The sequence below is a fragment of the Enoplosus armatus genome, chromosome 1 (assembly GCF_043641665.1).
Source record: "Enoplosus armatus isolate fEnoArm2 chromosome 1, fEnoArm2.hap1, whole genome shotgun sequence".
Lineage (NCBI taxonomy): Eukaryota > Metazoa > Chordata > Actinopteri > Centrarchiformes > Enoplosidae > Enoplosus > Enoplosus armatus.
Window position 1 is genome coordinate 8339692 of NC_092180.1, and position 108874 is coordinate 8448565.

The following is a 108874-nucleotide window of genomic DNA, read 5'->3' on the forward strand; positions in this document are numbered from 1 at the left end:
ACTCTCTGATGCTATCTATTGCTCCAGCTAGCTATCACTCCATCAGCCCTGCAGCGTATCTTCTCCCGCCTCCACAACCTCCTCAAACCCCCCACCCTCTCCCTCTCTCATGGTCTCGCTTTCTCCTGTTGTATGCGGATCGATGAGTTACTGCTGTGCTGAATGTCAGGCTGTCTGACAGAGGACATACCGGCTACTGGAGGGATGCCAGGGGACAAGCGCTGACTTCATGTCCCCACAACATCAGCATGATGGTCATGACAGTGAGTGTACATGTCTCTGTATGTGTGTGTCTGATGAGAGGAGACCATTGATTCTCACCAGTCACATTCACTCTGCAACAGTGGAGCAGGGCAGGTAAAGGTCACAGGAGAGTCAGCTCGAGCTCAAGGCATACAGCACAGATACTGTGTTTATGTGTGGCGACAAAGGCCACTCATGGCTTAAATACAATGAAACAGACACTCTGCAAATCATCTCACAAGCAGCCATATGATCTTATGGCACAGACACAAGTGTGGGGAGTATTTACACACAGTTACTCACTAAAAATCACCCTGTAGAGAAACAGGTTACCCATTTGTGTCTTTCTTACGCTCTCTGTCCCCTCTATTCTTACAACCACAAAATAATGACCACACTGTTCCACCCTCTTAACTGACTCAGACAAACATACAGACTCCTTGATTACCTGAGTGCCTCTGATGGAAGAGAAATGTCATTCCGACATTCTCTGTGTGTGATCCAAGCTGAAACTCCATTAACTGTTCCCAGAATAGACTCACTTTCACCACCCCCAACCGTGTTTATGGAGCAGAGTGGAAAAGGTTTAAAAATCAATGTTAAAGCTGCTGCAGAAATTTCCAAAGGTATTTTGTAAACTGTGGATACGTAGAATGTTAGATAAATAAACAAATAAATAATAGTGATACTTTTGACCAGTGTTAACAGAATAAATGTACATGTACACATACTGCACTTGGAAGAATATCTACTTGTAAAATATGCTAACTCAGTTATACAAAATGTCTTTACAAAGTATGAGTACATTTTCCAATAGTATATCAATTGTTTAAAGCTGAACTAATCAAAGATTTTACTAACAATGGATGAAATTACTTATTTGTAATGGAAAAGTGGTCGCGCTCCATGATGATCTCATTTATCTCTGCCGTTGACATTCCTGTGTCTCTTTCCCCCTCTTTGCCTCCTTCCTTTTACTTTCCTCCTCTACTTCACTGTCAAACCCCTACAACCCCACGCACACACTCGCACACACACACACCCTATCTCACACGTACAAACACACACCACTGCTCCACTTGAAGTCACCAAAGGTCAATCTCTTTAATCTCAACTGACACAATCGTTATTGGATTCTCCTCCACACTTCTAATGAATATGGATACACATACACACATAAGCGAACTTGTGTACATGTGCGTAGACACACACACACACTCACATTGGCTCACCCTCCTTTTCTATCTGTTGACACCACCTACAGTACATGCAGATGCATCTTGTTGCTATTACCCTTGTGACTTGCAGGCCATCAAAGCAGGAAAATGTGTCCTCACTGATACTTCTGCAGCCGAAATGTTTTATCAAGAGAAATAGCATTCTCAGTCAGATGTAAGGTCGTGATAGCTTTAATTTCACACATGTGTGGGCACAATGGATGTGCGCCTTGGTGGTGTGCACCACTGGGAATATGAAATGTATTTGTTTCTTTCATTTTGAGCAGAGTAGAGCCTCGAGAGCTACAGATCACTCAGTCTCCAATGAGTCACCATGGACATAATGTCAGCCTCATGGGAAACACTCAGTAAGGTAAGCCCCATTCTTCTCGTTAATTGTTACCATTTTGTGATTAAACAACATGACAACAACAGCCAATGCTGTGAGGAACAACAACAGCATTGGCGGTTTGTTCAAAAGCTCAAAACGACTTTTGTTTGCATTTTTCTGAGAAGTGACCTTTAAGCAGAAGTGAAAGTATCATGATGTTATTATACCACCACAACAGGTCTATGGGAGGAGGGCTGGGTGATTGGGTGTAAAAACCTGAGTAGAGTAGCTAAAATGAAACATATGGGTAGCAGGTAAACAAGGGTCCACAGTCATGTTAGTGGCTCAGTGATGCTATACTTCAGCAGAGTGGTTCTTAGTTTAGCATGTGCTTATTAACACAAAACACAAAGTTCACATGAGGATGTCATTAGTTTTGCAGGTATTTGGTAATAAACAAAAGACAAATGACATTTCTGACTTGATGGTGGCACACCTTGGAAGCCACTAATAAACAACCTGTTTTGTCACTTAGGTATGAGGACTTGTTGGCTGTGAGACAATCATCTAATACTTCCCATTTTTACAGATGTCCTCTGTACAGAAAACCCATTCTCATCTTTGAGGGTATAATTAACTACTCTTGGATGTGCACCAACATTGCATGCATACACACAACACAAGGTTGTTCTGGGAGATGCAACACTAAAAACACAAGCTGGCAGTCTTCGACTGTCTCCAAGCTATAATGGCGTGATGAAGCACCAGCCAATGACAACAGTGAGACAGTCTATAATTTAATATGCTCCAGGAAGTAGCCAGCTATCTATATTTAACTCCTGTCCAAATAATGGATGTAATATGAGATTTGGATAAGGTGTTCCAAGATGGTGCTCCATTCATACCAATGGATATTGCTGTCTTGGCCCATAATGCATTTACATTAACATCTTTCTCTGGCTGAGCCTGGCTGACTGCCAGCAGACATGAATGAAACAAAAACAATATGCTCATCCAGCTCTTTGTGGCTTTTAAACATTGTAACCTAACAGTTGAAATAAATAAGAGTCATTTTTGAATGCATGGAAATTTTCTTCAAAGTTTTAAAGCTGCTATTTTTATAATGGCACGTGATGTGCAAAAGCCCTGCACACTCTCACAGGTGTTTTTAATCTGGCTAATGAGACCTCTGCTCAGGCTCAAGGTGGGCAAAGATATGCTGGGAATTATGTGAGGTTGCCAATTTTCATGCACCAACAAAAATGATAAAAGTGTCATTTGTCCCACCATGGCTGGAGCAACAAAACTGACAGGAGAGAGAAGATGTCAATCGAACGCAGTCTTTACTTGCCCACATATTCCTAAGAGGAGCTCTAATCAGTCAAAATAAGCACAATCACCTGTATGGGTGTACCGTGGGTGTGCAGGGCCTTTAGGTGGAAAAGAAGGCCCACTGACTGCATAACGCACAGAGCTTAGACTTTTATGCTCCACCCCTGCAGAGCACCACAATATTCTGTCACTGTTGCTAGCTAGACTTTCTAATTTTTCAGCTTTGTCAATCATTGAACTATTGAAGCTAATTGAACAATTAGCTTTCGTCAGATTAAGTAGTTACTGTTAAATAAATTCCCCATGAACTGTATTACTTAATTACAATATTCTTATTAGTGCTACTCTTCTTCGATTCACAGTGTGTCAGTGCCTGAAGCTAGCTCTTGATGACCATCACAGTGTGATAGCTCCCCTCTCAGGAGCACATTGTTAAGGAAAGCTGTCGAAATAAAATTTTAATTCACTCCCGAAGGGCTGCATTGATCGTTTCTATGCACCAGCAGGTACACCAGCAAAATTATAGGATAGCACCACTTTATATTTCTGTCCGTCTCTGTGGCTGTTTCTTTCCACAGTGAGTCATGATGGCGTTTCCTAATGAGGTTTGGCTGTTTGGAAACTTCCCATTCACACGGCAAATTATAGTGAGCTAAAATTAAACCTCTGCCTCGTCAGCCCCATTTTCAAGACATTCAGGCTGATAAATAATTGAGTTTGCTGCTTACGCCATGACATCTGTTATTTATGATATAAAATGAAGGAGTTATTAGCGTTCTACTGACCACACATGCACACTTCGTTAGCATGTTAGCATGTAAACGCAAAACATGTTTCCATGTTAAGTGGGACCATCAATTACATTTTATTGCCAAGTGGGAAAGACGAGGAGAAATGTAGAAACCTTTCATAACATATTTGTATGCTCAAAAGGGGATGACCCCAGCAGTGTGTATGGTTCTACAGTATATGAATATTTCAGAAGAATGACTCCTATTTTCCACTTGGACAGCTGTGTAGAGACAAAGGCAAATGATGAAAGAATGTAATTTGCTACTTTCCTCCGTACCTCCTCACACAGCGCATAGAGAGGGAAAACACCTTTTAGCTGTTTGACTGTGCACTTTAACTGTCAGCACACAGCTGGGAGTGAATCTCAGCAGAACTGAGGATGATCTGGGCAACAGAGAGAGGAGCCGGGTAACTGTTACAGTCTAAGATAACAGAGAATAAAACAGTCTAACAAAAGAGAGAGGCCTATCTGTGCCGCTGTCTCAAAACAAGTCTCTGCCTCATTACTTGTACTTGCATTTTACGGAGTTTATCCAAAACTCTCTTGAGGAAAGAATAACATGTTCTGGGTTTGCAGATGGTGCCGCTTTTTTTCAGGTCTAGTTGGGATGAAGTAAGTAAGAAGGGCAAAAGGAAGGTAAAAGTGATATTTTACATTTAAATATTTAGAAATAAGTTTGCTAAGTGTGAATTCAAGATAAAATAACTTACAAAGCCCATCTGTTCTGAAGTGAGCCCACCACGTCATGTGAAATGTAATGAGGTTCTGTAGATATTTAATTCTGTATTCTCTCCTAATTTTAGTTTTGCTGATTAAATCATTCTTGCTGCTCTCTGTAAAACTCCTCACACACTAGACTGTTTTGCTCTCTAACCTCCGATTGCATCAGATTTTATACTTCTGCTGGGTCGCGCCGTTTTTTTATTAGCCAGGAAGGAAAAGGGTCAAGGGGCGATGGAAAATGTGTTGAAGGAACTAATTGGAGTGTGTGTGCACATGTGTGTGTTGGGAGCCTACACAGTCATTAGGTTAGCAGGGAAAATAATTGAGGTGAGGAGAGAGGTGAAGACAGGCTTTGGTTTTATTCTGAGTTTTGTCACAGAGCAGATCATTTGTTTAAACCAAAAGCTGTTTCATCACAATAAACTGCTGCTTAACACACTTTGACCCAGCTCCACTTTTGATAAATGGTAATCGGTGAGGTGACCACTGACCTGGAGAGATTAACGGGTAGTGACCTCTTCCAGTTTATGATTTAATCTTGTGGAAAAGTGGGTGAATTCGACATGATGTTCTTGACGTGTGTAAGTAGAAGGTTAGCTTTTTGAAATGTTCATATCTGATTGTAAGTTGAAATACAAGTTTAACTCAACCTATTATAAATACCCAATATGCAGCTATGAAAAAATACATTTAATGTTCATATTTAGTTGTCACATAATTAATCCTAATCCTTCCCTTTTTACAGAAAATACAGACTTGGCTTTCACCTGCATTTTATGTCTGTTCACACTCCAAAGTGTTGTTGTGTTTCCCTCTGCAAGAGGGCACAGTATAACACTATTTACAGTAAACAAGGACAAGGATGTTTCACACTGATTTTTGTATTGTTGGTTTTTATTTATCAGGTGTTTTTCAATTAAAAACAATACATTTCCATTTTTTAAAAGCAGACTAAAACGAATGAACTCATACACATACACTCAGGCTAAGCATTTATTAGATCAAATGTCGACGGTGACACACACTACAGTTTTCTAATGGTAATAACAGCAAAACACACAACTACCACTACTGCTAATAATAATAATAATAAAGAAAATAACGTAATCCATTTAATTGGTAGATGCTATACCAGCCATACTCTACATTCAAATGCCATCTCACATGGAGGGTTAATTTTCCAGACTATTACAGCTGCCATAAGATAAGGTTCTAAATGTAATAGCAATGGCTGTGGTAAATGAATAGACTATACAAGTAGAGCAAATTATAACCTTAGGTAATTGCTGTATTAAAATGTCTGGACAACATCTGCCGATTCTATTAACAGTCTCCAAACTATTTCACCTCTGACTCTTAAGATGCCTCTCTTCACACAATGTTTTCCATCTTTGGTCCAGATTCCTAGAGTTTGACTTACAGGGTGAAATTGGGGCCCTGTGACCCTGACCTACTCTGTTTCTGCAGCTAAAACATCAACTGCCACAAAAATGACTGTTTCCTAACCCATCTAACAATCGCCTGCAGTCATCATTTATCCTGCAGGCCACAGCTTACATCTACACCCTGGTGTATTTAACCATGTCTAATGCACAAAGTTGTAAATTCTCTACAAGCCACTCTGCTCCCGGTGCCAGCAGTCGTCTTCACAATTACCAGATGGTTTAGATTAGGGAGAAAAACACAAAAGAACACTTTTGGCCACATTTGGCTGATGGCCTTCTGTGAGGAGAGTGTCTGCGAGTGTATGTGTGTGTGTGTGTGTGTGTGTGTGTTGAATATACTAAAACACTCATGTACATGTGTATACACTGGTGAGTGTGGTTGTCTTCAGAGAGAGACAAAGAGGAACAACAGCACAGAGAGAGAGTCGGAATACAGAAGAACAAGTAGGAGGGATTCTGTCTCTGGTTGACACACACACACACACACACACACACACACACAACAAAAAAACAACTTACACTTATGTTGCATTCACAAACACTGAATAATCCAATACGTGTACCCAGAATTCCAGAGAGTGACATTCACTTTTATTAATGTTGTAATGGCCTCATTGGACCTCATTACTGACGTATAGACGTTGCTATAAGAGCTGCAATTAAATCACTAAACACATGTTTCATTACAGAATGGAAACACTTGGGCTCTTCAAGCTAACTGACTACAAAGTTGCTTTCTCAAAAATTAAAAGTAATTAATTTATAAACTTTTTTTTTTCTTTTTGTTTTTTAAGCAGCTCAACTGAGGCTGACATGTTGACGCCCAATCCTGTTCACAATCAGGATTAGACAGTACTTTACTTTACTTGACACATTAGTTTCAGTAGATGACAACAGATTGTGTTTGTTTGGGCATACTGGAGGAAATACGCTTTGATCCAGTTATTTTATTTCCATTCAGTAAAATCAAGTCAAGAATAGCAGTTTTATTGTTTAAATATAAATATGTTAATAATAAATGTTCATCAATGTGCTTTTCACCTGTCTAATGTATTTTGGTACTTGCAGAACTTCTAGATTTGGAGTTTTTTGTGTTGGTGCCTTCACTCTTGCGTTGTATCGTATGTATTTTAGTATTCACAGCATTTTGACCGCCTTTGCTTAATGAGTCTTTTTGCTGCAGGATGTGTTTTGTCCTTGAGGGGCCACAGTCGCTCATAAAACATTAGAGGCTGGAGAGAAGGTGGACTGGAGACTGGAGAGTGTGTCAAACAAGAATCTGCTCCAACTACAGGCAATAGCAGGTGACAGACACAGACAATATTGTAACTATAAAGCCAAAACAAATAAACACAATAATGAACCTGCAGGGAATGCTCAACTAATGAGGCAAGAAGATGACAAACATGCTATGTTGACTGACAGAGGAATGTAGCCTTTGTGGTCACTACAAGTTTGCATCGCCACTCATGAGTAGTTGTGTCCAAGAAATAAATATATATTTTTAAGTGTATTTTCAAAATAACTCAAATAAAACCTGCAGGCCTAATATGCTTAATATTGAATTTAAACACTAAATTTCATGTATAATTTACAAGTTGTGTGGGTGTACATGACGGGAAAACATTTGAAATGGAGCATTGCAGCACATAAAATGTAATTGATGGTTTTGATTACTTTTGACAAAAGCAAACATGTATGAAACAGCTTGATGCAAATTATTTGAAATTTGCACAAATTACTATCTTTTGTTGCCAAAAGGGCAGACTCTCTGAATTCATTAGAATAAGAACAAGTAACCCAAAGGGGCTGCTCTTTCCTCTATGTTTTGCACTCCTCTTCATCATCACACATGTTCTGCCATTCGTACTGCCCACTCTTTTAGTCATGGGAATCCACAGGTCAAATAAAGTGAAGTAGCTTCACAAGAAAAAGAACAGGAAACTGAGGTCACATTGAGGTCTTCTGAAAGGAACAAAGAAAAATCCCCAAATTTGAAGTGGTATGACAAGCCTGTTAGTCTGTCATGTTACACGATCCCAATTAGCCAGGCAGTCCTCAAATCCAAACTGTTTGTCCCGTCTTACATCACAGAGTACCCACACGATCTGTCTGCTGTAATAACAGCTTTAACTATGAATTCTTTTCCCTTCTCTCTCCCACAGACGCTACATCAAAGACAATGTCGTGGCAGAAACAATAGAGAAACCAGCCATTCTGCCATATTTGTTATGTCATCTTTAACAGGGGTGTGAAGGGGGCGCTGTGGTGGAGACCCTCATTAGAGACCAGAGGATGTCGAGCCAGTAGATGCTGAGGGGGCACCTCTCTGGCCCTTCTCTCCTCAACACACACACAGTGTACAGGAATGTGCCTGTCTCACCTAGAACTGTCAGTTTGATGTGCCAAACGCAGATTCACTCCCCTTTATTTGGAAGAGAGCTACTAGCAGTGCTTTACGATGCAAATTCCACTGTGTCCTTTTATGTGGAACCTTGCTAACATGCCTGTCATGTCATGCTTTCCAGCAGGGCTGCTTTAAATGCTGCACTCTCAAAGCCATGGTCAGGATCAACGGTTCGGCTGCTCTTAACCCAGAGTTAATATTCCATGAGTGGAGAAACTCTGAGTCAAGCTGGGTGCTCCCAAAGCAACCCATCCTCACTCAGGTGGACTCATGATAGAGAATTATTTAGATGTGAATAGAAAGGACTGTCAGTGAGCATGTGAGAGGGAGGAGGAACTGAGATAGTACCTCTGCTCTTTCTTGTGGTTTTATTGCCCAGCTATGGTCAGATATTGCATCATGTGTTTTCTCTGGAGCGTAATAATTTTATATAAATTTTAGCAAGTGTAAAAAGGAAGAACATTTAGCTTTCGGGCCTGTTTGAGCACACTTATTTCTCATGCGTTTTACAAGCCAGCTTATACCCAGAAAGGGGTAGACCGTTTTATCGACAATCAGCTTGCTTTTTTATTATTTATGACGAGAGGAACAGCTTGTTTTGGTAGATGGTGGCAATGTTGTTACTGCACTGTTCGCTTAGAATGAAACATAGCGTGGCGATAAGGCCTGCAAGAACACACTGATGTCCTCTGATGTCCTCTACGTTCTCCCAGCTCTCCCAGAACACAAGTATATCCTTATCACACATAATTAGTGCACAGTCCCAGTGTAAGCACAGGGAATATAAGCTCGACACACAGATACACACACACACACACACACACACACACACACACACACACACACACACACACACACACACACACCAAACACTGTTCCAACATCAAATCAATAAGCCCATCCGATGATGATTAACAGCACAAAGAAAGCACATTTTTTTCTGCCTGGTTGGCTATTTTTGTTCTGATATGTTTCTAATCCTCACAGACCTCACTGATTTTCATGAAAAGTAATTTCTGCATGCCAAATGCTGTGAGGATCACAGATGTATGAGCATCATATTGCGGACGTCACCTCAGGAGAAATGGGAGCTGTCCGGTGCACTGAATCGAGAATTTGTTTCAGCTTTCAAGTCTCATATGTTTTTGCGGTTTACAGAGATGCATTTGAATATGATTCAATGCAATTTGCATTTTAGATGCCTTTCCATGCTGACAGGGAGGAGATCATAATCTTTTTTTTTTCTCATTTGAACCTCTGTTACCCTGTGCTGTAACATCACAATGTTTTATATATATATATATATATACATACATATATATATATATAGTAGCGTGTTCACAAGTACAGTAGGCAGAGAATATGGAAAATGCATTTCTTGTATGACATGACTGATGAAAGCAAAAATATTGTTATAAGATGGTCTGTGGGCGCTGGCAATGTTTTATGTTGACTATTGAGGCGGGTATAGCTTGGTGTGATATTTGAGTTATAAATGTGTTTTTGTAACATCTAGTGAGGTTTGAAGCTGTATTTTGGCATCAGTCACCTTCTTCTATTGTAAATATTATACATAAACCTTTTTGATTTGGAGTGTGATTCATGATTTAAACCTTAAAAACAGTCTCACACAATATATGGATGGTAAACAGTCTGTCGTGCCACTGTGGTAAATTCAAGGTATTCTGCACTCACTTTATCCAGAAGAGTGCAACATAATGGAATGTGAAATAAATGTTTAATCTTCCATCATTTCTTAGCTTCAGTGGTTTATCTTCTCGTGCCACTGTGAGAGACGATGAATTGGAGATAAACTGATCAGATATTCATTATTTTCATGTCCTTGAGTCCTTTGCAGGTGGCGCACAGCTCACAAGCTCTGCTTACAATGCGTGCAGGTGATTCCTCGTGAGAGCTGACAGGTGTTTGGGTTCTACTTCTACCTCATCTGTAACGCACTTGGCCAGTGGGGACCTCCACCTTTTCTCAGACAGAAACACTTTTAGTGGCTCGTTGCTCAAATAACTCACTAGCACTCACTTACTGGTCACTTTGATGGCAAAATATTAAAGCTTTATATATGTTTTTCAAGTTTAAAGCAAATCAAATGTGTAGTGTCAAGGGGTTAGTATTACGGCCAAAGGCAACAAAAATGTGTGTGTGTGCAGCATTCACAGCAGGTGGGGATGGAAAGAGTACTAGAATATATTATTCAAAAGTACTGTTACTTTAAAGAAATTTTACTCAGGGAAAGTACAATTAAGTGTTTAAAAATGTGCTTCAAAGGAGGGGGGGGGTATATGATGATGATTACAATAATATTATATGATAGAACTATTCAATTACAAAACGCCTTTAAGCCACAAGATAAAGTGCATTATATCAATGTATACACAAGTGGTACAACATCACGCCATTCCCTGGTGTAAACCGCACCACCATGCCCTCATACATATATACAGTCTATAGTCCAAACCAGTAGTAAGATCCTTTTATAAAAGACAGACATTTGCAGCCTGTGCATACAACTGATTATCAATTATAAATATACAACCGCCTTCCTCAGTGTAGCCTTTCAAGAATGAACCAGAAAAGAGGACAATAAAACTGAGCTATGGACACCGCGGCAGGTGCAACAGGTAATATCAGGCTGCAGGAAAAGAATAACCTGCCCCTTTAACAGCAGGACGAAGCATCACCAAGACGGAAAACACAGAGATGTATGGAGAATATTTCTTGACAGCAGCTGTTGTCAACAAACACACACATTAAAGCAAAAAGAGCCTACACGCGCACACACTCTCATTCTCTCTCACACTCACACACACACACTCACACACACACACACACACACACACACAAAGAGAGAGTCAGTGTGTTGTTGTACTCACCTGTCGAGTCCTGAAGTCCTCCTCAATCTGCTCCACATGCAGGTTCACCTTCTCTGCTTCTTCACCCTCAAAGCATAAATGAACCAGTCCACTAAGCCTCCCTGGTCCTGCTGCGCTCCTCAAAGTTTCCAGAAACTTCAGAGCCGGAGGAGGCTCTGCAGTCGCGACTGTGACAGGTATTATTCTCAGAAACAGCAGCGAGACATCACACACCGTACTGAAGATCCGCCATGAACATTTTAGCATTTAGGTTAGTAATTTAGCTAAACTCAGCATGCACCCGTTGGTCACTCAACACGGTGGGTGTGTTTGATTCTTGTCACTTGACATACACGAGGGGTGGTGATTAATTAAGGTAAATGCTACCTTTTTTTCTTTTTTTTTTTTACCTATGCCGAGGTAATGCTATTCTTAGCCATAAGCCACAATGACACCATTTTTTTGGTTCTGTTGACAAACTGCTAGGCCTGGCCGCGTGCGACCGCACCTCTTTCGCGCACATTCAACACGTAACTTTTCCCCAGTGTCAGCTCAGTGCCGCCCTCCTGCGGCCGCACACACACCAGCAGCTAATTCCCCACTGGTGCAGCTGCTGATTTGGCTCCTTTCTTTTGCTGTTTATCGTGACTTCTTTACGTGACTTTTGTCCTTGTAACAGATGCGACTTGTAATTTAGCAAAGTACAATACTTGAGATATAAAATACTTAAATACATGTAGTAGGTCTACCATTACTGCTTTTTTGAAAAGTACACAAAAAACGACTTTGTAACAAGAGTGAATGTGATTTGTTACTTCTACTCCTGCGTTTTAGCTCATTGTTTTGGTTCTGTGGGCATCTTACAGACTGAATAGTCAAGTCTCACAGCTCTCATAAACCCCACTTATGAACTTGTCTGAGCAGGTAAAGTAATAAGTGAGTTTTCTTTAGGAATTGGTGGACCAGGCCAGTGTTAAAAGGCCAATGAACATGAATTTAGATTGGTCAGGGAGCCAGAAACACAATGCTCATGTTGTCATGTTATGGTTAAGGACAGGATTTCACCCACGTTTTTACCAACCATAAAGAGTAACTTAACACCACACTGAAAAGCAGTGTTTCACTGCCCACTCAGGGCAAACCCAGCATCACTGATAGGTGTGGTTCAGAAGTGGGCTCTTTTGCACCTGTATACACCAGCATGGTGTACTGACACATCGTGGAGAATATTTCTACATCAACAAGATGAGAAACCAATGGGAGTCTTCAAAAACAAGATTTTAAGGGGATGTTACCACACCAAACCTTTACATATCCCCAGCTATAACACAGCCTTAATCTAAACAATATCATGCCTAAACCCAACATTGTAGTTTGGAAAGGCCAGTCACAGCGCTCCTAACCATAATCCCTGGAGGGATTCATAGTTTTAACTGCTTGATGAGTATGTAGGTAGTCACTTGGTAGTAGCCTTAACAACCAGAAAAAACAACTTCATAATAGGGTAGTGTTTGTCTGCGCTGCCCACAAAAGTCAGTTAATTAAGCTTTAGGTCTCATGGTGTAAAAATTAGTTTTAAGGGATTAAAAAATGAATGATAAACCACACTGCTATAGACCCCAACCCCCACCCTGACAACCCATGCTAAAGATGCTCCCTCAAAGTGTAATTTAAATCTATGATTACTCTTTGGTCGAACTCAATTATTCCGCTCAGAAAGAGATATAGAAATCCTCTGCAAAAGTTTTTCAATAAAAGTTTTACAATGAAAGATGAGTCCAATAAAAAGCAATAACACTAGCACATCCTCATTAAAAAGTGCTTTGTCATATTTCAACTCCAAAGGCAACGTAGGACCAGAAGACTTTTATTAACCCATTAGCATGCTAATTACTCCAGGCGAATAACAACACATGGAGAGATGAGTGTTCTACCCCACCAGGTCATTTTAGTTGCGAGGAACGTGTTTCGAATAGTTGAGACGTATTTTCATGACCCATTTCTCATTGTGGGAAACATGTCCAAGTTGCTGCTGAAAAATGATACTGTCAGTGTAATGAGGGAGACACATTAAGCAATCCTGGCTTCACTGTTTGCAAACAAGCATCATTCATGATCAATATCCACGACTATGAAAGGTGATCCTCCAAGCTTTTCTCAATTGAGTTTTATTTTGTCTTTAGTCTGAGGTTTATGAGTAGGCTATAGTTGAGCGCCATACACTGCAAAAAGCCCTTAAATGTTTCTTTGTGTTTCGCTCGGTGTCTTTGCAGTTTTGTTTGATTTGATCCGAAATAACCTCAAATAGCTAAAGGCTGTTTCCTCCCCCGTCGCATATTAGAAATGTTTTAAATATATTGCTTCTTGAGAGGTGCTTACGAGAAGGCAAAGGGGGCTGAGGAAAGAGCAATAAGGATGGAGCAATGCTCGCTGTAGGGAAGAAGCTGGAGCTGCTAACACCATCGTCCAGGTGATGGGTTATCTTATAAAACAAGATGAAAGTCATGACTTTTGATCATGTACAGGAACACACCAGAGACTCATATGGAATTGTGTGTGTGTGTGTGTGTGTTCGTATAAGCTAGAGACAGAAAGACAAAGAGGGGGAGTTTAATGGAGTGTCTCAGGGCGAGGCACCGTTGTTCCCCCTCATCAAGCACGCTGGCAGTGCTTTAGCCCCATAATGGCTACCGTGTGCCCTGAGCCACTACACGCTCCACAGTTTCCTCTCACTCATTGCTCATGCTTATAGGCCAGGTGCGACCACGTTCCATACTGGGGGCGGGAGGTTGAGAGGATGCACTACATTAAGAGACAAGAGGCAAGTGGGTGCTGTGATAGGGAAGAGAAGAGATGCAGGTACGAAAAGGGACGGAAAGAGGAGGAGGGAGAGCCGGAGGAAGGGGTGACTGGTGAGGGCGGGAGGGGTTTATGAGGTGATTATGGAAGGAATCACATAACAGCACAGTCTAATCACAGAAACAAACGGCTGCCAGTCTCTGAGAGGGCAATGCTGGCTCCTATTACCGTGCCCATCTGGAAGTCCCACACATCGTCAAACACACATGCATGCTCTTTCATGTGTACACACATATGTACACTCAAGAGCATCTCTGACAGCAGCCATTTACAGGAGAGGAGTGATATTTGGCCAAGTGGAGAATAGTCTGGGGCAGCTGAATCCCTCCCTCATACATCACTGGCAGAAACCATTACAGACAATCATAACAGTGTCATTCAATGCACACGAGGAGGACATAAAAACAAAGCTGAATGGGCTGCCAACCTGCTCCCTCACACAGAGTCCGACGGCCTCAGCGTGTTTCTGTTTGTGGTTACTGTTATTCTCTGCATCTCTGGTTGATTTAAAACTATTTTTGATCTCCATGTGACTGAATAGGAAAACAGCCAGTATTGAATTCTGTTATCATCTCTGTTGATGGGATAAATGGTTTTAGAGAAGTCTCAGGTATAAGAATTATTAGTCAACCCTAAAACGGCACTTTTATTTACAGCCAGTTATTTACAGCTGAGCTTTTTTTTCTTGGTCTCTACTGCCCCCTAATGATCGTAAAGATGCACATTCTGATTGCAGTGATTGTGGTAGGAAAGGTTAACCCAGAATGGAGTATTATCAATATAATCTAAAACCATCAGACAGTGTCATCATGAGGAGTGAGTACTTCCATCAAGCCTCTTTTTCTACCCAAAACATCCCACAGCATTTTCACAAGCTAGACAAAATGCAGTGCTGGCATAATACAAAGATCTGTAGAGAAGGAAAAAAAACTCTGAACGCGTAAATGTGACATATCTGAGTCAGCTGAATGGCAGGATTTGCGGCACAGTGCACCCACTGTCAGGGGAAATTATCTGACTAAGCCTGATGTTTTCAACTTATCAGTCCCACCAATCACTAAGTGTCATTCAAAATGAATAAGGTGATAATGAAGGATGACACAGAGCTGGGGGGTTTTAACTAAAGGTGACGGTGACATTTAACACTGTAGCCTATTTCCCTTCCTCTTCCCTTCCTCTGATCAAAATATCAATCGTTTTATTGCAGGGGAATACAGTTCTTTTGTTTTCCAAAAATAACTCCATCAACACTTAAATGCCTCTTTTTCAGCATATGACTTCAGTTTCATTTGCATTGACACATACCAGTAAAACATGTAAATGAAATTACACAGCTTTGATAGTATCTGTTTTTTTCTTTTTCCCTTGTCAGCGAGTTTTGGCTGTGTGTGACTACATGTACATTTCAATGAAGACATACCTTCTTCAGAGCAAGCATAGGAATGTTGGTACCAAACTGCACTGTTAATTAGCTATAATTAACAGTTGTGAACAGAATTAATTAGAAAATGAAAATCTCTAGCCCTGCACCTGGGAGTGAATCTCATCTCACCACAGCTTTCTCTTCTCCCTGCCAATGCCTAAATGGCTCTTGTTTGAACGGGTAAGGAGTCTTCACCGTTTCTCCACCTCAGAGACCTTTATGTGGTTCTCTCTCTTCACAGGCTTCATTGTCTCCTCAGCTCAGATAAGAAGGCTATTATGAGCTTCCTTTAAAATTTACAATGGCTGCAGTATGACCATCATCAAACTCAAGGTCTTTTAAAGTGCTATGGCTTTACACACTCCCTCTCTCTCTCTCACACACACACACACACACACGCGTCTATCAGTCTAAGAGTGATCTTTTAGTTGCTTCTCTCTTTAGAAACATCTTATCAGTCCTGATGGTTGAGATTAATGATCAGCCAGAGTACAAAGGCACACACAGACAGAACCATTTACAACAGTCCACTTTTAAAGCAGGCACTATTCAAAAACACCATTTGTTGAAGTCATTTTTTCTCATATCCAATCTCCATTAGAAAAAACAGCTTTTCAAACCTGAATGCAATTCCTAACTCTAAAGTAGTTTCTGTTAAATACTGTTGTCCACACAATGTGGACTATTGTATAACTATGAAGTAGGTATTAAAAGGACTAAATCTGTGCCATATTCCTTCCCACCGGGGCTGGATGTTTGGCACTATCACTCAGCCAGAAACAGTAACTCTGAAATGTCCTCTACTTTACAGAAACACAACACAGTATAGGTGTATTTGCTACCTTTCTTGATCCTGCATTATTGGCCAATGAGCAAACACTTGTCTTTGTGGGGTTACTTTCCTAATCTTACTATCTGTCGTCTTTTCTTTTTTATTAACCACATTGGTCTGTGTCATGAAAGAATCCTGATAATCTCACTGTAGGTTGTTGAGCCAACAGAGCCGTATGTAAGCTGAGGGGAGGGAGGGGCAGAGCTGCCCAGCAGCAGCAGTGGCACCGTGTGGTATAATAATTTCCTCTTGCTCTATAGGCTACTACATTCCTGGGGTTCACCCGTCTGCCTATGCCAGGCACACGAGTAAATGCTACTACATGTGTGCATCCAAGAAAATACACACAAGCAGATGCACACAGACACACACGTATAGTAAACTTCCTAATAAACACAGACAGTCATGCACTTTATACACAAATATGACACGTGTTAGTATGAATAAATTTCACAAGCAAAGACATACACACAGACATATTTCTTCTACTACAACTACTACTCCTGGTATGAGGAGGTAAGGAAATAACTCACATCCTTTGTCTAGTTTATTCAAAACACCAAAACCACACAGAGCAGGCCCCCAACCAGCCATTGTGCATCTGCATCTTATTTGCTCACTCATATCAGTGCTCCAAAAGTCCCTTAGGTGAGTTGTCGCCAATCAACAGTGCCCTCTTCTGGCTATCATATCATATTACACTATCAACACATTTTCAGTACAAGTTGCAGCAACAAGCCATTTCTTCCATAAATGTCACATACCCAATGTACCACTTCATATTAGATGGATAACAGAGGAATCTCAGTTAAAATACAATAATTTGAGTTTGAAATGTAATATTTATGCATTTACCAGTTAGAAAAGACATTTCTGATGGAGCGCCTTCAGATACTATGGTGATATACCAGAAGTCTGAGTCATTTTCTATTAAGATTTTTTTTTAGGCCTAGAAAAAGTGCTCCTGCTTGGCCAGACTAAAGGACCAAAAATGGTGGGAACATTTACAGCAATTGAGATGATGGAAGACATGTAACAACCCCGCAAAAATAGCTATTCGTCCCTGTATTTTGAAATACAGTGTATGATTTGTCTTGTCTTTTTTTGACATGTGCAGCTTAAATGGAAAACTGTCACACATTTCTTGAAAAGAATTACTAAGTCACCACCATTGTCCTGGGTGACTTGAGGAAATCAGTTGAGTTAGTGGGTTTACGTCACCACACCTAAACCTCCCTGTCATAAACAAAAAGTCCAAACCTGATTAAAGAAAAAGGCAGATATTTGAAGCCATTTTGAAATGTATTTGAATTATAGATATACAGAGTCCTGAAATAAGGTTTGAGGTCCGGTCCACATAATCTTATTATATTTTTTCCAGAGAATAATTGCTGCCATTTCCTGTAGTGGTAAATCACATATCCGGAAAAAGATTCACAGAGCATCAAAGTTGGAAACCTTCCAAAATGAACAAAAACAAAACAAAGTCCTTTCCACTTGTTGGTAACAGTGACATCAGACTGTATGAGATCCAAGAGGTTACCAGAGCCATAATGTTTGAAATCCTATTAATAGTTAGAGTGGCGATTTGTCCTCAAAATTAAATTAAATTAAAATAAATAATAAAACAAAAAACAAGAAAAACAAACTCAAAATCAAACACCCACTGAGGCACCTAAGGAAAAGAATCTTACGCAAGGAAAGTAAGTCCAATAAGTCCATTGTCCAGGCAAGCATGACGCTTTCGTGTGGTTTATTTGACCATTTTAGCAAGCAAGCAAACAAACAAAGACCGATGGCGTCTGTAGCCTCTCCAGCCCTGGTAAAAAACCATAAACGCTTCCCTGTGCCTGCTGGCCCTATGCCTCCCTACCCATATATAGAATCACCTGACTTCCCCCAAATATTCAAAACAAAAGCATTAACAAATATTCAAATTAACTAGAGTACTGATGCTAATATTGTAAACAAAAATATTCAGCCGTGTTAAATACAACAGCAACAAAATAGATAACCCTAATTATTAAATGTCACAAAACAATGAATAGCTCCAACAATAGTACTGTAGCATGTACTAGAATGATGCTGTTTTGCTGAAATAAAATAAACTTAGAAATAGCCAGAAATAGCAATATTTGTTGCTAAAAACAGTTCTAAAGATTATTATAAGGCATGTTACCTTTATTAGATAGTTGTCAGGGGAGAGGGACTGGAAGTATTGAGAGACAGAGAGAGTGATGACACTGGACTAAGGTCCCTAGTCAGACTCAAACTGGGATATTGCTGCTGATATGTAACTTAGATCTCTTGGCTATAACAAGTTGCCCCCCGTGAGACATTTTTGACTCCCAGAAAAAAAGGAAAGCTATGAAGCAGGTATTAAAGGATTAAATCTGTGCCATATTCCCACCTACTGGGGCTGGATGTTTGGCAATAGGTGCTAATTATTACTCAGCCAACTCTGACAAAAACAATAACTCTGAAATGTCTTAGAAAAACAACATGAAATAATTAATAGTACTGCAGCATGAATTACAATTGTACTGTTTTGCTGGAATCAAACAAACTTTCAGAAATAGCCGTGCTTGTTGTTTCTAAGGATTATTTTATGGCATTGTTGCCTTGATTAGATAGTTTTCTGGGGAGAGTGAAAGGAAATATTGAGCGTAAGAGAGGGTAATGACTGTGGACAAAGGTCCCTAGTCAGATTCATACTGGCTACAATAAGGTGCCGCGTGTGAGACATTTTATCGACTCCCGTCTGTCCGACCCTGTCTTCTGATGCTAAAACGAAAGTGATGATCCCTCTGTTGTCCTGTAGTGGTTGACTGCAGAAGAGATCCCTCGCCTTCAAAGTATTGTAACTAAAACAAATCAAGGCCAATCTTCTGTGCACAAATATAATATTCAGTAATTCGTTTTTTTAAAAGAGGTTATAGTCACAATATAGTGTTTTTCTAATGTTGTTTTAAAACATTGTGTCGTAAGAGGATATTTTCATGAACTTCAGTGCACACAAAGCAACATGTATGCATAATCCTACTTCAATGACAGCAGCACGCGTGTCAGAGCCTGCTTGCTGACAGGTAGCCAACCTTTTCGACAGCGGCCTCAGCCTGACTCCAGCCTTCGACCCTGCAGCGCAAACTCTGGCTGAATGTCAGTGAGGGATCTCACTGTTACATTGTCTTATTATTGTCAACAGTCTATAGATGCATGCCCACTCTTAAAACACTGTATAACTTACAACTCAAAACATGACCTAACCATCAGCTCAGGGTTTTAACCACACGATGATACTGATGCAGTAATGTGACTCGTATTCTTCATTGACTAGGATAACACTGTACTGCTGAACCCCCTTGATGAAAGTATGAATAACAGATGTGTTAACCTGTTTCTATGCAAATGTTTGAAAGAGAAATAAATTGACATGCAAATTTGCAGATTTGTGTGCACCAGTGAATGCTAAAGGAAAGTCATCTGAGGTGCATAATATAAACAAATGACCATACAGTTGTTCAGCTCTCTATAACATGCCATCTCTCCTCTTCCCTTTCAGGAGCTCATCACTGTCTGTCACAGCGAGTCAGTAACCTGTTGCAACTCAACTGGGATTATAAACTTTGGTAGGGTCTGTTTGTGTGTGTGTGTGTGTGTGTGTGTGTGTGTGTGTGTGTGTGTGTGTGTGTGTGTGTGTGTGTGTGTGTGTGTGTGTGTGTGTGTTGTATGCCAAGCCCTTGATCTTCTCTTCACACATCAGAGCCACCTCAGAAATCAGCTCACGCCCACCATCTGGTCCTCTGTCACATACTGTACTTTGCATAGAAGAACTCATATTTGTGTCTGACAAATTACACACAACAGTATATCACTCATATGCACAGGTACTTGGGGAATAAGACACGTGCAGACGCTCTGTAAGCACAAGCACCTGCCAAAAATAGAACAGGATGTTGCTCAAATATGAATGAGACAGAGAAACACAATAAAGCCCAATAATGTGGAGATGAAAAACACAGGTAATCCTGTTACAGCACAAAAGGGGCAGAGGAAACTTTGCAACGCAAATGCACTCATGTGAGCAAACCCACCCACACACACACACTATTAAAATTGCATTATTGAGCAGAGGGACAGACCTGAATAGGATTCTGAACCCCTGAATAGAAAAGGAAATAATTCACACGCACACATCGGCAGTGGCAATGAATAATCCCTGAAACAACTGCAGGTGTGAGAGATTCATCAGCTAGCCCAAGGCTGGCTGGACAGGAAAGCAGGAGAGACAGATGGACTAGTTAAACCACAGTAAGGGAGGCTGACCTTCCTCAGAGCGGGAAGAGGAGGGGAGAGCGACAAGAGTGTAGAGAGAGAGAGAAGGAAAAGAAGGGGCGGTGTCAAAGACTGAGACGATGCTCTGGAATAGCTGTCATCAATCTTCAGTATCTCTGCAGACACAGAAATCTCTGAGAGTCTGAGCAGGATTGCAATGTGTGCGAGACAGAGATAGAGGAGGAGCAGAAGAAAGAAAGCGAGAGCATTTCAGACTTACTGTGCAATAGTGAAGCAGGTGTATGAGGTTAAAAAACATGCACGCCAAAATCAAAAACTGTAACGTGCAGGAAGAAATCACTGAGGCCTATGGGATGAAGAGAAGTAATTACACTCAACTGCTGCAAGAAACCGCCTACTGACAACAGAACAAATTAACCTGTTATGAGAAGCGCAAATTGTGAGCAGTTGTAATTTTTCCCCCAAGAGAGAAAAAGCATCCATCCATCCAGAGGCCCTGACTGCCATCTAGTTAGAGCGGTTTTTGTCTTATTAAGTGTTACTGTTACCAAATCCTGAGGCTGATGAGGATACAAAGCATTTTCAAGCTTTTTATTCAATATTAATTAGTCATAAAAACTAGTTCAATTAACAAATTAAACAAATCAAAAATCACATTTTCCTCAGAACAACAGTCACAAGGTGCAATACAAAGCATAAATACAAATTTCACAAAGTAGAGGATAAAAACTAAAATATACATATTAAAGCACTTGTTGTGAAACTACAAGACAGTCCTAGTGGAAGGGGACCGCATTCATTCAACTGCAGACAGACATTATTAAACATTATTATGTACCTGCACTCACTAAAAGAACTGCAGCATTTGATCAAACACTTGAAATGACTTATATGATGATGCCAGAGATTGGGAACAACAATAGCAAAAACAATGGCCTCCTTCAGTCCTAAAAAGCAGTCACAGGATTCTTTGGATCTAGCTGAAGAAATGGGACATTTTTTCTCTGAGATTCATGCTCACCTCTGCAGTGCTTTATATTTGAACAAAACAATTCTGCTCTCGTGGATAAGCACTGAAGGGTGGAAAGCACTTGAGCAATGTGTTGAGAGTTCAAACTGTCACAGCAGCATTCTGCAGTCAGATAAAGTGCAAAGGCAGCTAAGTGTTATAGGCACATTATAGTAGCCTAGTAAAGAAGACAAAACTGATAAAATTTTGGCAATTTGTAGTTATAACAACAACTATCATCATCATACTGTAAGATTTGTGAGTATGTTTTGACATGTTGTGCTAAAGGACTAATGTGTGTAACCATGTTACTCAAAGTATGCTGTCTACTGATCTATTGCAGTGACACTGCCACTTTTATATTCTTTCACACACAAAAAGCTAGCTAGGTTAAAAAATGGCCAGAAAGGCTTCCATCTCATCAGGGGCAGACCTTGCCCCTGACCATAGCTTTCAGTCATTACAGGCTTTAAAAAAAGTCTGACCTTACATCAGAGTTTAAGGGCAATATCTGCACTTTTATTGCTGCTGTTATGAAATGTTTTACTTTCCTGTACTTTTCATTTACGCATGTTCTTTTTAAGGCAAACAAAGCTGCTTAGTTCTTGTAGTTGGAAAACTCGCCTGTTTTATTCCTGTGTTTACTCATTGATGTAAAAAAAAAAAAAAAAAACTTGATTATTGATGTAAACAAACCTCTACCATCATAAAACTTTAATAACTTACTAGTTATATTGTAGGTCCATATAGTAAAATGTATTTGGTGTTTTGTTGATGACAGCTGCTTCCAATCCTGTGTTATAAGTGTTTGTTGGTGTCTCTTTGTACATTTATATCATGGATTGTGGCTTTTTAAATTATTCACATATTTTATTTATTTGCTCTGTCAGTTCATCTGGCAAGGTAGTCATCATTAGTATGAGTTGTTACAGTTGAACACAATCAGCTTTGTGAAATGTTGAGGGGAGGAAGCTCAAGCTAGAGACAGAGAGACTGCATGCAGCCTGATCTGAGACCGGAGGCATGTACCACACATCTGTTCATGAATAGGGTAGATGGATGAACACTTGAGTGGCCTGTTTTAAGCCTGCTTCCAAATCCTCCCATGTTCTGTCTCACTTAGGGCTCTTGAACTCCTCTCAAGTGGATGGATGAGAATCATGCCCAATCGTATTCAAGAATCTTGTTCTTTGGAATGCAGCATTGCATTTCCGCCATTAGTATGACGCATTTCATCTTCTTTCTAAGCACACAGTATGGAACTAATAGAACGACGGGTGAAATTATAGTGTATAATGTGTAAAAGATAAAGTGTAGTGCTGCATGCATTTTGCTCGATTCATATGTACAAACAGTCATGGTGTAATGGTTATCCTAGTGGCTCTTGTATATACAATAATAATAATAATATACAAAAGACGCTTGAAATGTTCTGATCTCGTTATTCTAACTCATGGCTGTCTTTTTGTAGAGGCTAAGAGCTAATTGTGTAATTAAACAGCAGTTTTGAAAGCTATCTGGAATCTTTTCTTCCCCCATGTTCTCTCCATATTATCTCCACATAATGTTTCAAAGCAACAATCAACATAATAGATATCCTGTGCTGCTCTCCTGGGCCCCATTAGCATTATTTGCAAACATCACAATACATAATTCTATTCAAAACTGCCACATTTTCAGAGAACCACTGAATAATTATTTTGGTTGGTGCATGTGTGTGTGTTTGCTCCCTGCTGGTGAAGGCACATTTCTTTTGAAACAGTGACAAGACAAAATGCACACCAGTAATCACAAATTGTCGAAACACACAGAGCAGCATGAATGGTGTTTGACTTGGTCATAAAATTAGATAAAAAAGATTCCTCAGATATTCAGTCTGATTATTTAGTTTTAATCAAGTCTGACTGAAATGTCAGATCCACTTTTCCTCATTTCCTGTGAAGACACAAGATACCATTGTGCTCGAGCTGTTGTTTATCACTGTACATAGGTGCTCCTCTCACACTGTAAATATTGATACTTCATGACAGTCACATTTAAATAGTATGCACTGATTTAATTATTTAAGATTGTGAAGAAGCTCCATCACATTTTTGTTTTGGGGAGCGGAATGGCTTGCACCTCAGGGCCAGACTGGAGCTCCCTACAGCTAGCAGCCATCCATGAAATGAGAAAATCTATAATGCATTTAATTCTGTTCTCTGTAGATCAAGACTCTGTCTCCCAATGGCACTGCAGAGACTACAAACACTGCATCAACCTTCTGCCAACCCTACTGCAATATCCATACGTACATATAGTAGCTATTACTCAGTGTCCACCATCTCTGTCTCTCTCTCACACACGCACACCTACTGAACACACACTTGCCTGAGCCTCCTTTCCTGCTCTAAACACGGTCTTCTTTCACAGGTTAGCTATCCTGTAGCAATGTGATATCCTTATATACTTCTTTGTTGGCACTGTTCTCTCTGCAATGATCTCAGCACTCTTGGCCATCTGCACAATGCCTCTGGTACTTAAGAGATGAATCCCCTGTTTCTTAAAACAGTTTATTTTAGTTGTTTATTTCCCCTTCAACCAGCACAGATTGTACTTTCTTATGCTGGACCTCTTGCTAAGCATCAAACATTGTGCAGAGTCTACGATTATAGAACAGCTGTAAAGTCTGACACTCAGTTGAAAAAATGGTAGTCACCAAATGCTAAATGGACAGACACAGTATTACACATGCTACAGGATGAGTGTGCCGCCATTGTTGTTGACACTGTTTACGTGTATGTGTCACATTCTCTCAGGGCTACTGCCTCACAATTTTCTGGTCTGTTGTCCTGTGTGTCATGGTGGCTGGCAGGCAGGCCCGGCCTGATGATGTCAATGTGGCTTAAATAACTAGGCCAGTGCCATGATGGTTGGTTGTGTATCACCACCATGCATCCCTGTCAGTCCTCTCATCATTTATCTATAAACAATGGAGGAGAGAGTGTGACAATGGAAACGTAAGAGAGGGTACAAAAGGGAAAGAGGACAAACAGTATGATGGTGATTTGCTCCATTAAATCTCATCAGTGAGACGAATGAGAGTAGATAAGGAGATGAGGGACAGTTGCAGCTACAAAGAACCTCAGCCGGGTCTAACTCACTCAATCCCTGTTCTCTGTAAAGTGTCAAACAGTATAGGACATAATTATCAGGCTGCAACTAAAGATTATTTTCATTTTCAATTAATCAGCATTGATTGGTTCATTCTAAAGTCTATAAAAATGCTCTCCATGTCCTCCATCCATCCATCCACTCAACCATCTTACAGTGGTTTAGCCTGTCCTCCGAGTGTCCATACTCATTCAATCAGATAAGAGTGAAAAATGCCCATCATAATTTCCCAGAGCTCAAGGTTTTGTCTGACTAACAGTCCAAACTTCAAAAGTATTCAATTTACTATAAAGTAAGACAAGGGAAAGCAGCAAATCTTTAAATTTGAGAAGCTGGAACCATCCAATGTTTGGCATTTTGCTTGAAAAATTACCCAACTGCTTATTTGATTATCAAAAGTTAGAATTAATAGAATGAATTTTCTGTAAATCTGCTAATCCATGAATCAAGTAATTGTTCCAGTTCCACATATCTTGACATCTAAAGAAAATGAGCTATATAATTTCAAACTGTCATTTTGGAATCAGATATCGTTTTTTCTCATGCGCTAATTGAGTGATTGCAGCACTGTTTCACATGCATCATAAAACCAACAATTTCATGTGACCTTATTAGACTTGAATAGGAAGAGAATGAGGCCACGGGCAAACCCACATAAGAAAACACCACAGCTTCATAAATGTGTTTCTGTTAAGAGTATGGCTGCTCTCTGCTGCATTTTAACGGTTTTCTCTCATTCGATAACTTATTTTCGGTCACTGTGAAAATGACTACCCCATCAGTGCTGGTTTTACCCCAGACTCTACGTTTATGATCAATGAACTCAAATCGTCGTCGGAGGAGGGCTACAGCTCTACAAACTGGCGCGCCGTAAACATAGAAAAGCAATGCTAGAGCAGTAGTACAGTGCCCCAGAAAGAAGTACGGTTAATCATTAGAAGACGTTTTTAAGTCATCTTAAATAATAGATACGACAACATAAACAGCTGTCTTTTTTAATTCAGAAATAAGCCCAATGAACCACTAAGTGAAATTCAGGAGTTGATATTTCCCAGTTTAGATGAAATATATCTATGGCCATTCAGTCGTGCCTCGAGAACGCCGTGAACGCGCATGTCAGGTTCGCTGCAGAGATCCGGCTGCCTGGGCTCTCACGATTAATCGCAGGGATGGTGTTGACAGCGAGAGGCGACGGACGGCCAGTTTTACATGTTTAAATAGGTGACAGGTAATGGCCAGGTGAAATTACACTTATACGGGTCCAACACAAATTCCCCGCGACCCTACCGTTGGTGGAGGAAGACGACACTGCCAGGCCGAGGACAACGTTAACGTTACTGATGGAATTCCCAGTCGCTGCTAGATGGAGAAACCGAAAGGGTGGACTCGTTATTAATAATTAAAGAAAAACCCTTCTGCTGCTAAAATATAAGGAAAATGCATCTGCATCAGGTGCTGACGGGAGCTGTAAACCCCGGAGATTGCTGCTATTCGGTGGGAAGTGTGAATGATATTCCTTTCACGGTGAGGATTTATTTTGATATTATTTGCTCAGGATGACACCCAGAAGCTAACGAATGACTAGCTAGCAGGATAGTTAGCTAGCTTGCGTTATATTGGCTGTAAACGGGTTGGCTAGCGAGCTAAAGCGCTGGCTAGCCGGGTAGTATGCTAGCCAAACTGCCGCACCGAGACATTCACAAACAGTGAGTCGAGACCACTCGGGGCATCCTTCTCACAAGCCCCTCTTTCATTTACCTTGACAGCCAGTCACATTGACAAGCTAACATCCTCACGTAGGAGCTCAACGGTAACGTCTGCATCTATTCCTGCAGGGGTAACGTTGTATTATTTATCGCTCCAAGACAGTTGACGCTAGCCACTCAAATGACCTTTAGCTGCATCTCGTAACGTTAGAATTACTGCAAGGGAATCCCTTTGCGCAGCCATAACATTATTGGCAAACATTTGCAATGGGACACGCTCAGACGAAATTTTGCAGTGCACACTACAAGTGACTAAGTTACGCACGGGGCTTGACAAAATTGCGCACCACTACAGGATGGGTAAAAGCCGTGTTGTGTCTGGTTGCAGTACTAGCTAAGCTTGCTACCATTTGGCGTTAAATCCTCCTCACGGATCATTAGCTCCCTGTCATCCTAGCATCAGCTGCGCCAGTCATGACGTAGAGAGCCATATATGGACACACGAGCCAGAGGGCTGAATGGCAGTGTTTTGGTGTGGAAAATAACATATTCAAAAACGTGGTGCCATCTGTCATCATTTTGAGTTTAGTGAAATAGAATACACTTACAGTTTTATTACTGATGTGTATTGGCCTTTTATCAGCTAAAATTTGGGAGCTTGGGATCAGTCATTTAGACTTTATATGTAGGACTACAAATGCTGATCAAACAGTATACCTTGAACCAAATCCTGTGTGTGTTATTTATTGACCTCTTGGGGCTATACATATCTCTTGTCTGTCTGAGGTCTGGCAACTTCCCAACATTTCTCTTTGTATCTCAGGTTGACAGTGCCGAGAAGCCCAGTCAATATTCAATTTCGTACAGCGAGACATGAACGAACCTACAATATTACATTCTCTTTTGTGATAGCAAGAGTGCACAATAGTTAATAACCCTAACACATGTTGCGACTCTTTTGCTGAAAATGGATCGGTTGAAGTTATAGTGGAGAGTAAAGTGTAGTAGAAAGTAAACTGTAGCATCTTAAGTCACCTCTTGTATTGAGAGTAGAAGATGAGTGATGATGACTTTATTGATAGTTGGATGATTGTCCATAATATCCCATAAGGAAAAGCCATTGCTGTTGCTCAAGATGACATTGCAAAGTCTTGAGAGATCTTAGTTTCATGTTTTGTTGCAATTTCTGATTTTGTAAAATGACAGATACATTTTCTTTCTCAAAATATCTACCTGATACTTAGGGTTTGTTGTCCACAAATATTGAAAGGTGAGAAAATATGCTAATCCTTTGTCATTATATGATGAACATCAGAAGGGAAGTTTAAGATTGGTTCAAGATGGAAACAATTATGCCATGAGTTTTGCCTTGTTGATGACTACATACATTGTAGCTGTCATGTCAGTCAGCAGGACCAGATTCATGTAGTACTCACGACCCTTGTTGTTAATATTAAAAGCGATGTGACTGAGTTAGTTAATTTCTGCCAATGCAGGCTCACAGTAAATTCTTAAGCAGCTATGTTGCTATGCTGAGAACACTGTGAGCCTGTCTAATGGCTACCAAATCTGGGCTTGGTTTGTCGATTAGTGATGTGGTGCTTTGTTGTTGTTTTTTAATTTTTATATTTTCTTATTTTGCCAGAAACATAGACACCCTCTCCTTCCTTCGTTCTGATTCCCCTAGTCCTTTGGAATATAGTGCCTTAAGTCATTGTCCTGCTCATTTCTGTTCAAACTTAAAAGAGGAGTTGTCCCCCTTTCCACTTACACTGACCCCAGATCAAGGCTGTTTGAACGTAAACAGTCAGGCTTTGTACCTAGGGTCATATCTGCTCAACAACATAGGACAGAACTGGTTGTGATGCTAAAGCCTTGCACGTTGCCACAGGGCCCCAGTTTCTGTGTCTGAGAGGGCATTTGAAGAACACTAGACATCATGTCTAATACAGTTACACTCACACTGACCCCTAGGGCTCCTAGGCCAGACCCTGACACACACACACACACACACACACACACACATACACACACACTACAACTAACTTACAGCAGCCAGGAGTGTGCCAATTCAAATGAGCAAGCATGAGGATAGAGCTTCTTCGGATATGGACTCATTCCATCTCCATGCGATTTGTTTCTGTTAGCATGACTTCTACAATGTTGCATGCCCAACTTGCATATTGACAGAAATTGGAAGACATATTTAAATGTAGTTGAAATGAAGGACAGTCAAACACAGGTGCACTGTCGTTGTTACTCCAGTGGTCCAATGGATGGTGGATATAGTTTTGTGTTGAGAACCGACAGTCATTTTTTCAGCTATTTTGTGTGATTTGTGTTTATTACATTGTAAAAGTTAAACACTGAAGACAAGATGATAATGTCCTCGTGAGAGGTTGTAAGCATCATGGTTAGAGAGACTATTTTCATGTGTATTACGGTGCTTTTTTTAACTGTGTTCGATGTTGGAATTGTACATACGAAGTGCCTTGTGGGTTTGATATGCAAATAATGTGTGAGCCCCTAAAAATAGAATACATGTGTACAAAGCGCAGAGAGAGAGTACATACCCCCAGCAAGGCTGCATGTTCTTCTTAATTTTGTTATTTCAATAATAGAAAATATTTATTCTGCATCTGGATTTAGATCTATATCAGAATACAGATATCACATAATGAAAGACTGTGATACAGATTGGCTGAAGGCGGTAGTGATTTTCTGAGATAACTTCAATCCTGTCTGGGAATATTCAAGTTTCTATGTATTGTGCAAGTATGAATAAGTGTTTCAGACCTATGGCCCTTTAGATTTAACATGTTACTGCAGACAGTCTGAATGCCACCAGATTTAGCTGGAACGCTACGGGTAGATGTGTCTTCTGAATTCTGTTGCAGTTGCATAATGCATTCAGGTATGGAGTTATGGCAGTTTATGTCAAGTACAAGATTCTGGACACCATTTACAGAACAATGGAATTGCATACCGAAACACAAATTTCATGTTCATCAATTATGTAACAAAATTCAAAATGACCGAAAATCAGGCAGAAATGGGTGCGGCCTATACCAAACCAAGGAATGAAGACAAAGAAAAATTGCTTCTGTGTCTTACAGTTAAAGAATTATAAGCCAAAAGTAACATGCTATATAAATGATGACATAGTACAGTCCAAGCCAAAAACTGTTCCTTAGCCCATGGCATAATTGTCCCAAAAGTTTCAGAGACATCTTTTAAGTTGTTGTTTTTTTTTAATATACTGCTAACTTTAGATAGACAAACAAACATAACTTTATAACCCTTGTCTGTTTTTCCATTAAGTTGCTGCAATTGCAGATAGTCTAGCTGGATACATTGATTATGTTGGATATGATATAACCAACAGACAGAATAGAGACAGATCAAGGCCGGACTCGGTGTAGTTTGGCTTTTAATGCACACTGCTTTACTGCAGACATGTTACTGAGAATAACTAGGCCCCTTAGGTTATTGCTGTAGACAATGGGATCAAAGTATAGGTCTGTGCTATAGGTTTGTTAGAAATAATGCTTTAATACAGATTGAAAGAGAGACCCGGTTACTACAGGCCAGAATTGATCAATTCATGTTTTTAAATCTTTGCAGCTAAGCCTTTGACTACATCTCAAAGCCAGCTAACTCCCACAATCATGAAAATGGTACACACGGCAGCAGCTGTGGGTGGAACATGCTCGCATGATTGCGTTGGACATGGGGATGAGTGGCAATAGATGAAAAGACAGAAGTGATCTCTCTCTGTCTCTCTCTCTCTCTTCCTCTTATCTACTTTCATTTCCACATCACATGACTCTTCTTCTAAAATACTTTTATCCTGAAAAGCAGCTAAACCCCTGCGTCATGGTGTTTGCCATTAACGAAATAGCATTTAAGATGCTCTTAACTAGTAAAGATGTGAATCGATTTCTGTAGCTGCCATCAGTAATATAAACATGCCATTGTGATGACCATGCTGACTTCCAATAGACTAGAAAGAGTTTGCTGACTGAGCGTCTTTAAAGCATGATACAGGGGTTTCCCAGAGTTGGTCTAAAGAGAACAGCCCAGATTGGTGATTCAGTGAGAGATGTTTTTGATACGTCACTCAGTAAAACAGAGCATATTATATTAATGTCCTTTTTTCACATACTGTATCTCTGGCTAACTTAAACATATGGGCAATCTGTAAACCCTTGAAGAGCTGTATATGAAATAATAGCATGCTCCCAACAAAGTGATTCAAGCAAAAGGTCTCATGACTCCACTGGACAGTATTTAAATAAATATAGTTCCTACAAAACAATACCATTACATTGCATTTGTTTCTCTGTTCACCTTAGATGCCACTGCTTTGTCAATGTTAATGTGTCACAGAGAGCTAATATTTATCCAAAGGCAGCAACATTCTAAGCAGCTTACATGACAAGAAGGAAACCTTGCTGCTTCAGGGTTGCACTCATTAAGTCAGCAGGTTTATAAGCTACAGATACTTGGGTGTAGATCCAAGTACATTCATAGACAGAATCAGTGGCATCTTAATGCTGTCTGTTGCTGATTCAAAGAAAATATCCTGACAGCTAGCTAAACATTAAATTGATTAGAATGGCCCTTCAATAGATGAACCTCTTAAAATGTAGTGCTTATTAAAGACCAAAGTGTACCATTTTTGTGAACATTATTGAGATGTAATGTAATGTAATTTTCTAGTAAGTACTGTTGAATATCTCATTTGCTATAAAAAGACCCAAAAACAAACATAAAAACAACTTCACTCAACTAAACTGACTCGAGGAAGACACTGATGATTTTATGCTGTTAAATCTTCCATCTGTATATATTAAGTTGTTTCAATGTTTACCATGATGCCATGTATCAGTATTATGCTGCTAATATTAATGAATCATCCAGCTTTGTATTGCCATCTCTCAGTACCGTGTTTTTCTCTGCCTGTGTGCATGTGCATTTGTGGATGATGAGAGAAATACAGGACACACACAAGCCCAAAGCAAAAAAAAAAACAAAGCAATGATGATAGGCCATTCTGTTTTAAGGCAGATACACACATGCCTACCAGCCTGACTCAAGCTCCTACCACGTCTAAATTATCTTGCTGACAAAGACTGTGAAATAGACTCACACATTCTCTTACGTGTGTGTGTGTGTGTGTGTGTGTGTGTGTGTGTGTGTGTGTGTGTGTGTGAATGAGAGAGAGAGGTGCAGAGCAGTCCTAGACGGTGCGTGACGGTGACCGCTTTTAATTCCAGCTGTAATGTGTAGGAGCAAATGCCGCAGTAATAGTAAAGCGCAGACCGGACCTCCCTTACTTCCCTCTCTACCTGTCTCTCACATTATAGTATGTGAAGTATGATCTTATGCCAATCTTCACTATAACTTTATCCCCGGTTGTCACTTTATGTTATACCACTGGCTGTAATGATGTACTGTTGTGTGACCCAGTAGTTCCCAGCCTCTCCTCCTGTTCTCCTGAATAATGAAAGACACGAGCCGTCATCCTGACTGTACTGTTGCTTCGTGGCCAGCTTGCCTGTCTCGCAGGTGCTGCTACCATTGCTGCCAACCACCATTGTATCAGTTTACCTTGCTGCCCATATTCCAAATTTTAACACAGTTCTGCGTGAGCAATTAGCATGTGCTGTGTATGTCTACTTATTGCACATGAGTAGGTGTTGTTTTTTCCTGCATTGGATCTGTAAAACAGAGTCTTATGTTATTTGGTTTCTGTGCTTGTTTTACCACCGCAACCTGCCAATGCTATGGTGGTTTAAGATGACTGCCATGCTGTGCTAATCCTGTTGTAATATCTCACCCTGCTAATGCAATATTCATATTAGTGCTACATGGGACTCGGTGTGTCAGACACATTATTTAAGCATGAATGTATTTTGCAGTGAAATCTATCATTTTAAGTTTCAGTGGTTTGGTTTCTTTTGTCTCTTGTGGCTTTATCTGATTTGGTTCCTCCTCCTGTGGTTATTTCTTTTTCAGGCCTATGGCTCAGGTTGTGATGTAGTGATCTTGGCTAGCGACTTTGAGTGTGTGCAGATTATCCCGGGAGCTCAGAATGGAAACATACAGGTGGGCTGTGTGGAGTGCTCCCACCAGCTTGGCAGGGTAAGTGTTGACTGCACACTCAGACACACTCCCACATGCAGTTTTCATATTTCTGTGTTGCCAGAAGACATTAGCAATTACACTGAGCATAAAGAAGTACATTTAGCTGTTTTGTACTGCCCATGCTTTTCTCTCCTTGCTATCCTACTCTGCTGCACCACTCCCCACCTACCCCTCTCCTGTGGGAATGGCTGTGCAGAAGCACTGATGGGCTGAGTAATGTTGTGATGATGAACACAGCTCTTTATTTTTAGATCGCTGCATCCTACGGAAACACAGTCTGCATCTTTGAACCTCTTTCTACCAACCCAAACAAACGCCACAAGGTGAGCATGAATGCCAGTATTTTAGATGTATATAGTGGTTTGAATCGGTATCTAGTGAGTTTAATCACACTTGTGTGCCAATAACATTGCATGGTGTGTGTTGCTCTCCTATCACTAACAGCAGCTTAACTATCAGTGGCAAAAGACAGGACAGTTCTTCCTTGATGCCATCACCTACAACCTGGCCTGGGACCCACAAGGTACGCCAATGCTTTCTGTGTTTAACTGATTCACTGACTGACTAAATTAACTACGCACAGCTCCTATTACAGCCCCCTGTGGTTTGTCTGGAACAACATGTGCATTATGTAAGAGTCACAGTGTGCAAGTGGCTCTGTGTACTGTAGTCGTCAACGTGGGACGAGAGGTGTGTAACATAGTGCTTTTGTGTCCTCAGGGAACCGTATCCTAGCAGCCACTGAGCGGCTCCAGCTGTGGGCTCCTCCACTGACAGATGCCCTGATAGAGGAGGAGGATGGGCAGATGAATGAGGACAAGCCCCACCCTGTCCTCAATGACTGGAACTGTGTCTGGCAGTGCAAGTACGTTTTTGTTTTTGTACATACTGTAAAAGCATCTCACATGATTGAAATGGATAAAAAACCTTGCTGCTTTAAGCTAATGTACATTAGGTCAGCAGCAGAATCAAAATCCAAAGATAATTTGGTACAGAGCCAAGTACAGTTATATAGAGGAACGGTTACTTTTAAAGTAAATGGCCTCTTAGTGCTGTCCATTGGTAAAGGAAATGCAGAAATATCGTGACAGCTAGCTAACCAGTAAATTGATTAGAGTGTCAACCAAACCTGTGTGACTTCATTTTTCTTCATTTCCTCCTCTCTCAACTCTTCTTCTGTTGTCTTGTAAATGTCAAGTTAGGAAAAGATCTTTAGCCAAGTTTGTCACAGGCAATTGCAAAAAATACTTTGCTCATCTTTGAAAATTTTTGAAATTGAAAATTGAAGTGGATTTTTTTATTCAGAGCATTGAGGGAACAGTCAAATATTACATGCTTGCAGTATTTTTTTCACCTTTGCCTGTTGAAAGTAAAACAGGACATTTTGCTCCTGTCAGCTGATGTGTTTAGCCTAGTTGTTTTTCCATCATGCAATAAAGAGTTCGTCCCTGCCCTTGGCAAACAAAATATTAACTTTAATTCTTCCTCTTGAAGGCTGTGAAATTACATAATTTTCAGTAATAAAAACTTATAGGCAGTTACTGATTATCCAAATGCATCTGCACACAGCCTAACATGAAAGGTTTGTATGCACTGCTGAAAGCCACTCTTTGGAGTCTGCAGCCTGTGCTTTAAGCTGTGTAAACAGACATAGACAAACTGGATAATACATATTAGTAATTGTCATCTGATGACACATATGCGTGCCCAGGAAAGAACCTAGAACAAGGAAGTGCAAGCTCTAAAATTACTAACCATAACTCATGCACAACGTAACCAACCAATGACAGCTGACAGGAGAACCACTTGTGTTTTTTTCTGTGGAGAGTTTCCTGTGAAGAAGTGAATATAGCTGATATCATTGTTTTTGCTTGTGTTTGTGTCAGGACTGCTGCATCTGTTCACATTGCCAAGTGGTCTCCTGATGGGGAGTACTTTGCAACAGTTGGGAAGGTATATGATTCATGTAAACACGTTGCAAAACAACAAATTGTTGAACAGTTCTTGTAATTGTAAGGTCTGTGGTGATGTTTTCATATAATGTAAGTTCACACATGTGTTTGCATACACAGGATGACTGTTTACTTAAGGTGTGGTATCCCACCACGGGCTGGCGTTCTGCAGTGGTGGTCCAGGACCCCTCCGATAAAAGGTCTCCTCCCGTTCACTTCTCCTTTGTTTACCTGGCCCATCCTCGCTCGGTCACTGGCATGTCCTGGAGGAAGACCAGCAAGTTCATGCCCAAGTAAGAAAGCACATACAATCACACAGTCAGGGTGGCCAGTAGATACTTTCTACTACATGCTCTTTGTCTTCTAAAGCATGGCTCAAAAAAGAGATTTGCCCCTTTTGAGTCATGTGTTAAAGAACAGGGGTGTAAAATGTTTTTGTTATTGTGTCCAATGCTAAAACTGACCACATTATCTTTGTCCTAATTCCAAGTATTGAAATTCCCACGACATACCGCTCTTACTATACCTTGAAAAAGCTGTGTAGATTTTCCAGGACTGGAAATCTTTGTGTGATTCATCCATTGTTCCTGCTCTCAGTAAACAGTAAAACAAAATTTCACACCTGTATACATTTTCTCAGAACACCAACCTGGTGTTACTGACTTTTAAAAAACTTCCCTTAGGACCCCGACTCACAAAGTGGACAGTCTTCCAGATGTGAGGCTGTCATTGAGTGCCTGTAGCTGACCATCACTATTAGTTACTGTGTGTCTGGCCAGTTTGCACTAGTCTCACTTATCTCTGGCTGTTCTTCAAATAAAGAATGTCTCTCCTTATATTTATCTTCTGCCTTTTCCTCTACCTCAAGCAAAAGATTCCAGACTGAGCAAAGAAAAGTTTACAATGTCAGTTGCAATTTGTTATCAGATATATTCTCAATTCGTATTCAGAGCATCTAACAGTTTGTCTGTCTTGTTTTTGAATCTGTTGTATTTCATTGGATTTACGAATAACGACCACTCTGGTTATTTCCTCTCATGCAGTGAGAATCAGGGTTAGGGTTAGATTTTATTCCTCCCACTTGCACTCCCACTTTATTATCATTTTTCTTTTTACAGCATATTTAATCATGTCCATAGTGAGGGTTGTTAGATGGGTTTTTTTTTAGAAAACAGTTAAAGGACTGTAGAGATGGTGTAGAGTAAATCACACCAGTGTATGTTTTATAAATTGATCAAAAATAAAATACTTACTGATTATTTACCGTTGTTTTCTAGGGGATCGGTGTGCAATGTGTTGCTGACATCCTGTGAGGATGGTGTGTGTAGGTTGTGGTCTGAGACCCTGCTACCAGAAGACAGCCTGCTTGGGGGACAAATCTCTGAGAACACACACTCCTTCAGCTCCAGCCTGCCAGGCCTGGCAGGCAATAAGGACAAGATCCAGCATGCTTTGGAGGTACACTTATTTACTCAGATCATACCAGAAAAAAAAACTCATAAAACAAAATGTCAAGTATATACTTTTTCTGAAAAACATAAACCTGTTTTCTGTGTTTCATTCCTGTGCTTTGCTTGATTAGTCAATCCACCACCTGAAGCATCTGCGCCGGGGCCGGCGACGGTCCTCTGCTCTGGTGGCCCACAGTGAGCTGCTGCCCTCTCAGCTTGGCACACAGGACGCACACACCCACCGCCACATCGCTCATCATGCCAACGCCCTGTGTCACTTCCATATCTCAGCCAGTATTAACCCCAACACAGGTAGGGTGTCTTTGTTTTAACTGGCTCAGAAGCATTTCTTTGTTTATTCGCCATAGATCCAAACATAGTTGCACTATTGACCATATAAGGGTGTCTATAATGTTCAGGTTTTTAATGACTCTGTAATGTCCTCTGTAATAGTGACATCATTCAAAAACTATGATATGTTTATGTTGCTGCAAACTGTGTTAAAAACACAGGCATTAGTGAATTGCAGAGATCTTATAAAACGTACTTAATTAGTGAAAAGGCTTTATCCCAAAAAAATAATAGACAGCTGTGCAAAACAGAATTTGTTTGGGTATGATGTGCGTTCTGCAACAGAGATATAGCAGAATTGGCTAACAACACATTCAGTGCAGCTGTGCACCCAGTCTAAGATTGAGTAATATTTTATTTACCCTTTTTGTCACTACTTTCATCTATATAATATCTCTACCTCCTCCTTCCACTCTCTTCCTCTGTCAGATATCCCAGCAGTGCTGGCTGACTCTGCAGTGTTCAACCCAGACGATGGCAGTGGTGGTGGAGGCTTTGTGGTACACTGGCTCAACAATAAGGACCTCAGCTTCACCTCCTCCATGGACCTCTTTATGCTGCAGCTCCGTAAGTTCTCTGAACAGCAGCTGGACCAGACTACTGAGGACCCCCTGGACCCCGAAGGATCCCCTATGAAGTTTGACTTTGGTATGACCCACGACCAGGCTAACACACTTCCCTTAAAACACATTAGCTTAAAAGCAACATCATGTTGTAAAAGCACATTGTTTTCTGGCTTTCTAGACCTGGATGAGATGTCTGACAAAGCCTCATCAGAGCAAGGTGAAGAGGGTGAGCCAGGGGAGCAGGGAAGCACCAAGGCATCCTCCCCGGGATCCAGCTCCAGCATGCCTTTGCCCTCCATGCTGCTGGAGAGGAAGATGGAGACTCTGACCACAGAGTGGAACAAGAGCCCAGACATGCTGTTCACCATCCACCCTGCCGACGGATCTTTCCTGGTTTGGCATGTGAAGTACCTGGATGAATTCAACCAGGGTATCTTCAGACAGGTTCAGGTGAGCAGAAATCAAGCTCATGAAAAAAAACTTTTCGGCTTTAAATTCCATAGTGAATGACTCACTCACTCACATACACACAGTGGCAGCAGTGTAACTGTAGTTAAACTTTGTCTAAAATGTAAGGTGACTCAGCACTCCCCCAGCCTTATGTAAGACTCCGAAGGAGACACTGCACTCCTCGGTGCTTGTGGGCTATTAAAACTTTGTCATGTCATGGTCCATAAAACTATAAATATATTTTATATTTCGAAATATCATGTGTATTATTAACATTTCAATTTAGAAATCTTCACACCTTATTTGAACGTTTTTGCATACTGTATGTATAATAATCCACTATGCAAATAAGTAGGGATGCTAGATGCCCTGCTCCCAATCTGAGTCCTTTAATATTGGGTATCTGCTAATACAGAGTCCGATCTGATACTTTTATTTACTTAAGTGTTGACAAAGTATGTATATGACACATTGAAGAACAGCTGTTGCCTACTAGATCTGACACACCCTATTTTCACATTACTTTATCCAAGTACTGAAGATCCTGGTTCAAAACTACATGAAAATCAAAACTAAAAGTTTATGATTACTGATCTTGTATAAATGCATGTTTAAGACTCTCAACAATCTCACAAACAATCTTTGACTGAGTACAGATATTGACTGCAGAGAGCATTTCAACCAGAGGACAAATAAAAATTTTGCCTGTCGTCAAGTTACTCACAGAATCAACATTAATTAGCAACATTTGATATAACCTGCCACTGGCGATGTTTGTCATTTCAACTGGTGAAAGCGCAGTTTAGTGCCAGCTAAAAATGAGGAACTATTACCTGAATGTTGTGTGCGTGTTGTACAAGAACAATGGGAGATAAGAGATTCGTTAGCATTGGAGTATAGTGAAACAGTGTATTTTGCCAACCATAGTGTCTGAAGTCAGAGTCGCTGACTGGTGCGCCTAAATAATTTGTCACATTCACACACTCTAATTTTCATTTGGATATGCAGCGAGAAGCTCGCACTGTAGAGCCCGGCTGTCCCGAAGGAGAGCGGCGCTGCAACACAAGCAGGCTGAGGAGGATAAAACATGGCTTTATTTTAGCTGATACCAATCCTCTAAAATATGCCCGGATGGGCCCCGATGAAATCGGCTCGGAACATCTCTACAAATTACTTAGCACGGCATTTCACGGGTCCTTACTTATTGTGATTACTTTACATGGACTGCAATGACACAGTACTGTATGCGGACACATAGCTATCAAACACACTCATTGCATTGTGGCATTGTATAATAAGAGCTTTATAATGCCACGTACACATATGAAGTTCATTTATACTGTTCAGTATACGGCTCAGTTGTGAGCATAAACTAGCAAGCCAATAGAGTATTGTTAATGTTGTTGCTACTGATGAACTAGAGAGCTGACATCACATTGGTATAAATTGCTAATTAGGTCTCTACAGGGCTGAAAGACTGCAGAGAATATGTGCCTGTGTTCCTAATAGTTCTTATTTCCCTTCAACTCTCCCACCAGGTGTCCTTCTCCTCCCGTATTCCAGTGGCATTTCCTACAGGTGATGCCAACTCGCTGAGTAAAAACATCCTGATGTACGCCTGCACTTTGACTGAGGGTGAGAGTGCTGGGGCAGGGGAGCAGGGAAGAATGGTCCAACGGATCTCCCACTCTGCTTCAATCTCCGCCAGCCTGGGTTCACCCGCCCTGGCCCCCTCTTCCAACTCTCGCCCTGGCATCAGTCCTGCTGTCATGATGGTCTCCAAGCATGTTGACGGATCTCTCAACCAGGTAAAACACTGTTAGGAACAAAGTTGACAGATGCACAATTTTTCTGTCAGTGTCAGTGTATGCATGTTTTCGTGAATGACCACTGCTGACCAAGGTGTAATCAAAAACTATTCTTTCATTTCATATCATAAATTAATTAATTCATTCATTCATTGTATGTTAGTGTGTATTCAGCCTTGCCAGCCCTCACTAAATCATTTGGTTCTCTCTGCAGTGGGCAGTGACATTTGCTGAGCGCTCCGCCTTCTCCAACGTATTGACCGTATCTCACAAGTTCCGGTACTGTGGCCACCGCTTCCATCTGAACGACCAATCCTGCCACACAGTGCTGCCACTGCTGCTGACGTCCTCTCACCATAATGCTCTGCTCACCCCTCCCTCAGCCCCTGGCAGCCTGGAAGGAGAGCAGCCTCACACCTTTCCCCTACCAAAGGGACTTCCCAGGTATAGAACAGAGGGAAGGCTGAGAAAGAGAAGGGAGGCAGTAAATAAGTGAGGGATGGGAAGAAGACAGAATAGGCAAGGAGCACATGGTTGAAATGACATAGATGCTGCTTGTTGTGACACGCTGTAACACGCTTTCATAAATGGTGGTCTTGTCCTCTGCATTAAACAGGAGTTCTAACGATGCATTACTTTTCCATTAGCAGGAAGCAGCTCCGTAATGCAGCTACAAGGACCTTCCATGACCCCAACGCCATCTACAGTGAGCTGATCTTGTGGAGGGTGGACCACATTGGACCCCTGTCCTGCACTGGAGGGGTCTCTGAACTGGCCCGTATCAACTCTCTGCACACCTCTGCCTTCAGCAATGTTGCTTGGCTACCTACACTAGTACCCAGCTCTGTACTTGGTAAACACACCATGCATTTTTAATATGGATGTAAATTTTAACCTTAGTGATGAGTGACATGTTGTTATATATTGTCATGTTGAAATGTATGCACAGTGTATAATGCAGGACTTTCTTACGAACTTTGTGTTGTGTCCTTCAGGAACTTACTGTAACAGTGCCAGCGCCTGCTTCGTGGCATCAGATGGTAAAAACCTGCGTCTCTATCAAGCTGTGGTGGATGCCAGAAAACTACTGGATGAGCTGTCAGATCCTGAAACGTCTGTGAGTGGACACACACACACATGATAATGTTATTGCTCATTGGGATGTGATAATCTCTGAGTCTCATTTCAGTGAATTTTATTTATCTGGGTCTTCATGTGTCACAACGTGGTTCTTTAAACTTTTTGACACAAAGGACCAGGAATGTAGTCCAATGTAGGACGCTATATTGGAGTGTACATCAACCATAAAACATAACAAATCTGATATAACCATTTAAACGTCTGTGAGATTTTTAATAATTTCCTTATAAATGTCACCAAAACAACAACACCTCGTCTATATCAGGCACACAGATCTCAAATTTATTGGAAATGTGGCTATGTTGTTATCTCTTGCTTCATAACAACCACCAGCCTACATTACCCTGTACTCCAAATTATAATTTACTTCTAATGCAGAACACTAAATGGATAGCTTACCATTTTCTTGTGTGTCTCTATTTAGAAACTGGTTGGCGAAGTGTTCAACATTGTCAGCCAACAGTCGACTGCCAGACCTGGATGTATCATAGAGTTGGATGTCATCACAAACCAGGTTAGCAGCTGCTCTGTGTTTTTCACACCAACCTCAGATCAGTGGTGGACAGAAATTCAGGGCTTGCAATCTTATCAATAGCTATAGTAACCTGTTTGATGCTATTTCTATGTGCATCCAGTGTGGCGCCAACACCCAGCTGCTGCATGTCTTCCAAGAGGACTTCATTCTAGGTTACAAGCCCCAGAAAGAACCAGAAGCATACATGCCCACCTTTCCACCTGGTGAAGGTATAGCACACTGATAAATGAATACTCTGTGTAGATTTGTTTCCTAATACTTTTTCAAACCTGATTGTCATTAGAAGATAATGTAATTATTTTTATAATTACTATATCCAGATTACCAACCTGCTCCATTCTCTGAGAAGTTCTTCCTGGTGGTGATAGAAAAGGATCTTAACAGGAACTCAGTCCTGCAAATGTGGCACCTGCACCTCAAGTCCGTGCAGGCCTGTGTTGGTAAGTGTTGAGTGCACACAGCTGAGCAGTTACTTCTGCATGAAAGCATGGATTTTAAATGTGAAGCCTGCCTTTTTATCTACAACAAACTGCCTTCACTGAGGTGTTGGCCAGCTGTAATATTCCTGTGTCTCTGTGTCCAGATGAGCCGAGCCCAGATTATAGCTTCCAGAGCCAGCTAATGGTTCCCAATCAAGTTGTGAATGCTGACTCGTCTCCAGAGACCTCTCCTATCAGACCCCTGCCACGCTCAGCCTCTACAGCCAACTTGCAATCAGCCAGCAAACTCATCCTCAGCTCCAAGCTGGTGTACAGCAAGAGGCTCGACCTGCCCCACGGGGTGGAGGTTACCAGGGCCACCCCCTCTGCAGGTTGGGATAGGCACACAGTTGTCACACATATGACTCACACCATCTTGTTTTTGCCAAATTTTTCCAAGGGTGACTAGGCATTTTTAAATCAGGTTAGGCAGATTCCAAGAAGTACCTAGAAATTTGTCACATGTTATGTAGAAAGTAAGAAACCAAGAAATCGGGTTAATGCAAGAAGTCTCAGAATGTGTTTACATGCTTTGGAATAACCTGCTGGAAATGTTCTCAGTTTTTGTTCTGCCTCTTCTTTCTGCTAGGTCATCTGAGTTCCTCCTCTATCTACCCTGTGTGCCTGGCTCCGTACCTGATTGTTACTACCTGCTCTGACTCTCGCGTGCGGTTCTGGCACTGTGATGTGGAGGGTGGTGACGGGTATAGCGAGAATGACCACGACAACCGTGTGTACCGCTGGGAGCCCTGGGCCCTGATGAATGAGGAGGAAGACAACAACAGTGCTGTCTGTGTGTCAGGACGACCTGTAGCTGTGTCCTGCTCTTACACCGGCAGGCTGGCCGTGGCCTTTAAAAAGCCACGACAAGGACAGGTAGGGAATTAGAATTTGGCTTTGTAATGGTGTTTTCAGTGTATTGAACCAAAAGTCCTATAGCGATGTGGGAATTTATTTGCAATCATGTTGAGGTGGAAAATTGCAATAAAAATGTAAATGCAGTGACATCGTTTGGCTGTATATCCTGGATCCTCCAAAAATAGATAACAATTCCATATATCAGCATATTAATGCATATTTATGTAAAGTGGAGAATGGTGAGGTAGGAACTACATTAAATAAACATGTCCATTATGCATTAAACATTACATGTGTGTTTAAAATCTGTGTCATTGATGAAAAGGAAGTGATATAGCTACTCTATATTTAAAGTATGTGGAGCTGGATGTCATTGAACTGAAACTCAGTTAATGCCTATGAACAGCAATCTAGGTTTTCAGTGTACTTCAGGTTCTGATACAGGATAGAGGTCTGTGAGGTTCAGATTTGACATATTCTAAGAAATCAGACATTTTAAGGTAGCTCTCATCTTGTCCTCAGCTGCAGGGTTCTGGAGAGGACTTCTCTATGCATGTGTCCATCTATGAGTGTGAGTCTACTGGTGGCTCAGAGTGGGTGTTAGAGCAAACTCTCCACCTGGATGACTTTACCAGACCCTCGTCAACCCTGGATCCAAGAGTCAGTGTGGACTCCAACCTCTTTGTCTACAGCAGGTCAGGAGGGCACTGCTTGTGTGTTTGCATCATATTCTGTCAGTCCCTGTATGTTTACCAGTATGGGTGTCTCATAAGTTACTCATTTTCTCCATGCCAGGTCTGACCTGTACATGAGCAGGGACCATAGCTCCCCCAACATTAAGCACTACGTCCACCTGGACTGGCTGTCAAAGGAGGATGGATCTCACATCCTCACTGTGGGAGTTGGATCCAACATTCTCATGTACGGCCGAATCTCCGGCATGGTCAATGAACAGACTAGCAGCAAGGAGGGGGTGGCTGTTATTACCCTTCCTCTAGGGGGCAGTATCAAACAGGGGATCCGCTCACGCTGGATCCTGCTTCGGACCGTGGACCTCCTGTCCTCCGTGGACGGCACACCGTCTCTGCCAGTGTCCTTGTCCTGGGTGAGGGACGGCATCCTGGTGGTGGGCATGGACTGTGAAATGCACGTGTATGCCCAGTGGCATCAGGACAAGAAGCCTGGGGAGGGAGAGGAGGGCAACCTATCATCTGCAGACATTGCTGGAGGTCAAACCATAGGTTCCTCATCAGCCTTTGAAGGGAGAGCCAGGTCTAAGAGTGTGTTTGAAGGGAATACTGCAGTGGATGAGGCCCTTCGTGCCCCTGCAGGACTTCAGGAAGGGGGACTGTTTGAGGCAGCTCACTCCCTGTCCCCGACTCTACCCCAGTACCATCCCACCCAGCTGCTGGAACTCATGGACCTGGGCAAGGTTCGCCGTGCCAAGGTGAGTTTGTTTCTGCCTCATTCAGTGACTTATTTAAAGCTCTCATTTATTGAATAAAGAAGTTTAATAATTGCCTCTCACCTTTTCTGGTGACAAATGGCCACAGACACTATCTACTAGATAATCAGGGATTTGTGATGAGCTCATCTAATCCACAGTTTTGTATGCGCTGTATAACTCATTGCTCCTATATGCATCAGGCCATCCTCGCTCACCTGGTGAAGTGTATTGCCGGAGAAGTTGCTGTGGTGAGGGATGTGGAGGCAGGTGAGGGCGGAGCCAGGAGACATCTGTCCCGGACCATCAGCGTGACTGGCAGCACAGCAAAAGACACCATTGTGGCTGGCCGCGATGGGGGCAGGGACTACACAGAGATCAACTCTATCCCTCCCTTGCCCCTCTACTCCCTTATGTTGGCTGACCTAGACACTTCGTACAAGGGGGCAGAAGAGGGTGCTAAGGGAGCTAAGGTGGCTGACGGTGAGGGAGCGCAGAAGTCTGCAGAGGACCAGTATTCTGACCTCTTCCAGGTAGGTAGAGTTAAGAAAGCTCTGATTTTCTTTTTAAAGGTTTAGTCCACTGATAGGTTTAACTCCTTTCCTCCTGTTTTAACAGGTGGCAACAGTTACCACAGATGACTTTGTGAATTTTGCCACCGACAAACCAGAGAAGAAGTCTCGAGTTATCAACCTCTCTCAATATGGACCGACCTACTTTGGACCAGAGCATGCTCAGGTATTGCAGTATTTTTTAGAGGGAGTTTCCATTAACCAAAAAAAAAAATCCACAGATAATGTAAGCTATTTATGAAAAAACATATATATATATATATATATATATATATATATATATATATATAGCTGTTAATAGGGTGGTAACAGCTTGGTAATAACAGGTTAATGATGGTAACAGTAAAGTACAATAATAACCATTCAATATCTTGTTAACAACAATAACAATATTGTGGTACGGGTAGTAATGGGGAGGAAACATGACAGTCATAACATGGTAAGAAAAATAGACTGTGATGTAATAATGTATTATGTATAATAGACTGTAATGTAATGTGTAATAATAGACTGGGTAATATTTAACAGTACAGTAATGACTCACATTGTAAATCAGTACTGTACACACTGATGAAACCTTTCAATCTGTTGTGGCTCTCCTTGACTCACTTTCTTCCTACGTGTGTCCAGGTATTGTCCAGTCACCTCATGCATTCCAGCCTACCAGGACTGACCAGACTAGAGCAGATGTTCTTGGTGGCCTTGGCTGATACTGTTGCAACCACCAGTGCTGAGGTCGCTAGCTCCACTGATCAACAGTACACAGGTCCGTTTATATGTTTGTGTGTTTAGGTTACAACATTATTTGTACAATTATACATTTGTGATATGTACAGTAGATTATGTTATATTATATATTAACATAAAGTAAATATAATATATTGCTCCAAGGTTTACTGGGGTTAGAGACTGTTGTGTCTGTATTCCTTGAATGGGAGTTGTCACCACATTAAAATAAAAATAAAAAATCCAAACCACAATAAACACACTAACTAATATTCTAACACGACAGTCAAATAATATCTTTAGGTTACTTCTGATGCTTGATTCTCCTCACAGCTTTCTCTGTATTATACATCTTTTCATCTATCAAAATAGTTATACCGGTTTGCTGACCTCTTCTCATTTTTGTAGCGTCCACACAAGTGTCGAAATTCTTTCATGTATATTAATCCTCCCTATTGAAGTGTCCTTGAGCGAGAGCTGACCAGCTGTCTCTCTGATCTGTCAGGGAAGAGGACGAGCAAGAATTTTTCCTTCGCAGATGAATAAATTATTGCCTCATTGTGTATAATGTACTTTGTATGAAAGATATATGATGCGCACATACTTGCAGAATAGGCCTGTATTGCAATTTGGCGTGTTGGCCCGCCTCATTGTCTATCATTCCACTAACTGTGACCCTTGGTAAGTGATAATATTGTATTAAAGTTGACTAAAGGTTATAGACATAAAAGCTAAGTGTTCCTGGATGTAGTTCCAGGCATCAAATCTTTATTAAGATAAACAACAGTGCTTATACTATGCCTCTTTAACTGTATATAAACAGGCACTGCACCTTTTCCACTATCTTTGTCTTTTTTCTCCAATTTTCCATCATATTTATTTAGTCTTTTGAGAGGAAGACATTAGCAGGTTGTTCCAGGGCTAAGTACAGACAGAGAGGGTAAGAAGGTTCAAGGACAAGAGACACAGTCTGACAGGATCACATGAACTCCAGTGATACTGGAGTGTTAAAGGGTTTTGCTTTCTGGCTGCCATTTTAATAGAGTGGTTGGTGGAATAACAGTGACAAAGCTGACAGCTCCCTGGTGTTGTGTTTGTGTAGGTGCTGAGGCTCTAGATGAGTGCGGACTGAGGTACCTGCTGGCCATGCGTCTTCATACCTGCCTGCTCACCTCTCTGCCCCCCCTCTACCGTATGCAGCTGCTCCACCAGGGTAAAACACACTGCACACCATACTGCTGCTGTGACACATAACTGTATATATAATGTTGTTTTGATAATAATAATAATACCACTATATTGTCATTTTGTGGCTATGAGGTATAGATTACTAGTGCATTTAATCTTGCGAATGAACTTCAGACATCTTGCTCTCCTTCTCCCTCTCCCTCTATCTGCCTCTACGACAGGCTTATCAACATGCCACTTTGCATGGGCCTTCCACTCGGAGGCAGAAGAAGAGCTGCTGAACATGATCCCAGCCATGCAGAGAGGCGACCCACAATGGTCTGAGCTCAGAGCTGTGGGAGTGGGTTGGTGGATACGCAACATCAACACTCTGCGGAAAATGGTGGAGAAGGTACCAGGACAAATTCAAATTCAAAAATTCAACATTCAAAGGCAGTCTGACGCATTTTTCTCTGTACTAACAAGCTGAAATGTATTTCCTACAAGAAGTAGTAGTAGTAGAATAATGATAAACACCTGGGATCATTGTAAAGAAAGAGCAATGCAAAGCAAAAACAAGTAGGGAATGTACATTAGTCTTGAACAGTAGCTAAATAAGTGGAACATTTGTACCGCAGGGTGTGACGATTTGCTGCTTATATTTTGACTCCTTTGTTGTCTTTGAGTGCATTCCACATCATTCCAGCCAATAAGTGAAAACTGGAATTATTCAACTAAAAACTGTAATGTTCACGTGTAATTAGATAGGTAAAGCTGCGTTCCAGAGACACAACGACCCTTTAGATGCTGCTCTGTTCTACTTGGCCATGAAGAAGAAAGCTGTCCTGTGGGGGCTCTTCAGGTGGGACATTGTTTCTGATCTTGAATCAAGTTTCTGTCTGACTTCTTACAAAACCTTTATGGGGTACTGAGCTGTGTGGTTTTCTTCTCTCAGGTCTCAGCATGATGAGAAGATGACTCAGTTTTTCAAGAACAACTTCAGTGAAGACCGTTGGCGAAAGGCAGCTCTGAAAAATGCTTTCTCCCTGCTGGGAAAGCAGCGCTTTGAACAATCTGCTGCCTTCTTCCTGCTGGCTGGATCACTCAAAGACGCTATAGAGGTGTGAACAAGCACACACACTTTTACACTCAACAACACACAAGATACACAAACAGAGATACACAGACATAACTCATTACTGTTGAGTCTGCTCCAACACTCCATTTTCATTTCCGTCACTGTGGAAACTTGGCATAGCCTTGTTTTATTGAAATACAATATAAATTGTGAAGGTGTGTCTGTGTGAGAGTTAAATCACTACATCACTAATAGTGCAGATATCTGTTGCTGAGAGAGCTGGGTATTGTGCAGCCTTTAAATCGCATTAGAGAAGTCTAAATTATACTGATAAGATGCATAAAAAGCCTGCATGGTTTTCCTTGGCCAGGGTTTTCATATCACCCAGTCAAAATATACAGATAGCCAAAAAAAGGAAATAGAAGCGTGAGCTTTGTGTGCTTCAGGTTGCAGTGGGAATTACTACCTCAAAATTCCTTACATTTCTGCAATTTAATGCTTGCTTACTTACTTACATGTTTTACTTAAACTACAGATTTAACCCAGTCTCACCTCTGCTATTATATGTTGTGTAGGTGTTGTTGGAGAAGATGGAGGATCTCCAGTTAGCCATGATAGTAGCAAGGCTGTATGAGGCTGACTTTGAGAATTCATCCACCTGCCAAGGCCTCCTTCATGAGAAGGTCCTGGGCTGTAACAGGGACGGAAGTGGTTACCACTGTTCCAGACTGCACCCTGACCCGTTCCTCCGCAGCATAGCCTACTGGATCATGAAGGATTACACCAGAGCGCTGGACACACTGTTGGAGCGAATCCCCAAAGAGGATGACGAGAACCCTGGTTAGTTGGTTGCAGACATTTCAGTCAGTATTACACATCAAACCCTGTATGCTTTGCTCATTATTTGCACTGTGTGCTATGATTAAAGGCTTTTCTTTTTCTTCTCCCTTTTATTCACCCCTCTGTGTTAGATGTGATGGTGAAATCCTGCAACCCTGTGGTGTTTAGTTTCTATAACTACCTGAGGACACACCCTTTGATCATCCGTCGCCACTTTGCAAATGCAGAGGGCACAGCAACAACTGTGGGCCTCACTGCTGAGAAGAGCAGCGCAGATGAGATCAACCTCATAGAGCGCAAACTGTTCTTCACCACTGCCAATGCACATTTCAAGGTGGGTTCAATAATATGGCCACTCACTCCAATCCAATTCTTCTGATGCAGTTGCGACCTTTTATCTACCTCTCCTATTACAGTTGTTTAACAGTCTGAAAAATGTTTAATTCCAAAAGTGTTTAGACATGATTTTAATCATATCTAAATCTTCTATAGGTGGGCTGCCCTGTTCTGGCTCTGGAAGTGCTCTCCAAGATTCCCAAAGTTACCAAGAAATCTGGCTCCTCGCCTCTCAGCAAAGCTTCATCCAAAGCCAACTTAAACTCCAGCCAACCCCTGGAAAATGGCACCCAGGGAGGTGCAGACTGGGGCTCCCCAGCAGCCCCTGCCTTTGCCTGGGGAGGAAATGATAGTGTGGGTGGGTTGGATTGGAGCCAGCCTATGGTCAAGTTGGAGGATGACGGGCTGCAGCTGGACTGGGGAGCTGACAAGGAAGATGATGAAGATGAGGATGATGATGGTGGTCTGACCATGAAGAAACCTGAGGCTGAAACCAAAACAGACGGCGTATCAGAGAGTGGCGGCTCCAAACTGCAGAGAGAGAACTCACAGGTAGGAATATACAGAATATATGTTAGAACAATTGCAAATACTGGAATGATCATAGGATAGGATGATACACATACTTGAAACATTAAATATTTCTTTATTTTAAATCTCCCCTAAAATAAAAACGTTTATTAAGTTATTTCTAACCCATTGCAAAGTTCAGTTTTAATTTATAAACTTGAACCTGTTTCACACTCAGTCATTTTGATGCTATGTGAAGACAAATCCTGTCCTAGGTCAGTTTGTGTGCTGGATATATTGGGATTTAGGGCCAATGTCTGATTCACAACCAAAAGTTTTGCGTGCATGTGAAACTCATTTGGATTTAACATCTCAGACAAAAGTAGCTGAACTGGCATGACACTGGACCAGGAGGGGTTTAAATGTGTTAGGAGATTAGACTTACTGTAAGACCTCAATCGTTGCCATAAATATGACCCATACGGAGGTCTTGACCCTGTAATCCATCTAAGAGTATCTTTCTGAAAGGTTCTTAATGGAATTCACATTAGGAATTTGCAAGATAAAGCCTCACTATGTTAAAAGAAATAGGTTTCTTTTGGTGAAGTCTGCATCGAGAACAGACTCTCTGGAAGCCTGCAGAAAGTGTGCTTGATGCCCCCTGGCAGATTTGAATGTGAATTTAGAGGCTGTAAGCACAGGAATGCTCACACAAGTTCAGAAAAGTGCAGGCCTTTTTCTTTAACTCACTCTCATATGTTTCAGGGTGAGTCAGAGGTGGACGTGATAGCAGAGCAGCTGAAGTTCCGTGCCTGTCTGAAGATCCTGATGACAGAGCTGCGTACGCTGGCCACAGGCTTTGAAGTGGATGGAGGAAAGCTCCGCTTTCAGCTCTACAGTTGGCTGGAGAAGGAGATCGCAGCCATGCATACGATCTGCAACTACAAGGTACACTTTGATAAGATTTGATGTAGTCTATGCAACTTTATGTTCTCTTGTGCAGTACTTGGTATTAGCAAGAGTGTTTTTTTCTTCCTGGTTGACGAGAGTTATTCATCTTAAATTTTGTTAACACAAAGGTGGAGGGGAAGGACGAAGATTCAGAGGTGGAGCATTGGGGAGAGCGTACAGCATCAGTGGACATACCAGACGAGGCCCTGGAGCATACAGAGGCCGGGGCCTACGAGCGTCACCAGACGGAGCGACGTCGTCTTCAGGCCAAGCAGCAGCACTCTGAGAGGCGCAAGGCGTGGCTGAGGAAGAACCAGGCCCTGCTGAGGGTGTTTCTGTCCTACTGTAGCCTTCATGGAGCCAAAGGAGGAGGAGTCACCTCTGTTCGCATGGAGCTTCTGTTCCTTCTGCAGGAGAGCCAGCAGGTACACACACACTCATATACACATGTATGTAACATAATTCTACTTGATTAATGCAAAATAATCTCTCCAGCAAAAGCAAATCTACATCTTCTTGTCCCACTCTGTAGGAAACCACATTTAAGCAGCTGCAGTCTCCTCTGCCTCTGCCTACTACACTGCCTCTGCTAACAGCTTGCATTGCCCCCACCAAGACGGTCATAGCCAATCCCGTTCTCCACCTCAGCAACCACATTCACGACATCCTCCACACCATCACCCTCATGGAGGCCACGCCGCATCCTGACATAATGGATGACCGGGTCAGAACTCAAATAAGAATTTAACTTTATGTAGATGTGTGAAGTCTCTCTCTCACAGTCATCTCAAGTCGATCATTTTGATGTTGAATAAGTGAAATGTGTCTGTCTTTCACCCTCAGGTGAATGCTCTGCACACACTAGCAGCATCTCTGTCGGCTTGCATCTATCAAGCTTTGTGTGACAGCCACAGCTACAGGTAACTGTGCCTCTGCAGTGCAGTGCCACAGGTCCAACTGTCTCTGCAAGACCATAGATACTATTCAGTCCCCAAAGTACACTCTCACTGCTTCTTTTTTTTCTTCAAGACAACATCATTGTGAGTTAAAGTAGTAGGTAAATAAATTTGCTCTTGATGCTCAGCTCAGCTAACCACACCGTGACTCTATTTATTTTCTCATTTCATTCTAGGAAAGAAAGGAAAGAAAATGAGCATATTTCCCAAAATGTTGAACATACGTGTTTTGTATGGTTGTGACTCACGGTTTACCTTTGTGTTGTTGGCTCTGCAGTAGCCAGACGGAGGCCAACCAGTTTACAGGAATGGTGTACCAGGGCCTGTTGCTCAGTGAGAGGAAACGGCTCCGCACAGAAAGCATTGAAGAACATATAACTCCCAACTCCGCTCCTGCACAGTGGCCAGGTAACAAAGCCCCTGCTTTTCCAATCACTGGCATTTTTAGATTGAGTTAGACGACACATAAGGCAGAAAATACGAAAAGTTTTGAATCTGAATTTGCTATCAGGGGCTGGCTCTTCATTAACATGTCATAATAATCTCAAAAATAGTTTTAATGAGATTGAAGCTAAGTTAGATCATGTTCCAGAATCCACACAGAATGCATAGAAAGAAAATGGCACACGTGTGAGCATCAAAGACATGATTGAGAGAGAATATGAAAAGCAGAGGGAGAGGAAGAGCAGAGCAAAGCAAAGAGAGGCAGATGGTGTTCTATAATAGGAGCTTCATGGCCTCTGGGAAGGAAACAGAAAGACAGACTGATCACGCCATCATGCGAATGTTTCATAAATGTGTTCTGTATTGTGCAGAGATAGCGTTTTGTTCTGCTCTTTTTTTGTAAATTACGAGGTAACCTTTTACGCAAATACCATGTTGTGTGTTTGTGTCCTCCCTCTGCAGGTGTGTCGTCCCTGATTTCTCTGTTGACGTCTGCCAGAGAGGAGGACCAGCCGAGGCTCAACGTGCTGCTGTGTGAAGCGGTTGTGGCTGTTTATCTTGCACTGCTCATCCATGGCCTGGGCACTCACAGCAGCAATGAACTCTTCCGCCTGGCAGCACATCCCCTCAACAACCGTGTGTGGGCCGCAGTGTTTGGGGGAGGGGCCAAAGTCGTTATTAGGCCGAAGAGGCCTGAGGCTCCACCAGGTAGACTTATTGTTTTATCGTTAAAGATACTTATATCTATATTTCCATCGTCATTGTCATTGTTGTCTTTAGTCTTCCTCCCTGGTCTTCATAATCTGTCCCTGTCCCTATACTCTTTTTTTTTTTTTTGTCGTTGTCCTCTTTTGCTCCATCTGTTGACCTTCTACATCCTGACTTGTCTCTGATGTGAGGCAAAGCTTCCATCCCTCGGGCCCTTCTGCACAGTTACATAAACATACACCTAGTCCTGTCCTGTTGATGCTCCTGAGATGCTGCTGCTGCTCCTGTGTAGTGTCTTGTGTGAGTGTGCCCTCTGCCCTGTGTCCCAGTGCCAGCTGATTTTGAGGCAGCCAGGCCAGAGGAGTCTCAGGAGACAGGAAGACCTGAGCAGAGCAGCCTCACCCCAAATCCCACTCCCATCCCCACTGAAACCCAGCGCCCCAAACGACCCCCTCCTCCCGTTTCAAGGGGAGAGGGGTTGGGCACTGTGGCACCAGCAACTAAGGCCAGCTGTGAGTAACTGGGCTGGTGGATTGCAGTGCTGGTTTGCAGGATTGCAGTGCATGGTTACTGTTCAGGTTTGCATTGTTGCAGATGCTTGACTTACCCCTCTCTCTCTCGTGCAGCTACTACTGAATGCCCATTACAAACAACAAAGCTCACTAGTGCTATGAAGACATAGTCATCTGTGTTATGATAAGCCAACAGCTGTGTGTGTCTGTGTGTGTCTGTGTGTGTCTGTGTGTGTGTGTGTGCTGCATTGCATGTACATGTTGTAACGTCTCCTCTATGCTCATCTCATTGTGTCATTCCTGTTGTGCCACTGAAGCAACAGCTGGGCCTAGCAAGGAGTGTTCAGAGGCCAAGGCTGAGCAGCCAACTCAGACTAAATCTGAATCTGAGACTAAACCAGGTACACTTTCAGAGGCTATTAGACTAATGAAATACTACACTACTACTATACAACTACTGTAGAGCTGGAACTGTATAACTAGTTCTGTTTTGACCAGTTTGTAGTTTTAAACATTTAAAAAGAATGTGAATGGACCAAAGTCATATCAGTAGTTTGTAGTAGAGATAATAACTACATCATAGAGTGATAGTAGCTCTTGTGTGACTTGATTCAGCTGTTTGTCTGTGTCAGATTTTTAGATTTGTAGAAATTAAGCCATTTCCTGAGGAGCTGTGCTCTAAAAGCCTGTCCATCCATATTCATTAGGCAAAAGTAATCTGTGCACACATTGTATTTGTGGGGGAGGAAGATATGTGCTGGCATTTAGACTCCATATCACTGTAGACTGTGAGATAGCGCTCAGCATAGCTGAGAGCCTTTTGAAGAGCTGATTAGGGGGATCTTAAATGCCAGCCTGTTGATAGGAATCACTTTACCAAATGTTAAAACTTTGCCCTTTTGAGCGCCACTGCAAACTTACATGCATGTCACAAACACACTGCCATACGCAAATGTTACACATTGATGCCTCCCTATCATGTTCTAATTAACACTCATTTTTCAACAAAATAAACATGTTACAGTCACCAGTCTCATTGTGTTTGCCTCAAGTGCTGTTGGTCAAGAAAACGCTTAGCACATGACTGCTCAACAAATTCACCATCGTTGTTTGATGTGTTTTCTGTGTTTATTTTGTGCAACGCACTGTGTATTTACTGATTCAATTATGGTTTGTGTCTTGTCTTGTTTTGTCTGGTACGATGCCAGAGATAGTCACCCAGGATAATGGTGCAGGTTTGTGCACAACCTAGTGTGTGTTGCCCTGTGCCTCCATCCCAAATGTTTGTATTTGTGCATTTGTATATCTCTTTTCCAAGTCTGTCAGTTGTCTTTTGTGTGCTATGACTCATCCAAGTCATAGAACTCAAAGTTAGATCGTAGACCCACATTTTAGACAAGATTAAGGTTAATGTTCAAAGTCCATAATTCAGCTGTATATAGATGTGGACGTAGGGTATACTGTGCTTTGTGTAGGGTGTGGATGCAGTTCACTTCCTCCTGATCTATTTTTTGACCCTCTTTTGGCTTTAAAATGACACTGAGTCTCAGCTCATACTCATCAATTGTACAAAGTGCAGCACACTGCAGTCTGCTGCAAATTGACCTTATCAGTGTTCATTGTGTTTGAAAGATACCATCTCTTTGTTGTTCCCTCAGTGGCTCCCCCTCAGCCCCCAGCAGAGGATGTGGACCGATACAGACGGAGGTTCAACATGAGGATGCTCGTTCCTGGACGCCCTGTAAAGGAGACGCCAGCCACCCCACCTCCCGTGCCCACAGAGAGGCCCACATACAGAGAGAAGTTCATTCCCCCAGAGCTTAGCATGTGGGACTACTTTGTGGCCAAAGTAAGACATTGAATTCTACATATGTGGAATCGACTAATGAGATCTGTGATTCATAGTCTGCAGGTTATTAAAAAGTTATTCCTCAATCTCTCTTTCTATCTGCCTTTTTCATTCGCCTTTTCTCTCCCATCATTATTTCCTCCCTCTCAGCCCTTCCTGCCACTGTCAGACAGCAGTGCTCTGTATGACTCAGACGAAAGCGGCGCAGAGGATGATGAAGATGATGACGATGCCTTCCTTTCTGACACACAGATGACTGAGCACTCTGACCCCAACTCCTACAGGTAGGGCTCACTCTCGTTTGTTTTTCTGCATTCTGATTTGGAGGTTTTGCCTCCAGATTATAAACTTCCTGCATCTGTCTGTGTGGTACACAGCTGGGCTCTGATCCGCCTGGTCATGGTGAAACTGGCTCATCACAATGTCAAGAACTTCCTCCCCCTCACTGGCCTTGACTTCGCAGGTACACACTCACCTCATCATTGATCTTAAACAGCTCCTAAAATATAATATACAGTAAGATGTGTTGTTTATGAAGATACACTGAAATATTTTAGAATAAGTTGTATAAATAAATGATTAATTGGTGTGCTGCTGCCTGTATATAGTATATACTGTATATCATATGTACGTATTTGTGTCACAGACCTGCCAGTCACCTCCCCTCTCAGCAACGCTGTATTGAAGACTTTAGAGAATTGGGAGCAGCTTCTGCTGGAGCGAATGAACAAATTTGACGGCCCGCCTCCCAACTACATCAACACTTTCCCTACTGACCTCAGCGCAGGAGGTGGCCCCGCCATACTCCGACACAAGGCCATGCTGGAGCCAGACAACACACCCTTCAAGTGAGATCTACATTAGTGTGGCTCAGGAGCCTGCCTACATACAGTTGATCAATTTCACAACACAAAACAAATATGTTGCAAGTCACACATGCAGTATCAGATCATATCGTGTTCCATAGTATGAGCATAAGACTCCTCAGTGGATGCACCACTGTGACCTACTTATTTCTCTCTTATTTCTTTCAGGACAAAGAACCACCAGTCCTTTCCAGCCCGACGTCTTTGGCATTTCCTGGTCAAACAGGAAGTCCTTCAGGAGACTTTGATCCGTTACATCTTTACTAAGAAAAGGAAGCAGAGTGAGGTCAGTAGCCCACATGCACGAAACCATTTCTGCTTGTTTTTCCTTCACTTCAGTGTTCATTAGCTATGATGATTAAACCCATCCATTGTTTTATTTAACAAGTCATGTCAGTTCACATTTACACCAGAATGTCTGCATTTTTCTTTGTTTTTTTTGTTAATTTCCCCTTACACAAATACTAGATTGGTCCAAATATAAGACTACATTCTCTTGGAAATTACATTTGTTAAAAGTGGGTTTGTCTCAAGTTTAAAAGTCATCTGTAAAACTGGCTTGAGTCTCTGTCACTACAGTGTCAGGATCGACAGATGAAGACACATTGTGACTATGTTGAAAAAAGTCACTTTAAAGTAGGCCATAATAACCACATGACGGCCGTAATGATGGTGATTGGTGGTACGTAATAATCATCAAACAAGTGTCATGCAGCCAAGAAATGCAGTGTCAGATTGTTAAGACATCAGAACCATAAAAATATCAATCTGAGAAAATCTTAAGAAATTGAGGAAAAGTGTGAAAGTAATGTGTATTATTAAAGGTGCTATTTACTCAAATACCTACCTGACAATAATGTCATTTAACTTATTTAAATGTGGCAGGTGTTTCAAAAAGGGGCTAACTTTTAGGCAGGGACATTATATATGGGCCAATTCAGTATATATTTCAATTTCACTTAAATTATTTTCGTGTAGCATGTTTACAGTAGGTTACACATAAGAATAGAAAACAGAGTCAGAGTCTTTTGCACTTAAGCTTGGAGAGATGATGATTTATTCAGGTCTTTATCAGAGGCCTTTCAAGCTTTTGCCTCAATTATTGACTGTCTGACATATAAATGTACGTGCCTGTGGGGCATTTTGAAACCCAGGTCTTACCCATGTATATGTGCATTATTATTGCTTCATTGTAATACACAGAGAAGCGCTCACTGAGCATTTATCTCTGTTGCTGATATTTTTGTTATTGTCATTATCATTGCTTTGACTCCTTAGACATCTTTACTCAAGTACAGGACATTTCACTGCCTTCTGTGATATCTGGAACTATTCATTATTATGTAACCACCTTCATGACAGACCGCTACTGTAGCTGCCAGTCCAAAATTAGACAAGAAGATGCTTCTTATTAGGACAACATTAATTTCAGTCTTTGCTAACTGGAGTAAGCAGATTACGTCAAATTGAACTGTAGCAGTAAGATCCATATCTCCATTCAACCTGCTACCCGACTGTAGCTCCATGCTAATGAGCTGGACTGCATGCAGAGTTATTTACATTTTATCGCCAAGTATACATCAAAGATCCTGTCAACCTTTTACATTTTCTTTTCATTTCATGTTTTATTTTTCTGTGTTTGTGCATGTGTTGTGTGTCGTGCCGTGTTGGTGTGTTCTGTGTCTATATTGCCTCTGTGTGTGTTGTGTAGTCTGTAGAGAACCATATGGACCATATAAGCCCAAACTGCATAGCAGGAGCTAGCAGTCCCTATAAGGTAGTATCATTTACTGTTCCAGCCCAGGCCCTGGCTCTGTCTGTCCGTCTGTCTGTCCAGGAGAGTCACTGTAAAGCCAAGCTTGGAGGAGCAAGAGCATTAAAGTATTGTGCACCAGTTGCACAGGGTTTAGGTTTGAAGTTTATAGTTAGAGGTAACACCAAAGTGGGTGAAGCTCTTGACGTCTCCTCCCCATTTTGGCCTGACAGTGACTGCTCTGGCAATTTTTCTGGCATAAAATCAAGGATCTAACGTCTAATCTTTCCCTCTCACTGGGACACCTGTAACATCCACTCACATAACCGCACATCCGATCCCTACCAATAACACGTCTCCCTGTGTTTCTGACTCCTTTCTCCTCTCTAGCTGGACTGATTCTGCTGGACCCAATAGCAAAAAAAAAAAGAGAGTTGGCACATACAGTAGACCTACTAACTTGCATGCACTCACTGTCAGGGCTGTGTGAGGCTTGCTAATCGTGCAGGGTGTCGTCACCAGGGAATTCCAAATCAGCAGTCAAAAATTTAGTGTGAAGTATTTTAGTTTAAGTATTTAATTGTGTACCTCTACACCTTCTCCTTTGATTACTACTCTCCCCTTGTGAATGTGGCTGTACTTTGTGCTACCTTCAACTGAAGTGGGAGTATTTTTTGGAGCAACTTGATGGCCCAAAGCAAGTGTTTTGGAAATATATATTTTCCCACTCTACTCCTCATAGAAGGAAATTAACTTAACATAAACACTATTTCTGAAGAATAAGCTTCTCCATTAATTATTTCTTACTTACTTACTTTAGCTTTTGCTGTGTCTTGGACCTTAATGTGTCATTTTGTTTTTGGCTTTTCCAGGTGGAGGCAGATCTGGGCTACCCCGGAGGCAAGGCTAAAATCATTCATAAGGAGTCTGATATAATCATGGCATTTGCCATTAATAAGGTAAGTTCAGGAATCCTTCCTTTGAATTTACAAATACATATCAGTGCCTTTCTAGGAAATGAATGGAAACTGTTTTCAAGTCCGTCTTTAATGTTGTCTCTTCCTTCCTCCTTGTCCCTCTCTTCCCTGCTTCACTCCATTTCCAGGCTAACTCCAACGAGATAGTGTTGGCCTCCACTCATGATGTCCAGGAGGTGGATGTGACTAGTCTGGTGGCTGTCCAGCCCTACACCTGGATAGGGGATGACTTTGATAAAGAGTCCCGCAGGTGAGATTGAGGGCAGATTATAGATGGCAATTGTCTGTCCTCAAAGAAACGATTTCAACCCTCAGCTCTTTGTCTGCGCCAATACAGGCGTATTATAATAAATTGATATTGGTGAAAATAAAGCCAATCAAAATCTGATCTCTTCTTTACTTTACTTTAATTAAGCTGTGTGAATTGTGAAATAGTAGTAAAATAATTTGGTTCCACCGAATCAAATGATTTACTCTGTTCTGACACCAGGTCTTCTCTCCAGCTGATCACGTCACCTTAAATTCAGGAGTCGCATTCTCCCAGTTAAACTTTCATATCATATCATTAATTTAAGCTCATAAATTTTGAGGTTTTAAGCGAGAATCTTCAGTATTTGGATCAAGTGGCTTGTGAAAAATAAGGTGAACCAAATTTAGAAGGCTACACATGTTATTTCAATGAGTCAGATACATATTTAATCAACATGTATGTGAATTTTAGTAACGGATCATACATGATATCAGCAGATACCCAATATTAAAGGACTCTGAATGGGATCGGGGCCAAAAAAACTTGATTGGGACCTCACTAGTCAATAACATATATACATCTACATGACTTCAAGTAATGTGTTGATGCAAACAAATTCAAATTAATAATGCACGCTGAATAGCAGAAGAAACGCTGCCCGAAGTTTATCCTGAGGCTTGTTTTCCTCATCTCCCAGGCTTTCTTTAAGTACAGCGTACGCTGTCGGCAGTACAGGGTATGCCGTAGGCCTCCCGTATTGCCTGCCGTAGGCTGTTATGTTAGTTATAAAATGTTTTTGTTTCCAGTTGCAGGCTGTTGAGAGAAGTTACACACCTATAAACTAAAAGTGTGTTTGCGCAGGAGGCTGTTCATGTTTGTGGAGTTTCAGTCAGCACCATCAGAACTTTACCAAACACTGTCACTATTACTAGCTGCTGTAGTTAGGAAGCTCATCATCTCACTATCGGCAAGTGTCAATTTTAGAAAAAACTTAAATGAACTTAAATGAATTAATCATTATTTATTGGTTAATCCATCTATGCATTTTCTGCTGCTTTCCAGTTCAGGTCACATCCATTTAGCTAATTATATCGTAACGAATTGTTATATACTGCTGGAAAGTAATGAACAATTGTGATATATTAATAAATAATTCTAGGCCATATCGTCCCTACTGATTTTCCATCATACTTTCATAATTTGGCGGATATGATCCTAAAACAGATATTAAATTGTATTGTATATGGTATGAATAAACTGCTTTAATCTGTAATTGAACCCTGCAGAAACAGGTAAGTAGAATTCAATGTTTTGTATGTGAATAGCTGAGTCTTTGTGCATCATCTATGTTTTAAACATCTCTACAAAATATTCTCAGAGTAACAGGTTATGTTTGTTTTACAGCTCTGACGACATGGACCATCGTTCTTCTCATACCAACATTGCCCAGGCCAGCTCTGTCCCCTTTGCACCACCACAGATGCCGGTCTCTGCATCCATGCCATGGCTCGGCAGTGGACAGACCAGCATGGGAGCCAGTGTGGTACGAGTCTATGCACTGTAAACACAGATATACACAAACGCAGCCAAACCAGGCAGTAATGGGTATGCAGTTCTCAGTGATAGCCAGTAGGGGGAAACTAAGTTCTGCTTTTGGAGATAGACAATGTAGAATCTGTGCTATCGCTCTGCAGTCTGCACTAATGCATCTATTGTGGAGCATGGTTTGTAAGTTAGTAAGTTAGTTAGTTAGTAATAGATGCATTAGTAAAGTTTTAGATTTATTAACACCAAATGAAAACATGAGATAAACTTCTGATTCAGAATTAAAAAGGCCATTTACTACTTGGATTTAACTCTGCAGTCTGTGGCCCCTGCACATGTTCAGGAGAAGTTTATATTTTTAATTCTTATCAATGTCGGTCCAAACTGAGCCATGCCGACTAAACAGCTGGCCTGCTGAGTCTGGAGGCTGATACAGAGAGGGTGTGTGTTTGCATGGCAGAGATGGACGCATGTAAACACAGATAGCAGCAGCTCTCACAGCCGGCTACCCAAGGTACACTTTTGCGTCACACTTACACGCAGTCAGGGTTCTCCATGTCCCAGCCATTTTGATAAATGTTGAGTGTGATACACTAAGCAAGACAGGACAGAGGGTGTCTTACTGTTCAGTGGATTACAGAAGGGGCTTTCTTTAGTGTGCAGTGTGGTCTGGGTAGTGAAGATCTCAGCCACTTAATGCCTGGATTGATAGTGGATTCACATCTTCAAACACACAAGAGGAAGGGTGAAATTCACTTTCTAGATCCTTTTTTTCAAAGACAATTTTAGTTTTATGTTTTTTCCCTTGTGTCAAAAAGTTGAAGCGGGGAGCTTTGTCAAACTGTCGCTGTGCAGTTTAACCTTAACATTGCCCCCAGGTTTTGAGAACAATAGATATAAAACTGTGTAAGGCTTTTATCTACCATGTCTATCTTATATTTATGACTGGTCTTTGAGTCTATAGCATTGTATTATTCAGCACTAAAGAACTTTCACACTAAGACATTGTCCAACACAGATATATCGCTAAAATAGAAACAAAGCTTCAAAAAAAGAAAATGTATGTCATGCTGAAATATGCAGGCATAAACACTGTTAAACAGTTATCTTTGCACGTGAAATGTATTGGAGATAGTGACAGTGAAGCAACTTGTGAAAGCTCAGAAATGAGCAACGGCATCATTAAAGTTTTGTTTGTTTTTTTACCTAAAAACTATAATTCATCTTCTGGATGTCATGTGTTATGAGATAAACTGATGTTCTTATTGATGTTTTTCAGATTATGAAGAGGAATCTAAATAATGTGAAGAGAATGACATCCCATCCCATATATCAGTATTGTAAGTGCCTACACTGAAGCCTGTGCATAGGAGGTCATCACCAGTATACAGTTTCATTTTGATCATGTTTCGGTTAATTTCTCCCTGTCTTTGTCTTTGTCTTTGTCTTTGTCTCTGTTTCTGTGTGTGTGTGTGTGCGTCAGACATGACAGGGGCTCAGGATGGTAGTGTGAGAATGTTTGAATGGAACAGACCTCAGCAGCTCATTTGCTTCAGACAAGCAGGAAATGCTAGAGTCACCCGGCTCTATTTCAACTCCCAGGGCAATAAGGTACACACACACACATTCTGCAACGCCTGTGTTTTGACTATTTGGTGTGATTGTTCTGATTGCTCTGTACTCTTCTTGTAGTGTGGAGTTGCTGACGGAGAGGGCTTCATCAGTCTCTGGCAGGTCAACCAGACATCCTCCAACCCCAAACCCTACCTGGTGAGGTCACCTCCCACCTCCTTAATCACCTCCCCAGCACACACATACACATCTTTAGACAAAAAACAAAATATGAATCATTAAAATTAATATGTACTGTTTGTTTTTCTTGTCCTGTTCATGCCGACAGAGTTGGCAGTGCCACACTAAGACCTGCGGCGATTTTGCCTTCATCACGTCCTCCAGCCTCATCGCCACAGCCGGACAGTCCAATGATAACAGGTCAGCGTCTGTACTGAGCAACACCACTATTAAACCAACACTAATCTTTCTCTATTGGTATTGACGGACTAATATTATCCTTGGTTTACTTTGTCCACAGAAATGTTTGCCTGTGGGATACTTTGATTTCACCTAGCAATACCATGGTCCACGGTAAGAAATCCCAAATGCAAACAAGCCTATTTAAATGATTTCTCCCTGTATATAAAGTTGTTTTGTGATCCAATTTCACATTTCTTCCCACCCACCCCTTCAGCGTTCCCCTGCCATGAGAACGGGGCCACTGTGCTGCAGTATGCTGCTAAACAGCAGCTGCTGATCACTGGAGGCAGAAAGGGCTTCGTGTGCGTGTTTGACATCCGCCAGCGGCAGCTGCTCCACACTTTCCAGGCCCATGACTCAGCCATCAAGGCCCTTGCTCTGGATGCCTTTGAGGACTTCTTTGTCACTGGCTCTGCAGAGGGCAACATGAAGGTGACGCATGCTCCATCAATCTTTCACTGACCTGCCAAAACATGTTCATTTTTACAGTCATACTTTGACTGTGTACTGAGGATTGATGTCTGATTCTAAGTACAGACCTACTCGATAAAAATCCCCAATTCCTCTGCACTTCAACGTCAGTGTCAATAACCATGTAGTCCTGATGCAGGACCATCATAGTACGATGTTTCTATTTACACACATTTTCCACCAAAATACCATGACCATTTTGGGGAGGCTTAGCCTTCTCTTGCCTCTTAATGGCACCGCCTATGAGTTCTTCTCATGCTGGTTATGGCGAGACATTTGTCAGCTTGATTATCAGTTGTTATTAAGTGGATGCTGTTTAGTAAAGAACAGAAACAGACTTGTTTTGTACAAAATTATTTTTACACCACTTCAGAGAAAGCTTCAGAGCACTCAAATTGAATTCGGCACTGGACAATCACAGCGGCAGGCTCCGCATAATAAAATAATAAAGAACAATAGGCTGGTGTGAAAAAGGAAGAAAATAAACTTAACACCTGTTCCGTCCTCTCTCCCTCTGCTTTCTCTATCTCCAGGTGTGGAAGTTAGCCGGCCACGGGCTCATGCACTCTTTTAGCACCGAGCATGCCAAGCAGTCCATCTTCCGCAACATCGGTGCCGGTGTCATGCAGGTGGAAACACGGCCCGGTAACCGCATCTTCACTTGTGGTGCAGACGGCACCCTGAAGATGAGGGTCCTCCCTGACCGCTACAATATCCCCAGCAGCTTGGTCGACGTCCTGTAACACCTACTTCCACTTCTGAGGGTCCAAAGAGGAAAGAGACAGAAAGAAAAAACACAAAAAGCTTACGTAACACTCGCTAGGCATTGATAGTATAATTGATGGGGAAGAGTTGGTCAAAAGATCACCACGCTTTTGGCGTCTTTCAGAGTGTGCAGTGTTCATGGGTTTACTGTTAATGTAAATCATATCCAGAATGAAAAACGGAGCTGCAAATATTTTTTTTTCCCAAAGGCTGAAAGCGAAGTTACAAGCAAAAGGTATCATACTTGATTTTAAGGCTAGATTTATTGTCATTTTATTGAAGAATCTCTACTCTTAGAGTGTGTCCATAGGGAAGCTATGCATGTCCTGTTCTCGTTACGCGGTGCAATCACAGGTCTATTGATAGTGCTCTGTAAAAGTGCTCAAGCAAAAATTTTAAAAGTGTGTAACTGTTGTCATTTTGTGCCCACAGCTGAAATCTCTTAGCATCTACTGTAACCAGCACTGTGGTTTGTTATTAAGTCAGTGGTTTCCAGTGTGAATCGAGTTGTTGGAATCTGCATTTTGTATCAATGGTTTTCGCCCACCCCCCCTCTCCCCCCCGCCTTTTTGCTCTGCTTTTCTCAGCCGTTATGGAAGAGTTGATGGTGCATTGCTCCTATTGTGACACCCCCCCCCACTTCCTACTTCACTGGTTGCCCGTCAACTCACTCTGGCCTCTCCTGGTTTGGGCTCGACCCGGCCCCGGTTTGGTCCTCGAGTGTGATCACTCTGCTGTGTCTGCCATCTGTACACCCGCCCGCCCACCTGCCCTCAAATGCCTGTTTGTGTGGCAGACTCACTGCTAGAACATTCCTGTTTGGAAGATGATGTGTTTTACTCCTGTGACTGTGATATCAGTGTTTCCATCTGTCTGGTCCAAACCTGAACGCCCACCCACCCAGAGCAGAAACACAAAGGTTCACTTCTGGTTTTGCACAAGGTATTCTTGAATTAGTTTTTTTTTTAATTCATTTTATTTTATTATTTAAATTATTTATATGTTTGTTTGGTCGACCATTCCTTTGTAAATCTATTTAACTTATTGCCTTTTTATTTTAGGAATGTAAGGGGTTTTACTGTATCTGACAGGGAGATGTGCAACACAGTCTACTGTATGTAAGTGCGTGTTAACTCGCTAGTTGTTTTTACTGTTTCATCCACAAGGAATAGATATTTGCACTCAAATTCTGGAGACACTAAAAGTTTATTTCAAATAAATAGGTTATTGAAGAAGAAACTGTTATATACAAATGAATGTCTGGCTTTATTTGGCCAAGTAGTAAAACGTTTGAAATAGTTTTAATATATAAATTATATAAATATATATATATATATATGAAATACCACAACAGCTTGTACAAACATGAAAGCATTTCTTTATTTTTGGTTTGTATCATACCAGCTGGATTAGTTGTAACTTTTGTTAAGTGTATGTATGGTATTTATTAAAGAGATTTGTGTTTCTCTCCCTCTTTCTGCCCACTATGTGTACTGTATGTATCTTAAGTGTTTTACCGATGGTCCTACTGGTGTCTGGTGTGTATGTGTGTGTGCATGTAATAATGCAAAAGAAGCCAATATCATTGGTAGATGCTTACTAGGGCACTTGAGCCTGGAGGTGTGTGAGAGAACAGGTCATGGTCAGAGTTTTACCTTTGTAAAGTGAATAAATTCTTTTTATTTCATCAGGGTGATTTGGCGCTGTTTTTTTCCTTTTCTGTCGAGAGGAATAAGCGACCTCGGACCATGCTGCTTCACTGTCTATATGTACAGAATGTCAGGGGGGATAACATTGACATCTTTATAAAAAATACATAAAAGATAATTGTACTTCATGCAAATACACTAAATAATGTAACAACTTACAATACAGACAAAAGTTGAGTTATAAATTCAAATGGTTTAAATGGCGAAGTGTCTGATACAAAATGATAAAACGTTTTCACACCGTTAGTAACTACAAAATCTCACATGTACATTGCAAATAGGACATAAATACAGCAGTATTTATTTTTTGACAATATCACAATAATTTGTTTCCTTCAGTGAAACTGATTTTTAACATTTAACTTCATCTGTCAGGAACGCTCTACAGGAGGATAAAGTTGAACATCTCTCTTTTAAACTTAAATATTACTATCATTTCCAAAGATGGAGTGAATAGTTGGTAGTCAGCAGGCATTTTGCTCTCACTTTGTAACAGTCATGTCTGCATGTTGTTGTTCATGTTTAGATGGTGTGCTTCTCACTCGTCAGAGATGAAGTGGACCACATAGAGCCTGACGTAGCTGTGGTCCCACACATACAGGTGTCTGTCCTTCGGGCTGTAGGAGAGCATCGCCAGCACTCCACCTGGAGACCTCAGGTCAAAGGTCACATTGACCGGCTTTCCCTTCAGAAGGTCAAAAGCAAAGGTGACTCTGGTGTCCTTGGTATCGGTGACATATAGGACGCCACAGGCGATGAAGGCATTGCCGGCCTTGGTGCGGGGGTAGGTGGTGTTGATGTAGGATGTTACGGAGAAGGTCTTCTGGTCCAGCTGGGCCACCGTGATGCTCTCATCTACACTTGAGGCAAAGATCAGCCATAAGCCGTTCTCATCTGCTGCCAGTTTGAAGTAGGTCTTGGAGTTGTGGAGCAGGTAGGCGAGGTTGTGGTACAAAGCGTTGTCTATAGTGAGAGTGTGAAGCCTCTTGGTGTGGAAGTCAAATCTGTCAACAAACAAGCAGCAAGTTGTTAACTGGAGAGAATGGAACAAATGGAAACAACAGCAAAGCATCTAACTCTGCATCACACTGTCTATCGGCTTACCTGGCAATGCTGGAAGTACCAGCGATGTGATAATAGAAGGAACCATTGTGAACCGTGTGGCCGCAGCCTTGGTAAAACTTTCTAACATCCACAATGTCACTGCTGCTGTTCTGGAAGGAGGCAATGCTTTTATATTCCTTCACCACGCGACCTGCAGGAGAATGAGCAAAATGTTCACCGCTAACTGCTAAAAAATGAATGTAGAGCTTATTAGAGACCCTTTAGTCTAACATGCCTGTTGCTTTATTACACACAAAGCCTTGATCTAAGTTTGAAATACAAAGATTGACATCTTTTCCCTCAGTGTCCATGCAGACGGTCCTCTCCCTACCAGAAAAGTGTTCTGCCACCCATATCCGCTCATCGTTCAGCCGAGCGGTGTCTTTCATCCATGTTCCAAATGTGCTCTCCATCTTTGTCACATTCCTGGGGTTGATCAGAGACTTAATGAGGCACTCTGAGGGGAAACACAGTAACAACAAGCTCAGATGTTTACGTCTCTAACACACAGCACATATTGTACATGTAGACACGCTTCTCTAAAAACGTACCGTTCTTCTTAGCGGGCTTGTCATGTAGTTTCATAGCTTCCTTTACAGATGAGGTTTCATCATTTGGAATTGCGTATAACAGCCCTGTTAGAAACAATTTCATCTTACGTTATTCACAGTGTTCACCCAGTATGTGCTTGACCAAACAATCTCACCACAAGGTCCATGTAATAGCTGTTCTGGAGCTTTCGATCATATCACACGATCTTCCTCAGCAGGTGTTGCCCAGTTTTTATGGGATTGTTGATTGAAAAGATCTAGCTCTCTGAACACGTCTAAGTCCTTAAGGTGCTCAGAAAAATGGAAATTTGAACATCTACAATTCCATGACAAAGGCCAAAATCCGTCTGCCACAGAAGATCATGTGTCACGATCGAAAGCTCCAGAACAGCGACTACATGGACCTTATGGTGAGATCATTTTCCCAGCTACTATTTCCAGGGTCAAGAATGAACTTTTGATAAAATGAATGTTTGATAAAGGTCAGCAGAGGCCTCTTACCCAGGGTCTGAGCAGCCTGAAGGTTGGCTCTGTGGTGCCTTGTTCTAGGAGGCCCCTGAGGGCCAGGAGGTCCAGGAGGGCCCATGAGTCCAGGAGGTCCTGGAGGACCAGGAGGACCTGCACAAAAAAGAGAGGACAACATCTAAACCCTCGTGGGTGTAAAAAGAATCCAGATCTGTGTATTTTGAAAGAAATGTTTGCAATTCTTTACATACAATATCACTTTAATTTAAAGTTAGGGATGCAAAATGGTTCAGGTGGCATTAAGTCATGAGTGTAAGGCTCTACTTGCCCTCAATAATGACATCATTGGATGGTTGTCCCTTGTCTCCAGGCGGACCAGGCTCTCCTCGCTCCCCTTTTTCACCCGGCTCTCCTTTCTCACCTGGTGGCCCTGTGGAGGACATTATGCAAAACAGCTCCAAGACCGCATTCATAGACTCAATACACTCTGCCCTATTGTTAAAACCATGAATTATTCTATTGACTTGTCCGGGTGAATCATGCTATCCACAGAGGAGAACAGAGTGAAGTGGGAGAATATTTCCGATTCATTTAGCCGAAGCCCAAAACCGCAGAGATGAATAATATTAGCTGAGAATGTGAGAGAAAGGCAGCTGTTTCAACCTCTTTATGAATTACAAGTGGAATCCACTGAATGAAGCCTGACGTCATTATGATACATGAATAGATCAGGAGTGTGTTGGCATGTTTTGATATGCTTTGTGTCTTTGCGTGCTTCTTGGTATTTTGGTATTTTTACCCGCAGGTTACACTCAACCCTTTGACTGTTACATTGTAGTTCTTCACTAAAATGGCCAGCATTGCCTGGGGCATTAATAAAAATGGATGGTGAGTAAAAACAGAATAGAGCCTCACTATTTCCTTACCTCTTTTTCCTCTTTTCCCATCAGCCCCGGGCAGTCCATTCAGTCCTGGGATGCCATCAGTCCCATTGTGGCTGGGCATACCGTCTGCACCCGGCAAACCTGCAGTAACACAAAAAATCTTCACCATGAGCTGAATGGAAAACACATTTCAGCAAGGATATGGGTCACTAAACCACAAAGGAGACATACAGTACGGCCAGATTTTAAATTTGGATCCAGAATTAAGAGTTCACTTACCAGGCGGTCCCGGGGGTCCTGCAACAGAAGGTTTAAGGACATTAGCAAATAGAAAGTGATATTTTTGGACTGTAGTTTAACGTGTATGAGAAAGACATACCGGCTATGCAGACTCCCTTGGTGCTGTTGCAAATGTCGATCAATAATTTGATCTGAAGAGAAAATATCAAAATATGATTAAAATACTGTGATGCATTTCATTTTAATGAGCTGAGGGGCCCTATTGACCCCCATTTCACCAGTGCTGGAAGAAGCATTCAGATCCTTAAAAGGAGCAATACACTACTCTAAAAATACTCCATCACAAGTAAAACCTAAGATGTTACTTATCAGCAAAATATACTTAAAGTATCAAAAGTAAAAGTACTCAGGCAGCAGAATTAGTGTTTTAATATATATTATATTATAGGATTATTATTACTGATGCTAAACATGTAAGAAACATGTTATTGTTGTTAAGCTAATTTACCTACTTTTAAATGCTGTCAGGCAATTCAACTTAAAACTGACCCTGTTTTATATGTTGAATCTCAATCTGCAAAGTAACAAGTAACAATAGCTGTCAAATAAATATGAAGTAAAACGTACAATATTTTGAATTGTAGTGGAAAGTAGCACAAAATGAAAATACTCAAGTGCAGCATAAGTATCTAAAAACTGTGCTTGAAACTTGAAATTACATAATAATGCAGGTGTTGCCTGACAACATCTATTATTTCAGTTTGTATTGAGCTAGTGGAGCATACAGCATTACCAAACAAATTTGCAATTAATTAAAATACCACAAACTGGACCTGAAACCTTCGGACCCCCTGATGGTCACAGGCCCCAGGACCATCGTCCATTTCAACCAGCATTGATCCAGCATTAGCCAGCAATGACAAGCTACTATAGACGGTGTACAGTATTTTTAAATCTATTTGTCTGCCCTCCCTCACTCTTTCTCTCTCTCATACAATCCACCTGCAGGTATCTCATCTCACCGGCACCATGGAGTAAGTCATCATCATCATCATGTCATCCTGCACGTGTGCCTTGTGGTAACTCTGGCTGTGTCGGTGCTTGTGCTTCAGCTCATGCTTCATCTTCTTCTCTGTTTCCTCTCCCACCTCCTGGCTGACCTCCTGTCCCTCCTCCTGGTGAAGCTCCTTCTCCAGCTCCTTTTCCAGGTCTTCACTTCTCTTATTCCTGGAGTACTGGTATTGGTACTGGTGTTGCGGATGTTCCCCCGCGCTCGCCCGTATCCCCGCTGGCACCTCCTGGAGGAACTCCACCACTGAGCTCTGCTCCACCTCTGTCAGCCTTGCCTCTGTCTGCTCCAGCCAGGCACGCTGCTGATTCTGCTGGACCAAGAGCACCAGAAGGCCCACAGAGTTCATCAACGCCACAAGACACGTCCCGTACAGCACCATCCGCTGAGGGAGAGTCATGCTGGGGGTCGGGATCCACATGGTTACCACTTCACCTCCTCTTTTCTGAGGGTCGCCCACCAACCTCAGCATTCACAGGGGAATACAATTCCAGTACAGCAGTGAATAGAAAAGGACAAAAGTCAAACACGGACAGAGCAAGTCCAAGTTTTATGACCCCGTAGTCCAAGATGCTGCCACCAAAAATCTAATCAAACCAACTAAAGCTAAACTTATCCAACGGGAAGGAAGATCCAAGCTCCTGTCCAGACTCCAGATAGAGTCCAGTCAGCTCCAGTGTCTGTGCTGCACCAGGGTGGTCTATCTGAAGGCAGACTGGTAAATACACTGCTTGTTGTGTTGTTCGCCAAGTGGAGAAGGGGTTTTGTGTGTGTGTGTGTGTGTGTGTGTGTGTGTGTGTGTGTGTGTGTGTGTACACGCAAACCAGTAATGTAGGAGTGGGCATTACACAATCTTCTGGGCTTGTCTGGGAAGAAACCCCCGCCTGTTCAGTCACCTGATTTATATTCAGGACAACCCATTCTACTGCACCGCCGTGGGCAGACTGACATCACTCACACACACACACACACACACACACACACACACACGGACATGGACATGGACGTATGTATGATGTACGCATGAAAGCGCTCACATAACAAATGAAAGCACACTGACTGGTCATTGATGTTTACGTACACATCATTATTATTATTATATTATCATTGTTATTGTTATTATTACAGCAGAACCAATCTTGAATTAAAAGAAAACATCAAAGTGCATTAACATCATTATAGTTTCCATTGGTTCAAGCCCTCTATTCCCCAACTCCTGTATCCTCCCTTCATTCCTCCCCCTCTGCGCTGCTCCTTTTCACTTCCTCACAGCCACATCCACCAACAATGACCCATTTCCATTGCTTTGATTTGGGCCAGATAAGTGACATTTCACCAGGAAAATGACAGTTCAGCAGAAAACATATCAGCTCCAGGCATTTGAAGCATTCTTCACTGTGACAGGGAGTTGGTGCTGCCTCTTTCGACTTAAGTGTAGGTTTAGCATTTTCTGTAATTACTTCAGTAACAAAACAGCGTGTTTCAATAAGTCAGTTAATTGGCCTCTCTGCTTTCATGGAGCTGTGCTGGATTCATGTAGCTGGCCTACATGCTCTTGCAGCCATGTTATGCCCCATATAACACACGTACACACACACACACACACACACACACGAAGAGGTAGAGAGAGAGAGAGAGAGAGAGAGAGAGAGAGAGAGAGAAAGTAGACATGCAACATTACTGTTAGATTCAGGTCCTGAGCTCTGTTGACCAGGCTCCTGCCTGAGGCTGTAGGTCACCGACAGCCAGTTGCTGGACAGCTTGAATTGCTCCAGCAGATGTTTAAATGTGTATGTACATACAGTCTTACAGTAGGAGCACTAAGTTCAATCCTTTGGTCTCTCTTTCACTGTGCTCTGAGCTCAACCAGATTAGCTAAGAACAAAAGGCAGTCAAAAGCAACCAGTCCTTACATCATGGATCTCTGATTCAAAATACTCTAACAAGGATCCTGAAGATTATTTTATATTTGAACACTATAGTGTTTGCAAAGCTGCTCAGATAAAGTGAGGATCCATTAACATGAACCATGTGGTGTAAATATGTCGACATGCCCACAAAATCTTCTCCACCTCTGGTCTCTGATTGACCTTCTCTGGTTCTGTTTCCTTCTTCCTGAGGTGCAGCTGCTAGGAAAGCGGCCTTATCTGTCTTCTTGCCACAGGGCTGAGAGTTCCATTTCCATATTTGCTGCTCCAGGCCAAGGACAGCCAAATGACCTGATGTGTCTTCTTACAAACTTTATCCTCCTCACCCACCTAATCTCTTTTTACAAGAGGCTTGGGGTCTTTGTTTTCCCCTCTACACTGTTTCACAAGTTTAAAGGATGTATTATTATTTAAAGTCACAATTCATCGAGAATAAAAGAACAGAATAGATTACATTAAGTAAGTAAAAATGGCACAGAAAAGAAAATCAAAGAAAGCAAATAAAGTGAGAAAATTAAATTTATTTGAACGTCTAAAAACAGTCTGAATTTGAATTGAATACAATGACACATATATTGTTGAAGAAAGTCTCAGATTTTCAAGTTAAGTATGTTAAAAAAGTACAATATATTATGTAAATATATAATCATGTGACTCCCATTGTTTTGTGAAAGAGGTGATTGGGGGGTGAGTTGAACTACTAGCCTTTATTAGATCTTTTTGTCAACTTTGCAGTGCCCCTTTACATCTGAATTGTGAGATCACTTTCTCAGGGTTGTTCAGGCAGGTCACATAGCATAAAGTTTATGGTCGAAATCATATCCATTTACTTTTGCCGCACGTCATACCCCTCTGTCTCACTGTCATATGTTCACTGTTTAATTCAAATAAAGTTTTATTGTCACATACATAATCGTCCACAGTTGTCAGAATACATGTGGGACTTCCCCCTCTCTGTAAGCAGGGTAATAATGTAAAAGCGAAGGTAAAAGAGGAGTTAATAAATTCTGTCCAGACATGTTCTGACATTTAACTCCTTTTCCTCAGCTTTCTATTAATCTTGTTTGTTCACTTCTGAACAAGTTCCCCACACATGTGGTGGAGACAAAGATGTGGTTGACCACAACACAGAGCCCAGAGACGAGGTTACATTAACTTCTGTTTTCGGGAGAAACTGGGGGGGTTGTCGCTGCTTAATCATGCAGAACAATCTAGGACTAAGCCATCATGCAGGGCATCGTTATCAGGGCCGGGCCTCAGCACACAGTTGGCCATTTGAACAGTGCGCATTCTTGGACTCGAACGTGGGCGGTGAGTGAATTCACTGAGTCCTTTATACAGAATGAGCATAAGCAGAATGGGACAAAGGCAGAGATAAAGTCAAACAGCATTGGTATTGTCACAAATTGCAAAATAAAATAAGATAACATAAATCCAAGTGGTCTTGTAAGTAAGCAGTAAGTAAGTAGAGGTAGGAGACACATTTCACATGTTCATAGTTCATAGACAGCAATATGCAAAGAAGAAAGTTTAGTCGAGTAAAGTTTAACAAACAGTGAATATATATAAAATATAAAAAATAAATATATATTTTTTTAGGTCTTTTTTTGGGATAAAATATTACAAGTTAGTACATGTTGTGTTGACAAATGACAAATTACACAGATGTGTCACAGTTACACAGATGAGTCCGTACACAAATATTAAAGTTTGATGAAACCAAAAATAACCAAACAACAATAATAAGTATGTTGTGGTGTCAATGCCATAGACTGGATATTAAAAATACTGAAGTCATAAGTCTGAGCAGAGACCTGAACAATGTCTGTAAAATGTCCTATTAATTTTGATATTTCATTCAACTGTTTTATTCTTTTTTTTTTTTCATTAATATAAAAGCTTTACTACATGAAGGTCTAAAGTTGCTTTCGAAGAACAGAACAGCTTTCGAGAACAGTTGTTGCATTAGTGTACAGTATATATTAATTCATGTATTTTTTTGGCCTGAAAATAGTCAAATGTAATGGTCTTGAGTAAAAAAAAAAAAAAGGTATCTGCCTTTAAAACCCCCATTATATATAAAGTTTCCCAATTCCCCCCAAAAAGTTCAGATGACATAACTTCCTGGCTGCAACGGTTGCAACAGCTCAGAGTGAGTGAGACACAAGAGCTGCTACAGAACCTGTGTTGTGATCATAGTCATCTCATAATATAGTCAGTGCATAGGATTTTGTTTTCATAACTTCATCATGTTGCAGTAAATCTAAAGATCCAGTTTGATGCCTCACAGCTCCGCTTCTCCATCTACTGGTGGTCTGATGGAGGACGTCAATTCTAAACAATCCCTTCAAATAAGACATAGTAATGAGAGCTACAGTATATATAATATTGTCTTTCTTCATTTTATAGAAAAAATGACAGAAAACTGAAGTATGGGTGTTTCTTGAAAAAAACAGAATTTAATTTTGCAAGACAGATAAAGCTGTAATAATAATAATAACACAGATTGTCCCTTATTCTCACAGGCCAGATGCTCTTTTGTAGGATTTCCAATCAGATTCTTTTGATGTTCAAAGGAGGGACAAAACTTGCTTCTCATCACCAAAATGTCAAATACAACCTATGATAGAAGCTCGCTCCAACTTTGGATTGCACCACATGTACCCACTGAACTCAGTCCTGTACGCTCAAGGCCACAGGCACAAATCCAACCCCTCAAGGTTTCAAGTGTATTGTTTACCATTTTCCTCCCCTGTTGTGGCTTTTGCACTACCCTGACCTGGCTCGAAACCAGTTCAGACCACATATAAAGGGAGAGCCCCGGTTGTTGAGGCAGCTTTCATCACTTGGTGGGTTTTGTGCAGTCGTGCGCAGTTTTGTTTGATATCTGCCTTCTAATGGATCTGATCTCTGCTTGTGAATGGGCGATGACTCCCGTAGGTTTGGACGCCATAGTGGCAGACCTGTTCTCTGTGTCCCCGAATGCCACTGCAGCAGGATCGCCGGGCATCTCCGTGGCAACCAGAACCCTATATCTGCTTGTCTGTCTGCTGCTGGTTGCCTGGAGCCACAACGACAAGAAAACTGTACCAGGTAGGTTCAATGGTCACACATTTGACACTTTGCAGTTTCTTTCTTTGCGCTGGTGCCAGATCTGTTACTATTTTAACATTTATTGGCATTTACCACAACAGGTCCTTCTTTCTGTCTGGGTTTGGGGCCGCTTCTGTCATATGTGAGATTCATTTGGACTGGTATAGGCACAGCCAGCAACTACTACAACAACAAGTATGGAGACATTGTCAGAGTCTGGATCAATGGAGAGGAGACCCTCATACTCAGCAGGTTGGTTATCTCTGTTAATGCTGATGAATAACTTTGCCAAACAGTCAATCCAAGTGTAAAGTGATCATCTGAAGTGTTTTTTCCTCACCATAAGGGCATCAGCGGTGCACCACGTACTGAAGAATGGACATTATACTTCACGTTTCGGGAGCAAGCCGGGACTCAGCTGCATCGGCATGAATGAGCGAGGCATCATATTTAACAACAACGTAACTCTGTGGAAAAAGATACGCACCTATTTCACCAAAGGTAACATTTCAACCTTTAATCAGCCTTCCAGACTTACTGATTGATCCAGTTATTCAGTGATTTGAGGTATTAAATATTTGACTAACCTCCATCACAAAAACCTTGATTTTCTGTGCCAGCCCTGACAGGTCCGGGCTTGCAGCAGACAGTGGAGGTTGGCGTCTCCTCCACACAGACTCACCTGGACGACCTGGATAGTTTGGATCATGTGGATGTCCTCAGTTTGCTGCGCTGCACCGTGGTCGACATCTCTAACAGACTCTTCCTGGGTGTACCTGTGAATGGTGAGTAGGCATGCATAAATCTGAGTTTCAGTTAAGATACAGTGAATTTATTTTACTACCGTTGTGTTCCTGATATACTACAGAAAAAGAGCTGCTGCTGAAGATTCAGAAGTATTTTGACACATGGCAGACTGTTCTGATCAAACCAGACATTTACTTCAAGTTTAATTGGATTCACCAGAGGCACAAGGCAGCAGCGTGAGTCATCTATCTACTGTATCTCTATCCTCATGCTTCTTCATTCATAAGCCCACCTTTAGGTTTTCTTGGCTGTGTTCCTATTTTATAATCAAGTGTTATATATCTGTTATCTTACAGCCAGGAGCTGCAAGATGCTATAGAGAGCCTTGTAGAACAGAAGAGGAGAGATGTGGAGCAGGCAGATAAACTGGACAACATCAACTTCACCACAGAGCTCATATTTGCACAGGTTAGCCTGACATTTGAACCTCTGTCATTTCTTTTTGCAAATGCTCAGAGTTCTTCAATTTCAAAGAATAGTATTTCATTTTTCTTGTGTGTGTGTGTGTGTGTGTGTGTGTGTGTTTTCAGAACCATGGCGAACTGTCTGCGGAGAATGTGAGGCAGTGTGTGTTGGAGATGGTGATCGCAGCACCAGACACTCTGTCCATCAGCCTCTTCTTCATGCTGCTGCTCCTGAAACAGAATCCAGATGTGGAGCTGCAGCTGCTCCAGGAGATAGACACTGCTGTAGGTAAGGAGCTGGGGAGTCAACACTTAAAGACACTGACATTGATAAAATATAGCGGAGATTAAGGAGTGTCTACCATTGCTAAATTTAAACACGTTAGAAGCAGTCATATGCCGTTATCACCTGATCTGCTGCATATCAAAGATACAGGTGTTGATTAAACTGTATGGTCATTTTGGAGGCTGCAGTTTGTGGTGCTGTTGAAATGTATTGCATTACACTGACAGGAGTTTCCATTATATATATATATATGATGGTAATGATATCTTAATGATATCTTATTGCGATTGTCTCATTATAGGTGAGAGGCAGCTTCAGAATGGGGACCTTCAGAAGTTGCAGGTGCTGGAGAGCTTCATCAACGAATGCTTGCGCTTCCACCCTGTGGTGGACTTCACTATGCGTCGGGCCCTGTCTGATGACATCATAGATGGCTACAGGGTGCCAAAGGGTACAAATATCATCCTGAACACCGGCCACATGCACCGGACAGAGTTTTTCTTCAAACCCAATGAATTCCGTCTGGAAAACTTTCAAAAAAATGTAAGTAGATGTGTATTATTTGTCAAGTTGAGATTCTATCTTCCACTCTGGGAGTGACTAAATCAATTCTTAAAGACCCTGAAAGCCTCATTCAGCTTCTTACTGAGAAATTCCTGCATTTCTTTTTTCATCCTTGCTTTTCTCACTAGTTTGAGGTGGGCGGGGCTTGGCTGTAAAAGGTGATATGATTTACTTCTGTGCACCAATCAGGATTCAACAACATTTGAATCCAATGACAGTTGATGGGTCGCTTGTTTGTACTGACACTGCCACTGAAATCTTATCAAACCTAGTGAAGCTGAGTGTCAAACTGTTAATAATTTTTCTTTAAGTCATGAATATTTTTGTTAAAAAAAAATACTTAACCTCTCTCACCTGTCCTCCGTCCTCCCTCAGGCTCCTCGTCGGTACTTCCAGCCGTTCGGTTCAGGCCCTCGCGCCTGCGTTGGTAAGCACATCGCCATGGTGATGATGAAATCCATCCTGGTGACGTTGCTCTCCCAGTACTCTGTGTGCCCCCATCAGGGCTTGACCCTGGACTGCCTCCCACAGACCAACAACCTCTCCCAGCAGCCTGTGGAGCATCAGCAGGAGGCCGACCATCTCAGCATGAGATTCTTACCCAGACAGAGAGGTAGCTGGCAAACACTCTGAGACTCTGACCTTCATTGTTTTCTTCATTTGTATACAGAATATATACTGTACATATACTATCTGATCTCCATTACTACATTTATATTATCTTATGACTGTACAAAGCTGGCTTTTATATTTTCGTATGTATTAGAATTGTATTTCTACTTGAGCTATTATGAATTATGTGAAATGTAAGTTTAGACATGCTAATATTGAAATAAATGTAAATTATTATGCCAATATGTTGTGTTGTTGTCGTCTTTTTGGGGTGTTTTCTCATTTTCTTTCTGAATGTAATCACACATATTTAGACTAGAAAATATTTAGAGCATTTTCCAAGTAAGAAACTGGCCCTCTCTTCTGTTTTAAAATCTCCTCCCCCCTCCCCCCGCTAAATTCAACTCACCATTTTATTTTATTTTAAGAGCATTTCTAAAATGTTGTACGAATAAACGGCAGAAAAGCTGCAGATAAAGGAGCAGGAGCAATGTCTTTGTTTGTGTTTGCAAATGTTGGTCAGGAGGGGGCACTGCAACATATAACACAACAATGTGATCATCAGCGCGGCCAAATACAGCAACCAATCTGTTCATCATGTTCAATTGCTCTGCCTCTGGGCAAACGTGGCAATACATTTCACACACAGATGTTTCAATTTGTATTGCTTCCACTCCCTAAACACCAGGAGCCCTCAAAGGATTATACTGAGAGACCACAGGAGCTCTGCTTGGAAACGTGTTTGTTTGATTGTGTGTTTGAAAGATAAGAGAAACAGAGACGGTGTACTGAGGAAGAAGCTAAGAGAAAATATACATGTAGATAAGGTTTCCAGCTTTCCTGAGATGCCAACCCTCACCTGGCTATCAGTGATGCAAGAGAGTGAAATCATCTAAAATAAGAGTCTCAATCTCAGTGTCACTGACACACAACCACCTGTCAAGAAAACACACACACACAGACACACAAGTGCTTGGTAGGCTAACAAAGACCATCTCACAACCTCTGCAGAAAGTTTTTCTCTTTTATAGAGATATCTTTTTTATCTGTGTGTGTGTGTGTGTGTGTGTGTGTGTGTGTGTGTATCACAGGCTGCTCCTTGCAGGTGTCCTGAGATGAATGAGATGAATCACTTTCTCATTAACCTCGGTCTCATTCCTGTCCTCCATCAGGATGGAAAGAATCTCATGTACACAGCAGGAGCTCTGATTACACTTTGTTAGATGTGTCTTGTTTACCAGGAAAACAATCATTTTCAAAATAATCTTCATTTCAGAATAAGCTTCATTCTGTTATTGAGAGTTAATAGAGAATTACGTCATTAAAAATGTATGCAAATAGAGGAATACTGGGAAATATCAAGCTGAATATCAAATGAATCTGTTGCTGCTAAGTTCCTCTCATACTCTGCATGTTGCTCCTCTGACTATTTGTTTTTCCAAAACCCAGAAATCCTTCTAAAAGAATAGAAAAACCATGTATTGTCTGTATCAGTTCAAGTCTTAAAGTGCCACTTCCAACATCTGCCACATTTGTTAGCACTTACTACACTGTAGCTTCAGGGTGGAAAGATGCCTTAATTATCACTTCCACACGTAAGCGCCTGATACTGTCATTTTCAATCACCATCAGTATCTATCTATCTATCTATCTATCTATCTATCTATCAGCTCAGTTGTACTTAAACAAACAAGACTAAGAGTTTACATCCATGCTAGCAGCTCTGTGAGGCTAATGTCAGCATGCTAACATGCTCACAATAATAATACAAACATGCTGATGTTTAACATGTATAGTGTTTACCATCTTAGTTTAGCGTGTTAGCATGGCAACATTTGCTATTAAGCACTAAACATAAAGTTGAGGCTGATGAAAATGTCATTAGTTTTGCAAGTATTTGGTCGTACAAGTATTTGACAATTCTTTTTTTGAAGATGACACTAGATGAAAAGTCCACCAAAGTTATTACAATTCATCCTTAAGAGAGCAGTGTCAGCAAATTACATGGCAATTCAGATATTTAATTCTGGACAATATTGGTTTCCTTGTGTGTCTTTACAGTAAATAATCGTAATGTTTTGCCTGTCAAGATTGAGGCAGTTTCAACTGTGTAGTGGAGAAAATGCAGAGAGCTCCAGTATACTGAGTACATACTGAGCTAATGTGATTCCTCTGGCTCCAAACTGTGGGACATCAGGCATCTGCTAAATAGATCTGTGGTAACTTTCACTTCAAGTCTACTACTGGGGACTGTGGACTGCGGTGTGTGTGTGTGTCAGTTTAGGAAATATTTTAAAAGGGGAATTGAATAATACTTGTGGTTTCAAACTGTGTCAGTCTCGCCTCCTTTTGGCATAAAGGTCGCCCGTGTGTCTGTCACTGTGATTGCAGTTTTAACATGCCAGTGTCTTTTAAAGTCAGAAGAAACACATTTTACTATCTTATGGTAGGGCACCTCAAAGAAAATGTTATACACAGAACTGTGTTTTACTTGGACCAGAACGGGGCATTACTGTTAAGGTTTTAAGGTATTATAACAGCTTGCCTTGCAGAATCTGATGCACTTCTTTGAAATAGTCTGTTCCTTCTCTTAAGGAAGCCCATGGTTCTTCACTTGTGGTTTTTGTTAGTCTCATGATGTATATTTTCCGTCTCGTTCCATTTATTTCTATTGCTGCATGACAGATTTGTAGAGGCAGGATGCCAGACAGCTTTTAAAATAACTCAGACATAAGAGCCTAGCAGCAAAAAGTTAAGACTGTCCTGCCTCGTGTTCTGATTGGCAACCTGATTGATTACATGCTGTTAACTGCCCACAAACACACATACACACACACACACACACACACACACACACACAGACATTATGCTGTGCTAAAATTCTCAAATGCCAGTGGCCATATTGTCTCTCTGTTTCAGTCCCCTGCTGGATTATTGCTTCATTAAAAGAGAGCCTTGGTTGCCATGGAAACATCTACCAGATAGGGTCAACCGGCGATGTACTCATCTCTCTACGTTGTCGGTACATTGTTAATGTGAATTGTACCTCTTACAATTAATTTCCATGATGATGAGAGACATTTGCTTGTTTGAATGTGTTTCACTGATACTTTGTGCTCATATGAACCGCACATTTCAGTGCTTTTAATAATCACAGACAAACAGGAGTGAATCTCTCTCATCAGGCCGGTCTGTCTGAAAAAGCCCAGGCTGGAAGGCTCTCTGTCATGTGAAGGCACTGGATCACACGCAAACTCTCACTTCATGGCCTTTTCATGTGGCCCGCTTTGCAAAGTCAGCTCGTTTGTTTCTCATTGAACATAAGAGGAGAGTGGTGGCGCCCGTCATTACAGGAAGCTCTTCTGCTTCATCTTCGTTTAGTCTGCCATTTCTGCCCACTTTCAAAATAAAGCCGCGTTTCAACCCAAAGTACCCAGAACTTTTGGTCCCAGGTACTACTTTTCAAGTACTTTTTAGTTTGAGGGTGGTACAGCAGCTAGTCTGTACTTTGATGCTGTTGTTTCTCTCTCTGCCCATCAGTTTGTCTGTTAACACCAGTTTGGGTTTGACTGGGAAAGTTGTGGAATTCAAAACATTTCCAAAATGTCCATTACAAAAGCATTCACCCAGCTGTCTGAAGATGGGCAATGAACACAAGAACATTAAAACATCTTCACCAATTTGGCAACACGTGCGCAGCATTTAGAAACAAATGCTGCAAATAGAGGAAACACAACAAAATACAGAAACATTGCACAGTAGCACAGATGACAACAGAAACTGTTTCCAGGGGACACTAAAAAATGATGCACACAACTGGGAAAGACTTGTTGTTACCATGGTTTGTGACTCATGAAGTTACTGAAGTCTGCTGTCAGTAAGTGGTCATTTTTTATAACTTACATAGTTACTTTCCAGCACTGCCTCCCAAAGACATGCTGGTTACAGTAGGTAAACTGGTGCCTCTAAATTGCCTTTAGGGTTTGATTGTAAGTTTGAATGGTTGTTTGTGTATATGTGTCAGCCCTGTGAAAGACTGGCGACCTGTCAAGACTGTACCTGTCCAAGTGAGCTGGGATAGGCTCCTGCCTCTATCCACCCTGCAAAGGATAGATAATGGATGGTTAGATGAAACTATCCATCAGTTTATAATGTACTTGAAATGTGCTTCACCTCGTCCAGCTACAAAATGAAAATGCTACTTAACCAATTAATTCGTCAGTAATAGAAATCCTATAATACAGACACTCTGTGTAATGACCACTTTTGATGCTTGTACTTTGCTGATAATACTAACGTACCAATACTTATTTACTTAAGTAAGATTTTGAATGCAGGACCTTGACTTGTAATGGAGTATTTTTGCATCGTGGTACTGGATATGAATTCTTCCTTCACCAGTGGTCATTATCTCCTGTTAGTGTATTGTGGTTGGTTTGTCCTATCACGCAGAGACACAGTAGATTTGACAGCAGTAGTTACACAAGCAAAGGAACTTGCAAACTAAACGGTCCCACATTACTGAGGGCAAATTTATGGAGATGCTGATGGTGGTGATTATGTCAGAAACTGAATTACAGAGGCTTAGCCAAAACTCAAGAGCTTTATATGCAAAAGGCCAGAGGGACTGAACCATGCTCGAGAATAATATTCAGTTTCAGTTTCATATTTAAGGTCTTGTAACTTTTGATTTAATATAAAAGTCTTCCAAGCAAATCAAGATAGTGTCGAGTCACTTTTATGCTTCTCTGTCTCAGGGCGATTGCACAGTTTGTTTCTATTCATGCTCATGCAGCCTACACACCAACTCTCAGGTTAAAGAAACACGCAGCTTTATTGCTAGGATCAGTGTAGCTCAGCTTGTTGTGATTACTGCCATATCTTTTTTGTCATTGCAATATTGCAGAAGAGAGTACACACACACACACACACACACACACACACGCTAATGCACACAGTGTCGAAGATAAGTGAGCCCTGGGCGGTGGGCAGGCAGGCTAATGCCATCTGGTGCCCAGTGTTCATGCTGAGCAACAGTCAGCTCCACACCTGGGAGATGGTATCGCCTGCAACTGTTGTCGGACCACCAACTGCACGTCCACCTGCCCCCACTCATCTCAATCTGAGCTTTATGTGGTTTCCCAGACGGCAGACAAAAGGTAATTCAAGTTGATTAAAAGAGTAACACATTTTAGACGTCATCAGTCTGTCATGTTCAATGTCTCTGAGCTATTTTGTGATGAAGTGTTATTCATTTTGTGACTGCCTTCATACAGTGTTTTCCCAGAGTGTGTCTGTTTGTTTCTTGTTTTCAGCTGTGGGAAAGAGAGTACGATTGTTTTGCAGCAAAGTTGCAGAGTTCCAGTGAAAGTCACAACCTTTACTTAAAACACAACGTCTTGCTGCTTTCAGTGGGTGGAGAAACTGTTATATCTTCTTCAATAAACTTCTCTCTGCACGACGGTTGAATGTGTAAAATAGTGAGTCAACAAAGAATCTGTTGTTTAATTCTAACGCCAAAACCTGACATTGATTGCTAAAAATCAAATGCAGCTGTGCTGGAAATATCTAGAGACGTTGCCTGTGCTTTGCCAGCTATCCATGGAAGCAATTTTACCCAATATTGCAAAAAATATTACCAATAGATGTTTTTTTTTAACTTAAAGTAGATTTTTTTGGCTGCTTGGAACAAGCTGGAACAAGCTGTAAACACAACGTTGACATATTATCACCTTATAAAGTTGGGGGTTTGTTTGTTTTTCTTCATTTGGAGTCGTGCTTCTGGCCACCCGAGTCTAATATTCACCAGCTAGTCGTTAACTTTGTCTGTCTGCCGTTTATTAGAGCATTGTATTTTAAAACAGCTGCCTCCTGCCGGAAACAAAGTTGATGAGAGCAGTGAGAGTGAACCAAGACGGTAAAGTTAAACTGAAACAATGAGCTGAAAGAAACTAAAATGCTCTGCAGAGCTGAGGGGAGTCAGGTAATACTGTAGTTCTCTGTGGGTTTAGCGCAGCATTACAGAATACACCAGTTTTGCTTGTTTATTAGACTTAAATCTGCCTGGACACAGAGTAGTTATCCCTTACAGTCTCATATTATTCATCAAGTTATATGTTCATTGAATATTAATGCATTTTAAAGCAGGGAGTGTTCTGAAAACTCTCTTCAGTGGGGCACGCAAGGACACACTGGCACTCCAGATTTCAGACTTGGCATTCATAAGCTGAGTGAATAGAACATCAAACCCAGAAGACAAATATGGACTCCGAGAAAAGAATGATTTCATAGATTTGCTGGAGCATCCTTCAACATCTCTCAAAAAACAAGTAACAAGTCTCTGCAAGAAATGGAAACAGTTACATTCCCGTAAGACAGACGGGGAATCTATATATATAGTATCTCACGTGACACTGGACAGGTGGTTTTTTCTTCTAAAATTGAGTCATCCTCTAATACAACACAAAAACGACTTTCCTATCACATGTAAATGACTCAAAACATTCAGTGATTACTGTAGATAGTAAAACAGTAACCTGGCCTGACTTTATGTGACCACCTCAGACAGTAAGTGACTGATTCTATAACAGCCACTAACAAGGGGTCATGGGATTTTTACTGCTGGTGACGAATTTCAAGTTGCCATGAATGAGTCTCTCCCGTTGCTCTGCTGAAACACAGGCAGCACTCTTACCCAGAGACAGAGAGAGAGAGGGAGAGAGAGAGAGAGAGAGAGAGAGAGGAAGAGACGGCACTTACAGCATACAGAAAGAGGTAGAGAAAGAGTTTGAGTGGAGAGAGCGTGAAGAGGCTGAGTGTGACAGCACCGAATGAGAGGAGGAGGAGGAGGAGGAGGAGGAGGGAGCGAGTGGCAGGGACAAGGGAGGGAGAAACCGAGAGGGGGACGGACCGAGAGTGAGCGAGGGGAGGGAGCAACAGAAACGGGGAAAGTAGATGAGAGGGAGAAGGAAAGAGGGAAACTGAGGGAGTCAGGAGAAGAGAAGAGAGCAAAAGGAAAAGACAGCACACAAAAAAAAGCAGCTCAGCAAATCAGCCCAGTAGCATTCCTCTCACAGCTGCAGTGATCCAGGCTGGGAGGGGAAGTTTAGCTCACCAGGACAAAAAAATACAAGAAATTGCTTCTTTTTTTTTTCTCTGGGTGAAGAAATTAGAAGACTCCCTGGAGACGGAAGGGAACAAGAAGAAAGAGGAATCAGAGAGCTTCTGCAGCCTCCGAGTGTCCTGCAGGGGAAGATGGATTCAGACTCCGGAGAGCAGAGTGACGGAGACCTCTCTCCAGGTAAGCCTCATCAAGACCCTTACTGCAACTACAACATCAGTTTCTGACGTGTTGTGGTAACTAGACTTTAAGCAAATACGTTCTACATTGTAGTGTGCTAGTTTATCCAGAGGGTCAGTGAGTTCTTGCTGCCTGTTTTTAGCATTTTTATCAGGTACTGGACCCTCAACATAAACACATCTTGTCACTGGGGCTGTACCATTTCTCTCACAATGCAGACTCCTTACACCAATCAGCAGTTTGCTTAAACATGTGACTCCTTCTTTAATGCTCCCAAAATCAAGAATCACACGATTTCCAACTTTAAGGGTCACTTTGTCCAGTATCAAAATGCAAGCAAGCTGCTGTGAGCTCTGATGCATGTACACTGACGCCGTAGTGGCTGAGTTGTGTTGAGTGTGCGGATGAAAGCCGGCTCAGTCGCCACCAGGAACAGGCAAGCTCCGACACGTGCAGCCAGTTTGTTCATCAACACATCCAGCAACAGAGAGAGCACAGCCTCCCCGAACGCTTAAGTCTTCTCCTTCTCTGTGGTGCATCTCACACTCAGGGAGAATGAAAATGTTTAGATTCACAGTTCACTGGAAGTTGTGTGTGGTTGTTTCAGGCGTTTTATGGTGTCAGAGTACAGGGCAAGCATTTATTGCAATGATGAGAGTTAAGAGTTGGACTCAAACACACACACACACAAGCACTCCTGTAGAGTTTAGTGTCTCTCATTGGATATTTCCCAGCATTCCACGCATGTGGGCGATTTATTGAACTATGATCCTGTGGAAAATTCAAGCCAGGAGGTGAGCCAGGAGATGAAACAGCCTGCTGGAGATAAGTTTGAGTTCAAAGATCATGAATCAAATGTGTCTCCAGGAGGTTTTCATCGCACAGCGCAGCACGCTGTGACAGTCAAATACCAAACTGTATGTCATCTAGAATTTAAACTTCTCTGCTTTTTCACATACTCCCTGTTAAGATTCAGACTGATGCTTTAAATGACTTGATCCTCTATTAGAGAACTGTGGGTTCCCCTAAATTATATTCCATTGTGTAAGGAGACTTTCAGCAGATCTGCTATATGTGATAATGATGGACATTTTATCAGGACGGGTTGTCCCAGTTAATGATGGTGTAAAAACGTTGATGATGGTGTGGCTGTTTATTTGACGGCGTAGAGCTTTGTATGTTAATGATGCTCTGTTGAACTCCAACCATCTGTCTGTCCATCTGGCCCATTGTCTGTCTGTCTTTTGGTGTATCTGCAAAGGGAGATGAACCTTTATGTGAGAGCCAGAAAGTTTTAGACACATCATCAGAAGGTGATGACGGATCTGTATCATCTGCTGATTTCAGACAGTTCAATGTTAAAACATCAACCAGGAATCTCATATGAGGCCACGGCTGGTGCTGCACGGCCGAGGCAATCTGTAGAGACAGGAGCTTTATCCATTTCACTTTCATTTGAAGTGATGTACACTGTTTTCCAGAGACTGGGCCAGAGGTAAATCATGGACACATTTTTCATTTTTCTACAGATGCTGTGATCTGCTAAAGCTTCCAGCAACATACAGCGTGACAGTCTTTGTAATATAAGAGGAATTAACTCGTGTAGGCTTGTCTTTTTGACCTAAAAACATGCTACACATGTTGAAAAGGAAGGGTGACGTGAGAGCAAAAGCAGGATGACATTTTTCCTAGTCGAGAGAAAGCCTGACTCACACTCAAAATGCATCGTGCTTTGTGGCTGCAGTTTCTACTCTTCAGTCTGCTGTCAGTGAAAAAAAAACTGGTATGGCTCACGTTATAAGGTCAACTGTCCCAACAGAACCTGAGGAAATGTATTTTGAAAACAGGCGTATTTTGAAAGCGTTGCTGTACACAAACATGACCCTTATACGTGGATACGTGGATGAGGGATGTGTGATTTATCTATGCTTTTAATACGTATTCTGGCACAAAACTTCAGCAGTGTAAATATTGAGGTTTCAGGTGGCTTTGACCCTTCAGCCTTCTCCTCTGCCCTTGAGCTATTAGTGGTTGTTGTCAGAGAGAGAGACTGACATCTTAGAGTTCAATGTTCCCTTAAATTCACCCTCAGACAGTCTTTTTATTCGCAATTAGTGATGTTTGGTACATTCCGGGATATCACTTGCAGTTAAACCAACTTTCTCTCAACATATATTGAATTCTTCTTCGGTTCTACGTTTCCCATAACGCCTTTCGAAAAAAACGTGGGACGTGCCTGACCCTAGTCCATTCAGCCGCAGGTTATGCTGCTTTCAGGTGAAACCTTGGGGAGGTTTTCAACGCAGGAAGTCAAGAAAACACGTTATGGTCGGCGTTTGAGTGGTTTAAGTCATGAGAACACTGTTGCTAGGTGACTGACAATAGATAGATAGATAGATAGATAGATAGATAGATAGATAGATAGAAATACAACATCAAACTCTTTGAATGGAGTTAGATAAAGACAGCATGTTAAAGCAAAGTCTTGTACTCAGATTGTACTCAGACCTGCCACAATACACAGCTTCAGCTGTAACTACTCTAAAAGAAATACCCTTTAGACCTTAAACAAAAACACAAACACACACACACACACAGGCTCACAATTTTTCCCATAATCACCCAGTCATCCAGTCATGCAATGAGCACGCCACTGACCATACCAATCCCCACAAACTGATTCATCCAGCAGTCCTGTCCTTCCCTCCTGCGGTGGAGAGGAGATGACCACACCTAATTATGAGTCAAAGCGAGGCTGACTGTCAACACACCTGTTCTGCTGGAGGACTGCTGGAGTCCACATCGCACAATGGGTGCACAAAAGAAACTAGACATTAGCATTAAACAATGATCTGCAGATACTCCTGCTTTCTGGTTTGAATATTTTTTTAGTTGTTATATTAGTCCGACATCATGCTGGTGAATTATCAGCCCACTGTTTACTTTTGGCTGATTCATCATGGTGATGCGACTCACTATATATCCCAATCTGCCATCTGCAGAGCAATTTTCAGCTATTTGTGTTTACTTCACATTTTCTATGGAAAGCAGACTTGTTGAGAAGAGAAGCGGTTTGGCTGTTGTAATAACAGCTGTGAGATTCATAAGGGCATGAGGGCTGTTGCTGGTGGTTCTATTATAAACAAAAAAAACTGCAGATGTTGTTTGATGACACAACGAAATTTAATCTTGGGTCAGGTGATCTTCAGTATTCACACATTCACATACTAACAAACTCTATTGTCCTTGTTAATTGCCACTAATCCACACTTCCACAAACACTTCAAAGGTCTTTGAAATAAATCCCTGCTGCATTAGACCAGGCCAGTAGCACCCAGCAATCAGAGGAGAGCTTCTGCCTCACGATTGCCATGTTGGCAGACTGGCCACATGCTTTACACATGAGAGACAGGCAGAGTGGGCCAGCCCTGCATACACTGCAACACTCCCATCCACAGACATACACTCTTCTTGCTCATTCCCTTCGTCTTGTGCTCTCCCAACACATGCATCCCTGGTTTTTTTTGTTTTTTTTCCGCCGCCTTTAATCTGGCCCACAGATGGAGCGTGCTCACTGCACCCCAGCCCTCCCCACACACACACACACACACACACACACACACACACACACACACACATTTGAGACACCAGGAGCTGGTTCTGGAAAATTGTAACATGAACTGAGAAAAAAAAAAGAAAACAGGAGTGAAGCCGTAAGTGGAAAAGACGACTCAGGAGAAAGTGTTTTTTCCTCTAGCTGCAGCAAAAGACAAATCCTAAAACTCTCAGGGCCGTGACCGGTGCGTGAGTTCATTTTCCCTCGTATGCACATGCATGCGCTGACACAATAATACTGTGGCATTTCATAGTGTTTGTGGGAAATTTGGAGGGAGAATTGTTTCCCCCACGGCTGAACCATTACTGAAACATGGAATTAGACCGCAGAGGCATTTTGACAAGGCCTCATAGACACACTCGCAGGAGGAGAAGAAGGCTGTGGTTTCGCTGGAGGGCCAGTCGGAGAAAAGCAAACAGTCACTAGTGGCGCCTGGTGTGAGAGGCGAGCTGTTTGAGGGAGGGCAGTGTGTTTTAAGGGAAGGCTGGACTGGCGTCAGTGGCGCATTGAGCCTGTACAGGTATCTAGATCTGTGAATCCTGTACATAGGAGCTGTGATGCAGGCACTTGCATGAATTCATAATCCTTTATGGGACATTTAGAGATAAGTTATTTGTTTTTTTAGGTCCAGTTTCTGCTTTCAACTTATGGTTCGTAAGTGTTTTCACCATCAGGGCCAATGAAAAGTCTGATGTGCTTGTGAAAGCCTCTGGGTTTGTCTTACCTTCTTTCTCCTAATATAACAAGCAGATTAGATCAAGTTAAGTGGAGACTTCTCATCTTCCACTTGCCTATTATGAGAACAGAAAATGAGGTTGAGTGGGAGGCAATTACACACAAAGCTTTTCACACTTAACTCTAGCACAACTGAACTAACTATTCTGAATATAGCATTATCAGGTGGTGGCAGGAACACGTAGAATACCCCTGTTCAGCATAATACATCACAACAGCTAGCGCAGCACTATGTCACATTAAGCTGCTTTTAGTATACCTTTAAAACTGTTTGCCTATAAGAGGCAGAAGGCAGCAGAAAAGACAGAAATAGCAAATGTGGCAATTACATTTGTGGGTTTAGACATTTCATGGGCAATAATGGCAACAGAGAGAGAAATTCCTCACTCTGTTATCCTTAAAGGAAAGGATTTAAATTAACTCATGGAAGGATTAGGTTTTGGCTGGTAGTGGACAGGGTTAAGTTGAAAGAAGGAATGTAGTCACTAAAAGTAAGAAACAGATCTACAAATGTGTGTGTGTGTTTGTGTGAGTGTGTGTGTGTGTGTGTGAACCACAGTTATTTCCTGGTCATTAGTTAGTGGTGGGTTGGCAGCCAAGAGAGCAGCAGCACTTTGGCTTTACACTAAAGCTTGTCGTGCACGGTGAGGGCCTTCAAGGCCAAAACTCAAAGTCTATCCAATTTTATCACTCCAATCAAAGCAAGAGCAGCCTTTTAATTGAGGCAGCAAAGACAGCTGAGACCCCGCCCCCCGTCCCGGCTAACCTTTGCTCCCCGAACATTTATAACTCTGTTATTTTCTCATTTAGGGTTTATTTCATCTGTCTTCTTGAAAAGCTGTAACATCTAGTACTGAATGGCTAATTGGTAGAAACAAAAACATATGACGCTTACCAGTTTGACTGTGTTTGCCTCACCCATGGGAGCTGTAGTTGTTAAATGCTTTATGTTATGTAGCCAAAGTCCTGAAGTCACGTCCGGGCAAGCTGCTTTTCCACTAGCTTCTGTAACTCAGTGCAATCTTTCATTCAGGGTTTCTTTCATTAGCTTTTTTGAGAAAATAAAACCTTCATTTTCTTAGCCATGTTGACATCAATTGATTTGTTAACATACACAAAACTTTGTTTTAGCGTACTTATGTCATTGCAACTTGTCTCACCTATGGACTTACTTGATTGAGTCGAGCTGGTGGTGTTTAAGGCACTAAAGGCCGCTAAAAACAGAATTATTAGATAAACTTAAAAAAGTAATAATATTATATTGTTTTAAAAAAAGTTGCCAGTCTTCTCTACAAATAGATTGAACTGCATAAAATACTGATGAGTAAAGTTATGTGCGCTGGATTTTTTGTCAAGTAACTAAGTAATTACTGATGTACTGTACTTAAGTACAATTTTGATTTATTTGTACTTTACTTGACTTTTTCCATTTTAAGCTATATACATTTCTTAGGGAAATATTGCACTTTTTACTTTTTGAGTTTAAAAAATGATATATTGTGTACTGTTGATGAACTACCAAATAGCAACATGTATAACGTATGGTAGTTAAAACTGGCTACAACCAGCAACAACATTAAAAGTAATGTTATGGTAAAAATAATCTGGAAAATATAGTATGATACAGTTGCATTACGATGACAGGGACCATTCTGCTGCCTGCTGCTGTACTTTAACTTTTGATACTCAAGTACTTTTTGTATCTAGAGTACTTTTATAGTGTGATATCGCTACTTTTACTCAAAAGATAAATAGTAAAAGATATATAATATTTCTTCCACTACTGGTTATTGATCATGTGATCACATTGGCAAAACCTAGTGGGAACTTAAGTTAAAGTGGCAAGATCTTCACATTTTACCTTCCAGCACAGTAAATGCTCATGTAACATGTTTCAGTTTTTCATGACAGCAATCCTCCATGAGAAAACCTACTGAGTTATGGTTGTTAGTGGTAGAGGGGGTAGCTGGGGCAGGAGGCGGGGCGTCAGCTCTATATAAGGACAATAACAGACTGGGTTTCAAGTGATTTGAAGCTTCCCGGTGGCTCACTTATACGTAAACTCAGTTAGAGTGGGTGGACTAGTAAACAAACCAGGAGGCCAAAGTTATGGGGAAAGCTGGCAAGGCCTGGATGGTTGTGCATGTGAGTGCGTGTGTGTGTGTGCGTGTGTGTCTTTGCGTGCACGTGTGTGTCTCTTTGTAAACGATGCCACGGCATGCTGAGACTTGGCCGAGGTCTATGAGAGGAGCGACTCACCCAGGGCCGGAAAACACTTACTTCCTTGCCACTCATGCTCAGCTCAGTGTAGATTTGGTGAGAAATGGACAGAGAGGAAGAGACAGACAAAAAGAGACGAGAGCTTCATGATTGTGAGACAAAGACACACATGCTGCAGCTCGTTCTTGATACAGCTGCAGATGATGTAAAAGGGAGAGAGGGTGAGAAGATGTTGTGTGGGTCTGCGTTTGACGTAAAGGGACATTGACAGACAATCAAAATATGGACATATGATTTCAGCTTTCTTTCATTAACACCCCCACCTTCTCCATCCTTCTTTCTGTCACTCCTCCACGCTCCTTTTGAATGAAATGACACATCTGCAGACATCCAGAATGGCTGCGATTGTATTTTTTTTTTTAGTTTTTTTTTTATCCATGCTAATTCAGAGCATTTTTCAAGCAAACATTTTTTGTTACCCCTTTCTACTTTCTTTCTTGACTGAATGGCGTGAAATGAAAATGTGCATATTGCCAGCTCTGCCCACCCTCTTCTCTCGCCCTCTTCCTCTCTCTGTGTCAATAGCTTAGTTTCTTTACTTCAGATGGAAAAAGTTATGGGAACTTTCTGTCTGTCTTCCAGGCCAGATAAAGTAAGGAAAGCCCCAATATTTTATCCTCCTCTGTTTTTTATTAGGCCTCAGCCTCACAGTCTATCATTATAGTCCACACACAAACACACACACCCACACATTTATACCCAGCTTTCTATAAATAGAGTGCCACTGTTTTATGAGTCAAATCATTTTTTGAGGTAGTTATCTACGTCTGCTGCATTTCTCAATGATCACACCGATCAAACAGTATTTTTGGTGCTGTCTCACATTTCTTTGCATGTTTTGGTTGGTGAAGTTTGACTGTAGTTGGCATTCTTGTCTTTCTTTGTCCAGTCACGGTGGTTATCTGCCCAGTTTCTCTTCAGTGTCTTATGAACAGACTTCTGTACACAGTAGCAAATCTGCAATTCAATCATATAGAAATGCCTAGTCGTTTTGTCCTCAACCAAGTCCCACCTAACAGGATTTGTTTTGCAAATGATCGTGGCAGAGTAGTTTTCCAGAGAAGCTCCCAGAGGAGGGAAGCAGAGAGGGGAGACAGCCTCCAGCCAGTTCCCATGCCCGGCTCACCAGCTAACTGTGGCCTGGCTCTTTATTAGCTAAACAATGAGAGACATCAGCGGCCCACAGCTGGTGAAGACATTAGCTTTACAGCAGAGGAGAGGTCAAAGGGCAGGAATCTCACAAGGCCACGCTGTGTCCTAACAGGATGTCCTGGATACCACTTCTTATCCTCTGTGGACCAGCAGCTCCTCGTGTCTTCATGACGAGGAGTGACTGTAATGATAGCCAAAGGTCCAGCTAAAGGTGGAGGTCAAACCGCTGATATCTCTCTCTCACTCCACTTTCCCCCTCTCTCGCTCCTTGTGACAGGCCTGCGGCACATTAATCAATCAGACATCTCCTGCCACTGCCTCATTTCGCCTCATCTCTCCGGTTCAGCTCTATGGGGACACGGCCATTAAAACTAAGAGACAGAGAGAGACAAAGAAAGAGATGAGGGATGGAGCATTAAATAAGGCTGTGCGGCGGCCAAAAGCAATCTGTTCTTGTGTCCCTCCTGAGTCAGAGAGGCTCTTAAGTGCTTTTCCCTGGACTGTTAGTCACAGTAGAGACACTTCTAGAGACCAGTCCCAGGATAAACACACTTGTCTCGCACTGTATATCAGACCTCTTCATTACAGTTACATTAACATACATCAATTTTCTGTCATTGGGAAACACTCCAACAGGTTTTTCATCAGAACCTTATTCTGCCCAAAACAATGGGAACATCCCAAAGTGTAGTGGCCAAGTGACCTTATTCCATCTGCATTTAGGCTGCTTGTTAAACCTTAGTTTCAACTGTTCCATTCCATTAAATTCGTCTTTCTTTTGGCTCAAACCAATATACTCACAAGTCCACCAGGCAGGAAAATGTTAGTTTATTTCACGGTGGCCCGGAGAGCTCAACGCACTGCAAGTTAAAAAAACATCTTCACTGATTTGACAGCGCATAGAAAAAAGAAAACACAACTTAGCTCACAAGGAAAGCATCGTCATGATTTTGACATAATTCACTAATAATTCACTAAGCTATTGTCTCATGTTATCAGATGTCTTCAGAACATATACAGTATAACATGTGACATCAACATAAACAATTAACATGTGTCTAACTAGATGAATAGAGCCCGACTGATAATGGATTATTCAGGCAAATTCGATATTGATATGTGAGAGCTTTAATAAGATCTGATCATGATATTTCAATCGATATTGAAACTGTTTTGATAAAAATCCAATATTTTTGGTTATTAAATAATTGTCACCAACACATGTAATGAATGTGACGCTTTTACAGATGAAACATAAACTTGTGTAAAAGGCTTCGTTGTTTCTAACCTACATGAAACATATATTTTGGCATCTCTGTAGCATAGTGTTTTAATTATCGGCTACTTAATTACACACTGATACCAATATATCAGCAATGACCAAATATTGGACGTTATATCAGCCCAACAGATTTATCAAGTATAAATCTGTTGAATTCCTGCGCTGGTGGCGAGGCTTTCAAGGGAAAGCACTTCAGCCATTTGCTGTTCATCATCACACAGTCCTCCAACAAAAACATCATAAAAAAGTGACTCATAGGATCAGGCTTTAATCTGACTATTTATTGCATTTTCAACAAAAGCAAAACTAATGAAGCATTTCATCAACATTATGTTTTTTTACTAACATGCATTTGTTTGCTTTCTTAGTTGTTTTTGTACTATGATGATATTTATGTCCTCCTGTCCTTTATGCTTGTCATGTCTTTTGTGCCTCACCCTCATCCACGCTCTCCATTTGGGACAAATAAAAACTAGGTTGAAGCAGAGACGGGTAACACCTGCACAAACCATTAACAGCACAAAAAAAAACATCCATTTGTCTTGTCCATCAAGTTTACACAAAGTTAGCAGTTTCTTTTATGAGCCTTGGGATCTGTGAGGAGGATAAATCTGTATTTCCTGCTTTCTTCCAGTAAAGCATGAGTTAGCTGTAAGCTGCACATTCCAGTTTCAGCCACTAAGTGATCCACATCTACAAAAGGGAATGAACTTTAAACTTTTTTAACCTCACTTCACACAAATGAGACTCATTAAGGTATTAAAAGGAGTTATTTATTAACCCTGAAGGTCTGAATGTTGCTCTACATCCTGAGCAGCTGTTAATGGTACGGTGAATGACCTCTTTCAGCACCCAAGTGCCCTTTGGAAACTGGCTCAGAGTCCGATTTTACATATCATGAATAATGCACATCAATGCACTACACTGTACTGTGTCTCACTCTCTTTCTCTTAGTAGAAACCATATCTTTCTCAATCTTTCACAGTTACTTCCATCCAGATACAAACACTAACGTGCATTATAGCAGACAGAGAGAGAGCAGGGGTGGTGTGTTTGAGTCATCTTCCGATTAGAGCTGTGGGAGTCAAAAATACGGCAGCAAGGAGCCTTTGCAGGCCCAGAATAAGAGGAGGAGAAACGTGAAATGACAAAAAAGCCTCCATTTATTCCACCCCCTGGATAGTTACTATACACGTAGAGTGACAATGGAAAATGAAAATACGTCTCTTCTCCAGCTCCACTAGTCGAGCTCTGGTACCAGCTGGCACAACACACCATCCTCTGCTCCCCACTCCAGTCCACTGGCCTCTCAGGCTTGCTTAACACAAACCCTGCAGGCTATTAAAACCCCCTTTACTGCTGTTGAATGACCCGCTCCATTGTTTTCCTCAAGCCTTGTAAAGGCAGCCAGAGAGAGTCTGCAGCGCCTCCTCGTTGGAAACCAACGGCAGATAAAAAGGCCAAGGCAAAAGAAGTGGAAGTCAAGCTGTCACCCCTGTTTACTTCTCCTGCACAAAGAGCATGTTCCCTGACATTTTCTGAGTATTGACATGTTGTTAATGTTGTGTTCGTACCCTGTGAAATGGCAGTGCTGATGGGTGACAGACTTTATTACTGTGGGCTTTTCCTGCAACAGTATGAGCACCCAAGCTGGCAGACTTTAAAGTCTGTCACTTGTATGTGAAATATGGATGTATGCAACTACTGCAGAAGTCCAACTTTACAGTACACATGAGGCAAAAAGAGGATTAACACTGTACTGCTGTTCCCCTTATAAAAGAAAATATGGAAAGGAAAATGTCTGGAAAATTATTGCCGTTTTAGCATTTACAGGGTGCAAAGAATGGCTTGGCAATTGTTCATTTCAAAGAGGCGTGTATTGGCTATTGAGTTATAAAATACATTACTGTCTGTGAAAGGAAAGTAGGTTGCACATGGAAAGTGAATGTACAGCGGGAAATTTTAGTGATGGCTACAACTGGGCTGCATGGAAGCTTTGCAGAGTCAATAGCTTTCTTGTTTCACTGAAAACACTCCTGACCTCTCTGACCTTTCTGCATCTCTGAGCCAGGTTGTCTGTCAGCAACCTTTACTGTTTGGCTGCTTGAACTGATATTGCTTGAAGGTGACAGGAGTTAAGCAGGTGAGAGTATGGTAAATAGATGCTTTTCTTCTTCGTCGTCTTTTAATAGAAAAGGTTCTGCATGGACACCTGTGTCTGTTGTCTGAGTGGTAAACATATGTATCCGTGTCTATCTGGCAAAAAAAAAAACATCCCATGCACCTGTGCAGAGAGTGTGACCTGGTTTTGTCCAATACGAAACATGAGCATGTTGTCATTAGCAACGCCAAACAGGGAAACACTGATCAAGCATTGTGTTTCCTGTGTGTGTGTGTGTGTGTGTGTGTGTGTTTCAGATACCTGATACTGTCAGGATCTTGAGCCCTGCAAAAGCTCTGAGTGGTTCAGAACAAAACCATCATGTAATTAGTGGCTGTAGAAGTAAATGACTCACAGCTCTCCAGGCAAAACAACTCAGAATAGAAAATAATTTGAAAACTGCAAGAAAAGAAAGTTACACTCAGCTGGAGGGTTATTTTAGTTTTGCATTTTCATTGCTTTTTTATCTTTATATCTTAATTCCCAACTTCAGCGTACTTTTACTTGAATATTATTGTGATAGTTTGATTTAGATTTTGCATTACATATAGGTGAAAATTCATTTCTTTTATATATTATATAACACGTATATAATACATCACTACCACTTCTCCAAATGGTCAAATAAACTTCTGTTGATCTGGTACATGTATTCAGCTGTTCACTACTTTATCTACACATACAGTACACCACAATTCACACATTTTAAGTTTCCTTATCATGGCCTAATGTGAGTACATTTCTGTTGATGACTTATTTTACTTTATTTATTCATTTCAATTTATAGGATATTTCTTATCTTGCTTGGCTTTCATCTTAGTTTTGATAATTACTCCGGTAATTATCTGTCTGGCCTGTTAGTAGCTTAATACAGATCAATCAATCAGTTATTGCTATCAATATCTTTGATAATCATTATAAATAACCAGTCTTGCCTCTAAATTGTGATGATGACTGACTGTATTTTATTTATCTTGAAGTTGTTTTTCCTGCTGTGGAGACATGAAGCCCAACAGCCAGTGAAAGACACACACACACACACACACACACACGGATTTACACACTCTCACACAGTTGCCTCAGTCAGACGTGTGTTCTACAGCGTTCCGGCTGATGAGCCCACAAGTGCCTCCAGCGTTGACTCAGTAAAGGCCAGTCGGCCCTCGTCAGTGTGAGCTGCTGGTCCTGCTAATGGCTCATTCCTCTGGTTACTCTGGAACGAGACCAACACAAGCCTCAGGACCCCGTCTCACAGCCCAGCTGCCCAGCACGCTGCAGAAAATGTCCAGATTAGCAAATAATTTCATCTAGTGTTGAGTTTTATCGCTTTAATAACAAATCTGCCAAAGTGGCCAGGAGCAGCTCACTTAACTTCCACAGAAAGCACACTTGGATTCATTTTCTAGATGATACTGGAATGATCTATCACTGCCTAAGTACACTGAGTTTTTACCAGATGGTATTTCAAATCACTGATTCTTAGTATCTCAATTAATTCAGACTGTAATTCTAAGTTCATGCAATATGGAGCATAGCATAGTCCAAGCAGAGCACTGAAGTCGCGCTTGCGTTAGCTGATTAGCATCACCGGCTTTAATCGTGCTTCACTATCACTGGCTCATTCATCAGCCACATTCTTGACACTTGATACCAGTAGATCGCTATGTTTCAGAGACTCAAAACCTGCTAGCTGCATCTGCATGTTGATATCTGGTGTCGATATGAGGACAGGTTGTTATTGAACAGCTCTGGAAATTCAAGCAATTTGTTTTTAGTCCTTCTTTCAGTCCAAGCAGTGGTCAACACAGCAAAGGGCAGCGCAGCTCGGGTCAAAGTTTGGTCAAAGTTCAACTGATTTTAACTTTCGACGCATCACTGCTCCACTTGGGGGCCAAAATGTCTAACTATTACTGAAAGAGGGGGATTCGTTTTCTATCAAAATCCTTGTTGCTGCTCAAATTTGTTGGTAGCTTTTCTGTATGGCCACTTGCTATAAATGGTCACTTCCTTGATAAAAGTGTCTGACTGAAATGAAAATACATCAGTCCAGATAGAGTTTTTTTTTTTTTCTTTTTTTGTATGGCACCACCTTTAGCAGGTCAGGTTTGGCCGGCCTCCATGTTCCACACTGGATGTATGTTCTGATGCAGCGCAGCAGAAACTGTTGACTCAGCGCTCTAAAAACATCAGGCGGAACAAAGAGAGACTGTCTAGTCAACAGCCACGGTCAGAGAGCAGCAAGCACCTTACTAATCCTGATGTTAAAAGTAAACTTCCAACTCCCAAAACACTCTTATGTAACCACTTTGATGGGCCGATGGCTCCTACGACCGGAGAACTCTGGTCCTGGTTTGTTTACAGTAACACAGAATACGCACTTTGTTTTGTGAAAACTTGACACTCGAGGACAAGTGATGCAGAGAAAATAATGAACAGGCAGGGTAGAAAGTGTGAAAGCAGGAGAGAGATAAATAACAGGATAGACAGTTTTCTGGCCATCTCTCCCCTGACAGCTTGGACTCTTCTCTAACTCATTCTGACACTCTGGCTCATGCATGTCACTCATCTCAGCCTCTGGGTGACAGGCTGTATGTGAGCTCGGACTTCTCAAAGTCTCCATGTGCACTCTTATAATCATCTACCCGCACTTACAGTATGTGCTAAAATCTCCAGCCAGACTCTGAATCACCCACCTCCTTCCCCGGCACTCTGACTCACACCTCAAGCAGCCTCATGTCCATTCTTCACAGTATTTTTTTCCCCCCCACACTCCTTCATTTTTGCTTACATTCTTCGCCACTCTGGGATGTGCAAACAGACTTGAGACAAGGGTCAAGGCAAGTTAGTCAATAGCCACCTGCTGGTCCTCAGAAACATGCTCCAGGCTGTGTGGTGAGGGGTGGCAGGAGAATAATTAGCCTACTTTTAGCTCTGCTCTAAAAACAGAAAAGATCAAATCATGCATCACTCTTTTCAGTTATGAGTTGACCTGATCTTTGCAGTGATAATCACAGATGTTGCTTATTTAACTGCGCAGAAGAAAAATTAGAGAGCGACTGGTCACACATGCTGGTCAGTCTAAATCCAGATAGCCCGCACAACCATTGGTCTGACAAGGCCGGCTTTATGGAGCAAGCTGTCACCTTTATCAGTGTGCCAGGGTTTCAGAAATCTATCCAGTTGGGTTTCTGAATATCAGAGGCTCACTGGAACAAAGAGCTGCTTCAGAGAAACAGGAAATAACAGTGACAAAGAGAGCCTGTTGATGAGAGGCACAGATCTGCCTAATGAGAACTGCAGTTATATGTTCTGGTGCTGCTATTCAAATATTATGGAAACCACCGTATTTTCTGATGGGAAGCTTAAACACATGGTATCTTTTCATCACCTCAGTTTGCGTTTGGTTTCTTTAAGAGAAATGTCTAAACAGCAGCCTCCAGGGGTGTGACGCTGGCTCATTTCACACAGACTGATGTTGACTGTAGAAAGTCTAGGATTCGTATCAAGTCATTGGAGGCTACTCTTAGAAATGTATGGTTGTGTATGTTATAGGTGAGGATAGATTTGTATTATGAACATCCTTCATAAATGCAAAATGCATCCTTCCACGCAACAAAGAGCACAGAACAGTAACTTATATGCTGTCCACTAATGTGCTTGTGTTTTAATGTACATTACTTTCTTGGATCAGTCATTCTGATTCTCTTAAAGCTGCACAAATTACTACTACACTAATTATCACTAATGGATCAAATGACTTCATGTAACATGAAAGAAGTCGCTGCAATTCCCCTCAGCTCTAAGGATAGTTTTTGCGTTTTTCAGCTTATTGTTTTGGTTTTATGTCCCGCAACTTTGGTTTAGTCTCACCTCTCTCATCAACCTTGTTTCCATCCACTTCCAGCTGCTGTGTTCAGGAGAAAAGCTTTGATAAGCCCACTGTTCACTACATGCCCAGCACCAGAAGGCAGACACACAAACTTAGCAACTAGCTGGTGCAGAAAGTGAACCATTTAGCATCTAAAGAGCCAGATATTTCCCTCAGGAGTTGGTAGAAACCGAAACAGCTAGAAGAAGAAAGGCCACCAGAAAAACGAAAAACGCTGTTCTGTGCCTGCAGTGTGTGAATTGGAAATTGTTAGCTAATATGTTGGTCACGACAACTTTATTAGCGTGAACATGGAACTGTCATGTTTCCCGCTTGTTCTGTGGCAAAGGGCAAAAACATCTATTCTTGCTGCTTTAAGTGGATTTTTGATGAAGTATTGCATTCAAATACACTCTGGACAAGAAGAAATGATGGCACAATCAGACGTTTATTCACATTTAGCTTGCTTTTTAACTTATTTTCCTCATAACAAAGGCTTTGATGAAACTTTTTTTTTTTAGAAACATGCTGATTACTTTAGGGAGCGTCATTGGATTGGAAAAGAATTGGTTGGTGGGTTTAAGTGTACAGATTACAGTCAGGACACCAAACAGTATTTTCGGTCAAGTTATTATTCTACTTGAGAGGGATATTAATTCATTTCACTGGTCTGTGTTTATACAGTGGGTGTTATTTTAACGGGACATTTTGTCCAATATACCTATGGTCTCACCCCTACACTCATGAGGCTGCATAAAGGAGCAGTACATCAGCTCTTATGTATTGGGAAATGACTGTCGACAAAGACATTTGCCTTATTAGTTGTAAATGTCACAGTGGGCTAATTATATGTACACGAAATGTCATTTAGCTTCAGACATGAAATGTCACCTCTGCGCATTCACATGAAATGCCACGGATGGGATTTCTCCCAATTGTTGTGCAGCGTTCAACCTCTTCTGCATGTGTGTGTTTAAATAACACACATATATAGACGCACACACATGCAGATGATGTTATGTTGGTGTGAATTCTGCATGGTCACATAGCTGTCTGTTTAAATAAAATTATAATGACAACAAAGCAGGTGTTCCTCTTTGAATTTGGGCTCATCTGCTGTTCTGCGCTGAGCTTCGCTGGGCAATGACGCCTCCATACTGTCTCTCTCTCTGTCTCTGTCTCACTCTCTCTCTTTCTCTCTGGACATACATGTGGAGGAGGAGGAGGCTGACAATGTGCCCAGGGATCAGGAGGAAAAACTGAGGCATCTTTCCTGAGCTTTAATCATAATAGGAGTTATCTGGTGTGTAATTTGTAGCTGGGTGGCACCTAAATAAAACCCCTTTCCGTCCTCCCACTCCTCACATTCACACAGACACATGTTAAGCTGCTGGCATCGCAGTATGAGGACACAGGCGGCCTTTGATGTTCTCCTTTATGATAAATTGCGACTGCAGTGGGACACGGCATGAAACTGCGAACAATCTGGACTTGGAGAGAGACAGTGTGCAAAGAGGTTCTTATCGGCATACAGCTGTTTGATGTTATCCAGAGCAGATTCCTCCCATAGTCAGCCAACCACACCGCTGGCTGCTCCAGGAAGGACGCCGCCCTGATTTGAATGTGGCTGCACGGCGTTTCATCTACTCTTCAGCTTTCACTAGTTCAGACTGTGTTCTGTATTGAGTTACTTCTGTTACTTTAAAAAAAACAAAAAACCTCAAATGTTGTTTTTTTGTCGAATAAACTTTTAGTCAGCAGCAGTTCTGTATATCCAAGTTTGTTCATGCCAAAAAACTGAATCATCCAAGAGCAGTTTGCATCAGTGCTGTGCCTTCATATTTACTGAGACCACATTTAATACTGCTGGATATACTGGAGAAAGGAAGGACCCATATTTATTATTAAAAAGGGTCAACAGAGTTGTCCAGATGGAAGTCAGCTGTTACATGTAAACATTGTGAAATTTAAGGGCGGTGGTTAAACACCATAATACTAACATGTACAGAGATGTAGTGTGAAATCGTTTCCAATATTCAGTCTACTGTATTTATGAAACATTAAATATACTTTGGAAAGTCCCATAAAGACCCGGCTTTTGTAGTCAAGGCCCCTCAGCTCTGGAACTCCCTTCCCGAGGATCTGAGGCCTGCTGAATCTCTGACATCTTTCAAAACACGTATATATTTACAAAAAAGTTTATTAAAGTATCAGTGGATGATAAGTTGCTACTTCGGCAGGATCATTCTTCTTTTGTTGTGTTTGTTTCATCCACTGTTCCTTTAAAAATGTTATGTTAGAGTGAAGATTTCCGACCTTTAGGACTAACATTTGTCTTCCTCTGTCTCTCTCTTTCTCTCCTCTCAGGACAGGAGAGCTTTAACTCTCGCTCCCTGGCCCTGCAGGCCCAGAAGAAGATCCTGAGCAAGATGGCGACCATGGTGGTGGCCAACATGCTGACAGATGACACCAGCAGCGAGATCTTGGACGAGCTCTACAAGACGAGCCGGGAGTTCACCAAGAGCAAGAAGGAGGCCCACAAGATCATCAAGGACGTCATCAAGATCGCCCTGAAGATCGGCATCCTGTATCGCAACCACCAGTTCAGCCCAGACGAGCTGGACACAGTGGAGCGCTTCAAGAAGAAGATGAACCAGGCGGCCATGACGGCGGTGTCGTTCTACGAGGTGGAGTACACCTTTGACAGGAATATTCTGTCAGAGCTCCTGCTGGAGTGCAGGGACCTGCTTCACACCCTGGTCGAGCATCACCTGACCGCACGCTCGCATGCACGCATCGATCACGTTTTCAACCATTTTGCCCACGGGGAGTTCCTGGCCGAGCTGTACGGGGACGGAGAGGAGTACAGACTCTCTCTGAGGAAGATCTGCAATGGCATCAACAAACTGCTGGACGAAGGAACGCTTTAACCTCTCACGCCTGACCTCTTTCACCGCTAGCTCTTTATCCTCTTGCTCCTTCTCTTGCTGGTCTCTCCTGCCTCCTTCTATTTCCTTTTCACTTGCTCACCCGTTGACCGCTCACGTCCTCTTTTACCTTCTTTTTGCTCTCGTCTTCCTGTTTCTTATTCATCCATTTCCATGAAGCTAGTTGTAACATCCTGCTGCTGTGGTTCAATGAGGGAATTCTTTTTAGACTGTCTTTTCCACTCAGTGGATCATTGCTGCACACTGGGACAGCCTGTATCATGTTGTGTGCACTATATCATTCCAAGTCATCCCCTTTGTGTGCAAACGTGTACTGTACCAATGGCCAAAAAACATACATTAGGTATATTTGGATATGGAAGATAATCAGTGGTAGTAATCAGTCTCTCTCTCTTTGTGTGTGTGTGTGTGTGTGTGTGTGTGTGTGCACATGTTTGTATGGGATTCGCTTGAATACTGTGTTTGTATATAAGACCAACTATGACATGGTGTGTGTATTATGTATCTGTGTCAATCTTCTCTACAAGGGTGTAACACTTGTCTTTTATTAAAGATTTCTTGTAAACATGATTCTGCAGTTGTTCTGACAACAATACCTCCATGTGAACTGGGAAGAGTTTTAGGAAAATGGGTTTGTTCCTTCTTGTTGGCAGTCATGATGATAATTTTCTCTCATGACTCACTTCTTAAACAACGTGTGAGGGAAAGCAATGATTAGATAAAGATTTCGATGCCTGTTTTTTTTAAGGGGAAACAGCCACCATGATAGAAAACGCATGGATGGATCTGATCTGGAAAATAAGCCACAAATGGTGCATTAAGCTACTACTTTCCCGTCCATTTGACCCACATGCACCCCAGGCATACATTTGCCAACACTCATTTTGAAATGAGCAGGAAAGTCAGTGATTTGTCATTTCTGGTTCATTAGATGCCCTCTAGTCTCTTCTGCTCTCCGGTCCAGGAAAACATATTACTGGTGGCTTGGTGTGACTCCAGCTGAATTATTTGGCAGCCAGTGGAGAAGAAGTCCAGTTTTATGCCTCTGTCTCCTTGTAGAAACATAAAACAGACAGACCACCCACCCGTTGAACCTCCATTTGCATTCACGTACTTCCTGTCAGGCCGACACACACGCATAAAGTTAGTTAGATAGTTATAGTGTTTTTAAATGTTGTTGGACATTTAAAAAGAGAAAGGTGGCATTCATGTCATTAACCATATACTTAATGTATTTCTATTGCCCTTTGTTCTTTTCCAGCTTCTTGAATAAGATGGTCTGGACATGAGAGAGAGATAAAAGAGATAAAATTCATAATGTAGATAAGTTCTGGTTAGATAACTGTTACAGGAAGAGATGTGCACGTGCATATATCTTTTGATGTTGTTCAGTGAATTAAGAAGCTGTAATAATCAGTTTATCATGTCAGTACTTTTGGTCAGGGAGTAATTTCATTATATTAGGTTAGCACAAAGTTAAATGAGAAGATCGATTTGACTTTCATGTCTGTTCCATAAATATGAACTTAGAGCCGCCAGCCGGCAGTCTTAGCAGCTAGCCTGGCTCTGTCCAGAGATAAAACAATCCCCCTACCAGCACCTCTAAAGTGGCACATTTGTTGTTGCCTCCTGCCTGTAGCTTCATCACTCACTTTATCACTCCCTAAACCTAATCTTAATCTTAAAGGGGTATTTCATCACTTACCAATACTGCGCTATTGGGGGACTCACAAGAGACAATTATAAAAGAATCATCACACACAACTCTATGTCCCAAGTTTGTAACACACTCTCCAAGCCCAAGCAAAAATAGCCCTTAAGATATCTTTAGGGGTCATTTTCTCAGACTTCCTCCAGAGCCACATGATGAAATTACACAACAGAAGTACAATTAAACCAGACTGCACACACAACACACAAACAAAACAACAAATATCTTCTCAATGTCGAGGAGGGCCAGTGGACTAAAACGGCCCGTGGCTTGATGAACTCCCACAGCTGCCACCCGAAAGATCAGAGGATGAGGAAGGAGTCAGCAGCATCATCACTTAATGTCAGCTGGTGAAAGAGAGGCCCAACTGCTGATAACATCGCCGGGAGGTCACATGTTTGCAGATGTACACATGTGTGACCTTTCAAAATGTCCTCGAGGAACACAGAGAACTACTGGCTCATTCACGGTGAAGGTGGGAACATTTTAAAGTTGTACACCTCTTAAAACTGAAGGGAAAAAAAGGAACTTATAAACCAGGATTTGGCAGTGTGACAGATGTGCAGTGGCTTTTACCCACAATTAGTCTTATTAAAGGAATTTGCATGAATTCAAATAGGAGGATAGTTAAGATTTTTGCTTTTTTGTCTGTTTTGTACCGATCCTCATTCCCCTTTCCTGATTCCATGTAACTTCTCCATCTACTCTTTGTTCTCTGCTGTGTGTTTAAGAGGAAAACATAGACCTCTAGTGGTGAACTGGCTTCTCATACAGATGAATCCCTCACTGAGGGAGATGCTCCCAAGCTGACAGCTGAACGCCACAAAAAATAGTGCAACTAACTGGAAATAAGTTACTCATATCAAGGTTTATCATAGGGATTTCATTGTAGTACAATTTGTCAGAACTGCTAATCAAAGGGAACAAAGAAACCACTTCAGATGGGATCTATTTACACAGGCCTGGTGACCACAGATAGCATTCTGAATAAAAGAATGGATCAACGTGTCCACACAAAGGGTTGTTTGTCCTGACTAACCGCAGGGTTTCTTGGAAAACACGAAACTAATAATGTGTCCTCTGCATTGTGTTTGAAAAGGCTATAAATAGATAAAATATCAAATTTCCTCTGGAATTAAGCTGCTGCTGCAGTCTTTGAAGTCTTACAAACAGTTGTGCCCTTGGTTCTTCATGTCCTTCCATCTCTGCCTTGTTCTCGGGAGATAGCCTCTGTTTAGACCTTCCCAAAAGAGAGTCAAAGTGCATTTATGAACAACAGAAAAAGACAAACAAATACCATGTCAACAGTGCGCCCAACCACCTTTTCACCCCAAACACACACGTCATTGTGCACACACATCCAGTGACAAAAAAGTTAAGCAATGTTTTATATGGTACGCTGAAAGTACTCCACCAATTTTACACATCAAAGTCCATTTACAGGTCTTGGGGAATACAACTGCGTATGTGAAAAAAGTTGTGTAAAGCCTTTTGGGGCAACGAATGTGAAATTACCTCAAATGATGTCAAGGAAGAAGAATGCACAGAATAAAAACGACGACATCTCTGGTTCTGCTGCATCGATTCTGATCCTGAACTGTCTATTGGCCGCTGATGTTGGGTGATAAGGTCTGGCTCACAGTCAATGTTCAGCCCAGAGGTGTTGGATGAGGCTGAGGATCTGCGCAGGCCAGTCAAGTTCTTCCACATCACACAAGGAAAACCATTTCTTTGTGTAGGGGGTCATTGTCATGATGAAACGGGAGAGGGCCTTCCTACCAAAACTGTTGCCAGAAAGTTAGAAATGTCTAGCAAAGTAAAAAGTAAAAAGCCTCATTTCTGCACAAACTGTGGTATATTCAGTAAACACATGATGGCAGTATATTCACTACATATACCACAGATTTGATCTGGGGATAATCTCCTAAGAACTACACACATCAATCCTAATTTTGTTGATGACAATTAGGTCTGTGCCTAAAAATATTCATCAACAGTTTACATAAGATACTATGGAAAATAAGACATTATGAATTTAAATGATGAACACAAAACTAAAATGATGTATAACAATCTCACCCATTCACACAGTGAAACTATGTCAACACGTGACCAAGACCAAATCAAAACTAAAGTGACTAAAGAGACTAAAATGTGACTAATGAATGTTCAGGTCAAATGACTGAAACATCAGAAAATCACATCCCTTACATTATTGTTCAGTGGGTTCATTTTCAGTGCTCAAAGTAATTTCACATGTACAGCGTTTTTCATCATTTCTTAAAACTTTATACAAGAAACAAGTTCCTGTAAATGGGTACCTACTACTGTATAGGACGATGTGACAAAGATAAAGGCACAATTAGTTCAAGTTCAACAGTTACATCTACCATATGAGGCTTTGACAGTGCTTCTGTGGATCATGTTGTTGTTGAATGCAAAAAAAAAACAAACATAAAACAAGTAGCTCTACTTGTTTTATTTATGATGAGGTGGTCCAATTTTATTAGATAGGTTAGTGCGGTATTAAACCTTCATTTATTTACTTTGAACAGGAGTTCATGAGTCATGTTTCAACTTTTTTAGAAAGACCGGTGAAGAAAACGCTCTATGAGAAAATACATTACGGGCTCAGAGGCTTTCTGACAGTTAGAGCCAAATCCGTTGTTTACAAGATATGGGGGTTTTTTCTGGTATCAGAGGTCAGGAAGTCTTTGTGAAAATAATTTCTCTCAGGAGGTGGAAGCTGACAGATTAACATCTTGTCTCCGTTTTGTTTTTTGTTTACATGTTGGCATCTTGTCAAGATGCTTCTGGGGGGAACAAACAGAAGAGTGCAATAACAGCTACTACACACAAGATGTCAGTAGCGTAGTACATTTTGCACGTGGAGACAGACTGAGTTAAAACAGACATTGAAGAGATCAGTAAGAAAAATCAAACATGAGGGATTGGTAGCAAGTATACTGAAGTGAATGAGCACTGCTGCATATCCTCAGAATCTCCCCTCTGCTGATCCCTTTGGTGATTATAACTGCTTTGGATGATTGCATGATATTCCTTGGAGGTGTCCTTTGCTGTTCTTGCTGGACTGAGTATCTGATAGGCCTGCTCTTGGCAGTGCTCCTGTTCTTAGACTGCTGAGACAGGCAGAGGACAGGAAGTACAGTCATCCCACAGGAGGTGGCAAACGTCCCATCCTGCACTGCACAGGACACAGTGATGGGGCAGAAATACTTCCACGATCTTAAGGCATCTGCACTGTGTTGGCAAAATGGCACAAGTATGAAATATATTTAAAGATAATGGTGGTGATGATGATGATGATAAAATGAGTCCTAATGTTACAATATAGTGTCGGAATGGGAGTTTTCTCAACTCTATATGTGAAACAAATGGCTTGATGAATACATATATCCTTAACTGAATGAGCATAATTGCATAAATGGTTTCAGAGTGAAGAGAAAATATCACTTCAGCTTATACTGCAATCCAACACAAAATGTGCACAAAACTAGACTATACCACAAATTTGAAGCTTGTGGTGTTAAATGTTTGACACTAAGCAAGAGGTGTCTATTATCTTCATGATCATTTTTGAGGCCACGTGATGTTGTTGTATTGGACTGTATGATTAAGTGTTCCTGTCATTTTGCCCAGCCCTTATACTAGCTGTATATATGCAGCCCACTACTGTGCTGCACCCTTTGTGAACATCTAATGAGACTGAAAACTATTCTGTCGACGTTGTTAAGCAAACAAAGTCATTGTGTATTCTATTATTAATAGACCTGAAGTGAATATAGTGTTTATACTGCTTGATAAATGTTGGGTATATTCTGTATTATGCTTCCTAGTCTTCACTCTGAAACCTTCTTTAGGACAGCACAGACAGGAGAAAGAGAGCAAGAGGCAGCCCTCAGCACATCGCTCTTTCCGAGTTGATTCTATGTTTTAAAAAACAAATAAGTGGCATCAACACTTTATCATGTAGGAAAGCAGGAGATGTGTGTGCGATGAAAATAATGACCTGTGTGCTCTTTTCTGTCAGGTGGAAGTACTTCCAGTACCTCAGAGCTACCAGAGCAAACATTATATTTATGAATAAGTATTCGTCTTGCCTTATTTATTGAAACTAAATACACTTGGCTGCTTTTAACTATTTTGGATGTGTTGTGGTGTTTTCACTTATGTTGCTGGAGTAGACCTCTTCTCAGGTCTGTGTGGGCAGGAACAAACTGAGCTTTATTAGTGACTTCTTCCTCGCTTTCCAGTCAGTTTTGTTGCACCTCGCACAGCTTCAACCAGACTAATCAGCTGGAGTAATTGCGTGGGTGTGATGGGCCTTATAAATTGAATAGGTCTTTGTCATGGTAGGAAACACACAGGTGTAAATAATAAGATTAATGATGGCTGGACTCCATTAAGCTGCTTTGCTTTCATGGTCCTGGTGTTGCTGTAAGGGTATTTGTAACAGCCATGCTTCTCCGTCTGTGATAAACCAATATGTCGGCTGTGTAAAAACATGGCATTGCTTGGCATCACCATATTGTATTGTATGAAATCTACCTAAAAGCAAGCTGAACTGTAGCAGATAGGAGACACACACACACAGCCAGCCAACAATGATACTAAACAAAACTTCACTCCTACATACTGTGTGGGGGAAAGAACAACTGATGGTAAACAGCATTAAGTCATAGCTCTGCTGCCAAAGGGAAAGGTATTAAAGAGTTCATCTCAGTTTGCTGCTTGTCACAATGACAAACGCATGTGGTGCGAAGTAAAATGACTCCTCTGAGAGAAGAATTGTCCAATCACTGACCAGGGTGCATTTTTAATCTCAGACATCAGGCTTTCATAAACCAGAGGATTAACAGTGACATGCCACATCACCCAAATCATATGTCCTGATGCTACTGATGACTCTCTTGCTGCATCCTGCTGTGAAGGAGTCCCACTCTCCACCTCC

At 41.6% G+C, this 108874-nt stretch overlaps 4 protein-coding genes across 4 annotated transcripts; 3 read left to right on the forward strand and 1 right to left on the reverse strand.

Moving 5' to 3' along the window:
- The first annotated feature begins 26370 nt into the window (after window positions 1-26370).
- Window positions 26371-63111, forward strand: dmxl2 (Dmx-like 2). The gene is given in 56 exon segments (XM_070910975.1): window positions 26371-26457; window positions 32661-32786; window positions 33041-33112; window positions 33234-33312; window positions 33510-33654; window positions 34676-34742; window positions 34862-35034; window positions 36019-36199; window positions 36324-36504; window positions 36973-37191; window positions 37288-37559; window positions 39098-39367; window positions 39582-39744; window positions 39747-39811; window positions 40022-40220; window positions 40363-40484; window positions 40932-41021; window positions 41143-41251; window positions 41363-41482; window positions 41626-41853; window positions 42111-42397; window positions 42908-43074; window positions 43175-43826; window positions 44027-44356; window positions 44442-44561; window positions 45026-45161; window positions 46224-46334; window positions 46531-46700; window positions 47053-47150; window positions 47244-47409; window positions 47942-48206; window positions 48338-48540; window positions 48699-49094; window positions 49818-50000; window positions 50144-50428; window positions 50536-50727; window positions 50847-50923; window positions 51237-51367; window positions 51866-52111; window positions 52794-52799; window positions 54303-54472; window positions 54623-54756; window positions 54850-54935; window positions 55119-55320; window positions 55507-55624; window positions 57050-57115; window positions 57964-58050; window positions 58197-58318; window positions 59723-59861; window positions 61143-61203; window positions 61347-61474; window positions 61556-61633; window positions 61764-61855; window positions 61956-62008; window positions 62112-62329; window positions 62902-63111. Coding segments are annotated over 56 exon segments (9153 nt in total).
- Window positions 63112-65380: 2269 nt separating this feature from the next.
- On the reverse strand, window positions 65381-69633 carry gldn (gliomedin). The gene is made up of 10 exons (XM_070925095.1): window positions 69109-69633; window positions 68226-68277; window positions 68126-68143; window positions 67889-67987; window positions 67291-67392; window positions 66999-67115; window positions 66498-66581; window positions 66278-66403; window positions 65947-66097; window positions 65381-65846 (listed from the first exon to the last, which is right to left on the reverse strand). The coding sequence occupies exons 1-10, from the start codon at window positions 69625-69627 to the stop codon at window positions 65381-65383; spliced, it is 1734 nt and encodes a 577-aa protein (XP_070781196.1). The 5' UTR covers window positions 69628-69633.
- A 4347-nt stretch (window positions 69634-73980) lies between these two features.
- Window positions 73981-76870, forward strand: cyp19a1a (cytochrome P450, family 19, subfamily A, polypeptide 1a). The gene is made up of 9 exons (XM_070924983.1): window positions 73981-74176; window positions 74278-74428; window positions 74523-74677; window positions 74797-74961; window positions 75045-75159; window positions 75280-75391; window positions 75514-75676; window positions 75975-76216; window positions 76613-76870. The coding sequence occupies exons 1-9, from the start codon at window positions 73981-73983 to the stop codon at window positions 76868-76870; spliced, it is 1557 nt and encodes a 518-aa protein (XP_070781084.1).
- A 7049-nt stretch (window positions 76871-83919) lies between these two features.
- On the forward strand, window positions 83920-102761 carry tnfaip8l3 (tumor necrosis factor, alpha-induced protein 8-like 3). The gene is made up of 2 exons (XM_070904427.1): window positions 83920-84149; window positions 101611-102761. The coding sequence occupies exons 1-2, from the start codon at window positions 84104-84106 to the stop codon at window positions 102171-102173; spliced, it is 609 nt and encodes a 202-aa protein (XP_070760528.1). The 5' UTR covers window positions 83920-84103; the 3' UTR covers window positions 102174-102761.
- Window positions 102762-108874: the final 6113 nt, after the last annotated feature.

Bases quoted from the DNA above. Each gene is read 5' to 3' on its own strand.
- gldn (XM_070925095.1), bottom strand. From the start codon at position 69,627: ATGCTGAGGTTGGTGGGCGACCCTCAGAAAAGAGGAGGTGAAGTGGTA. The intron at 66,404-66,497 runs GTACGTTTTTAG...GTTTCCCCTCAG, and splicing joins CAAGCCCGCTAAGAAGAACG to AGTGCCTCATTAAGTCTCTG. The intron at 65,847-65,946 runs GTAAGCCGATAG...GTTTGTTGACAG, and splicing joins GGTACTTCCAGCATTGCCAG to ATTTGACTTCCACACCAAGA.
- cyp19a1a (XM_070924983.1), top strand. From the start codon at position 73,981: ATGGATCTGATCTCTGCTTGTGAATGGGCGATGACTCCCGTAGGTTTG. The intron at 75,677-75,974 runs GTAAGGAGCTGG...GTCTCATTATAG, and splicing joins GGAGATAGACACTGCTGTAG to GTGAGAGGCAGCTTCAGAAT. The intron at 76,217-76,612 runs GTAAGTAGATGT...GTCCTCCCTCAG, and splicing joins TGGAAAACTTTCAAAAAAAT to GCTCCTCGTCGGTACTTCCA.
- tnfaip8l3 (XM_070904427.1), top strand. From the start codon at position 84,104: ATGGATTCAGACTCCGGAGAGCAGAGTGACGGAGACCTCTCTCCAG. The intron at 84,150-101,610 runs GTAAGCCTCATC...CTCTCCTCTCAG, and splicing joins TGACGGAGACCTCTCTCCAG to GACAGGAGAGCTTTAACTCT.